This window comes from Onychomys torridus, chromosome 2 (genome assembly GCF_903995425.1).
Source record: "Onychomys torridus chromosome 2, mOncTor1.1, whole genome shotgun sequence".
NCBI lineage: Eukaryota > Metazoa > Chordata > Mammalia > Rodentia > Cricetidae > Onychomys > Onychomys torridus.
Window position 1 is genome coordinate 91519353 of NC_050444.1, and position 144179 is coordinate 91663531.

Genomic DNA, 144179 nt, shown 5'->3' on the forward strand with positions numbered 1-144179 from the left:
TTTTCCATAAGACATCTTTGGAGAAGATAAGAACTCTGAAATACTTTAATAATAACAATCTTACTGTTAAAGCAGAAAAACTCCTCACCCAGGTGAAACAAATCTCATCTGCAATGGTTGTTAAACTAAGTGTCTGTTGTACCTGGCAAACATTCTGGAAGGTGAATGTGAACAAGAGATCACTGAAAACCACCAACTCCCCAAGTCCCTATTGTTTATGCTACATACTCACCTGGAAAAATAATTATTAAACTTCAGGTTAGTCAAATATAAGCTAAACTATCCAGAAATGTGGGGGGAAATGGAGGTATATGAAGCTTCCAGGTCCATTTTTATTTTTTTTTCCTTTTTTAAAATTTATTCTATTTGTGTTTTAATTTTACACATCAGTCATGGGTTTCCCTGTCCTCCACCCTCCTGCCCCCCCCCCCACCTTTCCCAGCCCGTCCCATCCATTCCCATCTCCTCCAGGGCCAAGACTCCCTTGGGGATTCATTTAAACCTGGTGGATTCAGTACAGGCAGGTCCAGTCCCCTCCTTCCAGACTGAGCAAAGTGTCCTTGTGTAAGCTCAAGGTTCCAAACAGCCAGCTCATGCACTAAGGACAGGTCCTGGTCCCACTGCCTGGGTGCCTCCCAAACAGTTCACACTATTCAATTGTCTCACTTATCCAGAGGGCCTGATCCAGCGGGGTAGCTCCACAGCCTTTGGTTCATAATTCATGTGTTTCCATTAGTTTGGCTATTTGTCCCTGTGCTTTTCCAATCTTGGATTCAACAATTCACACTCTTACAGTCTCTCCTCTTTCTTGACAATTGGACTCCTGGAGCTCCACCTGGGGCCTGGCAGAGGATCTCTGCATCCACTTCTGTCAGTTATTGGATGAGAGTTCCAGCACGACCATTAGTGTGTTTGGCCATCTGATCACCAGACTAGGTCAGATCAGGCTTTCTCTCGACCATTGACAACAGTCTACAGAGGATGTATCATTGTGGATTTCTGGGGACCTCTCCAGAACTCTGCCTATTCCTGTTCTCATGTAGTCATCATAAATCAAGACCAGATGAACCATTTAAATAGTCCAATAACCACTAAAGAAATAGAATCAGTCATTAAAAGTCTCCCAACCAAAAAAAGCCCAGGACCAGATGGTTTCACTGCAGAATTCTACCAGATCTTCAAAGAAGACTTAATATCAATACTCTTTAAATTGTTCCACCCAACAGAAGCAGAATATTATCAAACTCCTTCTATGAGGCTACAATTACCCTGATTCCTAAACCAAACAAAGATGCAACAAAGAAAGAGAACTACAGACCAATCTCCCTCATGAACATTGATGCAAAAATACTCAATAAAATCCAGGTCCATTCTTAATACTAAAATCTATTGAAGTACAGGTTTTGTTTCTTTTGTTCAAATGAAGTGAATGTATAAATGAACAATAGAAGCAACGAATCAGTGAATGAAGAAAAATGTAATAAGAAAACAAGTTCTCTAGGACCAACAAAAGTAAAAAAGTTGCTGTTGACATTTTTGCTTATATATCTATGCTATGACCAATTAGGTAGAACTTTCCTCCTGTACCCAGGTACTTTTTGAAACTGTGAGGTACATGATTCTGTTAACATGACAGGCCTGTCCACAAGATGGTAAACTCTAGCTGGTAAAGCTGCTAAGGGACAAGGCAGTCATAGTGCTACCTCAAGCAATGGATGCTGGAATAACAAATTTCAAAAGAGTTCTCAGGACAAAGGAGACTAGTGGAGATGAATAGAAGGAGAACTCTGATGTCAAGACCAACAAGAACTCTTATGGGCTACAGATAAGACAAGTACACTGGATTAAACAGGCAAGAGTGAAGTCAGTTTTAGAGACCAACATGCTTTACTTGGCTGGGCTTTGTTTTGTCTTGGTCTTGATCATTTACTTAATACCCATTCCTAGAGAAAATATTTAATGTTTCAGAGAATATCTAAATATCACAAAATCTGAAAATGGCAAAAAATAAGTTCATAGAAAGGCTGTACTATACCAATAACCTGTCATAACTCCAGGATTCCTGAGTTCACTTCTTATCTAGATTATAAATTATTAATCGGGGCTTAATTGAATCCAAAGGACAAATACTCTTTGTGGGGAAGTGGAAGAGGACAGAGAGTCTTACTTTAGTGTACAAAGTACAAATAGGCCTAGTATGTAAAAGACATGAAATATATCTGTGGCATTAAAATTTGAAGGGAATAGAATGATTAGGAAAATATGTCTAAAAAGAATCCCTAGTGGAATAGTGTGTGGCAAGGTGGGGGGAGCTCCAGAAACACTGATGCAGATACCCCTGACAGGGGGTGGCTTCTGCTTTGTTGCCTCTTCTTCTTCCTATTCACTTTTTGCTGACATAGAAATATCTTCAAAATTCAGAGTTGATAAATATTAAATTGTCTGTTAACAGGCTGGTAATTTTAAAATTGGATCACCCCACTAAGAGTTTTGTGAGGTTCTAGTTGGAAAACATTCAATTAAGGGTCTATTGAGTATTGGTGAAATTATTAAGGCCACTCCACGTAGTTAAAAGGGAGGTTTATTTTGTGGGGTAACTTACAAATGAAGGGATTGGTTGTAGGGTGTGGCAAAGGTATGGCACAGTCTGGCAGTGTTCTCTAGAGAACTCTGCTCGGTCTACCTCTTGCGTCCAGCATCCCAGAACCAAGAGAGAGAGCCCTTCTCTCGATCCTGGGTCTTCCACTTCCACCTCTGTCCTGCCTTGTGGGTATGACCATTCCCGAAGCCTCAATGGGGGTTGGAACTTACAGGCCAAGGCTGGGATGGCTATCCACTACATCTCCCCCTTTTGTCTAAATAAGAAAGTTCTAACCTAATACAAGACTATATACAAAGAGATGGTTATCAAATATTATCCAGGAGTAATGAGGGATAATGACCTAGATAAGTTGGAATTACAATAAGTGCAAACAATATCAAGCAAAAAACACATAGTAAAATCCAGGGAAATCTAGAGCATGGGTAGGTGGCATATTACAAAGATCATTCCAAAAGTTGTCCTATCCTAAAGAACCTGAGTCTAATACTTAATATATTCTATCTAAGATATTATATATGTACATATACTAAGTTGTAACTAAAACTGCTAATCTTCAACCTCATCAAAGACCTGAGAAGGAATATAATAATACCTGAGAAATGGGAGAAGGATGCAAGCAACTTTTGGGAGTCTTGCAAGAGCAGACAGAGACAGCTTGCAGCCTGGACAGTCACCTAATGTTTCTCAGCATCCTTGGTGCATTCAAATTGGCTACAGGCCTAGAGTATCTGACAGACCATTTTCAGAAGCAGGAATTCTGAAAAACCATCTTACCCTGTCTTGGCAAAGTATAGTGGTCACTTTCCTTGTGTCCCGCTTGTCCAGAAAGGACAGCATTTGTACTGTCAGCAGTTGAGGCAAGGGCAGTTCTTTGCCCAGTAGACCATTTTGTGCCAAGAAGACAAACTTCCAAATGGAAATGTCTTAGAAGCCCCAACATTCTGTTGGGATCAAATTGGTGCTGCCAGGAGCATTTGTGTCTCACGTCAACAGAATTCTAAGTTATTTAAATGCCATATTCTCTAGGTCCATGAAGTGTTTGAAGATTGCCTGTCCATCTGACCTATGTATTTATAAATCTGGATAACCTAACTAACATAATTATAGAGATGACAAGCATAGGTGACAATAACTCTATAAGTCTTATCTACCTAAACAACCTAAGGACTAAGACTTCATATAAATAAGGCAAACAGTCTGTAAGCAAATGTACAATAAAAGGACAATGACTTTAAATTGTGACAATACACAAAATATCTTTAACAGAGGTAGGAATGTATAGTGCAATATGCAATATAATAATAATCTTAAATATATATCAGTATACAGAATATCTTAAACAGAAGTAGAACATACATACAGTATGACAGATATAAATTCACATTTGTATCAATATACAAATATTTCAAATAAGAGTAAAAATATGTGTACAATATAACAAACATAGTTCTGTATTTGTATCAATATACAAATTATCTTAAATAGGAATATAAAAAGTTTATATTTGTATCAACATGTAAGAATTCATAACAGTGCAAAGGCTGCTATATTACTAAATTTGTTTACTAATGTATATGATAGTCTACCATAATATCTTATACCTATCCATTCCATTTCTTCTTCTCCCCCCTTTTATTTTTTGAGACATATTTTCTTTCCTTAAGGAGAGTACTGAGTTTAACAGTTTCTTCCACCCCCAACCCTAGAACCATTATCCATAACCTTGAGAAACATGAAACCTTAGGGATAAGAGGCGTCGTTTTCTTAGAATTGCTTCCTGCTGTTTAGGGGGCGATGGTATCTCTGTTGGGTATTGTGAGAAAGCTCAGATAGTTAAATCTCAGTTACACTAACTGTAGGTTCTGCAGCAACTCTCAGAGTAATGGGTAAGATTGTCTGAAATTCTGGCAAGAAGTGTAGTATGATGATGATTACCATGGCATCATTCTGGATTGGGTAGAGTTGTTGTTGTTGGGGCCTCATCTTCCTTCTGGAGACATCAGAGATTGCTATAGGAAAAACTTATTTTTTATCAGAATGGAAGGTTTGGATAGAAAAGGGGAAATATAGTGATATTTTATTTGTATTGAAATATGATTTTATTTGTATGTCAATAAAGTTGCCTTGAGGTCAGAGCAAGCCAGAGCAGAAGCTGAGCAGTAGTGGGGCACGCCTTTAATCCCAGCACTTGGGAGGCAGAGCTAGGCGGATCTCTGTGTGTTCAAGGACACATCCAGCATGGCAGACACATGCCTTTAATCTCAATACCAACCATAGAAGACCTGGAGGTCTGTACAAACAGGCAGTGACGAGGAGGTCATGTGGCTGGGTTTACAACCAATGAGAAAACAGAACAGAAAGTCTTTAAATAGACAGGATGCACTGAAGTAGGTCTCTTGCGGAGAGGAAGAACAGCAGAAGCAGTGAAGGGTAAGGTTTTCTGCTCTTGCTCTGACCTCGTGGTTTTCAACTCTGCAATCAGTTCTGTGTTTCTTATTTAACAAGCCAGTTACATCTACAATTGAGGTATGAGCCTAACTGCAAGTATCCTCTGGACTAAAGCAAGGTAACTGTCCCTATTTGATTATGGACAATCCATCTCCCTATCCTCTCCATGTTTCTCTTAACAGATTTCATACCTTTTATTTAATCTTTCAAAGAGGCTACAAATGAAATGGAAAAAAATTTCCCATAGCAATGAATTCAGATAAAACTTTCTTGTTCTCTCTAATTTCTTCAGACCTAATCATCTTGGACAAAGATTCCAATAAAAGTCAAAACAAAAACCTGAAGAACACCATCATTCCTTTGGTAATTCAAATATTGACCTTCAGTTCTCTGAGAGAAAGCTCAATTACTATTTGAATCTAAAGATTGTTAATGTCTATGGCTATATAGCAGCATGTTATTAGATCGCTCTGTTCCTTTAACATAATAATAGCATTATGTTTTCACCTAGGTCAATGAACTATCTAGTCTTAGGAAGTTGTACTCTTCACTAATGTCAAGCCTGGGTTTCATCTTATGGAATGGGCCTTAAATCTATTCAGAACGTGGTTGCTTATACCTATAACATTATTGCAATTGTATACCTTGCAGGCTGATCACTGTTATAGGTCACAGGGTTTATAGCTGGGAGATATTGATAATTACCTTTATCCTCCAGTAAGGTGCAATACCTCTTAATACAATGTGTACTACTCAGTAGGGATGAAGCTTCTAGCTAGGCACTAGCTTGACTTCTCCATGTTCTATAACATATGTGTTGTTTCCACCAGTAGGCTTGCTCAGTCCTGATCAGAAATCATCTTTCAGTAGATGAGAACTAACACACAGACCCACAACTGGACAATATACAGAGAGAGAGAGAGAGAGAGAGAGAGAGAGAGAGAGAAATTTTAGAACACTCAGTCTTAAATAGGATTTCTTTATCAAACCTTTCTCCTCAGAGCTCAGTGAACTGGTTAGGAGAGGCCTCTAGTTCCTGGTCTTCATGCCTTAAGAGCACAAGTTCCCAAGTTCCTATTTCCTCATGCCTTATATAGCTTTCTGTATCCTGTCATATTACTTCCTGGGATTAAAGGCATGTGCCCTTCCCAAGCAAAGACATGAGATCTCAAGTGCTAGGATTAAAGGTGTGTGCCATCAGGCCTGGCTCTGTTCCCAGTGTGGCCTTGAATTCACAGAGATCCAGACAGATCTCTGTCTCCTGAATGCTAGGATTAAAGATATGTGTTACCACTGCCTAACCACTATGGTTAATATAGTGGCTGTTCTGTTCTCTGACCCCCAGATAAGTTTTTGGGGGTGCACAGTATATCAGACACAATTGTGGGAGTGAAAATCTGTTTAAAATATATTATATAACAATTTTTCAATAAAAATTAGTTAAGAATCAATCAATCCATAGATAGATAGAAGATAGATAGATAGATAGATAGTCAAGAAAGACTAATTTATCTATCCTTTCTTCATTGCCTATCTTGAAATCAATCCCTGCTTTGAGAGTGTAACAACCATGTCATTATAGATGTTACCTGTCCTTACTTGCTGTTCTCAAAGGACTATAGGACTATACCTATGTTCATTTTGGTTGTTTGAATGAGAAATGTATACAATGCTCATAAATTTGAATATTTGCTTTCCCATTGGTAGTCTGATTAGTGATGCTATGAAACTTTTAGAAAGTGGAACCTTGTGTGAGAAAGTACATTACTAGAGGCAGGCTTTCAGGGTTTATACTTCATGACCATGGTACCAACTTCTATCTTAAGAGTTTCCATGGTTGTGATTAAAACATCATGACTGAACTTGGAGGCAGGAACTGATACAGAGGTCATGGAGGAATGCTGCTAACTGGCTTCTCTTCATGGTTTACTTGCTCTGCATTATTATAGTAGCCAGGACCACCAGCCTAGGGATGTCACCACTGACAATGGACTAGGCCGTCCCGAACCAGTCTTCAGTCATGAAGGCAATGATCCACAAGCTTGCCCATAGGTCAGTCTGGAAGAGGTATTTTCTCAGTTTAAGTTCCTGCTTCACAAATGACTCTAGTTTATGTCATTAGCATAAAACTAGTCAGCATGAGGAGAGGTTATTTATCAGTCTATACCCTGTGGGTGGTGCTGGGCAGATGCTGGTGTTTAAATACCCATCAAGGTGCAACTCCCTTCTCTATCTTCAAAATGAAGTCAAATATTTCTTGTAAAATGCTATCCGCAGGGCAAGGCACAATTTGAAAAAACTACTGTTTTACACAATATATAATAATATAATAACTTATGACCAGGCAATATGACATCATTTTCTCAGGTCTACTTGTGAAAGATACTGAAGAAGTCTTTCCTGTTGTTACTGCTGGGGGAAATATGCTGGTTCTTATAAAATGATTATTGTTGCTGCAAAGTCCAGACTCTCCCTTATAGGGTAGGCACTCCATCTAAGCAATGGCTAATTCTGGGAGTTTTGGCTCTTTCTGAAATGCAAGGTGACTGACTGCAGGTATATGGCAATGGCAATGCAACTTTCCTGGCAGGCATTCTACAGAGACATTTGTTTTCTTCCCTGGCTATCAGATTACTGCATCAATGGACCTGTTTAATATAGAATTTATCTAGTCTCATTCTCTAAAATGGACAAGGCTGCAGTCAGGTGCCAGAAAAAGCAAAACAAAACAAAACAAACAAACAAAAAAAACTTGTCTCTAAAATAGGATTGACAGAATACTTACAATTTGTCAGACCACTTTGCAGAGCAAACTGGAGACAATTATGGGTCTCTTTGTCAAATGATGGACAAAGCCCCATCTTTACAGAACTGATTAGTTATATATACTACTTAAACTCTGCTTAAGCCCATATGTCATGACTCCAAGATGTATATGTGTGGAATAGGAGGAGGGGTCATTGGCCATTTTATTCATTCCTCAACTCAATATTACCACACTGAGAAAAAAAAAATCTCCTTTCTCAGATTGTCACTATTACTTGTATTTTAATTGTTTCATTGAAGACTGGTGTCTAGTACTAGCTTATTATGGCTGTGCCAGTCCAGACTTTAACTTTAGAAACTCTGACAAATGTATTTACTGTTCCTTTAGGATAAAGAATAAGTTAGGTAGACAGACATTCCTTGAAATTAACAGGACTGTGTGGAATCAAGTGAAAGTCTGAGCCAAAGCAAAATAGGGATAGAGTGAAGGCAGAGATGCCAGGCTTCATCCTGCTCTTACACATCTGTAACTGTCAGTGAGGAGACAACACTATCAAGCAAAAGCAGATTATAAAGTAAGACTTATAAATTAAGGAAAGTTGAAAACCCATGCTCATGGGTTGGTGAAATCAACATTTTAAAAAATGACCATTTTAACAAAAGCTAATTATAGATTCAGTGTAATCCCAATCAAAATCCCCATCATATTCTTCAAAAAAATATTAAAAACTACTCTAAAATTTACATTGAGTAATAAAAGGCAACAGATACTCAGAGCAAATTATGAGCAAAAAGATGTTGGAGGGATTACCATTCCAGATGTTAAGATATATTACAAGGACATAGAAATTAAAACAATATGATCCTGGCACAAAACCAGATATGTAAACCAATGGAACAAAGTTGAAGATCCAAACATGACTATACATAGTTTGAGGCACTTAATACTTGACAAAGATACCAAAAACACAAGACAAACAACAAAACAAAATAAAACAAAACAAACATCCTTGAGAAACAAGTGGTGCTTTGAAAACTGGATACCCATGTAGATGTAACCGTCTTGTTAAATAAGAAACACAGAACTGATTGCAGAGTTAAAAACCAAGAGGTCAGAGCAATAGCTGAGAGCCTTACCCTTCACTGCTTCTGCTGTCTTTCTTCTCCGCAAGAGAGCTAATTCTGTGTGTCCTGTCTTTTTTTATAGACTTTCTGTTCTGTTTTCTCATTGGTTGTAAACCCAGCCACATGACCTCCTTGTCACTGCCTGTCTGTACAGACTTCCAGGTCTTAAAGGCGTGTGACTGCCATGCTGGCTGTGTCCTTGAACACACAGAGATCTACCTAGCTCTGCCTCCCAAATGCTGGGATTAAAGGCGTGCACCACCACCACCCAACTTCTGCTCTGGCTTGCTCTGACCTCAAGGCAACTTTATTAACTTACAAATAAAATCACATTTCAATACAAATAAAATATCACTATATGCCAACATGAAAAAGAATGAAATTAGATCTTTATTTATCACTTTGTATTAAAAAAACTCCATGTGGATCAAAGACCTAAACATGAAATACTGAAACTGCTAAAAGAAATCATAGGCAGTACTCTACATGATACAGGTGTAAGAAAGGACATTTGGAATAAGACTCCTATTGACCAAGAACTAAGGCCAACAAGTGACAAGTCGAACTATATAAAACTAAATGCTTCTGCTAAGCTAAAGAAACTATCAACTGTGAGAAGACAAAATCAATAGAATGGAAATTCCTATTGCAGAAAAAAACATGCAATTCAAAATAAGGCTCAGAGGCCCCTGAGTTGGAGTACACCTGAATAGTCCTCTAGAAGGAACAGTTTACAAAGTACCAAAAAGGGCCATGCAAGATTTAAAAAAAGGTAAGCAATCAATAGTCCTACCCAGCTATGATGCCTGTGAACCACATTAACAACCAGCATCAAATGAAAACCCTAAGGATATAGCAGTAGCACACAATACTGTGGTGGTTTCAATAAGAATGGTCCTTATAGGTTCATACATTTGAATGGTTAGTTATTGTGGTGATATTTCATTTGTGCTGAAATGTGGTGATATTTTATTTGTATATTAAGAAACAAAGTTTGTCTGGAGATCAGAGGAAATAGCAAGCCATTAACACAAAACTCAGGCAGGGATAGCACACAACCTCAATCTGATCACTTGGCAGGCAGGGTTCTCTGTGTATTCAAGGTTATACTAGGAAACAGAGCCAAGTGTGGTGACACATGCCCTGAATCCCAGTACCAAACATCTCTATATAGATGTATAGACAGGCAGTAACAAGGAAGTAAGGTAGCTGGGTTAAGAGCCAATGAGAGGGCAGAAAAGCAAGGCAATAAAGTTGCAGATTAGACAGGAAGTAGCTTGCATTTTGGAAGCTACAGAGCTGGTGAGGTAAGGTGATTGGTAGCTCTCACTATTTTCCTGATCTCTAATGTTTTCACCCCTATATTTGGCTTCATGTTCTTTATTTAATAAGACCACATAGAAATTCATCTACAAGTTACCAGGGTGTTGTGGAATATTCTTTTACACTGTGAATATTTGTCACTGCGATTGGTTTAATAAAACTCTAAATTGCCAATAGATAGGCAGGATTTTCAGGGCAGAGAGAATGCTGGGAAGAAGGTGGAGTCAGCAACCAGGCACAGAAGAAGCATAAATGCAGCATGGACAGTAGAGAGTAACAGTAATAGAGCCATGAGACAGAAAGTAAATTAATAGAAATGCATTAATTTAAGTCATAAGTGCTAGTTAGAAACAAGCCCAGGCTATTGTCTGAGCTTTCAAAATAATAAGTCTCTGTGTGGTTATTTGGGAGCTACTAGGTGGGACAAAAAAAAATCTGCCTTCACCAGGGAGTGGTATTACTTGAAAGGATTAAAGGATTAGAAAGTGTAGTTGTGTTGGAGAAAGTATGTCACTGGGGGTGGGCTTTGAGGTTTCAAAATATCATGCCATGCCAGAGTCCCTTCCTGCTGCCTATGATCATGACACAGACCTCTCAGTTACTTTTCCAGCACCATGTCTGACTGCATGCCACCATGTTTCCCACCAAGATGATGATGGACTAAACCTCTGAACTGTATCAAACTACCACTTAAAATGCTTTCTTTTATAAGAACTTCTGTGGTCATGGTGTCTCTTCATAGTTATAGAACAGTAACTAAGACATATACTTTGGTGGTAACCAACAGGTCTCTAATTGGACCTAGTCCACAATAGGGAAAACATGCCTGGTACTGGAAACCTAGTTAACTACTTGGTGCTAGTGAAGTTATAGATATTGGAAAACCCACAAGTACTAATTTACTAAACCAGCATAATTCCTAACTATATGCTAAATATTTGTCCTTATATCTACTGATAAATGTACTCACACTTCATCAAGGAAACTTCTATTTGCAACAGATATAGACCACTACAGGAAAGCACAAACAATAAAATGCAGAGTTCAGGAGTCTAGTCCCAGTGGATATATCTATAAAACACTTCCATACCTAAGGCGCATAAAACACTACAGAAAATTTGGAGTAAAGATTTTAAAATCCAGAGGATAAGGGTATTTGCTGTGAGAATGCGTCTCCTAGTAATATCAAAAGCTACATCCATAAAATCTCATTGATGTGACTGCCTAAAAATAAGCTGAACAAGAACATCATCAATAGACATGCCAAGGTGGATAGGAGAAACTCCACAAAGCCTTAACCCTACACAAAAAACTATAAGAAACTAAAAAATGTTGAGAATAGGAGGAATACTCTTTCTCAGGAAAGAACACAGCAATTTATTATCCAATACAAAATAGTCAGTTAGTATCTAACATTATAAAAGTTGAATAGGTTATATTTAGAAATACATTCTCATGTGGTTTCTATTCTTGGTTGTTAACTTGACTACATATGTAAGAAACTAAATTCCAAGTGGCTAGGTACACCTGTGAGAGATAATTTTCCTAATTAAATCATTTGAAGTTGAAAGATTCACTTTTCTTTCTTTTTTTTCTTTTTTAAAATTTATTATATTTGTGTTTTAATTTTACACACCAGTCATGAGTTCCCCTGTCCTCTCCACTACCACACCCGACCCTACCTTCCCCCCATCCCATCCCCTCCAGGGCCAAGACTCCCCTGGGGATTCATTTAAACCTGGTGGATTCAGTACAGGCAGGTCCAGTCACCTCCTTCCAGGCTGAGCAAAGTGTCCCTGTGTGAGCCCAAGGTTCCAAACAGCCAGATCATGCACTAAGGACAGGTTCTGTTCCCACTACCTGGGTGCCTCCCAAACAGTTCACACTATTCAATTGTCTCACTTATCCAGAGGCCCTGATCCAGCTGGGGGCTCCACAGCCTTTGGTTCATAATTCATGTGCTTTCATTCCTTTGGCTATTTGTCATTGTGCTTTTCCAATCTTGATCTCAACAATTCACTCTCTTACAGTCCCTCCTCTTTCTTGACAACTGAACTCCTGGATCTCCACCTGGGGCCTGGCTGAGGATCTCTGCGTGCACTTCCATTAGTTATTGGATGAGAGTTCCAGCACGACCATTAGGGTATTTGGCCATCTGATCACCAGACTAGGTCAGATCATGTTTTCTCTTGACCATTGCCAGCAGTCTACAGAGGATGTATCATTGTGGATTTCTGGGGACCTCTCTAGAACTCTGTCTATTCCTGTTCTCATATGGTCATCATTTATCATGGTCTGATATTCCTTGTTCTCCCTTTCTGTTCTTGATCCAGCTGGGATCTCCTGCTCCCCTAAGCTTTCTTTCCCTCGAACCTTGCCCTTCATTACTCCCACTGTCGTCCAGGTTGTTCCTGCAGATCTCATCCATTTCTCTGTCATTGGGTGATCCCTGTGTCTTTCCTAGGGTCCCATTTTCTAGGAAGCCTCCCTGGAGTTGTGAGTAGCAGTCTAGTCATCTTTGTTTTACATCTAGTATCCTCCTATGAGGGAGTACATACCATGTTCATCCTTCTGAGTCTGGGTTGCCTCACTCAGGATGATTTTTTCTAGATCCATCCATTTGCCTGCAAACCTCATGACGTTATAGTTTTTCTCTGCTGAGTAGTACTCCATTGTGTATATGTACCATATTTTCTTTATCCATTCTTCAGTTGAAGGGCATCTAGATTGTTTCCAGGTTCTGGCTATTACAAACAATGCTGATATGAACATAGCTGAGCAAATAGCCACAAATGATATAAAATACCTTGGGGTTACTCTAACTAAGCATGTGAAGGACCTATATGACAAGAACTTTAAGTCTCTGAAAAAAGAAATTGAAGAAGATGTCAGAAAATGGAAAGATCTCCCATGCTCATGGATAGGCAGGATTAACATAGTAAAAATGGCGATCTTACCAAAAGCAATCTACAGATTCAACCCAATCCCCATCAAATTACCAACACAATTCTTCACAGATCTGTAAAGAATAATACTCAACTTCATATGGAAAAACAAAAATCCCCGGATAGCCAAAAGAATCCTGTACAATAAAACAACCTCTGGAGGCATCACAATCCCCGACCTCAAACTCTACTATACAGCTACAGTAATAAAAACAGCTTGGTACTGGCATAAAAACCAACATGTGGACCAATGGAATCTAATTGAAGCCCCTCACATTAACCCGCACACCTATGAACATATAATTTTTGACAAAGAAGCCAAAAATGTACAATGGAAAAAAGAAAGCATCTTCAAAATTGGTGCTGGCATAACTGGATATCAATGTGTAGAAGGCTGCAAATAGATCCATATCTGTCACCATGCACAAAACTGAAGTCCAAGCGGATCAAAGACCTCAACATAAAATCCAGTTTCTCTGAACCTAACAGAAGAGAAAGTAGGAAGTACTCTCGAATACATTGGCACCGGAGATCACTTTCTAAATATAACACCAGGAGTACAGACACTGAGAGAAACAATAAATCAATGGGGCTTGTTGAAACTGAGAAGCTTTTGTAGAGCAAAGGACATGGTGAACAAGACAAAGCAACAGCCTACAGAATGGGAAAAGGTCTTCACCAACCCCACATCTGACAGAGGGCTGATATCCAGAATATATAAAGAACTCAAGAAATTAGACATCAAAATGCCCAACAATCCAATTAAGAAATGGGCTATAGAACTAAACAGAGAATTCTCAACAGAGGAAGTTCAAATGGCTGAAAGACATATAAGGAATTGCTCAACATCCCTAATTATCCAGGAAATGCAAATCAAAACAACTCTGAGATACCACCTTACACCTGTCAGAATGGCTAAGATCAAAAACACAGAAGACAGCTAATGCTGGAGAGGATGTGGAGCAAGGGGAACTCTCCTCCACTGCTGGTGGGAATGCAAGCTTGTACAGCCACTTTGGAAATCAATATGGCACTTCCTTAGAACATTGGGAATCCATCTCCCCCAAGACCCAGCTGTAGCACTCTTGGGCATATACCCAAGGAATGGTCAATCATACCACAAGGGCATTTGCTCAGAAAGATTCACTTTTAATCTGAGTCTTTTGTGATGAGAAAACAAACACACCTTTAATCCATGTTTTGGGGTGGGAAGATCCACCTTTAATTTGGGCCACACCTTCCTGTGGTATCCTGTATAAGGGACATGGAAGAAAGGAGATCCACTCTTTGACTGCTTGCTCTCACAATTGTTGGCCAGTTCATTTGCTCACTGGCATTAAAGCCTCCCTCCTCAGCCATAAATTGAAGATCAGCCGTGATGTCCAGTTTCATGGAATGAACAAGTACTGAATTCTTAGACTTTCTATTGGTAGACAGACATGTTGCACAAGTTAGACAACAGGTTGTGAGGCACTATAATAAATCCCCTTTTTATATGTATATGCACATTCATGATATTCTGTCAGTTCTCTTCCTTTGGAGAATCTTGAATAATACAAGACATATGCATATACCAACAATTAATGAAAAAGAGAGGCCAAGAATTAGAAAAGTAGCCAGGAGCAGTATAAGAGATTGCTTGGAGGGAGACAGAAGGGAAAAGGTTGTTATAGTATAATCTCAAAAGTAAAAATAATTAAAAAAAAAACTTAAGTCAAACAACACAGTATTGTAACTGGAAAGCTAGAAATCATGTTGTCTGTCATTATGGACTCAGTAATCAGAGAGAGAAATTCAGTCCCTAAATTTCTTTATTCAAAGAACTAGCCATTTGAAAAGACAGAAGATTAACATTCTAAAGATCTGTCTTCCATCTCATCTTCATTTGGAGAATAATCTTGGGAACAGAAAGGCAGCCAATCACTCCAGAGTATGATTCTTTCCTAGGTTCATGTAGGCAGTCTGGTCTTAGATCCAAGGAGATGATGCTTCTCTCTTACACTTCTTTTGACTTTTCAGCTGACCCTTGATGATCTTGTCTGCTGGACCTTAGATCTGAGGACCTGAAAGAATGAAATGGACTACAGTCTAATACTGCATACAAACTCACTTCAGTTTCAGTGTACTTTTATACAAGAATGAAACAAAGAATACAATGATCCAAGGAATGTTGCTTGAGTTCAGAAAATATGATCAGAAAAAAATGTAAATTAATGCCAATAAGCACATATTAAATATTAACAAAGTAGCCCTTTCCTAGAACTTTCTCAGTACAGACTGATTTAGACACAATTGCCTGGCACATACTATAGATTACATCTGGGAAAGCATGAAAGCAAAGCAGAAGGCCATATCCAGATTTAGGGTACACTGACCAGATTGAGTTCTATAGCTATGTTCTGAAATCCAAATAAATAAATAAATAAATAAATAAATAAATAAATAAATAAATAAATAAATAAACATCTCCTATAAATTAAATGTAAATATCACTGGAAGCATGTAATCACATCCAAGAATGATCCAGGGAACAAAATATACCTGAGGTAAAAGGCCCTCTGCCTTTCCACTGGAGCTTCTCACAGTTCTCCCAGGCATTTTTCACCAGGCGTCATTCTTTTGACTTTGTTCCAGCTCACCTCTTGTACTTTTCCTCATTATTGTTTCTCTCTGTATAGGGGATGGTTCATATATACCAAGGCCATGGCATGAAGACCAGAAACTACAAACCAGAAGGTTTCTATGGTCCTGCCCAGGCCCCATGGTCCCGCATTCCTCCGGTCCCACCCGGCCCCTGCCATATAAAATAATCATTCAGAGGCTTAATATTAATTATCAATTGCATGGCGTAAGGCAGGCTTCTTGCTAGCTAGCTCTTATCACTTAACTCATTTTTATTAATCTATAACTTACCACATGGCTGTGGCTTGCTTTTCCTAGCAGCACTTGGCATCTCCGTCCTCTCCTTTCTCCTCCCACTGTCTCTCTTGGATTTTTCCACCTGGCTCCATCCTGACCTGCCATAGGACAATGCAGCTTTATTTATCAACCAATCAGAGCAACACATAGTCATAGGATACAGAATACAGTGCTATATATTCTTCCCATAGCACTGTATTCTTCTCCACTTGTGAAAAGTTACTCAGAACAGGACCATCATTAGCAACATCTAGACTCCTTTCTATAGTAAGAAGTGCAAATGTGGTGTTATAAATCAGAAAGTTGACCCTTATCTTTCCTTCTTGTTCCCAACCAATGTGGCTGATGGACTGTCATAGAAGTAACAAGTTATAGATTTTTAACTAAGTTCTCTAACTACAGAAAACTAATGAGATAAATTCATAAAAAAAAAAACTTGACACACAAATTTAAAAATGCAGAAAATTAAAAAAAAATGTTAGTTCTAGAATTTTGCACATGATTTTTCACTCTTTAGGTACAAGTTAAGTATTTTGTAACTCCTTTTTCATTTTCAGACATGAAAATATAGCTTAAATTCAAAATCTGAAAAGAACATTACTATTTCAAAGCTTGCAAATGATATGCTTCTTTGGGGACTTACTCCTTTGTGAATTTTTGACTACTTGATGTCATATAAACATAAACATTTACTTTCCACTTAGTAAATCCCATTATGCACCCAGACTTTGACTGTTTTACAGACTTGAGGTTTCAGTCCAAGTGTTCTCTTTTTTTCCATCCCTTCACGGCTTGATCTATCAGCCACTTGACAGTGGAGATATGATGCAAGTAGTGATTCCATTCATATCTTTCCATCTAATTTTCATGTCTTCGTTTCTCCCTAATTATTCCCTCCTCTTTGATTACTCCTATACCATATCCTATAGGGTATTTTTAATATCCCAAAATTGTGTCATTTGAACACCAAAGCCAATGTAGCTTTATTTATTAACTCTGGGAGAGGGAGCAAGAATAAAGAAGTCAGATGATGGTTGAAAAGGCCATAGAGAATCATTTTATGTTTATTTTAAATTACATAGATATGTACATGTGCATATATATTTTTTAATATAATTACATCATGTGGGGTAACAATGCTCCACCCAAAGCCATAGACTATGTAATAAAATCCCTTGTTCCAAGCATGAAAAATGTCCCTTCAGATCGCTGGTCAGGAAAGTCTAAAGGACTTCATATATTGCCTTTGGTTGCTTTCCAGAACTTCAAATAAGTAAACAAAACCAAAAAACAAGCTATACATGCCATCAGGGGCTGGAAGGTTGGCTCAGTACAATCATTAAGAGTACTTGTTCCTTTGCAGAGCATTGGTTTGGTTCCCAGCAGCCACATGACAGCTTACAACCATATGTGACTCCAGGAAATCGGTGTTTTTTTTTTTTTGTTTGTTTTTTGTTTTTCCCTTCTCCTTTTGGAGAAGAAATTCAACAGGAATTGATGTTGAAGCCTCTTTTCTGAAGACTAGCCCTCAGAGTATCCATAGCTGCTATGAAGCTGCCAAGGAAGAATGTAGCATGAATCTTAAAGGTACTTATTAATAAAATCAAACCTGAGCCAGTTATTGGGGTGAACGCTGAAAGATCAGAGCAGCAGAACAAGCCACAGCTTCCTCACCTCACCAATTCCTCAGCTGATACTGTTTTCCTCAGACTGGAAGCCTCTCAGCTGAACTGTGCTGCTCAAAAGCCTAAAAGCTTAACCAGCTAAAATCTTGTAGTTTCTGGTCTTCATGCCTTATATACCTTTCTGCTTTGTACCATCACTCCCTGGGATTAAAGGCTCACTTCTTGGGATTAAAGGTGTGTGTCACCACACCTGGCTGTTTCCAATGTGGCCTTGAACTCACAGAGATCCAGGGGGATTTCTACCTCTGCAATGCTAGGATTAAAGGGGTGAGTGCCACAATTTTCTAGCCTCTGTATCTAGTAGCTGTTCTGTTCTTTGACCCCAGATAAGTTTATTAGGGTGCACAATATTTTGGGGAACACAATACCACCACAGAAGAAAAGCAATGAAAATCCTACCCAGTGTAAACTCAACAATAACCAGCCCAGCAAGTATATTCAAGGATGGAATAGTGGCCCTAAAGGTGTGTACACAGACAAGCAACACTCCACAAACTCAACAGGAGTGTATGTGTCTAAAAATAATTAAAGCAAAAGTGTCCATGAAAGTTGCCATGAAGAGGAAAGCACATGAGGGGAGTCAAAGAGAAGAGATGTGGAGTAAAAATGTAAATACAGTGCAAATATGTGAAATTCTCCAGAAATGATTTTAGAAAGAATGGCTATAGCACATCCGGTAATGCTATTACAAAAGCCCCACTACTGGTCTTGTAATGTCCTCAATGACCTCCCTGTTGCCCTCTACTGAGGCACCAACTGCCACACATTCACCCATGTTTTTTCTCCCACTGCAGGAATGCCATGCCCAAAAGAGACAAGTGCTACATAAGCACTGTCTCCTGCAGACCCTTCAGAATCCTCACAGGAAGCTCAGGAAACTGCTCAGGGGCCAAAATAAGACACTTTATTGCATGTACAAGGCACAAATTTTGTACTCCTTAGATATTTGCATGGCTATGCAATTATACTTTGTGGTATCATTATCGATGGTTTGAAAAGATACAAACAGCAAAAAGGAAACACAGCTCAAACTATGAAAAATGTAAACCATAAACATCAAAACCATATAACGGTCATTCAGTTCTCAGCTGCTTACCTGCCATATACATACATAATTTCTTATACATATATATAACAAAAGCCTAAAAAACAATATTCTGAGGCTAATCACTATATTAATATGAAAGTAAATCTTTACCCTTAACCTCAACTTTATCTTTAGAGGAGGGAGGACAGTCTGTATTTATTCAAATTATACATAGTATTAAAAAATCAAATGTTGTATAATATCATATAAAGCAGCAAGTAGAAAAATGAGAATGAACAGGCCTCGAAGGTAACAGTGGAAAAATGCCTATTTTCCAACATTATTTTCCATAATGAAATTAAAATATTATCTAATATATTAAAGTGCACTTAAAAGGTATATATATATCATTGTGATTTTAAAAGTTGTCTAAGGAAAAAGGGATGCAATATAAGTTACTTGAAAGAAATGTGTGAATATTTCAAAGTAAGCTTAAACTGATAATATTATGTTGTCCTTACTTAAAATATACTTTAAATTTGGGAACACTTTTGAGAAATCAAAATATAGTTTACCAGCAAGTCAGCTGAAAAAATAGTTTTGAATTGCTTTTCCTTAAACAAGTTTGTTAAGCAGAGATGGAAACCTCTAATTTGAATATTTTATATTCAGATCACTGAAGATGTTGACTTGTTCAAGTTACCTACACAACATTCTGGTTAACACAGCTGTTCTGGCCCCACAACTAGAGGCAAAACCCCAGACAAAACTACTGTATTAACAATACACCTTTTTGTGTTTTTTAAAGAGTGTAGAACACAAAAAAATATGAAGGAAATAAAGAGAACATGGTAACACACATGCTGACAGAGTCGATTCAGTGAGTACCACACATGTATCTAGTAATATATAAGATTCACCCTTGTCTAGGATCCTCACTCTATAAGGTAAACACTAATGGCAAACTTTTAACTGTGTCACATGTTATAAAAATAATCACTACTCACACTTGCCATCTGTGCCAATTTTTCCCAAAGCATTCTTCTTAATCAGAAATGTAATGTATTAAATGGGGCTGCAAACTACTAAATATTAAATAGTCATTTTTTTGTAGTTACTGGAGATTGAATTTTCTTATTTGGGATGAGGTATGTGGCTTTCGTGGATAACTGTACCTAGTCAATTCCCACTTAGGAAAAAAAAAAATGAAGCTCATAAAAGTTAAAGTTTGATAACAAAAATCAAAGGCACAAAAGGTTGTTAAAAGGAAGTGTTATTTTAAAATATTTATTGCTCTGTGTATATATGTACATGTATCATTTGCTCATTATGGCACACATGTATAAAGGTCAGAGACCACTTTCAGGAGTTCAGTTTCCCCTCGTCCTGCAAGTTCAGGTACGAATTTGGGGTTGGCAAGCTTGGGCAACAAGTACTTTTACTTTCTGAGACAAGTTGCCAGTCCGGGAATTGTTTTAATTCAAAAAAAGAAAAAAGAAAGAAATGTTTGAACATACATAATATAATTTCCATAAGTAACCAGTATTATTTATGTTCTGGATAAGCTATTCAAAACCTAGACCTGGATGAACCAAGATATTTAAGTCTCTTGCTAAGAATAATCTAATCAGTTCAGGCTACTGGAAACCCCTTTTGCTGGTCCGTCCTGGCTCAGATAGTGAGGCCTTTGCCTCTTACAGACATTTTTGTCAGAAGGAGTGGAGGCACTGCAAGTTCCAGGAGAAAAGCAAGACTAATCATGTCCTGGGTGATGAGTAGTCACAAGTCACATTATCTAAAGGTCAGCCTCACCTTTTTAAAACCATTTCCCCTTTAAATACAGCAATATCCAAAGCCATGCATAATAACAATCACCTATTGTTCATGAAGAAGGAAATTAATTATTGGAGTTAGGGGCTGAGGAACTGGCATTATGCTGTAGATAATGCTCTAAATCACAGGACAATGTGAAAAAACATCAATATATTCATTTGGTAAAATATTGTTACTTTAGGTACCATTGTATTTTCTATGAAACATTTAAGATTCATAAAATTAATCCTTTCCAAATACAAAATTTCCAGATTTAAAATTATGCCAATACTACTGCCCACCTAATTTCAGAAGTTTGTGCCCATACTCCTAAGAAGACATATACACATTGGCCATCAGTGCCAACTACCCACAGCCTCTGGCAGCTCTTAAGTGGAATATATATTTGTGACATTGTTCTTTCAGTAGTATGTATTATATATAACTTTACTAAAATTTTCACATACAATTTTAACCACAGACTTTACAAGTAGTCTTGAAATTGTATTTTCTTATTATACATTTTTTCAAACATACCTTCATTTATTCATAAGAAGTATTTTTTTATTTACATTGGAGTCTAAAATATTTCTATTTTAATAATTTAAATAAATTCTATTCTATTCTTACTTCAGAAATTTAAAAACCAATACCTCAATATCAAAAGGTATGCTTAACAGTGTTCTTAGTAACTATGAACAACTGTGCTCTTCTTGCTTCTTAAAATGCTACAGAATCCAAGAGGCACTGGAGACTAACTCCTTGTTTTACAGAGATGAAGAGATCTAATGTGGCCTGGACATACCCAACCTTATCAGGCTAGGGAACAGCAAAGCCAATTTCCAAATGAAAATACTCATGCTATTTTATACCACCTATGGTTTAAAGATATAATACATAATATACTACCAGTCCCATTGTTCTTTGTATTAAAACACTGAATTCCATAAAACAAAGTATTATGAGTTTGTGCTGAAATTTTTAAGTAAACACTGTCACAGGTTAACTACAAAGTCAGTTTTCTTATGAAGCAATTTTATAAGTGGGTTCTCAAGAGTTTTGGTATGAGAATGTAATTTTATTTTGTCATATCATATTAAAAACATTAATATATTTTCTCTTCATGACCTATAGGGGCCAGACATCCCAAATAGCTCACTGAGATAGAACAAAGAAAGCCTGTGGTTCCTGAGAAGAGGCAAGCACAGCTCAATTTGCCAGGCTGTGATTCTTCATAGGCTGGTGTTGTGTGACACACCACTCCATTGAGAACCAGTGTCCCACAATCAGTATTCTGGAAACAAGGACTTTATGAACTGAAGACAGTCGGGGATTAGCCATTGCAACAGTTCTTCATCTGTAGTGACTTTCTGGATGTGGACCCAACTAGACTGGTAATGGATCTGCTGTCATCATCCTCTGTCCTTTTCTTCACTTCCCTGGGAGATGGGAGAAAAAGATTACAACTGAAGTAAGCTATTTGTTTACTTACCTGTGGAGATTCATTACAGGACAATAGGAAATTATCACAGTTTCCAAATACAAAGCCTTGATAATTTTACCATTAAAAAGTCTCATCTATACCTAAATTACAGGCTGTCAGCTATAAAACTCAGAGAGAGAGAGAGATTGATATCTAGATAAACAATTACAGGATCACAGGTTTGTACTTAATACACCTGAATAGTGTCTTCTGGGAACCAAGGTCCTTCTAGGAGATGCTGACACTGGAAGAACCCCTGTGATTGTTTGAATTAAGTGTCCCCCAAATTCTCAAGCATGTGAATACTTGGTCCCCAGATGGTAGTGCTGCACTGGGGGAAAAAAATGAAAGAGCAAAATCAGGCAACCAAACAAATATATATATTATATATGTATATATACATATTGAAGTGATGATGGAGGGAATCTGAGGCACAAACATTTGCACCTAAGTAGGAAATTATAATACTCAACTAGATTCAAGAGAAGGAGAAAGTGAAGTATAGATTCAAGAGACATACAAATACTAATTAATCAAAAATTCCCAGAAGCCACTGACAGTGTAATCGAATCAAGACTGACTTATGTGACTAGGCTTTAACTGAAGCTGTGAATTATGGCTCCAACTTTTACACTTTCATTTTATTAGCTATAATGCTAAATTCAATGCTGGTCTCTTATTCACTTAATATATTACTGAATCTAGTACAAGGCTCTACACACATCAAGTTTTCATAATAATTTACATATTATTAAGCCTGCAAACAAATATTAAGGGGAACATATGCACCTACAGCCTTCATCTGGCCTTCAATTTCTTGAATACACTAAAAATGCAGGTGTGTCCTATGTGAAGGACATATTGATAATAAAACTAGAGGCCAAACCAGGTCAATTAAGGTTGTAACAACAATAGCACTACAGTAAGTGACTCATAAGAAGTTTGTTTGATTTAATAGCCCAAAAGCCTACTAAACAGCTATGGCCTGACTTTCACAGCACTGAGATGATCATTTCATCCAAATGTCTTTGCTCACCAGCTGTTGGTTTTTAAATACTTGCAGGGTAATGGTGGCACACACCTTTAATCCCAGCACTTGGGAGGCAGAGGCAGCCAGATTTCTCTGAGTTTGTGGCCAGCCTGGTCTACAAAGTAAGTTCTAGGACAGACTGCAAAGCTGCAGAGAGAAACCCTGTCTTGGAAAAAAAATATTATTTTCTGTGTATGAGTATTTTGACAGTATATGCTGGTGCACACATGTGCCAAGTGCTGCTGGAAGCCAGATCCCCCGGAACTGGAGTCACAGACAGCTGTAAACCAGCACATGAATACTGATAACTGAACCCAGGTCCTATGAAAGAGCAGAAAGTGCTAACCAATGAACCATCACTCCAGCCTTGCACACCAGTTGTTTAAGTAAAGCTAGTGTCCATGCTACACTGTAAACAGCAGTTCACATAGGACCAGACAAACAGCAATTTCCTTTTCTTTCCTTTTACATAGAAAGAATTGAACCTATAGTTGGGATGTTACTAAGATACTCTACCCTTGAAACTTTACTATTGCCCCACAAGACAACTGAGCACTAAATTGTGACTATATTATTAAATAGAATAAAGGCTATTACACAGAAATATAGACTTCTAACTTTGGAAAGGACTTTGAGGCCATTTTATTCAGTCCTCTTTCTAATTGTACAGATTAGAGATGTCTGCAACAAAGCAGGGATGTGTGGATGACTCCAGGGCTAGACAGGCTTCCATTTGAGAGTAGACTTTGAGAGTCTGTAAGATAGCTCAGAAGTACAGCCCCTGCCATACAATCCTAAGAACTTAAGGTTGATTCCCTAAGAACCATGTAAAGGTGGAAGGAGAGAGCCAACTTCATATATATATATATATACCATGGCATGTGCATGTACACACTCACAAACACACACCATATACACACATATATAAGCATTCATGCATGAAACATATAATTAATACTACTAATAATAAATATAATAATAAATAAATAAAGCTTTTTGTATAGAGTGAACTTTGAGTCTCACTTTGTCACTCCCTTCCAACATGTAGGCAGCAGCTTGTTGTCACTTAAGGGGTATTAAGTATTTCTTCACTGAATGCTTGTGCCCAGAATATTGCAAAAAAATCTGCTTTTACCAGATAAGCATTCATAATCTAAAATAATAATTGAAGTGCTCCACAATTAAACATGTTTTGGTCATCATGACAACATGTCACATACATAGAAACTGAGACCTACCACAATGCCAGCTCTTACTAAGCTTCAGCCCAGCAATACTCTAAGGCCTGTGGGTTCTTTCCTTCACTATATGTAACTTGTTTAGACATAACAGCTGATGCTCCCAATGGTCCCAAAAGCACAGAATCATCATTTGACTTAGCAGATAAAAGTGTTGTAATGCTGCTTTCTGCCAACAGGAACATTATCTCAGGCCAAAACAAAGCAAAAACTCAAATGTTCAGAAGACTCTGTATTTAAATATTCAAATTTCTGCCTATTCTAGGTTACATATAAAGTCAATGCTGCTTGTTGCTTTGAGCGGGTGATCTCCTTGGCTCAAGTGGGAGTCCTTGGATCATTGTTAATGTCCAAACTGTTCAATGACACTAAGTCTGAGCCCAGGGCACCTGCTGTTCCTTGCCACAAACAGATGTTTCTTGAACCTATGGAAGACCTGCGGCCTGTTTCCTCATTTTTTCAAGACAGGGTAGTCATCTATTCCTAGACCACACTACAAGCATTCTGACTAGAGTCTGACGTACTAGGTGCTATAAATCTATGTCATCAATTAAAATGTAGCAAGGAAAACCACAGGTCAGTTTTCACACTAATTATTCTTACATGAATTCAAAAATCATCAGAAAAAGAACTGCATGCAGAAAACTATGCACTTGTTTGTCTATAATTAGAGAATACTGTCCTTATTTAAATTTTGTGGATTTTTTTCCCTCTTAGTAGATACATAACTCCTTCATTACAGAAAGGAGTCATGCTTCCATTAGTAACAGACTGCCTTAGTTAAGGCTTCTGTTGCTGTTATAGAAAACCATGACCGTGTTACTTGGGGAGGAAAGGGCTTATTTTAGCCTACAATTCCACACCACAGTCCATCATCCAAAGAAGCCAAGGGAGGAAACTGGAGGCAGAAACTGAAGCAGGAGCCACAGAGAAACACTGCTTACTGACTTGCACCCCATGGTTTTCTCAACCTGCTCTATTATCCACCACAGGACCACTTGCCCAGGAGTGGCACCACACACAGTGGGTTGTGTCCTCTCAAGTTAGTCACTAATAAAGACAACACTCCACATGCTTGCTTACCACATAGTCTATGGAAGCATTTTCTCGACTGTGCTTTTCTCTTAGCAAGCAAGTCTACCTTTTGTCAAGTGGACAAAAAATTAATAAGGAAAACTGACCCATTATCAACTCGAAACACAAACACACTACTGTTAAATCATAACCTTTCCTTTCTAGTTTGTCTCCAAGATCTCTCAATATTAGTATTACAATCTAAAACATTTCAAACTAGTCTGGTGATTGGATGGCCAAACACCCTAACTGTTGTGCTAGAAATCTCATCCAATGACTGGGGGAAGCGGAAGCAAGGACCCACCGCTGCTGTGGATATCGCTCTGTGTAAATAAAGTTCTGATTGGCCAGTGGCCAGGCAGGAAGTATAGGCGGGACAAGAGAGAAGAGAATTCTGGGAAGTAGAAGGCTGGAAGAGACACCACCAGCCGCCGCCATGGAAAGCAACATGTAAAGACACTGGTAAGCCACGAGCCACGTGGCAAAGTATAGACTAACAGAAATGGGTTAATTTAAGATAGAAGAAGTAGATAACAAGAAGCCTGCCACGGCCATACAGTTTGTAAGCAATATAAGTTTCTGTGTGTTTTCTTGGTTGGGTCTAAGCAACTGTGGGACTGGCAGGTAAGACAGATTTGTCCTGACTGGGCCAGGCAGGAAAACTCTAACTACAAATGGCGCCCAACGTGGGGCAAGAGTTTCCACCTAAAACCTGAGAAAAAAGATTCTAAAACAGAGCTGAAAACAGCTTCCTAATTGTTTCTCTCAAGTTAGCGGCAGCCTGCCGGTTTGAGCTACTATGGCGGGTTCCTGGCGTGTGCGTCTGACCTGCAGTGTGGTGGGAATGAGGAGTCTACAAGCAGCACTTTACTCTGCTGCATGGTGGATTTAGCCTTTGCTAGTTAAAAAAAAAGTTTCTGGGCTATGTACTGCTTTGATAGAACTGCTTCTAGACCCAGAGCTGGCGGTAAACTGTACCACTACCATGTTGGGAAGCTGAGATGGGTGGAGCCAGCAGCCACAGCAGCGTTTCAGTCTTACAAAGATGGATATTACACAGAGAATCTGGTTTGTCTTGTCTTTGGGATTTTTAACTACAGAAAAATATTTGATCATAAAAACTGTTGAGTTAAACAAATATGTAAATTTTAAAGGTACCTTGACTTCAAAATTTGGATATAAGGATATGTTGCTTTGGAAAAGAGTCTCTGCTTTTGTTTCCACAGAAAGCCAGAGGTTGTGGATTTGTTCCAGATTAAGATATATCAGGTTTGATCAGCCAAGACCACCTGAAAGGTCTCCGGTGACACCATGGCCCAGATGATCCGACATCCAGAATGGTTTCAAGGCAACTGGCTCAGAGGTTCACCCTAATGGACTACTCCATAATCCTAAAATTTTCGTTGTGTCCCCATAAGATACAATGCCCCCCTCCAGCAGGAAGTAGTAAGAGAAACTACGCCCACATTCCCAAAATTATCAAGCTGGCTTTGGAGGTGGAATTGGCTCACTCCTTCTCTAAACCCAGACATATTGCTAAAAAAAAAAAGGTTAAGAGATTCTTGTGTCCCAAATCAGAAGAGCCCTCTGGTGTGGGACAGAGAAAAAACAATATTTTTCTTTAAAGCAGGTTGATTATAAATGAGATCTCTTTCTAAAGAAGAAAGGGGAATATGATATTGATATAATAGGATGAAAGGGTAGATTAGGGAACTTACTTCTAAAGAGCAACAACTTGTTTAAAATGTTTTACATTGGTTTAGATTTTAGTCTATTGATACAAACTTAGTTAATTTTGTTATATTGTGTGTATATTTCTACTCTTGTTTAAGGTATTATGTTTATATAGCTCATTTAAAATTGTAATGGATAATTAAAAATAGATTGATAATTAGTCATCTATGATAATCATACTCGTAGCCATGTTAGTTAAGTCTTCTAGGTATACATAGACATATTTCAGATAGGTAGGTAATCTTCAAATACTTCAAAGACCTTCAGAATATGGCATTTAAAATACTTTTAAAATTTAGACTTTCTGGACAGTGAGACATGTCTGCTCCTGGCAGCACCGATTTACTTCAGAGAGGAGGATGGGCATTAAAGACACTTCATATCTTATCTTCACCTTGGCAAAAATAGCCATTTGGGCAAGAAACTGTTCTTGCCTGGACTGCTTGATCGACTGGACATGCAGGACCCATAGAAAGGTGACCAGTAAACTTTGCTTGACAAAATGGTCCTTCAGGTTCCTGCTTCACAGAGGAAACTGCCAGACATTCTACAGGACACTGAGAGAAGTGACCAAGAGACTCTAACCCTGTGGGCTGAAGACAAATGCCCCAACTTTACAAAGGAACACTAGGTGACTGTCCAGGCTGCCAGCTGTCTGTGTCTACCCTGCAAGACTCCCGAAAGTTGCTTGCATCCTTCTCCCGGTTCTCAGGTAATATTATATCCTTCTGAGGTCTTTGATATGGTTGAAGACTAGATAGTTATAATTTCCACAGTTATGATAAAAGACAAGTTAGATATAAAACCTTAGACTCACAAATATAAGATAGATAGGATATCTTCTTAAATATTGTAACTGTAATTCTTGTTTGATGATTGTTTTGTTATATGTAATTTTACTATGTAAAAGTTAAAACCATCCTTAAAAAAAAAAAGAAAAGGGGAAGTGCTGTGGATATCGCTCTGTGTAAATAAAGTTCTGATTGGCCAGTGGCCAGGCAGGAAGTATAGGTGGGACAAGAGAGAAGAGAATTCTGGGAAGTAGAAGGCTGGAAGAGACACCACCAGCTGCCGCCATGGAAAGCAACATGTAAAGACACTGGTAAGCCACGAGCCACGTGGCAAAGTATAGACTAACAGAAATGGGTTAATTTAAGATAGAAGAAGTAGATAACAAGAAGCCTGCCACGGCCATACAGTTTGTAAGCAATATAAGTTTCTGTGTGTTTTCTTGGTTGGGTCTGAGCAACTGTGAGACTGGCAGGTAAGAGAGATTTGTCCTGACTGGGCCAGGCAGGAAAACTCTAACTACACATGGCCAGGCCCCAGGTGGAGCTCCAGGAGTCCAATTGGTGAGAAAGAGGAGGGATTGTATGAGCGAGAACTGTTAAGACAAAGATTGGAAAAAGCACAGGGACAAATAGCCAAACTAGTGGAAACACATGAACTATGAACCAAAAGCTGAGGAGCCACCAACTGAATCGGGCCTTCTGGATAAGTGAGACAATTGAATAGCTTGAACTGTTTGGGAGGTACCCAGGAACCTGTCCTTAGTGCATGGGCTGGCTGTTTGGAACCTGGGGCTAATGCAGGGACACTTTGCTCAGCCTGGAAGGAGGGGATTGGACCTGCCTGTACTGAATCCACCAGGTTGAGCTGAATCCCTAGGGGAGTCTTGGCCCTGGAGGAGATGGCAATGGGGAGTGGCTGAGGGGGAAGGCGGGGGTGGGGGCAGGAGGGGAGTACAGGGAAACACACAGCTGATATGTAAAATTAAATTAAATTATTAATTAATTAATTAAAATATTTCAACTTTTAAAATACCAAAGTCTTTAAATTCAAACACAAATTTCCAAATTCAAAGTTTCTATGATATACTCAAGTCTCTTTAAAATTCCAAACCTCTTAACTGTAGAATCCTGTAAACAAAAAATTATTTACATACTTTTCTACTCCAACATGGAAGAACCAGGGCAGTCACAATTAGATCAAAGCAAAGCCACAGGAAAAGTTTAGTGTTTGATATATGAGACCTACTCATCTGGGCTTCACATGCCCAGTCTAAGCTCTATCACACACACAGTGTGGCTCATAGGCTGAGGCCAACTACAAGCTTAAGGTGCTTTGGTCTTTGATGGTGACCCACCCCACAGTACTAGCATCTCCAAAATGCTGAGTCTTTGTGCAACTGAGCTCCATTTTCACCAACAGATTCTCCTGAGCTTACTTTAGGGACCCTGCCCTGCCACATGGTACCAAGCTTCAATTTCTCTCCAATCCCTTCAATCCTGGGGATTCAACTGCAGGTGAGGCTGTACCTCACCAATGTACTCACATGGCCTCTCACAATACCAAGCCTCAGCTGTTCTCCGTGACCCTTTCATCCCTTAAAAACCCAGTACCACCTGGGAGACATCACCAAGTTTAGCTGTCAGTGTGAAATACAGCCTCAACCCACCTATGCACCAGGGCTTTTGTGTGCTGACCTAAGAAAATACACAAGATTTTACCTTAGTAGTACTTGTCTCTTAGTAGTCATCACTAATTTATCAGCTACAGCTGACCAGTGTTGATAGTCCCAGAAAAGCAAAGATTCCATTTTAGTGTTTCTGGTATCTTCTCAAACACAGCTGATTCAGCTCCAGCTGACAAGAATTATATATTCTCCATTCAAAATATCACATGAAGAGTCCCAATAAAGTCTTTGAAGTACTCCAAAACTTCCCTCTGACACTTCAAAATCCAAGCCCCTATCATCTGTATTTTTTTTTGTATCTCTCAATTTTCTCTTCAAAACTTTCACAGAATAACTCATTAAGTTTTGAACATCAAAAGATTTTTCTAGTAAAGTTCAGTTCCATAATCCTTTCACAGTCCACCCAAAACAATATGGTTAGGTCTGTACTGGCAACAGTCCACTCTTTGGTACAAATTTCTATCTTAGTTAGGGTTATTATTACTATAATAAAACAGCATGACCAAAAGGAACCTGGGGAGGAAATACTTTTTTGAGCTTGCAGTTCCATGCCACACACCATCATGGGAGACAGGACAGTGACTCAGAAGCAGAAACTGAAGCAGATGCCATGGAGAAATGTTGCTTAATGGTTTTCCCTTCATGGCTTGCTCAGCTTGTTTTCTTATATAACCCAGGACCACATGGCCAGGGGGACAAATGGCCAGGGGTGGTAGTATGCAGAGTTGTACCAAATCAATCATTAATAAAGAAAATATCCCAGAGGTTTGCCCACAGATCAAGCTGGTGGTAGCAATGTCTCAGTTGAGGTTCCCTTTTTGAAATGGCAATAGTTATGTCAAATTGACAAAAATCTAACCAAGAAATACACCAAGCAGAAAATATAAATCAGGGAAAGAGTACTGGCATATGTAACAATACTTGAAGAACTGATATACATACTTTATGTAAGTCTTTTTTTCATTTTTCTTTATTAAAAATTTTTCTACTCACTCTACATACCACTCACAGATCCCACCTCCTCCCTCCTCCAACCCCCCAGCCCTCTCTCCCAAACCACCCCACAGCCCCCAAATCAAGATCTCCTATGGGGAGTCAGCAGAGCCCTGCACACTGAGCCTAAGCAGGTCTAAGCCCCTTCCCACTGCACCAAGGTTGCACAAGATATCACACCACATGCACCAGATTCCCAAAAGCCTGCTCATGCACCAGGAACAGATCTTGATCCCCCTGCCTGGGTGCCCCCCCCAAACAGTTTGAGCCAAACAGCCGTCTTCTGTATCCAGGGGGCCTAGTCCAGTCCCATGCAGGCTCCACAGCCACTAGTCTACAGTTTATGGGTTTCTACTAGTGGCCGGTCATCTCTGCATGTCTTCTCATCATGATCTCGACATTGTCCCCCCAATACCTGCAGAATCCCTCCTCTCTCTCATCAATTGGATTCCCAGAGTTCAGCCTTCTAATGATGAATTTTATTCTAATCCACATGTGAAATGCTATGTATTCTCCATACCACTGCCTTCTTTTAATAATTACAAAATGGGCAATTCAAACAGTGACTCCAATTGGTATGATAGGCAATTTGCTTTTTTTTTTTTCCTCTGTGTACCCTATTTGATCAGCAAAATTTCCTAATAGATAGGCTAATAACAGCCTGTTGTGTTTAAATTTTGGTTTCAGAAGATGATTCTGTAAGTCAAGTATCACCTTTCATGGTGATATTTTGCAAAATGTTCAAAAATACTGCAGCTACATCTCTTTTGTTTGGTAATAAAAATATTTAGCCAATGTCGACAATGAACAAGCAGAATTATTAGATTTTATAATAGGTACATATACTGTTTTCCTTACCATGAAAGACAGAACTATGTTCTACAGGAGATATTTCAACTAAATGCTGTTAGGAAGGAATTTGACATATCCATTAGGTAAGTGAAATTTTGATTTTTCTAACACAAGGCAAACTTTACCGAGCAAGATGGAGAACAGCTTCAACCACATTGGAGCCATCTTTGGCACTTGTTTCACAGAATAACGCCCCATAGGTCTGTAGGAAAGAAGTATACACAGCTCAGTGAAGGCTTTGGTTAGATTCCCTGGTACTTGAGTTATTAAAAAATTTTTCCTATCCATGTATAGTAGCATATGGTGATATTTTCATTTGTGCTCTAACAAATAAAGCTTGCCTGAAGATTAGAAGGAGAAGCTAGCCACTAGTTAACCACCAAGGTTTGGAAGTCTGTACAGACAGACAGGAAGTGATAGAGCTGGGCAGAGAGAGGAAGTGATAAGGCAGGATGGAGATAGGAGCTCACTCTCTTTTGGCAGAGAGTTTTGTAGGGGTAAGAACTAGTGGCTTGCTGCTCTGCCTCAATGATCTTTCAGCTTTTACCCCAATATCTGGCGCCATGTTTTTTATTAATAAAAATCATTAATTAGCAATTTGTGTTACAGTAGCACACTTTGGAGGCAAAGGCAGGTGGATCTCAGATTTTGAGGTCAGCCTGGAATATAGAGTGAGTTCTAGGCAACCAGTGCTACAAAGAGAAACCCTGCCTAGAAAAACAACACACACACACACACACACACACACACACACACACACATATATACATATACATATACATATATACATATACATATATATATACATACACACACACACACACACACACACATATATATATATATATATATATATATATATATATATATATGAGAGAGAGAGAGAGAGAGAGAGAGAGAGAGAGAGAGAGGAGTGTGCCTAGAATACCAGCACTAGGCAGGTGGAAGCAGACTTTCAAATCCAGCCTGTTACATGTGACTGTACCCTAAACAAACAAAACTAACCAGTATAAACACAGTAATACTAGGAATAGTTCCTAATCTGATGATTTTTATTTTACATTTAAAAAATGCAAAATTTCATTTAAAATAATCAAGCAAGCACATATTCTCTTCAGAAATTTGAGACACATGAAAATGACAGTGTAAAGTAGTCATGTAGGATTACATATATATCAAAAGAACGTTTGCAGTATCAGGACAGTTGGAAGTCCTAGGTTAACCGTGGTTACATAGCAAGACCCTGTCTTGGTGAGGGGGAAAAGGGTGTGTTTGTTTGGTCCAGTGGCTAAGGCTTCTTCCATTATACTCTCAGCTTCTTCCTTCAGAGTACAGAGCTCCTGTGTTGCTCAAATGGATATTCCAGTCCACAGACAACTCCCATTATTTGACTTTGCATAGTTAGTTGCTACTCTGCTTCTAACTTAAATGACTCTTATCTTTTTTGAGGTAATATTAAAATGCTTTGCCACAGCCAAGCATACACTGCTTAATCTCGAGCTGAGGTAATTTTCCAGCTTTACCTTACTTCATACCTTTACCCCATAAATCTCTAGGTACCTGGCCCTTTCCTGTATTTCTCCAGTGGCCTAAATTCCAACTGAACTCAGGATATTCACACTTGCTCTTCCTAATAGCTAGGTTGCCTACCTCATTTCAATTCCTATTTTTTGTATTGGATTCTTTGGTAATTATTAAGTTGTTTCTAATTCTGAAAAGTATCTATTAGGTCTCCCTGTCATAAAACCCCATAGTTTTTTGGGGGTGTTTGCTTGTTTTCACTTGCCACAATTCTAACAGTTATGTATGTATGCCACTATAAAGCAATATGGTGACAGATTCTTTCAATAAAGAACAATTATGGATGCACATCACAAATACACATGTGTAGTAGAAACAGTATTCTTGATGGTTATATATGACAGGAAGAAGTTAAGTAAATCTTGAGGATATCAAGAGTAAGTCAAAAGATGCACAAGGAAGCAACTTGAGAGCCCAGATTGGCTCTAACAGAGATGCAAGGCCAAGATCCTAGGTCTAAAGAGGCCAAGGGGGAAAGTCCTGGCATATGAATGAAAGAAGTAAGTGTCATGTTGGAGATCAGAAAGAGTAAATATGTAGAAGAAAAGATTGTGCTCCTGAGAGTAAAGTATGCAAGCAAAGGATTGTCTCCAACAAAGTGAAGTACATTACTGTGGATAATTGATTGATAAATAAAACACTGATTGTCCAGTAGCTAGGCAGGGAGTATAGGCAGGACTAGCAGAGAGGTGAAGGGAGAGAACAGGAAGGCAGGGAGGAGGAGACACCATCCTGCTGTCCAGGAAGCATCATGTAAAGGCAGCAGGTAAAGCCATGGAACATGTGGCGACATATAGATTAACAGAAATGGGTTGAGTATAAGAGTAAGAGCTAGACAATGGTAGGCCTAAGCTAATGGCCAAGCAGTTTAAATAATATGAGCATCTGTATGTTTATTTTATAAGTGGGCTATGGGACTGCCAGGGCTTGGTGGGACCTGGAGACAAAAACTCTAGCTACAGTACATTGTCCCCAGTCAGAGAACAACAGGGGTAACCAAGTGAATGGTACAAAGAGGAAGGAATGACCCTGTCTTCTGAAGAATAAAACTACAAAGAAGTGAGGATTGTTCCCCACAGTGTCAGCCAAACAGGATAAAGGCTCTTCCTAACATAGTCAGACACAGGAGTGATGAATTAATCTACTACAGTGAACTATGTAGGCATGAAGACTGTCACCAACACAAAGGACTACACAGAGTGAGAACTATCCCAGAAATAGTCATATACACTCCCATAAATAGTCATCTACACAGGATGAGGACAGTGTCCAACACCAACAACTATAGGCTCAGACTCTTTTTAACGTAGTGTAATATTCAGTGGTGAGGAATACAACATAGTGAACTACAAAGAGTAAGGTATGAAGTAGACCGGTATGAACTGTCCCTAAAATAGCCAACCATGCTATGTGAGGACTGTGTGTAACTACTCAAGGTGAAAACTATCTCCAATAAAGTATAGGATGGGGGTAGGAGATTGGGTCCAACACTATGTGTTGAACACAGTCTTCCACTACTGTATATTAATACACAGGTTAAGGACTGTATCTAACACAGTCAATTATACAAAGTAAGGACTGGTTCAACACAAGGTGAGCATAGTTCACAATATAGTCAATTATACAGGAAAAGGAGTGCCTCCAACACACTGAAATAAAGAGGGGTAAAAATTATCTTCAACACAGACACCACACACGTTGAAGAAGATCTTCGACACATTCAGCTAACAGAGATGTGAACTGTGTCTACCATGGTGAACTACACAACACAAGTGAAAGCTGTTTCTAACAATTGTAATATACAGGGTGAGAAATGTCTCCAGTATAGTGAACTACATAGTGATAAGATCTGTGTCCAAAACAGTTAACAACATAGGATAAAAATCATTTCCAACACAATGAACTACATAGGGGAAAGTACTTTCTCAAACACAAGGAACTAGAGAAGAGAAGATGACTCTCTCAACTCACACTCTCAGTGAAGTAGACAGATATGAACTGTCCTTAAAATAGCCAACTACAAAACGTGAGGACTGTGTGTAACACAGTGAAGTACTAAAGGTAATAATTATCTCTAACAAAGTATGAGACATAGATGTGAAGACTGTGTCCAGCACGGTAATGTACACAGGAGTAAGGGTTGTGTCCAAAACAATAAACTACATAAGCATGAGGACTGTTTCCAACACAATGTACAATATAGAGTGAGGTACAACACAGGGTGAGGACAGTCTCAGTGCAATAAACTACACAGGGTAAGGACTACTTTCAATTCTAAGAACAATTATCTACCATGATATTGTCTCATTTTAGATGCCCCCCACTCTTACCATGGCCAGTTTTTCTCCAAGATATGCTGAGATACACATTTGTTTCTCTGTACTAGCAGTATCACGAAGATCAGCCTTGTTTCCTACTAACATGATAGGAACAGGGCTGTGGGCTCCATCCTATGAGGAAGGAAAAAAAGTGGACATACATCAAACAATGAACCAAATATAGTGCTGTGACAGTGGTACCAGCAGCTGCCATTATCCATTTGTCTAAAGGTGCCAAATTTAGTATTCATAATCATTTATAGTTGTAGAACAGAATACACAGCTATTTTCATTATCTATGTCTTAATGCTAATTGCAATAATTAAATTGCTTACATTAAAGATAATATTTTTTAAAACTCAACATGCCTTGAAGCACAATCACCCTTCTACCTCATTTGCAAATGAGAAGTGAAGTAAGAACATGTAAAGCTGAAGGTTATGTCCCAAAGTGACTGTATTGCTCTTAGGCAATGTTCTACTTTTGAATAATAAAAAGGGTAAAGGGTATGAAACTAGTCATATTCACAGTGCACAGCATACTACAATCACTATACAGCCCAGTGGCATGACCACAGAATTCTGTTCAGTTGGAATGTCCACAGGATGTTGGGTAACACCTTCTCCTTAAAACAGTGTTCATTCTACAGCAACTGCTTTATCCCAGGTGCAAAGTATAGATCATTCATCATTTATCCTTGTAGAAGAGTTGGGTGCAACATTCACACTCATTACTCTAGTTTACAACAAAGCAAAATAGTCATAAGTCATAGATTCCAAAAGCACCCAGTCAGTGTGTACAGACTTCTACAAGATCTCAGAACCCCTAGTGGGTCCAGTAGAGGTAAGGGTCTCATAGAGCATATTTCATCTTGTAAGGTTGTGATATAAATAAAAGATGTGATATGCATGACAAGACAGAAACATACATTTCTGGTTCCTAGCTAGGATAAGCAGCCATCCTAACAAACACTTGGAAGTTAAACTCTGAAGTACTTATATGGCATATTCATTCAGTTTAGAAAGTTTCTCATATAGGGTCAAGACATAAGGACAATAATGAGACTATATTTGACATTCATATTTTACTTAAGGCATAAATGTGTATTTAATGAGAAGCAGAGCAAGAAGCACATGGCCCTCCTCCATAATTGTTGTTCCACACATTCAGATGTTCATAAACTATATTCTTTGGTGATCTCTTCAGGATTCATGGTGAAGACAAACAAATAATTATTCACACTAGCCAAGGAGCTGAGTGTCTGTTGGGGCCCAGTGTTGAAGTCAAGCTGTGACCTATTGAAGGGTCCCTTGAAGAGGGGAGTGAGGAATGAAGAGATGCATATATATGTATATATATAGAAGTATATGGATAGAAAGATAGAGGCACAGGATAGCTTCAAGAGGGCCCTGGGTTTATTCATAATGGACTTTTATACATCAGCAAGCGGAGGAGCAAAAGACCTCTGCCTCTCAAGGTCAAGATATAAAGTACCAACAAGTGTAAAACCCTTCAAAACACCTGGTAACCACACCTTTGGCCAAATATTCCTATTATGCAGCCTTGCTGGGTAAAGGAAGCTCAGACTTTCTGATCTTGAGTAAGGCCTTACTAGAGAGCCTCTCTGGGCCTCCACAGTGACTAAATAACTTCCTAAAGTTATAAAAATAGAATTAGCATCCTTTCAAGTACAGATGTAAACACTACTTTCTCGGTAAGGGCCCCTTGGTCCTGCTGCCTCATCACAGGCCTGGGCTCCACCTTCTTTGGTTTTTCTGCAATACCTGCCACTTCCTGCACACCATTAATTTGCTGTACAATTCCTTTAGCTTGATGTCTTATCATTGTCTGCCACTAGTAATAGTGACACTCTCTTTAAGCCAATTAATAGGGACTGTGTAATTTCAGTGCCTCATTTTAGGAAGAGCCATGGGAAGTCTCTTTCTGACCATTCTTTTTCTATAGTGAAATTCAAATGCAATGTGATTCATCTTTAACACAATTTTCTTCCTTTTCTGGTGCCATGAGAAAGTGATATGGGTGGCTGAAAAGCTCGCTTGTAATATGCATCTCCAGTGTCTCACTTAATGTAAGGACATTTCCTCATTGGCTGACCTTGCCTTTTGAATGACCATTTTCTGAGCATTTTCTTCAGCATACACAATGCCTGAAAATGAAGATTAAGCCTCAAATATTAATGATAAGATGTTTGTCACAGGACTCAGTGCTCTAGACCACTGAGTTCTATTCCATAGTAGAAGGCTCTCTTGCAGAAACAAGCTCCTTAGGATTCCTTTAGTTTCAAGGCAACTGCTATTCATTTGTAACTCACAATTGTACATTATCAAAGTAATGGCCAATGTTGAGTCAAGAGGTTATGACTCTATTCCATCCTTACATACTAATATTGTGAACACAAACAAGTATCATATACTTTCTATGCCTTTCTATGTTCTCACAATATGTAAAAAATTGCTTGTTTATTTCCTATTTTTTCAGATGTTAGAAAAAAAATTTAATATATGGATAATTTTACCAAGTAAAATATTACAGAATGTGAATAATTTTAATTGCATTTATAGTGACTTTAAGTAATGGTACTTTGGTAAAACAAGACATATTTATGTTTCACTATCAAAAAATTATTCCAATCACACAACATCTTTTCCATAAATTCTGTAGTCAGGAAGCAAACATTATTTCACAGGCATACTTGAGATCAGATAACACTAGTCTTCAGCCTGTAACTTAATATGATTAAAATACAGATGATATTATTTAACTTGAGAAGTACATTTACTAGTAGTTTATATTTTCTAGAGAGCACCCTGGTGTTTTTATGCTTGTTAGTAACAACTGGCAGTAAACATAGTACTTTTACAAATTCTGACTGTGAAACTGAATAATATGAAAAGTCCTTAAGTGGAGAAATAGTCATCTTGACATAGAAGGCACCCATCCCACATGTTAAAAATGCCAATTCATATTTCCAAGACATCTTATGATGTGTAAATATTCCCACATGATAACTAGCATAATCTTAACATTGGATCTTAGCCCTGTTAACATCCTAGGAGTGTCTTAGCTGTTTCTAAAATTCCTGCCACACTGTACATCCAATCCAATTACTTCTATGTTTGTAAAAGTTACTTTTCTGGCTGCTTGTGCTTCCACTTCATTACACAGGATTCCTGTTTTATCTAGCAAAGAATCCAAAAGTTGTTTCCAGAAGCTATTTGCAGAAGTTTCTTCAACTTGAGAAACCATCTTGGAAAGAGACAAGGTTTCTAATTGACACTGGAAATTGTCTGTCTGCCTGAGAGCACAGACGGAGGCTCTTAATCACACCCACACCAGCAAAAAACAAACGAAAAACAATGGCATTTCTTAAGACAGTCCACGAATCCCTTGCATCATTTTCTGTTTCTTCATGATAATCCTTACCTCAACCATATCCACCCATTCTCGTACATTAAGAAAGCTTTTTTCACAAGTAACATCATACAGCAGTAGGACACCATCTGCTTTTCTGAAGTAAGACTTGGCAATACTTCTGAATCTGGAAAAGACAAAGCAAAAGCTCAGCATCAGCCTGTTATCTGATCCTTGCCTTTCCCTTCATCTCTCAGATGGCCTTTAGTTTTTACTTTCTATAATCAATTCTAACAAAGACTACCAATAAGCTTCTCTAAGAGAGGTATAGTGATCATTGAAAAGCTCATCCTTTTCTCCACCTGGAAATTCCAAGAATGTCTCCTAACCCCAAACTTTAGCCCCAACAATTGTGAAAGCATAATGAAAAAAAAAACAAAAAACAAAAAACAAAAAACAAGTTCAACACCAGAAGCCAGCAAATACAGATAGGAAACCAAATACTTGTCTCAAAAACCAGTCAGGGAGTGACTGAAAAAAAAAATCTGATATTGACTTATGTCCTTTGCATGCACCTGTGTACCTTCCCAAATACAAATGTGCAAAGACACAGATATGCAAAATGGTAGAATGTCCAGTTTGCTGGAGAATTGTGTTCTGAAAGGTCAGGAGGAGGTTTTTGTGTTTGTTTTGTGTTTTAAATGAAAGGAGATAATATATTAAGGGGTGGGAACAGAGGAACCTGGATATATGCTGGGTTTTGCCTGTGGCCTAATCTCTAAGAGGTCAAAAAGGGGGGGAACAGTGAGATAAGATTTGCAGTAACCAAGGGCAGATTGTGTCTCCATAGTCATCACTGAATCTTAGTGCAATGAATAGTACAGACCCAGTCCCTAAAACATACTCATTGCACAACTGAGAAAATTTTGACCCACAGCAAGTTAGATAAAATTAAAATGTATACTTAATACTTTTGGTCATTGGCAAGAAATCTAAACTTCCATGACCAGAAGTTTATCTGCCCCTTATCTTGTGTAACCATTGCCCTTCAGTCAAGGATATTTGGGAGGGTCTCTTTGACCATCATGTAGTGCTTCAAAACTAAGTACCCCTCACAGTGACACTGTGTTCAGAAATATTGCCTCCTCTCCACAGGAAAGCATGCAATCACAACCAAACATCAGCTCAAAAGAAGATCAAAGACCCTCTTCTCTTACAAATAATACAAACATATGGGAGGAGATGTTAGAAAGATGAGCTTTATTGGTATTACATATACATGACAATTACAAGTACAGAATCTTCAAGCACAGTAATATATTATGAATATAAACAGTATAGTAAACCCTATGAGGCTTTTATTTGTATTCTTTAATTCAAAACACTATGAAAAGCACTTGCCTCTCTTGCCCAGCTGTATCCCAGAGCTGAAGAACTGTTCGTTCACCATCTACAATCAGAGTTTTCATATGGAAATCAACTCCTGAAATAGAAATAGCACAGGTAATTATGTATGTTTTGGCTAAAATCAAAGCCAAAGTAGAAAGAAATGCACTTGGCCTTCAAAGAACAAACTTCAGATAAGTCAATTTACATATATAGATAAAGCTGTACTATCTGCATTCTGGCTAACTTAAGGTATACCTGACTCTATCAAATAGAGCAATCTTAGTTCTTTTTTCCTAGATGGCTGAACTAAGTCCTATATGTGTACATGCAAAACTATAAGAATGTATGTATATGCACATGCATATATATTATGTGCATGCTGTTTATACAACAAATACATGTATGCATATAACTGTATATATATGTATATGGATGCTCACATGTGACTAGTGCACTCACATACACATTTATATTTATGTGTGTGTGAATATGTGTATGTTTATCACACATACAAACACACAAACATACATACATAGGTATGTCATGTTCTCCAGGAACCAGAACAATACTTCAGTTCTTTTATAAATTAAATTGAAGTAGACTTTCACTTTTGTTTTCTTAAAGTGTTTATCAGAGAACTATAAATTTATAGATACGTCCAATGTGGTGAAGGCAATCAATTTGGTTTATCATTTGTGATTGTCTAAATAACTCCTTAGATGAAGAAAAGTAAATGATAATTAGTATATTTCAGATACCTTCTACTGCTTATTATGTAAATTTGAAAAACATGGCACTAAAATTTTCTTTTTGTTGTTGTTATTTCTTTATGTAGTTTTGTTATCTACAAAAGTGGTAAGAAGAATTAAGAAATGCTCCCTCAGTTTCTAAAATTGTTTATTTCATCTTGATTTAACTTTGATAGGTTGTATATATGAAATTGTTCATCCATTTCTTTTAGGTTTTCCAGTTTGGTGGAATAAAAGGGTTTTTTTTTAATTTTATGATATTTACATCTTATTAATTCATTTGTGTGTATATTATAATTGTATGCCATGTGTGTAAATGCCTATAGAAGTCAGGAAGGATTGTAGCATACCCAGGAGCTGGAGTTAACAGGGAAGTATGAGCTGCCTGATATGGGTGCTAGAACAGAACTTGGGCCCTCTGCAAGAGCAGTACATGCTTCTCAATAACTAGCCCTGGGATACAGATTTTTAAATTTATTATTCTCTAAGTTATCTGGGTGTCTATTGTAATCACTTCATTTCCTCTCTTTTTATAAATTTGGATCATCTCTCTTTTCATCTTTGGTTAATTTGACTACAGATTTGTCAATCTTGTTGATTTTCTCTAAAAAACCAACTCTTCATTCACTGAATTTGTATTTGGGGTACTGTTGTTCCTATTTCACTGATTTCAGCCCTCAATTGAATTATTTCTTCTCCTCTTCTATTTTGGATACTCTCTGCTGTTGTTTTCTGTAGCTTTCAGGTATGTTGTTAAGTTACTATTATATGATCTCTCCTAGTATATGATGTAGGCACTTAGTGCTATGAACTTGCCTCCTACAACTGCCTTTACAGTGTCCCAGAGATTTAGGTATGTTGTGTTTTTATTTTCATTCTATTCTAAAAGGTGTTTCTTTCTTGATTGATCCCTTCCTCCAATTTTCATTCAGTACTGACTTGTCAAGTTTCCAGCAGTTTGTATACTTCCTGTTTTGCTATTGCTATTGCTGTCAGCATCCTTAAGCCATGACAGCCAGAAAAGATGCAAGATGTTTTTTCAATGTTATGCTATCTGTTGAGAATTGCTTTGTGTCTCATCACCACTCTGATAGAGTATATTTTTCAGGGATCATTTATTCATTTTTGGCCTCTTGGGTGTAGTTAATCTTTTCAGACTAAAATACTCCAATATCTATTATTAATCTAAAGGCAAAATTTCTCAAGAAAATACTTGTAAACTGAATTTAAGAACATATCAAAGATGTTAACTATCATCATAATCAAGTTGGCTTCATCCCAAAGATTCAAAATGGTTCAAAATATGTAAATCAAAGAACATAATCCTCTACATGATCCTCTCATTTGATGCAGTAAAAGACTTTGAAATAATACATCTACCTATGATAAAAGTCTTGGAGAGATTAGGAATACAAGGTACATTTCTCAATATAATAAAAGAAATTATTTACTTTAATTCTACATCCTCAATAGTGAAAAACACAAAGCATTTCCACTAAAATCAGAAACAAGACAAGGATGTCTACTCACTTTATACAAATTTAGTATAGGACTTGAAATATTACCTGGAGCAATAGACAACTTAAGGACATCAAGGGGAGTCAAGTAAGAAAAGAAATCAAAGTATCTTTTTTTGCAGCTGTTATGATAGTGTATGTAAGTTACCCTAAAAATTCCACCAGGAAACTAATACGGCTAAGAAGCAAGACACAAAAATTAACACACACACACAAAAATAAAGGACCCTATATCTTACATTCAAATGAAAAACAACCTGAGAAAGAAACCAAGGAAACAATACCTTTTACAACAGCCTCAAAAAAAAAAAAAAAAAAAAAAGAAATCTTGAGATAACTCTAAGTAAGCAAATACTTGTACAATAAAATCTTTAAGGCACTGAAGAAAGAAATTGAAGAAGATATTAGAAAATGCAAATACCTCTGACATTCTTGTATGGGTAGGAGTATTGTGACAAAGGCCATTCTACCAAAAGCAATTAAATGCAATGCCTATCAATAGTCCAACACAATTCTTCACAGAAACTGAAACTGCAAATACAATCTTCAAATACAATCTTCAACTTCATACACAAACACAAAAACACAAGATCCCTAAAATAATTATGAATAATAAAAGAACTGCTGGAAATAACACTATCTTCAATCTCAAACTGTGTTAGAGCTCCAGTATTAAAAAACCATCATGTCTACACAGAGAAAAACAACAACAACAACAACAAAGAAAAACAGGATGTTATTGGCATAAAAATAAATACATTGATGAATGGAACTGAACTGAATATCAAGACATAAGTCCACACACCTATGGAAATTTGATGTTTGATAAAGAAACCAAAAATACACACTGGGGGAAAGAAGGCATCTTCAACAAATGGTGCTGGTCAATCTGGATAGCTACATGTAGAAGAATGCAATTAGATCCATACTATTACTCTGTACAAAATGCACTCCAAATGGATTAAGAAGCTTAGCACAAGACCAGATACCCCCACAACGACAGAAGAGTAGATAGGGAATAAGCATGACTTCAGTGGCATAGGAAAGGACTTTCAGAACATGGTTTCAACAACATTGTCCTTTAGACCAACAATTAACAATAAGACCTCATGAAAAGCTTCCGTACTGTAAGAACACTGCAATTTTGGCGCACATAATGAGAAAAAAATCCTTACCAATTATATATCTGATAGGAGATTAAGTTCTAGAGTATATAAAGAATTGAAAATAACTGAATATCAAGAAAACAACTCAATTAAAATATGGGATACAGAATGAAGCAGAAAGTTCTCAAAAGATGAAATGCAAATGGCTGAGAAATATTTAAGGACATGTTCAATATCCTAGGCCATCAGGAAACAGTAAATGAGAACTACTTTGAGATTTCTCTTACCCAGTCAGAATGGTTAAGACCAAAAAAAAAACAAAACAAATGTCAGTTGATACTGGTAAGAACACAGGGAAAGGGGAATACTTAGTCATTGCTGTTCCAAGTGCAAATTGTACAGCAATTATTATGGAAATCAATGTAGTGCTCAGGAAGCTGGAAGCAGATCTTCCTCAAGACAGAGCTATACCATTATTGGGCATGTAACCAAAGAACTCAATATTCTACTACAGAGATACTTGCTCATTCATGGTCTTTGCTGTTCTATTCATAACAAGCAGAATTTGGAAACAGGCCAGATGTCTTTCAACTGAGGGATAGGTAATTAAAATGACACATATTTACATAATGGAATATTAGTTAGCTACTATGAAAATTGAACTTATTAAATTCATAGGCAAATGGTTGGATCTAGAAATATATAATCCTGAGTGCGATAACCCAGGCCCCTCAAAACAAATATCCATGTTTTCCCTTCTATGTGATTGTTTGCTTTTACACTTTCAATATGCTAAAGTAACATAACAATAAAATAACTCCTGAAGACATGCTGCTATACCTACAGATAAATGTCTTGCTCAACCTACATCAGAGAAACTTCTTGTTACAGTAAGTGGAAATTAACACAAAGACCCACAAATGGAAAAGACACAGAGAGTGGGAGATTTTGGAGCACTTGGCCCTAAAAGAGATTCAGGCTCATTAATCTATGAGGAAGAGGAAGCAAAAAAGCTTTTAGGAGCCAGATTGGATGGATGACTCCAAGGAAATAGTGTCTTCCAGAGACAAAGGGACTGATGAACATACGAACTGACAGAGACTACATTATAGGCATAGGACCTAATAGTTTCAAGCCAGTTGGGGGTCAGAGTAGTGAGAGAACTGGACAATGGTCCCTACCCTTAACAATGAAGGTATCTGTAATTGGTATCTATTGGTGAGGGGAAAATCAGTTTTCTACAATAGAGGTTACTACGTATATGACCCACACTCCAGGGCAGGCCTCTCAACACAATAGAACTCCATGGCTTTTTTTTTTTTTAACGTGGATTTTGCTTTTGAAAGATAGAGAGAAGTGGGGAGAGAAAGGATGACATTGGGTGGGTAGGGCAATAGGAGTATCTGGAAGGAGTTGAGGGAGGGGAAAATATGATTTAAAAAATTTAACCAAAAAAAAAAAGTTTTGGTGGATGAGCTGGAGGGATAGCTCAGCTGTTAAAGGCTAGGCTCACAACCAAAAATATAAAAAAGTTTTGGTGGTTTGAAAGAAAATGTCCCCCAAAGGGAGTGGCACTATTAGGAGGTTTGGCCTTGGTGGAAGAAGTATGTCACTGTTGGGGCAAGCTTTAAGGTTTCTTTTGCTGAAGCTTCCATCAGTGTTACAGTCAGTTGACTTCCTGTTGCCTGCAAGCCAAGATGAAGCCAGCATGATATCTGTGCACCACCGTGCTCTACACCATGATGATAATGGACTGAACCTCTAGTCTCCTCAATTAAATGTTTTCCTTATAAGAGTTGCTATGGTTATGGTGTCTCTCTTCATAGCAATAAAAACCTTTACTAATACAATAGAATTAAAAAGACTGAGAAAGGCCAAAAGAAAGAAAAGAAAAAGAAATATTATTGCTACATAAAATCATTTTCTTGAGGACATATGGAAAAGAGCACAAATACAAATTTGAATTTAACTTAATCTCAAATTTTCAATGGTTATTGAGAAGTTCTTAACATAAAATTAAGGACCAGAAGGCTCTATCCCTAGCCACCAATGGAAATATGCACTTCCTTCCACATATCATTTTTAAAATTCATTTTGGTCTACTTATTTCCAATAGGTAGAAAGTTGGGATGAAAGTTCCGGCCATTCGTCAGCTTTCTTCACTGTGTACCTTAGCACTTCACAGTGCCAGGTGCTCAACAAAAGGCTTGAAAAGTAGATGTGGGATTAAAGAATCTACTATGTCTTCACAGGGTTTGTTTGAACCCACTATTTACAAGATTTCCACTGTCAGTCAATTTCTTTACTAGATTTTGGTGAAAATAAAGGATTATTCTACCATGAGGGCACACATACAAACACACATAGTGTCTATATACCTGAATGAGTATGTAGGTTTTTAAAATCTGTTAATCTGTGTATATAATCCTGAAAGAAAAGAAAACAAGCTATAGACGGTAATTCTTCTGCTATCAGTGGAGGTAAGAGCCATACCTAGGGTTGCACTTGTGTTCCCTTGAAATTCATTCTTGCAGAGTCTCGTGAGGAAGCTGGACTTCCCCACTGCAGCATCTCCAGCAAGCACAATCTTGTAAGCCTTCTGAGATGGGGGCTTGGAGTTATTATCCACCATGTCTGTCTAGAATGAAATAGCCACACAGGTGATGATGGGAGCCATTTTTCATCTTAAGTAGCATGCCATGAAGAAAAGAGTCTCAGGTGATACCTACTTGAGGTGAAAGAGCTAAGATGGGTTTTCTGGGGGAACTACCAGTGCTCCCTTCACCAACAGACCCCCGTGTCTTCCAGTGTAAGACAGAGGCCACACTTTCAGAATCAAATGCTTCTTCATCCCTTATATCAGAAACCTATCCAAAAAAATCAACAATTAAAAATCAAGTCCTTCACATACATATCACACACCAAAGAAAAATATAACTATGATACTGAGTCTACTATCAGTGTGATTATTAAACAAACCTCCTCTTCAAAGCACATCTTTAAGAATTTCACCCGGCCTGAGACCCCAGCCACTTCTTGAGAATCAGAAACCAGCCCCCAGCTTCATTCCTGCCCTAGAACTCCCACCTGGACAAGAGGTGAGTGCTTGGGGTCACACCCAGAGAGGCCCACACCTAGGTCACAGCCCAGGGCACCAGCCACTCCGGGGAAGACCTGCCCAACTGGGTCCCAGGTTCTGGGCATAGGGCAGGACCCCCCATCCCAACTGGGAAGGTTCCCCCTCTCCAAGACCCTCTGGTGAACCTTATAACCTCCACTCCCACACACCCATCTGCCCGAGACTCCAACCACTTCCTGAGAATTAGAAACTAGTCCCCAGCTTCCATCCTCCCCCAGAACTCCCATGTGGACCAGAAGTGAGTGCCTGGGGTTGTAGTCAGAGAGGCAACCACCTCTGGGTCCCACCCCTGGGCACCAGCCATCCTGGGAGGACCTGCCCAACTTGACACCAGATTCTGGCCATTCAGGGGGCTCTGCAGGAAGGCTCCCATTTTCCAAGACTGCAGGCATACCCTGCAGTCTCCACACCCTGCCCCCACACCCATTTGCCCGAGACCCCAGGCACTTCCTGAGATTCAGAGACCAGACCCCACATCCCATCCTGCCCTGGAACTCACATCTGGACCACAGAGCCCCAGCTACCATCCACCCTGGAATTCCCATCTGGACCAGAGCTTCCATCCTGTCCCAGAGCTTCCATCTGGATAAGAGGAGCTCCCATCTGGACAAGATAAGAAGACCCCAGGAACTTCCTGAGACTCAGACTCCAGACCCCCAGCTCCTATCCGGCCAGCACTCTCATCTGGACCAGAGCTCCCATCCCTACCCAGAGCTTCCATCTGGACCAGAGAGAGGCTCCCTAAATCTGTCAGCTCTGTCTGAACCAAATGCACTGATAAGACCAAGAACAAACCCACTAGTAGTTGGGCAGACGTCAAGACAGAAGTACATACAACAAAATAAAGAGCAATACAGCATCACCAGAACCTAACCCTTCTCCAACAGCTAGACCTGAACATCATGGAATGGAAGAAGAAGAAAACAACCTTATAAGCAACATCATGAAGAGGTGAGAGCCTTATATAGAAGAAATCAAAAATAAAGTTGAGGAACAGACAAACAAAAAAATGGGAAGAATGCTATAAAAAACTAAGGAAAGGACAATTAAAGCAGAAGAAAACAATAAGTCACTGAAAGAAAATCATGAAAAAGCAAGGGAAACAGTTGAAGACCTGAAGAGGGAAATAGAAAAAATGAAGAAGACACTAGCAGAAGGAATGTTGGAAATAGAAAATCTGAGTAAACAAACAGGAACTTCAGAGGCAAGTATAACCAACAAAATGCAAGAGATGGAAGAGAGGATCTCTGGTGTTGAAGATACAGTAGAAGAAATAGATTCATCAGTCAAAGAAAACACTAAAACAAACAAAGTCATGACCCAAAATGTCCATGAAATTTGGGACACCATGAACACCAAACCTACAAATAATATGGATAGAGGAAGGAGAAGAATACCAACTCAAAGGCACAGAAAATATATTTAACAGGATCATAGAAGAAAACTTTCCCAACTTAAAAAACGAAATGTCTATGAAGATAAAAGAAGCCTATAGAACACCAAACAGAATAGACCCCCCAAAAAAGTCCCCTTGCCACATAATAATTAAACAACTAAACATACAGAATAAAGAAAGAATATTAAGGGCAGCAAAGGAAAAAGGCCAAGTATAAAGGCAAACCCATCAGAATAACATCTGATTTCTCGATGGAGACTTTGAAAGCCAGAAGGACATGGACAGATATAATGCAGACACTAAGAGACCATGGATGCCAGCCTAGACTAATATACCCAGCAAAACTTTCAATCATCATAGATAGAGTGAACAAGACCTTCCAAGACAAAACCAGATTTAACAGTACATATCCACAAACCCAGCCCTACAGAAAGCACTAGAAGGAAAATTCCAACATAAGGAAGGCAGTTACAACCATGAAAACAGAGGCAATAGAGAACACCACAGCAGTAAACCCCAAAGAAGGGAAGTACACACACACTACCACCAAAAAATAAAAATAAAAACAGGAACAAACAAACACTGGTCATTAATATCCCCTAATATCAATGGACGTAATTCACCAGAAAACCTACAATCTCATGGAAATTGAATAATGCTCAACTGAATCACCAATGGGTTAAGGAAGAAATACAGAAAGAAATTAAAGACTTCCTAGACATCAATGAAAATGACTACACCACATACCCAAACTTATGGGACACTATGAAAGCAATGCTAACAGGGAAATTCATAGCACTAAATGCCCACATAGAGAAGCTGGAGAAATCTCACACTAGTGACTTGACAGCACAAATGAAAGCCCTTGAACAGGAAGAAGTAAAGTCTCCCAGGAGGAACAGATGCCAGGAAATTATCATATGGAGAGCTGAAATCAATAAAATAGAAACAAAGAGAACAATACAAAGGATTAATGAAACAAAGAGTTGATTCTTTGAGAAGATCAGCAAGATAGACAAACCCTTATCCAAACTAGCCAAAAGACAGAGAGAGAGCATCCAAACAAAATCAGAAATGAAAAGGGGGACATAACAAGAGACAATGAGGAAATTCAGAGAATCATCATGCCATACTTCAAAAACCTCTACTCCACAAAACTGAAAAATCTAAAAGAAACTGATAATTTTCTGGATAGGTACCACATATCTAATTGAAATCAAGACCAGATAAACCATTTACACAGTCCAATATCCCCTAAGGAAATAGAATCAGTCATTAAAAGTCTCCCAAGCGAAAAAAGCCCTGGACCAGATGGTTTCAGTGCAGAATTCTACCAGATCTTCAAAGAAGACTTAATACAAATACTCTTTAAATTGTTCCACACAATAGAAGCAGAAGGAATATTATCAAACTCCTTCTATGAGGTTACAATTACCTTGGTTCCTAAACCAAACAAAGATGCAACAAAGAAAGAACTACAGACTGATCTCCCTCATGAACATTGTTGCAAAAATACTCAATAAAATACTGGCAAACAGACTCCAAGAACACAGCAAAACAATTATCAACCATGATCAAGTAGGCTTCACCCAGGGATGCAAGGGTGGTTTAACATATGAAAGTCTGTCAATGTAATACACCATATAAACAAACTCAAAGGAAAAAACGGTATGATCATCTGCCTAGACGCATAAAAGGCATTTGACAAAATCTAACACCCCTTCATGATAAAGGTCTTGGAGTGATCAGGAATACAGGGAATATACCTAAACATAATAAAGGCAATATACAGCAAGCCAACAGCCAACATCAAATTAAATGGAGAGAAACACAAAGCAATACCACTAAAATCAGGAACAAGGCAAGGCTGTCCCCTCTCCCCCTACTTATTCAATATAGTACTTGAAGTTCTAGCCAGAGCCATAAGACAACATAAAGAGATTAAGGGGATACAAATTGGAAAGGAAGGAGTTAAGCTTTCCCTATTTGCAGATGACATGATAGTATACATGAGTGACCCCAAAAATTCAACCAATGAACTGATACAGCTAATAAAAACCTTCAGCAACATTGCAGGATACAAGATCAACTCAAAAAAATCAGTAGCTTTCCTCTATACAATAGACAAACATGCTGAGAAGGAAACGAGAGATACATCACCCTTTACAATAGCCACAAATGATATAAAATACCTTGGGGTTACTCTAACTAAGCTTGAGACGGACCTATATGACAAGAACTTTAAGTCCCTGAAAAAAGAAATTGAAGATGTTAGAAAATGGAAAGATCTACCATGCTCATGGATAGGCAGGATTAACATAGTAAAAATGGCGATCTTATCAAAAGCAATCTACAGATTCAATGCAATCCCCCATCAAATTACCAACACAATTCTCCACAGATCTGGAAAAAATAATACTCAATTTCATATGGAAAAACAAAAACCCAGGATGGCCAAAAGAATCCTGTACAATAAAACAACATCTGGAGGCATCACAATCCCCGACCTCAAGCTCTACTATAGAGCTACAATAATAAAAACAGCTTGGTACTGGCATAAAAACTGACATGTGGAACAATGGAATCAAATTGAAGACCCTGAAATTAACCTGCACACCTATGAATATATAATTTTTGACAAAGAAGCCAAAAATGTACAATGGAAAAAAGAAAGCATCTTCAACAAATGGTGCTGGCATAACTGGATGTCAATGTGTAGAAGGCTGCAAATAGATCCATATCTGTCACTGTGCACAAAACTGAAGTCCAAGTGGATCAAAGATCTCAACATAAATTCAGCTACTCTGAATCTGATAGCAGAGAAAGTAGGAAGTAGTCTTGAACTCATTGGCACCAGAGATCACTTCCTAAATTTAACACCAGAAGCACAGATACTGAGAGAAACAATCAATCAATGGGACTTGTTGAAACTGAGAAGCTTTTGTAGAGCAAAGGACATGGTGAACAAGACAAAGCAACAGCCTACAGAATGGGAAAAGGCCTTCACCAACCCCACATCTGACAGAGGGCTGATATCCAGAATATATAAAGAACTCAAGAAATTAGACATCAAAATGCGCAACAGTCCAATTAAGAAATGGGCTATGGAACTAAACAAAGAATTCTCAACAGAGGAAGTTCAAATGGCTGAAAGACATTTAAGGAATTGCTCAACATCCCTAATTATCCAGGAAATGCAAATCAAAACGACTATGAGATACCACCTTACACCTGTCAGAATGGCTAAGATCAAAAGCACAGAAAACAGCCTATGCTGGAGAGCATGTGGAGCATGGGGAACTCTCCTCCACTACTGGTGGGAATACAAGCTTGTACAGCCACTTTGGAAATCAATATGGCACTTCCTTAGAAATTTGTGATCCATCTCCCCCAAGACCCAGCTGTAGCACTCTTGGGCATATACCCAAGGAATGGTCAATCATACCACAAGGGCATTTGCTCAGCTATGTTAATATCAGCATTGCTTGTAATAGCCAGAACCTGGAAACAACCTAGATGCCCTTCAACTAAAGAATGGATAAAAAAAAATATGGTACATATACACAATGGAGTACTACTCAGCAGAGAAAAACTATAATATCATGAGGTTTACAGGCAAATGGATGGATCTAGAAAAAGTCATCCTGAGTGAGGTAACCCAGACTCAAAAGGACAAACATGGTATGTACTCACTCATAGGAGGATACTAGATGTAAAACAAAGATGACTAGACTGCTACACAACTCCAGGGAGGCTACCTAGAAAATGGGACCCTAGGAAAGACACAGGGATCACCCAATGACAGAGAAATGGATGAGATCTACATTAACAACCTGGATGACGGTGGGAGTAATGAAGGGCAAGATTTGAGGGAAAGAAAGCTTAGGGGAGCGGGAGATCCCAGCTCGATCAAGAACAGAAAGGGAGAATGAGGAATAACAGACCATGATAAATGATGACCACATGAGAATGGGAATAGGCAGAGTGCTGGAGAGGTCCCCTGAAATCCACAATGATACATCCTCTGTAGACTGCTGGCAATGGTCGAGAGAAAGCCTGATCTGACCTAGTCTGGTGATCAGATGGCCAAACACCCTAACAGTCGTGCTAGAACTCTCATCCAATAACTGTTGGAAGTGGATGTAGAGATCCTCAGCCAGGCCCCAGGTGGAGCTCTAGGTATCCAATTGCCAAGAAAGGGAAGGGACTATAAGAGTGTGAATTGTTGAGCCCAAGATAGGAAAAAGCACAGGGACAAACAGCCAAAGGAATGGAAGCACATGAATTATGAACCAAAGGCTGTGGAGCCCCCAGCTGGATCAGGCCCTCTGGATAAGTGTGACAATTGAATAGCTTGAACTGTTTGGGAGTCATCCAGGCTGTGGGACCTGGACCTGTCCTTAGTGCATTAGCTGGCTGTTTGGAACCTTGGGCTTACACAGGGACACTTTGCTCAGCCTGGAAGGAGGGGACTGGACCTGCCTATACTGAATCCACCAGTTTTAAATGAATCCCCAAGGGACTCTTTGCCCTGGAGGAGATGGGAATGGAGGGGAGGGGCTGGGGTTAGGTGGGTGCGGGGGCAGGAGGGGGAGGACAGGGAAACCCATGGGTGATGTGAAAAATTAAAACACAAATATAATAATAATAAAAAAGGCATGAGGATGGGAGGGGGGCATAAGGGAAGTTAGATGTTTGAAATTAGAGGTAGATATAATCAAATTTCATTGTTTATATGTTTAAAATTCTCAAAAATGAAAACAATCTTAAAAAGTCTAAAAAAAAAAAAAAGAATTCCACCCTAGGTTGATAGGGGGAAAAAATCCATTCTAATGACTAAGCTTCCTATTTATGACCTTAATAGCACAGGTTATGTGGTGTTAAGAGAGATTCCCATAAAACATGATGGAAGATTTTAGTCAAAGGAAGGCTTCAGAGTGTCATGGTTTATAACTTACATCTGTGTCTGATGCATCTCCACCACGGCCCTCCTGTGTTCCATGTAAACTCTGAAATCCTCTCTGATGCTTGTAGTCCATCTCAGAGTCACACTCATTGGGGTCTCTCAAAGTAGACAAGCCACTGTCAAAACAACTCTCAGGCAAGCTGTCAACTTCATAATTCATCTTCTGCAGAGGATCACAGAGAGCCAAAGAGTCACAATCCTCATCTGCATATGAAGAATGGAATGACCTTGTGATAAAAGAGGAGACAACTTTACCAAGGAGTTCATATTGTACGAGAGCACAAAGGGACAGGCTGACAACATGGTCACTTGCCAGGAGATACATGATGTTCCTTACCTTAGCATAGGAGAGAAAGTGTAAAGTGCAATCAGTTCATTCTGTGCAATAATCTATGATGACAAAAGCCCTCAAGTGAGAAACCTTCTACATATAATTCTTTTAAGTTGGCTGGTCTATTTCCTGATACAAAGAATGAGTACCCTAGATACAAATACAATCTTACACTAATAAAAATATCCCTAGAATACAAGATTGTTTTTACTATTGTACAGTTTTACCATATTTGGAATAGTTCATCTGTTTCTATAGATTGTAACTCTTTTCTATTTGTTAGTCCATTTGTTTGTTTTCAAGACAGGGTGTTGGGAAATTTTTAGCTTGGGAGAGAGGAGGCGCAATTAGGCAAAGACTACCCTTATTCAAAGTCCTAATGACAAAACTAAGTTCAATTGTACCAAAGTTTGTCCTGGAAAACCAATGAGTTTATGGTGTGTACATACAGAGCATGGGTGAGGGTTTACTGACCAGACTGTGAATGAGCCCCAAGCAGCTGCACTGGAAAATCTCACCCAGTGTGGAGGATGGCTTCCCTGCAGTTGCACAAATAGAGCTCCCTCTTTTAGTCTTCCCAATATATCATATTTATTATGATCTAACATGTACTCTAGCCTTTCCCCAAGACTTAAAGGCCATATGCAATTAGGGCAAAACACGTATAACTGGTTACAGGATAATGACTGACTACAAAGGTGAAGGTCCAATGACCCTCTCTATCCCCTCCTTCTATGAGAAAGTCAACAGTCAATAGCCCAAGCCTCAAGATTTTTTGCAAGCAATCAGAGTTTTATATTACCACATAAAAGAAAAGCACCCTGTTAACTTCATATATCATTAACCACCAGGAAGGAAAATCTTTATAGGCCACAGCGGTTTCTAGTTGTGTTCCAAATGAGCAGATGAAGCTGTCTCTGCCTCTCTGAGGTGCTGATGATGTAACGAAGACACTGTCTCTTAACACATACTGTAGAGAAACTTTTATTCCGGTACCAGATCCTCATTTGTGGCATTGTTCTTTCAAGAATAAATCATGAGAGTTCTGAAGAAATTTTGTTTTTTATGCTTTCCTCTACATCTTGCTGAGAACTGCTCTTAACTACTAGTCCAAAAAGTAGCATCAAATCTGCACATTTTAAAAAGGTGTATTTTAGTAATAGCATGTTTTAACAACTTATAAATAAATAGGCCACATTTTATAAAATTAATAGATCAACAAACAAAATCGGGGTCATGTTTTTACACAGGCAGTCTGTATTGAGGGACTTTCCCAATGGAAGCAAGAGCATCAGTTACCACCAGGTGTGGTAGAGCACTATTGATCATGAGCAACTTGAAATCTCAGCAGCTGCTACATAATTGTCCCAATATTGGGCCTGATGACAATCCCCACAGGAGGAGAGAATGGACAGCATCATCAGGAGGGGGATCAGAACATCATTCGTGCTTGAATGGGACTCTCCAGTGACACTGTTGTTTGGGATCCCTCCTGTTCCTGTAAGTAAGCCCTATAAACTCACTGGTTTATCAAACTGGACTAGTATGAAACTGTATCTTTAGCATTTCCTTGCTATCCACATAGCCCCAAGAAAATGTCATGCAATATCAGGATACTAAGAATATACTTATTTATACTGAAAGTAATCCCCCCATATACAAAAGGGGACAAACCTGAGTTAGAAAGCTTCAAATACACAGAAAACTTTAATGTGTCCTTTTTCCTTTTTTTGAACACTTTGACATAACACACACTTAACTTTTAGCTACCAATGTTGGACATAAACATCCATGTGCACACACACACACACACACACACACACACACACACACACAATCACTGTTTATTATTTGATCTCTTAAGAGTTAAGTTAAATTATAATTTTTGCAACTTCAATTCTAATTTTTGGTATAACTTGGTGGATGTTTTAATATTTAGTAACTTATAAACCTAGTCACATTTTCTACTTTTTTACTTTTTTTAATATTAAACACTGACAGATCATGACAAAAGGCTCAAAACAATCACCATCCACAATGCAACAAACTAGGACATGATTAGAGGTGAGAATGGTGGATGTGCACACAATAAATCAAAGCATATTGAGAAAATAACTGCTCTTTATGAAATATTTTTACTTAATGTTTCTTCTTTTTTGAACTTATGAGCATTAATGTTAGATCATATTAAATATAATTACTTAAACATATTTCCTTATTTTAATTCAGCTCGAAGATAATTTGTCTTTCAACCTCAATGTACAACTCAGATAATAATAAAAGCAGGTGCTACATACCTATCATAGGCCAATGGTTGAGAAGAATGGTGATTAAATTTAGGACTGCTTCTAGAAATTGTATTTCCTGGTGATATATTATTTATACGCTGTAATACACAAATACTTGTTTAGTATGTAGACATTTTCTTTACCGCAGATATATGTGTTTATGCAAACCCATGCAATTTAACTCCCAATACAAATAAAAAGTCTATGACCCCCACATGAGCAAATATAAACATGAAAAAATCATTTGGAAAGTTTCAGCAAAGATAACAGACATACTTTCTCTTCCTGATCAGACTTAGCTCTTACATGGCTCTAGTACGCATTCCACAAGAGGCTGCTAGCTCCTCAGATTTGCCAGGACCCCACAACATCAGATTTGTCTCTTCAGGATGCATAATCTTGTTGAGTAACTATTCTGCATCCTAATATGGTCCTAGACTCTCCTGTAGGACCATATTAGGCTGAGTCACAAAAGTGGCATAAGAGTCTTCATTGTAAATACAATCTGGGGAAACTTCTTACCAGAGGATTTAAAATCCAAAACCCAAGGCCTTCATTCTTGCAAGAATCTGCTATAGGAAAATTAACTAGCTGCCTCTTCTTGACTAGAAACATTTTTTTTTTAATTTTTATGATCATAGGATTTTACACTTCCTTCTAACTAGCTCTAATATTATTAAACACTCCAAGGCTAAAATCACATGTTCAGCAACTTTCTCTAGTCTCTTAGAATATAAAATTTAAGAGTTTGGTTAACATCATTGAATTTATTTCTACAAATGGGCAAAACATATTTTTAATTTAGGAAAATTTTCCTTTTATTTTACATTAAAAGTGTTTAACCATAAGATAAATGTGAAGTTACTCTAAAATATCACATGGTTTTTCTATACCAAAACACTTGATCATGAGAAAGAACAGACTATCTTGTAAGATGACATCACATACCAAGGATCTGTTGAGCTTGCTGTAAGTGTTTTCCAGTGCACTCCTGAGGCCATCATTACTGTCATGCAGCTTTCGGTTAGCTGTTCTAAATAGGAAAGAAGTTGACAAACAGATACAGGAAGCACTGGAGGATCAATGCTCCCACTCTCTTTTCAGGCAGTGACATTCACAATGTACAGATATGTCGCACATTTTGTAAACTTATATTTCCCTTTGAACCCCAGAAACAGATACAAAGTGCAGTGACTGAATTGATTAGCTCTCTTTCCTGAAGGCCTGGGAGAATTTTAAGAATAAATATGCTGGGCTATGGCACTTGCTCTTAACTTAGATAATTCCTGTGCCAATAGGCTTAATGTAAGTCTCTGTTCTCCCAGTTTACACAACTTATCCCCAAGCACTGATTCATCATGCTATAGCATGCTGACTATTCCTGCACCTCATTCTCTTACACCCTGATGGTATTTCAGTATCAAGCATACACTTAGTTACAGATCTCAGACTGATTGGGTGTAAAAACAAACTTAAGTAATTACTTCATGGGATATCATGGAAGTCATTTAACATCTGCTTCTCTTGGCTAAAAAATAAGGATCACAGAGTCCCTGTCTCATAGACTATCTAGTTTTCCTGTTTATAGCCACTTCATCCTTCATATCACAGCCCTGTTATCCCTCCCACCATGAGCACTTGATTGACCTTCAACAGCTCTCCATGGGGGAAATGCAATTTTCCTCTGTCACACTTCTCTCACTTGGTGATATCTGTCATATTTATTTCTATGAGAAACCAGTTTTTGTGTTCCTCTTCTCTACTATCCTCAGTTCCAGGGGTTCCTCACCCACGAAAGCTGTTAACTGAGAAATCTACTGTATGAGTTAACAAGCGAATGAATTAATAAGATTATATAAAAAGTGACTTCTGCACTTTCCACCTTAGAGAGTTAATGAACATTAAAAACTGGAAACATTTGCTCAGGCCATTTAGAAGACTGAAAACCAAAGAATATAACTAACGTGTAAGTGAAATAAATGAGGGAATATCAAGATTTCTTGAGAAATATCCTCAGAAGATGGAATTACTACAACTCTGTTGTGAAGTTGATAGATTAGGATAGAATATATTAGGAAATCTTTTTTTAAAAAAACAAAGAAAATAAAACCAAAAAAAATGTATATCTGTATAAAGTGAGAAAGAATGACTAAATACTATCCAAATGTCCCATTCATGTGAGGATGTGAGGAGCTCTCCAGATATGCAGTAGAGAACAAAGAAGGAGAAGACTGAATTCCTTACAGGGGCATAATATAGATAGATGTTTGACATATACTTTTCAGACAAGGGGGGGACCTTGAGAACTAGACTGTGTTGGAGTAATTCAGTTAGAGGTAGATGAGTCAGAAAGTGAAGGGGACATGCTAAATGTACTGCAGTGAGAACAGTGACCTGAACTCTGGACATGGCAGATTGTTAATAAAACATGTGCCACATGTAACACAAACATTAGCTAAAATGCAATGAGCATTTCATATGAGAACTTACTGGAGGATTTCAATTTGCCTCTCAAGACTACTGCGATCTTCAGTGTACTCTCGGATTATTTCCAGATCCCTGCAAAATTATATGTAAGGTTTCAGTGAGGAGAGATGAGACAGCAGCTATGAGCAAATCTCAGCACTAGCTTGCAATCCTTACAAGTTATCATGCCTTATCTGTAAAAACCTGTCCTTTGCTGCTGAGGTAAAACCCAGCAATCTAAGTTCCTCAGTCAAAAATTTGGGGCCCTTTCAGAATGTCTGTAAACTAGCTTACCAGCTTTTAGTGTGTTTTTAAAGGTGTTTCCTATTCAAACCATTTTTTTGTCCAAAAGTCTGATCATTTATTCCCAAGCCAGTCTTTCTATTACATTGTTTCTCTGACTTTCCTCTTATCTACAACATCTGTAAGACTTTTTTTTCCATCTGTGATGTGGAGATAATAAAGGTTCCTACAAGATAGAATAGTCTGTGGATGAAGGTCTAAACACTAACAATGTGCTAAGGATGCTCCTGGTTAATGGCAATGTTAGTTGTGTCAGTAGATATTACTGCCACTGGGTCCTCTTGTCTTTGGTCCAACATAAGCTGACCTTTGCTCCAGTATTCACCTCCTGTATTGCCTTAACACAGGCTGAAACAAGACAGTAACCCAGTCCTGATGTTGCTAATGATATTACTGCTGGCCCTCAGTGCATACTGCTTGACTTTTTGTCTTGGCTTTCCCAACTGAACTTGAAATTTTTAAAGGGCAGCAGTATACATTTCTTTTATATATATATGCTGAACTCACAATCCAGAAAGAACATATCCAGTAAAAGTTGTACAGTTTAATACTACAAAGCCTCAATTCTGATTGAAGTTTGAAAATAAATAAAACCATTTCCCCCAAATGCCCAAATTTACTCTCTGTATATGCATACATCTGTATCTCTCACATAAAATGCCTGACTCTCATTATGAGAGGTTCTAAGTTATTAATACCAACACCTCAAACCAAATGCACTGAATAATTAATAACTCTCATTCTTATGTTTTACACCAGCATTCCTATTTGAAAAGCACTTTTAACAGAAGATTGTATTTACACAGTATTTTCTTCCCATGACCCCCTAAACCAAACATTTTTTTTTAAGTCCTGCACTATCCTAAGAGGCAAATAATCAAATAGTTACTCTTTTAAAAAGATTAAGCATGCATACACACACACACACACACACACACACACACACATATTCTCTCCCCCTCCCCCTCCCCCCCCCCCTCCCCCTCTCCCTCTCTCTCCCTCTCTTTCCCCCTTTCTCCCTCACACACACACACACACACAAATTTGTCATTAAATGTACCATCATTAGAAATGTGTGTGTATATATATAAATTTTCCCAAAGTTAGTGAATGACTCTTTATTATTAATAATTCCCTACCGTTCAGAATTCAGACTCTGGTCGGCAAAATCACTTTTCAAAGCATCTAGTTCACTCTGAAGGAAGGCTACATTTGTCTGGGCTTCCAAAAGATCTTTCTTGAGTTTTTGATTTTCCTAAAGAAAATGAACCACAAGGGACATTAGACTCAGGGTTTCTTGCTTCTAGAAATATGAAGCAGTATATAGTATAACCTCATACAGATAAAGCTCCTGCCCTTCTTCAGTTTTTCACATCTTCCTGTTCAAAGAACTAATTATATATTCAAATATTATATATTATAAAAGTTTAAAATCGTTTTTCATTTTGTACCTGACATTTGTCCCAAATTATAATAAACAAGGTCTGGCAATAATGCACTCATATTATTAGAAAATTAATCAAGTTGGAATATATAAACACCTTCCCAAAATTAGTTACACTGGTTGCTTTTAATAATAAATACTATCATCTAATTTGTTTAAAAATGTAAATAATAGGTATAGTTATTAAATTTTACATTTTTCTTTAAAAGAGAAATCACTGGACACTTGTGGTTCAAATAGTCGACTGTGCACAGAGATGGTCTATTTCTCCTTCCCAGAAAACCTCATGAATATGAAAGTACATTGGAAATGAACCATTTACAGTTAAAGGAATGGAAGAGGGGATTATGAATTGCCAAATGACTTAACACATTTCTAGAAATTAGAGACTAGATGATGGGTGCCACCCCAAAGAAGAGTTGGGAAAGACAATGGGTAATGTGGGGATATAATAACTTTAGACCAGCAGCTGCAGAGCCTCCATGGGACTGGACTAGGCCCTCTGCATAAAAGTGTAGCTTGATCTGCTTAAGGGTCCCTTCTGGAAGTGGCATCAGGATCCATCCCTGGTACATGAACTGGCTTTTTGGAACCCACTACCTATGATGGGACACCTTGCACAGCCTTGATACAGGGGGAGGGGCTTGTAATTGCCTCAATTGAATGAACCAGGCTCTGTGGACTCCCAATGGGAGACCTTTCCTTATTGGGGGAGGGAATGGGGGGTGGGTTGGGGTAAAGGTGAGGGGTGGAAGAGGGAGGAGAAGGGGATCTGTGATTGGTATGTAAAATGAATTTTTAAAGTTCTTTAATTAAAAGAAAGAGTGTATCCCCCACCACAAAGCTTTTCCCTCAGTTTCCAGATATAGAAGTGGCACAGAACCTTTTAAGAAGAAAAGCAAAGTAGGTATTCCTTAGGTCAGTTGGGGTGCTGTCCATGGAAGTGATTTTTGAAGGTCAGTTGCTGCTCCCTGTTTACCCTTCTGGCTCCATACTCCAGCTGTCTACTAGAAGGTCCACAGTGAAGCTAAGCTGACACTGTCCCATGCTCTTGAATCTCTACAACTGAGAAATAAATAAAACCTCTTCCTCATAAAGTAAGCCTGCCTCCAGTATTTAACCATGCTAACAAAATGCACCAAGGCAGCATTCTGAAAACAAGTGCTTAGGAGGTCCTGCAGAAGAGAACAAAAGAGGCCAAACTGCCACGTCAAGGAAGAGTGAGAAGTAGAGCTAGGGGGCTAGAAAGGTGACTCAGGAGTAAAGCACACTTGCTCTTCCCCAGGATCTGCATTCTATTACCAGAACCCAATCACCAGTAACTCCCATTCCAGGGGATCCAATGCCCTCTCTTGGCCTTTGTGAACACCAGGAACACATATGGTGCAGAAACATGCATCCAGGAAAAATACCCATAAGCAGAAAGTAAAAATAAATAAATACTTTAAAAGGAGAGGGCAAGGAAAATAAAACGAAATGAACTGTGCATGGTAGCACTTGTCTTTAATTCCAACACTGAGGAAGTGGAAACAGGTGGATCTCTGTGAGTTTGAGGCCAATCTGATCTACATAGTGTTTCTACTCAGTCATTTAGAGAAACTTTCAAGGAAATGTGTGTGGGGGTGTGTGCGTGGGTGTGTGTGTCTGTCTGTCTTTCTGCAATAACATAGCAAAGGTATAGTGTCCAGCACTGGTCTGTCATAGTTTACTAACAAATGTCACATACAAAAATAAAGAATGATGTTAAGAATTTAAATTTTTTAAACTTTAACAGGTACAATATTTGAATCAATAATTGGTTCTTTGAACAAGAAGATTTGAAGAACAGAGAAAGTTAAGAGTGTGAGAGTTATGTACTGCTTCATTTTTCCCAGAAACAAACACTGAGTGTAATTCATTTAAATAAATATTATGTTATAATGAAGTAAAAAAATTCAGGAACACAGCCTAGGAGTAAGCCCACCCACAATGGACTCTGTCTTCCCATATCAATCACCAATTAAGAAACTGTCTGACAGGCTTGCCTATAGGCATGTGTGTGTGTGTGTGTGTGTGTGTGTGTGTGTGTGTGTGTGTGTGTATACATATATATACATACATATGTATATGAAGATTAAAACAATCCAATAAAAAGTGTCATTTCATGACCTACAAAATCAATATTTTCAAGGGAAAATGAAGAATTTTATAGTAATGGTGGAATAACAAAGATGGTTGAGTATTTTTGTACCACCTAGCTCTATAAGAACTTGACATAAGTTGCAGTTATTCGATTGGCTATAAGCAAGCATGGCGGACATTTTCTTAATTGGTGATTGATGTGGGAGAGCACAGCCTATTGTGGGTAGGCTTACTCCTGGGCTGTGGTCCTGGGCTCTATTAAAAAAGAAAGAAAGAAAGAAAGGAAGAAGGAAGGAAGGATGGAAGGAAGGAAGGAAGGAAGGAAGGAAGGAAGGAAGGAAGGAAGGAAGGAAAAGAAAGCAGGCTGAGGAACACAGAGAAGCAAACCCATAAGCAGCACTCCCCCCTGCCCTTTGCATCAGATTCTGCCTCCAGGTTCCTACCCTGCTTGAGTTCTTGCCCTCACTGCTTTTGATAAACTGTTATATGGAACAGTATCTGAAATAAACCCTTCCCAAGCCATTTTTTGTCATGGTATTTCATCATAGTAATAATAACCCTAACTAAGAATCTGTTTAAAACAAGAAACCAAGAACAGAGTCAGAGCAGGCAACTCTTCATGAAAGTCATAATCCAAATTGTGGTAATATATTGTGTTCCCCAATATATTGTACATCCTAATAAACTTATCTGGGGTCAGAGGACAGAACAGCCACTAGATAGACATAGAGGCCAGAAAATGGTGGCACACACACCTTTAATCCTAGCATTCTGGAGGTAGAGATACATCCCGATCTCTGTGAGTTCAAAGCCACACTGGAAACAGCCAGGCATGGTGACACATGCCTTTAATCCCAGGAAATGATGGCAGGAAGCAGAAAGGTATATAAGGCATGAGGACCAGAAACTAGGGCCTGGTAAAGCTTTTAGGCTTTTAGTAGCAGTTCAGCTGAGATCCATTCAGATGAGGATACAGAGGCTTCCAGTTTGAGGAACAAGATAAACTGAGCAATTGGTGAGCTGAGGTTAGCTGTGGCTGGTTCTTTTCTCTGATCTTCCAGCATTCACCCCAATAGCTGGCTCTGGGTATGTTTTTATTAATAAGATCTTTTAAGATTCATGCTACACCAAATAAAGGCAACTATGATGCAGCAACATCAGGAACGGCTGAAACTGTAAGGCTAGGAAAATTCTCTCCTAAGTGGGATAATGATAACTGACTACATAGAAAGCTATGTAATCCCAGCTCAAGAGTTAGAGCAGGCAAAAACTTTTAATATTTGAGAGCTATATAAAATAAAACCAAAGCAGAGGTAAATGTTATTTATTTTTGCAGCAGAGAAAACAAACAGCAACAGGAATATACCGAAAAGACCTAAAGAAAAGCTGAAGGCAGGGAAAATCACACATACAAAAGCAGGGATGCTTCTAAAGGCATGGTTAACCAAAGTTAAGATAGCATTCAACGCCATGCGTGTATTACTTTAAGTAAATAAACTTAAAAAAAAAAATAAAACTACTCATAAGTGGTATTTAATTGAGAGAAACCCCCTCTTATAATATAGTTACTCAAATACATTTCAAAGATTTTCTGTAATTATACTCTCAGTTTCTCTTTAAACTTTTATTCCAGAATCACAGAAACAACAAATAGCACGCACATGTGCATGTTGTCTGTGTTGGTTCATTTTCTGTCAACTTGCTACCAGTTAGAGTCATTTGGTGATAGATAATCTCAACTGAGAAAACCCCTCCATCAGACTGGAGTAGAGGCAAATCTGCTGGGCATTTTCTTGATTAATGATAGATGTGGATGGGCCCACTACGCATGATGACATCCCCTGGCAGGTGGTCCTAGGGATGTAAGAAAGCAAGCCATGGGCATAAACCAGTAAGCAGTGTTCTGCCTCAGTCTTTGCTTCTCTTCCTACCCTGGCTTCCTCTAGTGATGGACTGTTACTTGAGAGCTGTCAGATGGAATACACTTAGCTCCCCAAGTTGCTTTTGGTCATGGTGCTTTATCATACTTAGAGAAAAATAACAAGGACATTATCTAAAAAGAAATAAATTTCTTCCAGTGAAAGTGATTCTTACCATTGTTAAATCATAAATTTGTTTCTTTAATGCTGTCACATCTTGCTTTTGACTTATGTGTCTTGACTGTTCTTCAAGCTGAAAGAGCAAACAAAAGTTAGGTGTTTGGAAACTCATTTAGAAGCATTTTGGTGAAGATTAAAGATATTCTTGAATATTAATGTAGGAACTCTAGAAGTTTTTAATTTTTAACATCTTATGACTTAACAAATCACTAAATGACAAAATATTGAAGAATTTTTAATAATACAAACAATTGGAGAGGGCCTTTTATGATTAAATGTATTATCTTTAAAGCACTACAAAAATCATTTTGGAAACCACTCCATAATAAAACAACCCAATCCTTGCTTTCCTTATTTGCTGAAAGAATATGGACATTCTCTTTCATCCTGTATGCTTAACACTTTGGTTTACTTTGTAATAGTCTTATCTCCTGTAGAATGTATGATTTTTTTATTGCTGTTTGAGATAGTCTCCTATCATATACGCTGGCCTCAATTTTGCTTACTTGCTGAGGCTGGCTTTGAACTCCTGAAATTCCTACCTCTCAATTGCTGGACATATAGATGAGTACTAGAAACAAAGGGGTTCATTACCACAATCAGCTATAAATTTTAAAAAAACTAAGAGTGTTAATGTCAGACTCCCCTGTTTTCTTCATAGTGAACTTTAAAAATGCTTACAATAATAAATGAAATCACTGATATCTAAGCACGTAAGCATGATGTGAAGCTAGACATGCACAGAGACAGAATGAATTATAAATGTGCATACATGAGGTCTGCTTGCTGGCTGTTATTACATTCGTACCAGAATTCAGGAATATTTAAAACAAAAATAACTTTCCCATGAGTCATCTGTGGTGGTATACAACTGTGAACCCAGAACTTGGAAGGAAGAGGCAAGAAGATCATAAGTTTAGAGCCAGCCTATGATACACAATGAATTAAAGGTCAAAAACCTGAGAAATAGATCAAGACTATGTCTCAAAAAAAAATGTCAAAAAGGGGGGGGGGGGGGCAAAGTACCACATTTCCTTAGCACTGCAAACAAAAACAAAAAGACTTGATTATAAAGAAGTAACTTCCCAGAGGGAACAGAGGGCTTCTCCACTAGCCAAAAGGTTTACCAGATTTCATCATACATGCTCATGTGCTTTATCTATGAGCATTACCCATCTTGCCAGAAGCTGTCATGTGACAAGACTTCCATGTGACCAACTATGACTGACAGATGCATGTTAACTGGGTTTATTGTCTGGTGAAGACTGTCTCATTTTCCAGGCATTGCCTTCTGCTAGATTGCTTTCTTTTCATATACCCTTTGTGTTGACTCTCCTATAGGGCAGGAGGCAGATCTGGATCCAGCCTTCTACATGTGTTTATCTAGTTACTTAGCACCACTTCCTAAGAAAGGCTGTTGATTCTCCAATATTAGCACCTGAATGAGAATCAGATGGTTGTAGCTTTGTGGATCTATTTCTAGGTACTTTAGTTCATTGATCTGTGTATCCTTCAACATGCCACTTCTGTGCTGTTTTCTATTACTATGACTATAGTAGAATTTGAACTTAAAATTGATTATCATAATATATCTAATAAAAAGATAGATGACTTCACAGAAGAAAATTATGAAGGAAAAAAGCTAAGACTTTCAGAATAATTGTCAAAAATAATGGCAGTCACAATACTCTTTAAAGTATTTTCTTTATAATTTTTGAGAGCACTTAACATTATCTCCCATAAATATTTTTACTGTTTTATACAGCAAACATACCAGGTGGGCAAGAAGTTTAAAAGGCAAGAAACACAGATTCTACCAGCTATATAATTTGTAGCAGGCCATTCACCTATCTGGAACTTAGTCCTCATTTACTACGATCCTCAAAAGCAAATTCATATTTAACATTTTCAAATTCTGTGAAGGATCTTACTAAATTATAGTCAATAAAATACCAATTACTACAGTTAGTAAGCATTATTCATTATTAAAACTATGTTTTAAATGAGAAGTTAAGGGTTGAAAATATTAAGAAAATACTTCCATGTGTTATACAAAGAAATTAGTATAATTTCAATGAGGACTCGGGTCAGGCCTCATCATCCTCACTTATGATCTCTCACTGTTAGGACTTCATCATATGTTATATCAGGTAACAATTTCTGCATCCATCCTTGTAATGTAAAGAGCTGGGAACTCATAGAAATAAATGAAGATAATGACTAAAAGACTCCATGGATAAGCTGATTCATAATTCTGGAATCCATTCATAGTATGATGGTCTAGTTATTATTTAAAACAACTACATATAAGATAATCATGGTTTAATTGCTTTATAGAGAACTCCTAGATGGTTTCTCAGTCACTGCAGAGACTAAGATGATCATGGGTTACAATGGCAAGTTAATTGTAACTTTACTTAACTGCTAGTGATGCTTATGTTAAGGGAAGCTCACCTGGGGTGCCACATGTTACTGGGGAAATATGGCTCCTCTCTTGAGGATCTTAGTCTCAATAACAAACAAATTAAATAAGAGACTCAAAAGAAAACAAAACAACAATTTTAGTATAATTTAAAGGAAAAAATCTTAGAAAGATAAGCCTTAATTTTTGCAGCTTCTGGGTAGGGGGGAGGGGAGGGAAGATGTTTAAAAGGAAGGCATGTCCTTTGAGGTAAGACTGGTATATTTAGCAATGGAGGTCAGCCACAATGCAGACAAGTGCCTTATGGCAAAAATATGGTGGGGAGGAGTTGAGAGAAAGAGTAAGAAGGCCTTAGACTGCATTGGGAAAAGCATGCCTAAAACAGACATCGAAGAAAACTAATTCTTAGTTCTGTTTACTTAAGCTATTCCCACTACTTGTGAGATGTGAGCTTAATTCTGAGATAGATCCATCTTATAGTGGCAGGTGAAAGTTTACTTCTGCATATAGAAATGTGAATTTGATAGCATGATGTCAATAACACTACAAGCATCTGCACCACGGAAGCTGGTAAGGGCTACAAAACTCCCCTGTCTCACTACCAAACTTCAGAGTCACTCATTAATATGTGCAAGTATATCTAAGAGTACAAAGAACCTGTTCATTGGAACCAAGAGGGAGAATACCAATAATCAAACATACTTTTGCTCATGTTTCCACAAACTTTTTCTTCCTTCTCAATGATCAGGTGATTGTTAGAGCTGGAACTTTCTACTTAAAAAACAATTTTTATTTCACTTAATATTTACAAAATATCTGCTATGCACATTGTAGTAAGCTAAGAACACAGGGATACCTGACATAGACAATGTTTCAATAAGGAACACACTTTCCTCTGGATGCAGGTGATTCCCTCAAAGCACTTAGTGAATGAAAAGTAAAGAAGTGGGTTTGATGAACTGTTCAAGGATAAGACATTTTATTATTCCCATATTATAAGTCAGATGGTCCAAGATCTAGAAGAACTATGTGGAGGGGGCTTTAAAATCAGTCTCTCAAGGAGTTAAACTGACTCAGTAATGTCATTCTTTCTTCTCTTCAACATAATTATAAATGTTTTTCATTTTCCATGTCTTAGACACAGTGAGATACTAAAGGTATTTCCAGAATGTCTATATCCCATGTACATACCTTTTTTAACTTTTTAATGGTCACCTGTAGGTCTCCCACTTCTGTTTCATACTGACGTCTGAGGTCACTGAGGGCTTCCTCTGCTTTGCGTTTTTCCTGGAGGGAAAATGAAAGACATCATTTAGGTAATTTCTATCTCTTAAATGGCCTTCAAATTCTCATAGACATGAAGAATTTCATATCAAGCTAAGCTGACAAAAAACGTTCCTAAACAGGAAGGGTGAGACTAGATGGCAGAAGGATACCAGGATGTTTTAGGTGTGCAGGAGTGCTGGACTTGAGACAACAAAAATGGAAGAACTACAGAACGTCAAGATTTTCACACCATCCTGATGTGCAGTCTCTCAGAATGAAGCACCATGATAATACCACAGCATACCAGTGAATCATTTAACCATTGCTCTCAAAAGATACAGCACAGCTATGGGATCCAGTGAACACATACGTCCTATGATGGCTCAGGACTCAGGAAGGCACAGCCAGTGACCTATTGTCCTGTCCTTTTCATTTTTACCTAAATTCAAATCACATCATCATAAATGTCTATGCAGCAACTGTGATAGGCTGGGAGAGTTCCTTAACAGGGGTATAATCTGAGAAATGTTATTAGGTGGTTTTGTCCTTGAGTCAACATGCTGAAATGCACTAACACCAAGAAAGGTGGCTAAAACATCCCCAGGCATTAATGATGGGAGTGGAGACACCATTTCATAGCACATGTATGTTGCACACTCCTATGTGTCCCATTGAGTTTCCCTGTAGTTGAGTGACAAAAAGGCACACCAGAGGGCACAGGGACTGCTATGCAGACATTTCTACTGAGGTAGGAGGAATGGGCTTGGGTAGAAGACTGGAAACTTTCCAAGTTGCTGGCTACATGCTGGAAAACAGAGTCTGTGAAAAAGTTAAGTAACATATAAGGGATCTATAAAAGACAATAGTGACCTCATCACTGTCTTTTGGAACAAGACTTTTATATTACAGATCCATTCGCTGTCTTTTGCTGTACCAAAAGCCACCGAGTCCCCTTGCAATTTGTCCCATATGACAAAGAGACAGACAAGCACCTACAGGAACAACAGAAAAGCAAATCAAGTCACTCATTTCCCCACCCAGAGTGGACTTGCAAGACAAAGCTGATTAGCTGTGCTGTGACCTTGCAGCCCCTCCCCCTTGAAGCTGAAAGACAAGTTTATCGTCAGGCTAGATCACAGCTTGCTGGGAATAAAAGAACAAATCCAAAGGCACTAGTGACAACAAAGCAATTTTTAATAGTATACAATTCTGCAGAAAGAGAGACTAGCATAAAGGAACAGTAAAAATAGCTAGTGTGCTGATTTAGCTCAATACAGTGATTTTTTTTTTAAGTCCCCAGATGATGGGAAATTCCTGTCCTCTTCTTACATAGGCTGACTTGCCCCCTTATCAAATTCACCATCTTAATTGGTTTAATGCACAAAGCTTTTCTGATGAATAATTTGGAGCTTGAGACTGCCCTTTTCTGATCTTAGACTCAGTCACTTAGCAGATTATGTGTAACTTCCCCAACTCTTTTTTTTTGTTTGTTTGTTTGTTTTTTGTTTTTGTTTTTGTTTTTCAAGACAGGGTTTCTCTGTGTAGCTTTGTGCCTTTCCTGGAACTCACTTGGTAGACAAGGCTGGCCTCAAACATACAGAGATCCACCTGCCTCTGCCTCCCAAGTGCTGGGATTAAAGGCGTGCACCACCACTGCCCGGCAGAAATAAGTAAAAAATTTTAAACCTTTTTGCACTGGAATTGGCTTCACTAAGCAAAGGTGAATTGAATACCAAAGTTAAGGGTAAAGAACTACTGAACCAACATGCATGTCCTAAGGAAGTCAGGTGGCGGCTTGAGTATAGGTTCACCTGAATACAGTAACACCAAAAGTCAGCTCAGGAGACAATAAGGGTCCCTTTGTTGCTTCAGACATATAGGATATTGGTATAGACTCAAAAAAACAAAGAGTCAGAAGAAGACACATTCAGAAACTGAAAAACAATATTATAATAATACCTAAGAAAAATGTTCACTATCCTTAGAAATTAGGAAAATGCAATTCAGAACAACTCTGAGATTCATTAGACCCAAGTTATAATGGCTAAGATAAGCACAACTACCAATAAGCAATAAATCCTGGAGCGAATGTAAAGAAAACAGAGCCCTCATTCATTGTCATTGGGATTGCAAACTGGTATAGCCTATATGGAAATCAGTATGGAAAATTAACAAAAAGCTAAAATAATTCTACCACATAGCCCATTCCATTCTTCAGCATATGACAAAGGACTTGACCCCACAGATACTTGCTCAGCTATGTGCATTGATGCTTTATTCACAATAGATAGGAAAAAGAAACAACCGAAATGTCCTTCGACTGAGGAAGGGATAAGGAGTGAAAATGTGGTTCATATACATGATGGAATAGTACTCAACTGTAATAAAAAGTGAAATCATGAAATCTGCAGGTAAGTGGATAGAAGTAGAAAAGATTATATTGAGTGAGGTAACCCAGACACACAAAAAGAAAAGCGCATGTTCTCTCTCATCTGTCATTCCAAGATCCAAATTTTCAGATGTGAGTATTTAGCCTGAAATAATCACAGAAATTAGGAAAGTAAAAATGTACCAAGAGGGCAGGAGTTGGTACTAGAGAGGAGAATAGCAATCTACAAGTGACATAACTGGAAAAATGGGAAAAAATGGCGGAGGCTATAATTGAAGAAGAGGAAGAAAGCCAATACAGTAGGAAAGAGGGAGGCAAAATAACACTACAACTCTTGGGGGAAAACATAAGAATCATTAGCCTTTATTTATCAAAAAGGACATATAACACATATGGATGCATATGTATACATATAAAACATAAATCTTCAATATCTCACTAGGGCTTACAATGCTCCCCACAAGAGCCATGAATTAACAAAATCCTCAATACCAGGACTGAAAAACCCTCTCTCAAGTTAGGGGAGTCCAAGAGACTCCAAAAACAACATAGGCTATTGTGTTGTCCTTGATTGCCTCCCGGAGTTTTATGTAAGTCCTTATTACTGAAGATGTCATGCTCTTTGTATAGGCCTATAACCCAAAATCTTTTCCCTGGGGAATAATGTTTTTTTGGTGGGTTACTACTTTAGTTTTTCTTCTTTTTTTATTGTTAAAAAATGTTCTATTCACTTTACCCACCAACCACAGATTCCCCCCTTTTCCCTATCCTCACCCCCAGCCTTCCCCCATAACCCATACCCCATCCCCACATTTTCTAAGTCAAGGTCTCCCATGGAGAGTCAGAAGAACCTGGCACACTCAGCTGAGGCAGGTCCAAGCCCCTCCCCCCTGCACCAAGGCTGTGCAAGGTGTCACACCCTAGGCACTGGGCTCCATAAAGCCTGCCCATGCACCAGGGAAAGATCCCAATCCCCTGCCTGGGGGCCCCCCCAAACAGTTCAAGCTAAATGACTGTCTCCCATATTCAGAGGGCCTAGTCTAGTCAAATGGGGGATCCACAGCTATTAGTCCACAGTTCGTTCATGGGTTTCCACTAGTGAGGCTGGTCATCTGCATATTTTCCTATCATGATCTTGACATCTCCTGCCCACAGAATCCCTCCTCTCTCTCATCAATTGGATTCCTGGAGCTCAGTCTTTTGCCCAGCTGTGGATCTCTGCATCTTCTTCCATCAGTGACTGGATGAAGGCTCTGCGATGACAGTTGGGTATTCATGCAACATAAATCCAGTTACACTGAACTTGATAGAAGTGAATAACTTTCATAATACCAGATATTGCTATACTAGCTGCCAAGGAAGAGATGTAACCAAAGTCCTACTCAACTGTGAGCTTATATACCACAAAATGACCAGCATGGCATGATATCTCTAAGGGTACAGTTGTGGCACAAATATGTTGGTGGTAACCAACAGCCATCTAATTGTACTTACAGGCCACTCAACAGCAGGAAAATCACATTTTGTACTGGATACTTATCCAACTACCCAGGGCTAGTGAGGTCATAGACCTTAGAAGAGGACCTTTTACCACTTTACTAAGCCAGTATTATTCTTAACTGCATTCTAAATACACATCCTAATAGCCAAAAATAAGTGTAGCTACTGCCTCCCCTCACACCCCAACCCTACTCCCCCACATCAAAGAAGCATCTCTTTGCAGCTAAAGACCAGTGTGGAAAACCACAACTGGTCAAAATACAGAGAACAATCGATTGTGAAGTGCCCAGTCACAACAGATACACATAAAGCACAACTCATGAATGTATAGCTGAGGGATCTGCTGTGGGATGTCTCATGTGGGATGTCTTTCTGTACAGTGTGAATATATGTTGCTCTGATCGATTGATAAATAAAGCTGTTTGACCAATGATGAGGCAGAATAATGTTAGGCAATACATTCAAACTGGAGAGAAAGGATAAGAAAGGAGAGATGCTGCGAGCCACCAGGAGAAGCAAGATGTGAAAGTAACAGTAAGCCATGAAGCCACGTGGCAATATATAAATTAATAGAAAGGAGCTGAGTTAAGTTTTAAGAGCTAGCTAGTGAGAAGCCTGACTCATAGGCCATACAGTTTGTAAATAATATAAGCCTCTGTGTGTTTACTTGGGACCAAGCAGACATGGGTGGTAGAGATTCATTCCAACCAGTGTCCGAGTAGTAAAAACCAGAAGAATGGAAAATCTGCTGAGAGAGTGTATCTCCTAGAAAGACAGAGAAGTTACAACCATGATATCACAACACCATCACAACCTGAACAAAACTGGAACAAGGACAACACCAATAAGCATGCTAAGATGGAAGGGAGAAAAACCAACTACTAAGGAATGATGAAGGAGAGAATTAGTCTTCCTTGGGGACGAGACCTTTAACTGTTATCTAATACCAAGCAGTCAGCCCAGAAATCTGTATACATACAAGCTTGTATACACATGAGCAACACTAAGCAGACTCAGCATGTTGTATTTATATACTAATGCACATACATGTAACAGTAACAATTAAAGAAGAATTTGAGGGGAAATGAGGGTTAGGGACATGGTAGGAGTTTGACAGAAAAAAAGAAAGGGGTATATGATGTAATTATATTTTAAACTTTTTTAAATAATAAAATTATTGATGTTTAATGCATAAAATCTCAGAAAACACTGAAGTACATTAAGGAGAAATTAATCAATGATAGACATTAGTAATGCTGTTCACTATCTTTTCATATTTTCTCAATAAAAATGTCATTGACCAAAAAAAAAAGGGGGGGCAAAATCTAAAAAGCAAAATCGCCCACTTGCAGTAACCAGACCCCAATTGCTAGGCACCTAACTCAACATTTTGTGATGTGTGTGTATATATATATATATATATATAAAATGCCTAACTCCTAATGGTCCCTGAGCCTTCCCATAAACTATCAAACCCAGGAATGATAAATGGTATGATAAAATACTGTCTAACTGGACAGTGAACTGAGCTGCTTACCTCCTACATACCCAAACATGAACCCATAAAAATGCTTAATTCTGCTCTGATAAATATAGCAGATTATTCCCAGCACCACAAAACTAAATAATTATCTCTCAATAAGCTGTAATTGTGCATCCACAGACACATATAATAAAAATTTAGCAAACAGAATTCATCATTACAGATGGAATATAATATATCATAGAAAGTAAAATAAGAAAACGTTTCCAGAAGAGAAGTGAAATTGTCTTTATTCATGCTAGGTGGCAGTGGCGCATGCCTTTAATCCCAGCACTCACAAGCCAGGCAGATCTCTGTGAGTTTGAGGCTAGCCTGGGTTACACAGTGAGATCTAGGACAGGCAACAAAACTACACAGAGAAACCCTGTCTCAAAAAAACAAAACAAAAAAATTGTCTTTATTCATAGATTTTTGCTATTATCAGCCCCCAAAAACTGCTAGAACACATCAGAAGTTAATGAATATACATTTTATATATTTTTTTTCAATACCATCAAAATAGAATAATTAGAAGCAAATTATATGTAGTATCTGCACACTGAAGACTACTAGCACTTCTGAGGAAGGAGAACTAGAGATTCATTTATGGATTAGAGTACTCAGTACTGTTACAATGCCAGTGTCCTACCTTAACATACAAATGACTGGGTAGTCAAACCTCCAGCAGAATGTGTTTTAGATTTGCTTTTAAATATCAATATAAGTTGATTCTATGGAAATTAAATAAATTAAACAGGCAAAGCAACTCTGTAAAGGAATGAAAACAAGGCCTGAAACCACCGGACTTCAAGACTCGCTATGAAACAACAGCTGTGGACACAGTGCACACTAACCCGGGGCAGAGCAGAGCCAGGACAAAAGAGGAAGCTTACACAAACACAACCAGCTGGCTTTGGCAAAGCACAGGTGTGTTCAGCACAAAACAGACCAACCACAGCTGCTTTCAACTGTGCTAGAATAAGTAGATTTAAACACATACAAATGAACACTGATCAGACTGTGGAAGGTGCTATGAACACTACCAGAATCAAAAAGTAAGTATCAGTCTCACTCAGATGTGAACTCTGTGAGATATAAAAACAATTGGCCCAGCAAGAATTTGGGTAGCACAAACTGGGCAAACATGGGATTAAAAGAAAATGGGAATAACATGCAGTAAAGCTGGTTAGAGAAAGGCCAATAGATCTGGGAGGAGCTGAGTAGTGAATATAATCAAAATACCTTGTATGAAATTCTCAAAGAATTAATAAAAATTTTTAAAGAGATAGGACAATAAAGATACTCAAAGGAATCCATGTGTGTGGTAAAGACAAGTAAGATAAATTATCTGAAAGGAAACAAAGAAGGCACAGTAAAAGACAGTAACAGCCGTGGCTGTGCCTATCAAAGTACTTCTCAGTACTTTACATACGTCACCATGACTAATCCTCCTTGAGACTCACAGGAGACATTACTTCACTAGTGCCACCTGGCCTTGGTAAGGGCCAAGTCAGGATATAGACTTATGTCTGCTTGATGCCAGCATTGGGGACTACACTTTTATTGCCTCGAAACACAAAAATAGAATTTTACATCCTAATATTACCTACTCAAAGAAAATATGTATATTTTCTGCTTTCAGCAAATATCAACTTCCCAAACCTATTTTATACTGAAAAACACTCCTCCCATGAAAAAAAATCACTAAAGATACCATGTGACTTTCCACTTAAGAATCCCAGTAACAATAAGATTCTATCACAAAATACCACAGTTAAGAGACAGGATTTTAAATTAACTGCAATCGAGATTTAAAGTCTGGTAGTGAGAACAACATACAGGTAATGTTCAGCATCTTCTCACCAAATCTGACTCCAGTCCTCCATTCCATGCCCTGCATTTCAAAGAGACCTCTGCCCTCACATGTAAGCTGACTCCTCTCCCACTCACATGAGCATTGTTAGTACCTGAGAGGCATGTCCTCAGCGTACTTGATTACAATCTCTATATCTCTTTAACTTGAGACCACAAAACACTTTTGGTTATAAAAATCCTTTCTCTGCTCAAAATCTAGAAGGTTGCTATTTTGATATAGGGTACTAAGCAGTAAACCCTACTGTCCCCAAGCTTTGTCACCAAGAGAAGTACCCAGAGCTCCACAATAAAAGGTGCTCCCTAAAGATCTGCCAAATCAATAAATGGCCAACCCACAAACTCACATCTTTCCGGGTCTCATTTTCTACTGCATGAATCCTCTGATCCATTTCCTCTTCCAGCTCACTCAGTTGAATGGCTGCCTTGTCTTGAGCTCTGAAATTCGAAAAGTTCATTGTATACTTAGATTGAAAAATATAAAAAGAAACTCAAAACTCAACTTCAGGCTTCACATTTTATAGATGAGGTTAGTATTCTACATGATGTTTCCCAGTCCTTCTATGTGATGAACTAAGGTTGCCAATATGACTATTTAGGTGTAAAATGACATTAAACAACTGAAATAGATTAAATATTAGGCTGAGACAAACAATAACTAAAAACAGCAAATTTCTGGGAGACTTTCAGCAAATGTGGACATTTTATTGCCATAACTGGGTAACAAAATTAGACAAATGAAAGATCTTTATGGCAATAGACTATTAGATATAATTTTAAAATTCTATTATCTAAACTTCAAAATCATATAGGCTAAAGTTAAAGACAGAAGGATCAATTTCAGTAACTGTTTCTAATCAGTCTTTTACAGTTCCAGAGATAAAATTATCTGCTAGGAAAAATCTTGTACTCTACCCAAGATGTCGTGTATTGGAACTCATGACCCCAAAGGGTGCATCTTTATCACTCTTTTGAAGACTCAGGACTGAGACTTGGAAAGAATAGGAAATCTGATGGTAAGGTCTTTACCTATCTTGGTTTCAGAGTCTGCCTACTTCTGTTTTGGTCACGTTTCCTTTGGTGAAGTTTCCTGTTTGGGTCAAATAGCTGGGGAGAAGACACAGTCTGAATTTTTCAGGATGGAATTGTCAATTCCAAGGAGTTGACAACAGAGGATGGCAATGACCAACCAACAGATTGCTATTACTGCAATTACTACTTAACACAACTTACCCTCTGTGGAATATTCTAGAATGTTCTGGATTCCAAAAGTTCAGGAAGACCACTTGTATCATAACATCAGTGCTATTCAGTCCCTTTACAACCCTGGTCACAGAACACGTAAAAGGACCCTATGTGTCCTCAGAAAGGAAGTGGATTGATACCTCTTCACTGCAATGGCCAGGTTTTCCATTTCTGTGCTCTGGAGTTTGATCTCACGGAGAAAGTTTCTTATCACATGTTCATATGGCTGGATTAATCTTGGCTCCACAAGATTGATGTTCTGGTACAGGGTACTAACTTGTTCTTTTCTGCCAAAAATATTAAAATTAAGTGGTATCAGTTTAAAAGTAAAACAGAAAATGTGCAGGGATGAGATAAATAACTAAAAAAGAAACAAGGATTTTAATATCCATAGACTGATCTGGAATAAAGATAACAGAAAAGGCAGAGAGCCTATTGTATTCTCCATGTCAGAAGATGGCAAGTGGGAAATCCAGGGCAAATGCAAGGAAAGGAAATTAGGATGAGGAATTATTCATTTTACTTACTAAAAATTGGATAGTAATGAACTTTAAAGAAAAGTGAATTGGTTACCAAATTCTTCTCCAATCCCTAACAAGATGTGTGTTAATCTTTGAACTTAGAATGGATTATTATTATTTTGTGGTCAGTCGAAATTACTTCAGGCAAATTCACATTTGTGGATACATTCACACTTTTTTCTTCCTAGTTCTTCAACACTAAAAATTTGGAGCTTTCTCATACCAATCAATTTTCTATTTTTCAGACACCAATTAGATGTTCAAATTTTCTACTTAATAACTATGGAAAGTTGGCACAAGCTCCCTGGCTAAGGGCTCTAATCTACAATTTTGCCCCTCTTCAGGCAACAGTCACCTGTCCAAGTGATGCCTATTTCAAACTAATCAGCTACAAATCAGCAGTTCCCATTAGTATGTTAAAATGGCTCATGGAACTCAGGAAAATATTTACTTTCTTTTAACAACTTATTACAAAGAATAGCAAAATGGGAAGGGTATAGAGGGGCCACAGAATTTTTATGCTTTGCCTATGCCACTCATGCTGCCAAAGTGTGAACACTTCGATGTATTCACAGACCCAGAAGTTCCCTAAGCACACTCTTAAAACCAACTTTCAGCCCTTTTTTATTCCCCAGAGTCAGGGATGAGGCTCCAAGTTCCAGTCCTCTGATAATGCTTCATATCTATCTATCTTTCTATCTATTTTTCTATCATCTATCTATTTATTTAACAGTCCATTGTGAAGCAATCTATGGCCTAGAGCTATCATCTGTTTCATTACCTAGAAGAAAAGAGGTGATTGGACAGCTAATTGCATTCCAGCCTCAGAGATCATGAGCTAATGCCCTAAGTAGAAGTAAGTGTGGTTTTCATGTAAATCACCCTTTTATGTCTTTAGAGAAATATATGTTGTGCTGGCTAGTTTTATGTCAAGTTGACACAAGCTACAGTCACTGGAGAGGACGGCCCTCAATTGAGAAAATGGCTCAGTACAATCTGGCTGTAGGAAAGCCTGTAAAGCATTTCCTTAGTGGTTTATGTGGGAGGGTCCAGCCCACTGTGGGTGGGACCACCCCTGGGCAGGTGGTCCTGGATTGTATAAGAAAGCAGGATGAGCAAGTCATGGAGAGAAAGACAGTAAGTAGCACCTCTCCACTACCTCTGCATCAGCTCCTGCCTCCACATTCCAGCCCTGCTTAAGTTCCTGACCTCACTGCTTTTGATGATGAACTGTTACGTGGAACTGTAAGTGAAATAAACCCTTTCTTCCCCAATTTGACTTTAGTCACAGCAATAGTAACCCTAACTAAGACACATACTCTGGGTGGATTTAATAATCATTTGACTTTCTACCAGTACCAACACTTTTCTCAACAGATAGGCTGTGTGCTGGTATCCTTTGACATGGTACATCAGGAACACTGCAATCTATCCTTACTTCCTATTCCACTACAGAGCAAGGAGTGTTGTAATTTTACAGGAACTGTAAAATGACAGTAATAGGATTTTTTTTTTTAAGAAAATAACATATATACCAGCTAAAAGATATACCAGGGTTTGGAAAAATAGGTAATTCCTTAGGTCTGAAATAACTAATTTCAATTTTCATCAAGATTAAAAATGCTAGGGATAGATAGTACTCAAAAAAAAGGTAGATCCTTTCATATACACTGTATTATTAAATAATCAGCAGCAGCACGTGGTTATTTCTTATACTTGATGATCTTCCACTGTGATTTGATAGTCACTCTCTCAACAGTGTGAAAGATCCACTGTCTCCTCACCCTAATATAGAGAGATTACTCTTGATGTGCATGTCTTACACTAGAAACACTACTGGGCAGGACAAGAAACCAGGAAGTTCATAATCCTTTCACAGCCATCCACAGTACCCATGCATAGACAATGGTGTGATGATCACAGATCATTCAAATACCCTGAACACAGAACTCACACCATCTTATCCATTCATTTTGGCTAGAGTCTTTCAAGGGTAGTCTGTATTCATGTTTGTTTTAGATGTATTTATTTATTATTTTATGTATATGTTTATTTCATGCATGTCTGTGCACCCCATGAATGCCTGGTGCTCACAGAGGTCAGAAGAACAACTTTGGAAGCTAATGCAGGAGGATCATGAGTTCAATCAAGGCCATTCTAGCTAAATTGTAAATTATTATTATTTTAGTTAAAAGGAAACAAAAGAAGGACAAGGCTGAAGGTTGATTGGTGGGTGGGAGAGACAGGAAAGGTAGGTCAGGTTACAGGCTCTCTCCCTAGACAGGAATGAGAACAAGGTGTTCAGTGACCTTACAGTTCTCACAGAGTTCATTCTCTCCCTTGGGCAGCTGCACACCATCTGCTCCTAGACCCAAGACAAGCTTGCATTATTACTTTACTTTATCAGCATCTTGTGACTTTTACGTCTAGGCTGGGTTACATGGTATGGAATTTATCCATCTCCCCATCTGCCCTTGAAATCCTATGAAAGCAAGAAATCCCCTTTTGTTCTTTGGACCTGAAGGTCTACCTTTTCCTTCAAGATCCCACTGTGCTGTAATTCTCCTTGTTCTTTAGAACTGAGGAGAAATGAAGGCTCTGTCCCTTCAGGATCCCATCAACACTATCCTTGACAGCTGTCTCTTATAATGAAACTCTTATCTGGACCTGAATGCATGTCCTCCCACTACAGGCTGTGATGCTGCTGAAATTCTTCTAATAAAGCTTATCTGAGTGGTAATTAACCTCTGCCTCCTTTCTACAAAGCCACCATTATCTACAACAGGCAGGAATGCAGCAAATAAGAAGGCAAGCAGGAAGAACTAGAATAAATGTTCTTCAAAGCAGAAAAAAAAAAAAAAGGACTCTGCTATACATATTGTGATAATAGCAGAAAACCTGGCTCTCCACTTGTGCCAGAAGGGAACCCAAACTGCATGGTTTCTGACATTGATGTCAAAGGATGCAACCCATCAATCAAGAGAAGCTTTGGCTATGGTGCAGAAGAAGTGGGTCTCTTTATGCCTACTCACCAGACCCCAATTTACTGCCACATAACTTGAGTACAACATCTACTGGAATGTTCACAACACCCACAAAAAGTATTTCTATTAACTCATTTTACAAATCAGGCAGAGATAGGGGCCTGTTATGAGATAAATTGTGGTCCCAATGCCCCAAATTCATGTATTGACACCTTACCACCAGGAATTCAAACTCTAGTTATAATTAGACTTAAGAGTCTTTAAGGAAGGAATTAAGTTAAAATGAATCATTATGATGAGTTCTAACCCAATCTTACTAGAGATCTTACAGAAAGAAGAGATTTAGATATAGACATATACAAAGAGAAGACTGCATGAAGACTTAAGGGAAGATGGCAGCTCTAAGCCCAAAGTAAAGGCCCAGGACAAACCGACCCTACTGATCCCCTAGTGTCAAATTTAGAATCTATAATTATGAGAATGTCCTGTTGTTTAAACTATGTGTGGTGCTTGATGCCTCAAATGCCTGAGCACCCCATAGGACCCAAAGACACAGAGATTAAATGACAGAATTGAAATTCTGTTTTGTGCTAGAGACCTCATAATTAACCACTAACATCCTACTGCTTCTCAATTCTGCTAAATACCTGAACTTTGGCGGAAGAAATGGGATTCAAAAGTAATCGACAGAACGTTGAAACACTATATGATATGAATTACAAATTAACTATGCTGCTAAATTAGGCATATATATATCCCTATCCCTGTTGCTTTAAATTTCTTAGGACCTTTTCTTCTAAATAAATTGCTCAATCCATTCAGAGGCTAATCTTGATTCTTAAAAACTATTCAAGCATTATTAGTGAACTCATAATAGTAAGTCACTTTATATGATGATTTAAGATACTCAAATCTGTCATTCATCACTCCTCCCATTAGAGCTCAGGACAAACACTGGTTGTAAAAATAATCCACATTATTAGAGAATAGTAAATCAACAACAACAATCTCTTCTTCTATGAGATCATCCTAAGTAACTTCATTACAGAACAGGACAATTCATGTCTTTACTTGTATCATTTACACTAGTGGGGTACAAAAATCTAAAAATATACTATGTGGTAGTAATCTGTCAGAAAAATCATTCTCGGGAGTCCTTATTTATCAGCTAACTGCATAACAGTGAAACATTCCATTGCAGAAGTCTCAACAGGTCCTTCACTTTCTGTAAATGTCTAAAGTGGGAACAAATTATAGTGACATGATTCCCATTGGGTTATTTTCTGATTCATGCCTTAAACAAAGTTCTAGGAATAATTTGCAGTGAGATATATATAGAGAGAGATTAATTATGAAAAACATCCACCACTGGTAGAAAACGTGTATGCTACACAATCAACTATTATATAAGAATGCCCTGGATCCTCATTGACCCTACTTCTTATGTCAGGGACTTGTTGAAGGTATACAAAGTCATGGGTTCAATCCTCAGTACCATATAAACTAGATGTGGTAACACATACCAATAATCCTAGCACTCAGGAGGTGAAAATAGGATCAGAAAGTCAAAGCATACTGGACTATATAATTAGTTAGGAGCCAGACTGTATTTTATATGATATAGTCTCAAAAAATAAAGAAAAAAAAGTTTCTAACCCAGTCCATTTGGCTCCAGAGTGTTGCTCTCCAAGCAGGAACTAGGTCTTTACATCACAGAAAGAAAAAAGTACCTCATCCCTCTAGAGAAGAGTAAGAGTTCAATGCTTCAGGGAAAGAGTGTGGAGGCAAGAGAGATGTCCATCCTTCAGTATCAAATAAGGAATGGAGGAGTTAGCAGGAACCAGAACACACATGGCCAGAATGCACCCCAAAGACAGAGATGGAGGATATAGTTCTAAGAGTACCAGAAGCCACTGAAAGAAGCAGTGGAAGAGACAGCATGGTGAGAATAGTCTGTTAACTACTACCATTGTCTTAGTTGGGGTTTCTACTGCTGCGACCAGTGACCAAAAAGCAAGTCAGGGAGGAAAGGATTCATTTGGCTTACACTTCAACATTGCTGTTCATCACTGAAGGATGTCAAGACAGGAACTCAAACAGGGCAAGATCCTGGAGGCAGAAGCGGACCAGAGGTTGTAGAGAGGTGCTGCCTACTAGCTTGCTTCCTCTGGCTTGCTCAACCCACCTTCTTATAATACCCAAGACTAGCAGTCCAGGGATGGTACCACCCACCATCAGCTGGACCCTCCCTCATTGATCACTAAATGAGAAAATGCCTTACAGCTGTTATCTCATGGAGGCATTTCTTCAATTGAAGCTCCTTCCTCTTTGATGACTTTAGTTTGTTTCAAGTTGAACCACAAAACCATTCGGTATACTTACCTTCACATAGTTCTGTTTGAAGCAGAAATTAATATAAACACAAAGATCATTAATTACATGGCCCACCAAGATGAGCCATTCCAGGAAGTTGGGCTTCCCTGGCTTTGTTTTATATTAAACCAAAGTATTAAACCAAGGTCTCATCCAGGGCCCCTTCCCCAGATACATCTATGGCAGTTAAAGTTCCAGATGTGTTATGACACATTTTAAATACCTAAGTACTTATCTGGGCCTCATTCTTCCAAAAGTTTTAATATGCAAAGTTACTGGAAGATGAGAAAATTAACTAGAGTCGTTCAAGTAGGAAGAATTCAGATTGTAAACGACTTCCTATTCAAAACCACTGACTTTAGTATTGGAGAGTTTGCCAATGAAATCAGTACAACAGAAAGAACAGAATGCAATATGCTTCAGGTTTAGAGGAGGCACTGGTGGTGTCTTCTGACGTCATGATGAATAGTATGTAGCATGTGCAATAGAGCTCAGCAAGACTTGAATGCATCTTCCACCACCATAGCTTTTGGAGCAAGAGCCAACACCTAACCTCTCTTACTTCAGCTCCCTCAACCATACAGTGGAACAGTAGGTTTAACAGGAGAACTGACACTTATGTGTGCTCTACAGTCAAGCCTTTACTGAAGTTCACATTGTAAATATTCTGTTTCTTGCTCCTGGTTAATAAAATAACTAGATTTAAACAAAAGAAGGAGACAGACAGCTCCTTCAGGGCTCAAGTAATGTCCAGAAAAGCTGGGACATAATAGGCATCAAGCACAGAGGGCAGAAAGAGGCTGTCCTGACCCTGAGCAACTGAGTATTCAGTGTTCTGCCTTCAGAGATTCAGTCAGTACTCACACTATTTCAATTTACAAGTTATGTTTTAATTAATTAGTAATGCATTTATATTCTTCAATAAACCCTAAACCCTAACACCAAAAAGACTAACTAAAACAAACAAAAAGTTTAATTTCTTTACTGGCTGGTTTTGTGTGTCAACTTGACATGAGTTAGAATCATCAGAGGAATTAGTCTCAGTTGAGGAAATGCCTCCTTGAGATTCAGCTGTAATGCATTTTCTCATTTAGTGATCAATGGGGGAGAATCCAGCCCATGGTGGGTGGTGCCATCCCTGGGCTGCTGGTCCTGAATTCTATAATAAAGTGAGCTCAGCAAATCCTGGGAAGCAAGCCAGTAAGCAGCACCCCTGCATGGCATCTACATCAGCTTTTGCCTCTGGAATCCTGACCTGTTTGAGTTCTTGTCCTGACTTCCTTCAGTGATAAACAGCAATGCTAAAGTGTAAGCCCAAGTAACTCCTCCCTTCCCAACTTGCTTTTTTGGTCATGGTGTTTTGTCACAGGAATAGAAACTCTAACCAAGACAATCTTTTAATAAAAATAAATAAATAAGTAAATAAGCATCATCAAACTTCCCTTTTTCCAAAAAATTGGTAAACTCCTAACTGCTCATCAGCTGTACTGTCACAACAGAGAAGAGGATGGAGTGAATAATTAAATCATGGTGGTAATGCTGGTATCAAAAAGGGTCATTGAGGACAGCTAGAAAAACAATAGTCGATAATAACAGACAGATGAATATCACTCATCAAATGGAACATATTATGTCCAAGCAGGGTGAATAGAAAGGAAAGCAGATGGGTGCTATCTAGAAACTACTCTTTCCATGTTTTTGCTATGTCTGAAGACTCCCAGAAAAAAAAAAAAAAACTGTGCATTTAAAACAAGACCTCAGTCAACACTTATTCTCCACAACAGTGTCCTGTGGTGGTATCTTCAATGGCATGAGAAGTAGAGATGTAAATCTGAAGAAGCAATATTATCTAAGTCTTAGAGGTTCACTGATAAACTCCCTACAAAGTGTGACTATTCCACAAGATCAAAGGACTGCCACTCTCAATTCCACACATTTCTGGTTTCAGATGTTCTTGTATAGATGCAAAGAATGAGGTGAAAACTATTAATGTGCTCTCCAGAAAGAGAAGAAACTTCACAGAAGTCAATGAGCTGGTTTTCTGGAGGCATAAGATGTTTCAAAAACTCATGTTTGCTAATTCCAAAATGGATTTATCTTTTTCCATCCACTGAATGGAATTAAAGCAAAGTGTTCAGAAGTTCATTATGCCAAAGAGAAACATCCAACCTCATGAAAAATGCTGCTATGGTGATGGATGGCTCATAGTTGAAGGAGAGAACTGACTCCCACAGCTGTCCTCTAGCCTACACACACACACACACACACACACACACACACACACACACACACACACACATCATCATCATCATCATCATCATCATAATAAATAAAATATTTTTAGTAAATTAAGAAATCAATGGGGAAACATATAGTCTTTATCTGTATCCTTATTTTTCAAAAGACAGGACTACATTCATTTTCATAACTTGATAGTATTCCACTACATATGTATATCATATTTTTACATTAGCTAGAGATTGATGGACACCTAGGTTAATTAAAAACCCCTGATATTATGGATAGTATAATAAAAAACACAGGTTGAAGAGGGTACAAAAAGTGACTGCCAGAAGAAGGTTGAAAAACTGGTACTCATATAGATATAAGTGGAAATTTCCAACATTCTATAGCAAAACAGGAGGTTATAACTCAGGACAAACTGTTAGGGAATTTATGAGTAACCAGAAAAGAGGAACGTGAAGGCTCCCGACACAAAGTAATGAAAAGAAGATGGAAATGTTCTCTATAATTTGATCAGCACACAGAGCATGCGTGTGTTAAAATTTTCACACCTATGAGTGTTGATCAATTCTTCTAATATTTAAGGAGACTGAATTGTTAACTGCCTGATTTGATCATTATATACTATACATATGTTTTATGTGTACTAAGTTAGCAGGTTTTACCCTATAAGTGCATCCAATTAACAAAATTACTAATGAAAACAAGATCTCTGTGAAGTAGAAATGTACCTGGAGGTGATGCTGTACACGTTGTAACCAGGCAGTTCTACCCAATGAGAACACAGACTCACAGAGTTTTTACTCTTCACACATGATAATAGGATCAAAGTGTGACCTTTTTTTAGTCACTGGACTGACCTTTGTTTGGGAGCTATTTACATCTTTGAAGAATAACCCAGTAAACCACCTCAGATAGCATCTATTTCTGTAGAGTCTCCTAAGCTTTATTATGTTTTTTCAAAAGTAGTTGAAAAGCATTAATCAATTTTAAAAGTTTGAGCAAATTGGAACCAAAAGGAGAGTAAAGAACTAAACATACTGATGAGGGGAGCTTGTTGATGAGATTTAATTCTAAAGTTTAGTCATTAAAATTGAACATATCTCAACTGATGTTTGCTGGGCCTCCTTATTTGTTCAATGATTTGATTTATATTCAGTTATATTCCATAACAGAATAGAATGAACCTGAAGAATCAACAATTTTGGAGAATCTAAGTATGATTAAACCTAAGAATAATAAGTGAAGACACTTTCTTTATCCAGTCTTGTCTTATAGAAATTAAATTAAATAAGTGTTTATCAAAAAAGGACTTTGAAGAACAGCAAAGACAGCCACAGTACCAGCCAGGGGTCCATGAACATACATGTCACCACAGGTTTTCAGACCAAAAGAAAAAAACTGCTAAAAGCATGCTCATTACTTCTTCAATTACACTTGAACAGGAGTGCTCTTTAGTCAAAAACAGTCTCATCTACAGAGAGCAGTCAACTGCTAATGTCTTCAAATTTTAATTTAATAATCTTAGTAACAGTAATAATCATAATTATGTAGCTATCAACACTGCAAGCAGAACTATGAAAACAGCACAGCAGAACAGGATCACACTGAAGAAGACCCTCCTCCAGAGAGAATGAGACTCAAACATGGGGAAGGACATCCAGAGTTTACATAGCTGAGATGACTCTGTCCTGAGCAACTGGGATTACACACACCTGCACTACCCTGGATATCTTTATATATGTCAGAAATAACATTCTTTTAAGAAACACTTTCAATAGAACCATTTTATAAAACTACCTACAATAAGAAAAATTTGTCAGATTAGAAAACAGAATTCCAATAAAATCATATTATTTAAAGTATATTAGCTATCCTCATTTTCAGTATCTTGCCACAGTGACAGCAAGCAAACATAATTTCTACACCACATAATCAGGTTTTGAATAAACCATATTCTGCCCATATAGTGGAGAGATGGACCTCAACCAAACAGCCAAAGCCTTTAACACACACTGCTGATCTCCAGTTAAGATAGAATCACATTGTTGACCTTCACCCCTCCCAGAGTCTCCTTCCGGGTCTCCAGCCTTCCACCCAGACTCAAGCAGTTTGGACCTGCTTCTGTAACAAGTGAATTCTTGAAAATCATCTAGACTCCTCACTAGTCCAGAACAGGAAATGTAGACGAGTGTATATTTATTTACTCATGCATAGGTTCTACTTCTCCCTAAAGACTCTAATATTAAAGAAGCATGAGTCACTGAATGCTATCTGGGGCTTAACTACACAGAAACAAATTCACCAGCTTCTCGGGCCATGGTTATATTAACCACCAGAACTGGAATTGAACCTCAGTTTTCAAGGGTTCCTATTTTAAGTTTAGCCACTATACCAATCTAGATAACAGGTTTGCAACCTTTAACTTAAAGTCACCTCACTGAAACCTTGCAGGAGAGAGGTGATGCATTGTCCTTTTACATCAACACAAAACCCTCACATTTTCACTCAGAATAAATCAAATGTTGTCTATAACCCTAATCTCAAACATCATATGTGTCTGTATCCAATGTTAGGATTACTGTACTGTAATGCATGCCTGCATGCATGGTCCTTTGACATCAGTTAACTCTTTGGTGAAGTGTGCAACACACATACACACACACACACATACACACACAGGGGGATGTGGAAGGAGAAGGAGAGTGAGAGAAAGATTGTGGCTGATAAGGTTTTATGCCTGGAGTGGCATCCACAGAAAACAGGCCCCATATAGCTGTAAGTAGTAGTGTATGGATGAAAGCCACACTGGATGACACCTCTTGAGCCATAGTTTTCTACTTGCCACAATCCCATACCTCCTTCCTTCACTCTTTCTTCACCTTATAAAAAAAGAAAATAGACAGCAAAATCTTATATTTCATTTTTATTCAAACATCTATAGGTTTTTAGAATTTTGAATTTTAAACAACTAACATGACTTTTTATCGTGTAGTCTTTCTTTTAGATTGTCACTGTTTATTTGAATATTCTGGTTACAGAAGTGTACAGTCACAGCCTGAGGCAAAGGTAGGATAGAAAAACAGGAGAAAACATTGAGATATGGGAACAAAAAGGAGCTCCTCATCTTGGAGTCTGGTTGAAGTCTCTCATTACCTGAGAATCAGAAAGTCCAATGCAGATTACCCTATTTACTACCTGCCCTGAATCAGCATTTCATGGAGCCAGATCATGAACTCCAGAATCACCCACAAAATCTGATAAGCCCCACAGAAACTTCTGAAGATATTTACAGAAATCTTCTAAGCCCACAGTAGGTGTAATCCTGGGCTAAGATTTCATGCCTCTGCCTAACCATGCTGAGATGACTTCTGACACCTCATTCCCATATCAACGAACAGTGGCCAGAAGAATGAACAAGAAGCACAATTTTGTTGGGCCACAAACTAACAATATGGACTAACAACAAACAAGAATCCAAACAAGCACTCAACAAATGTGAGACTAGACATCTAGACCAGAAAACACTATCAATAACCAAATTCTAGGTGCCTAAGACCCATCACAAAATGTCAAACATGAATAAACAAGACAACATGTCTCCTCCAGAAATTAGCAACCTCATTGAAATATTCTCTGTAAAAAAGCAACTCCTAGATAATTATTACTTCTAGAACAACAAGACAGTGACTATAAATATGTACAAAGACACAGACTCAAACTGGAGCCTAAGTAGAAGCATCACCCCGACTGATTGAGCATTCATGATACAATGTACTGCTTGTTACCAGAGGAGAAAGGTAATTATCAGTATCACCCAGCTACAAGCCCTGTGACCTACAATGGTGACCTGGTGAGCTTGCCTGCTAGATATACTGATGCAATAGTGGCACAACCATTTTTTTTTTATTAGACTTAAGGCCCACTCCTTAAGATGTAGCCCCTAACTGACACTGCCAAAATGGCCAAGAATCTGAGACTTTGATAGGTAACTGGGGCCCAATGGAAAAACCAACTACAATTACTGCATTAAAGGAATATAGCAAAAAGATGACTCTTAATGACACACTGCTAGACTCATAAGTCAGTGCCTTGCTCAACGCACACCAGAGACACTTCTTACATAGATGAGGATTAACACAGAGAGCCACAACAAGCCAACATACAGAGTGAGCAACTTTGAAACATTCAGTCCTAAATGGGATGGTTTCATCAAATTCCTCTCTTCAAGGTCTAATAGCTATGAAGAAGAGGAGGCAAAAAGATAGTAAGAGCCAAGCAAAAGTCTTCTGGACACAAAAGGACTGACATACAAACTCAGGGACTGTGACAACATGCACAAGACCTGCTAGACAGGGTCCCAATGCTAAGAGTGGTATGTGGGCACAGGGTCCAACCCCTAACCAAGAAGCTATCTACAATCCACGCCCATTGCAAAAGGAAAATTAGTTTTCTCCAATGGAATCTCACAGAATATATTAGTCACACTTCAAAGAAAGGCCTCATGTCCATGAGTAGTTGGCCAAGACAAAATGAACTCAGTGGTATTTTTGTGGACTTTTTGTTTTATTTTGCTTTGTTTTCACATTGTTTTTTATTTCATGGATCTTTTGTTTGCTTATTTTGATATTCATTTTAATGGAGTATTTTTATGTTTCTTGATTTTTTTTTCTTGGCATTTTGTTTCTTTTCTGTTTTTTTAGAGAAAGGGAGAAAATTGAGTAGGTAGGAAGGTGGGAAAGATCTGGGAGGAATTAGGGAAGAACAAATGATCAAAATATATTGCATGAAAAAATTTCAATAAAAAAATTAAGAAAGAAATGGTAAAAACAATATGCAATACTATGAAAGAGGATATGAACAAATGCCTAAAGAAGGCCTGTGAAAACAAACAGTTGAAGGAAATAATACAAGCAATTCAAGAGCAAGGCACTCCAAACTGTCTGAAGGTAACCATAGTTCATTATAGCAGTAAAATGGACATGTCTCCATAGAGATGTATGATGCTAATGAGATGATACTCCAGGGGTCACTCAAATTTTGGAGGTTATGGCCATTGCTACTGGTTGCTCACCATAACTGGGTGATTCTGTTGCTGAAGACAACACACATTTGGTCACAGAATACAAAGAAATCATGCTAGAACTGATCTGGAAGCTTTCTCAGTACTTTACAGACTTCATAGTGTAGTAAGTCACTATGCTGGCATCTGGGGGAGAAAAGTCAGCAATAGTCTTCCCTAGATTTATTCCCTGTATTCTAGAATACCAACTTGCTTGCAAGAGATGTTTACTGGTGAAACAATGGCACAACTATTTGGAGGAAATCACCAACTGATTTCTGATCAGACCTGAAGCCCATCCTAATGAAAGAATCAATGCCCTAGACCTATTCGAACAGCACCCCCAGCTGGAGACCAAGTGTTCAAACTGCTGTGTACATGATCAAAAGCCCACAGCTGGGGAGGTGATAGGCACTAGGGGTGAACCTACTTCTGTTGTTCTGTGTAGTGGTTTGAATGATAAATTCCCTATTGGATCAGCTATTTGAATAATTGGTCCCCAGTTGGTAGCACTGTTTGAGTAGGTTTTAGAGGTGTTGTCTTGCTGGAGAAAGTAGGTCCCTGAGGACCAACTTTATGGTTTCAAATCTACCCACCATTACCAGTTGTCCTTTCTCTGGTTGGTTCAAGACAAGAGGTCTCAGCTTTTACCCTGGCTACCATGTCTGCTGCTTGCTTTGCAGCCCTGATAGACTCTGGAACCAAATAATCCCTTCTGTTAGGAGCTAGGCTGATCCAAGTCTTTCTCAGAGGCCTTGATGAAAGAACAAAGAGAACACTAGTTCCATGTTCTTGCCCAGGGGCAGACTTAGCAATGTCTAGAATGGGGCTTGGGCCAGGGCCTTAAAGGAGTTATGGTTTCGGTCCCTGGGAACCTGAATTTTTCCCCTGATGAGAATGAAGTTATCAGTTCCAAAGCCATTGTGTTCCTGATTTGGTGATGCACTTGAGATACTGAGTTCCTTTTGTACAGCATTGCTTGATTAGCTTCCTGTGAGTCTGTCCCATTTTTTTTTCCCCTGAAAACTGTATAGAAGTTGATATATTTCTTTTGTTTGTTTTTTGTTTGTTTTGTTGTTGTTGTTGTTGTTTTTCAAGACAGGGTTTCTCTGTGTAGCTTTGCCCCTTTCCTGGAACTCACTCTGTAGCCCAAGCTGGCCTCAAACTCACAGAAATCTGCCTGCCTCTACTTCCCAAGTGCTGGGATTAAAGGCGTGCGCCACCACAGCCTGGCTAGAAGTTGCTATATTTCTTAATAAACTTGCTTAGTATAAGCCATCAACTTATGCAAGATTTCCTGGTCACAACTTTCTCATCTTTATTTTCTCATCCCCAGATCTCTCCCTTAGGAACTTGTCCCTGAAGAACAACCTGCTGGTCCAGTTCACACTTTCTTCTATAAGTCGCCTTAGTCATGGTGTCCTTTATCACTATAATAGAAAAGTAACCAATACAGTTATCTTCCTTCCTATCTTTCTAAGTACTGCCCTCCTCCTTCCCCAGATAAAGTCTTGACTCATTCCTATTCCTTTTCTATTGCTGTACTAGAGCACCATGTCCAATACATTTTATAGATGGAAGAGTTTATTTCTGCATGTGGTCTCAGAGGGTTAGAGTTCATGGTGTCAGAGCAGAGGAGGTAGGCAAGGCAGCTGGAACAACCTGCTGAAAATTCACATCTTGAACACCAAGCAGGAAGCCTCAAGAATAAACTCAAAATGGCAAGGGTCTCCAAACTCTCAAAGCTTGCCTCCAATGACATACCTTCTTCAACAAGGTCACATTTCCTAAACCTCCCAACCAGCACCACCAACTGAGGACCAAGTATTCAGAAACCAATATAATGGGACATCTTAATCAAACCAGCAAAGTTACAAATACATTTTGCTAAATGGATGTACTGTCAAACTGCCTCTCAAGTATTTATCTTTATATCATACTGTCCTCAGCCTTGATTAAAGAAGCTTCTCTATGCAGTGACTAGTTGTTAATGTAGATTTACGCTTGGTCAAGGTGCTGAGAAAAGCAAGTGTTGAGTACTCAGCATAAAATGAGACACCATTTCCCCTTCCAAAGTTCAGTACATATCACTTAAAAGAAGACAAAAGGATATAAGAGTTTAACTATAGGAAAATGGGAAACAGGGTAGTGTTTTATGGGCATGACGTGGTTATGGCACTCTAATTCACAGCAGCATAGTTCCTACATAATATTGGCCAGTAAACATATATTCATAGGTGCAAAGGGACTCGTAGGGGTTCATAGGGCTTCACTCTGACTAGGGGACCAATGACAGTTGAGGGTTATGGGGGAGGGGGAGGGGAGCAAGAGGAGACAAGACATCATTGTCTTCAGTGATATAGCCATATAGTTATTCATGCTCCTGTGGAGAGCTGTCCTGGTAGGTGTTTTGTTTGTTTGTTTGTTTTTGTTTTTTGTTTTGTTTTGCTTTGGTCCTGGTTTTATTTTTGTTTGTTTTTATTTGTTTGTTTGTTAGGTTGGTTGGTTGGTTTGTGGGTTTGTTGGTTGGTTGGCTTTATTTTTGTCAACTTGACACAATTCAGAGATAACTGAGAAAAGGGAATCACAGAAGAAAATGTTTCCATAGACTAGCCTATAGGCAAGACTATGACTATGGGCCATTTTCTTATCTGGCAATTGATGTGAGAGATCCAGTCCTCTGTGGAGGGTGTCACCCCTAGGGTTTGAAGTGTATATGAAAGCAGGCTGAGCAAGCCAGTAGAGTGAGCCAGTAAACAGCACTCTTCCGTGGCTCCTGGTCCAGTTACTGCCTCCAGACTCCTGCCTTGAGCTCCTTCCCTGACTTGCCTCAGTGATGGACTATAGCCTAAGAAGTGTAAGATGAAATGACCCTTTCCTTTCCAAGTTACTTTTGGGTTTTTATCACAGAAAACAGAAAAGGCCATAGCTTCACATCCATTCCCAGATGAGTATCCCTAGTTACACCAAGTGGATCACAAAGCAAAAATAAATACCTGAAAGTGGTATGGAGATGTGGTAGGGGGTGAGAGAATGAGTGGGGGAGGATAAGACAGGTCAGAGGAAATAATGTGACTAGAGTGTATTATGTAAATGTATGGATTTGTCAAATAATCGGCCAATTTAAAGAAAAAGGATATGTAACACAGCTTGAACAAGAAAGCTTAACCTGTACTAATGACTCCCAAAACCCGAAAAAATAGAAGATAAAAGCCTTAATTCCTTACATAACGGTTACTGAGCTTCTAAACTTTTTGCTCTTGACTTCCTTCCTTCCCTGGAAGTATGTCTTTTTCTAACAAACTGTTTCTATTTCTGCTACTACCTACCTATCTCTGGTCAATTCCTTTCTCTGGGAAACAAGAACTGAGAATCTTCCTGAAGTGTCTACTTCATTCAGTATGGACCAATATCACAAGAACTTTAAAAAGCAGTGGTGGGCTCTGTCCACCACTGGGGTCACTTCTCTTTACATATGCAAGAGCCAAGAACTCAATCAACAAAACTGCTTTTCACCAATATAAGGACCCAGGCTCCAGGAATTCTCTAGGCTGCACTCTAAGTCTGCTCTATACCTGGCCATCACATCCCAGCTGTTTCTCTCCCTACCTCTGGAACCTCCCTTGACCTAGCACCACTCCCCTTACTAAACTCTCTTTCATAAGTGCTTGCTTTGCTTGGCTTTCTGTTCTCATTTACTGCTATGAGACCATATTCTATCTGTATATCTGCCAGATGCAAGGTTAGAGGTCACAAACTTCCAGAATGTAAGGGAAACAGTTCCTCAATTTCCTAAGAGAAAACAAACTCACGCATGTATTAACCCACATCACAAAGGCCATTTACATTCCTTAACAGTACAATTTAATTTCTTTTCTAATCTCAAAATTATTGTGGATTGTGGAGTTTAAACCAAAAAACCACTTAATATTTTGCTTAAATGTAAAACATTTGCTGAAATGTAAAAGTAGTCAGCACTACCATGCTTTACCTCTACAAGAAGAACATCTTGTATCTAGTGTATTTTCATTTTAAGACAGGTATGGGCCTGTACAGCATCAAATAAGATACAGTATTAGTTTGGGGACAAGCTAGAAAGCCACATCTTCCTGGAGGATTCATTATTCCTGCAGAAGAAAACAGTATTTTTCATCAAATCAACCCCAATACATCACATAGTAAAATGAACAAGTACCATTTTTTTAAAGATGAGAACATTCAAGACTTTGGGTCTGGAGAGATGGCTCAACATATAAGCACTGGCTGCTCTTCCAGAGGAACTGAGTTTGGTTCCCAGCACCCATATCAGGCAGCTCACAACTACCTCTAACACACCTGAAGTCTCTGAGGGGACTGCACATACCCACAGACAGATACAAATAATTAAAAATAAATAAAAACTATTTTTTAAACCCTAAAGACAACAAAGAAAATTCTCATTTACAGCAGTCAACAATTTGTGGTTTCCTGCAAATAGCCCAGTGGTCGTTCATTACATACTGTTTAAAGAAATATTTAAGATATTGAATAAAATATTTAAAGAAATCTCTCTATGAACCTGTTATCCTTCCTTTTCTTTTTCTCCAGAAGTGTGGAACAATGCCTACGATAGTATTTGGCATCTATGGGGCATTCAAAAACGTTTATAGCATGAATTTGCCCGTATTAATGCAGGAGAATTTCAATAACAAAAAGTTGTGGGGTTTTTGTTTTGTTGTGTTTTTAATCAATAATAGATGGAAGAAAGCCAAACAGTGAACTACTGTATGAGGAAGTAGAGTGCCAGCACTCCAACTTACCAAAACAGTTTATTGCTGCCATGGCAACAATCAGGTGGCTCAATTCAGTTTGGTTCTTTTTCCCTTGAACAACACAGAAAGGCAAACATTGTACTTGTTAACCTTCCATAAGAAGGGCTTAGGACAGAAGTCTGTCAGGTGACACTGATACCTTTAGTGACCTTTGACAGCCTTTGGAAAGGCTGATGATAATCATCCACTAGTTAGGGTAAGTCCTGGTTTGTCAACTGATTGTAGAAAAGTCAATATAATCATTGAGAGGTTAAGTGTCATATGTCTGCTGCTGAAATCTAATTTAAAAAAGGGGGGAGCGTGATCATACCTACACACAGATAGTATTTCTCCCTACTTCGTTCTTAAACCATTAAATTAAAAAAAAATAATAACCAAATGTGCTGGAAAGATGGCTTAAAGAAAAGCCGTAGTCTGCAGCAACAGGGTTTAATTTTTTTTCCTCCTTCCCAGGGTGAGACGCTGTGGAGTTTGTTTTTCCCCCACGTGGATGCAAGGGACTAGCCCTCACACCCAGTTTCTCAAATAATGTCACAGTGAATAATCACTCAACCTCCCTGCACAAAATTCCCTTATCAACCAGAGAAACTGGGATGACAAAGCATGTGTTGTGGAGCAATCTAAAGGAGCCCAACACCTCCTTTCTCTGAGACCTAAGTCTTAGATACAGAAACTGCCACTTAAAATGCAGCCTTTCGGGTCTTAATAACAGCAGCCAGAGCTCAGTAAGATTGCAGCTAAATTATAAACCCAAAGCAGAAAAACTTGCAGAGAAAAGCAGAAATGCCGAGAGAGAAGAGTGAAAGTCTGATCCTAAAATCTCCCTGTACTCATCCTCTCGTTGAGAATTAAGTTACTAACTTGACAGTAAGTTATTCTTTTCCTGTCTGCAAAGTCAGAGAATATTTGGTGTGACTGTGTCATTTTTACTTACTGAATAAAAACGATTTTCAGCATAGAAGGCCTGGAATCAATTTTCTGACTTTAATTAACAGGGTAAGGCCCTTGAGGCTCCTGAATTTAAATTTCTAGGATCCTTTCTTGTTCAGTCAGAAACAGACAAACCTACTTCCCAAGTTATCCTTAAAATAAAACGAGTGATGTAGTGCCCCATCAATGAGAATGTGTATCATCCAGTGGTACTGCAACTTCATTTTCGGCCTTAGCAAACAACAAATGCACAACTTTTATATAGTATTCCAAGCTGGCAAACTGCCTAGGCTAGCTTCTGAGTGCAGCTGGGAAGCAGCAGTAGGGTGACCCGTCAGGCCTCGTGAGCCACCAAGAGTGTGCCAGCCTTGGCCGCTTCAGAGGGAGGCTACAGGTGTCAGTCACCAGGGTCCTCTCAGAAAGTGCTCAAACCTCACCCAGGGAACTTCCTCCCTACCAGTAACTCCAGATCTCTTTTCCTTCTCGGAAAAGTCACCACCAGTTATTGAACAGAAAAAACAACTCACAGATTGGGTATCCCCATTGCATAGAGCCCGCCTCCAGCGCTCGCAGGACCACGCACCTGGGAATGAGTCGGGCCTCGTCTCCTAGGCGCTCGTGGAAGTCCCGCCACGCCGGACCCGGGTTCTCTGGTTCTGCCGCATCCCAGACGCCCTGGAACTCTGCACTGTCCCGGCTGAACGCTCCACGGAAGCCGCGCGCGAACTCTGGGAAGGTGATGGCACCATCGCGGTCAGTGTCGAGCCCCAGGAACACCGCCTCCGCTTCGGCCTCAGCCACGTGCAGCTCGGCGCACAGCGCGCCGAACTCGGCACGCTCCAGGCGCCCGGAGCCCTTGGTGTCGTAGGCGGCGAAGACAGAGCGCAGCCGCGCCAGCTCCTCGGGGTCTGCGTCCGCCTCCATGGCGCCGCTGGCCACCGCCGGGCTCCCGGCTCCAGGGCTCGGCCAGAGGAGCAGGTCGGGCCGGTTCTGCCACCTGCCCACCTGCCGCGGGCGGGTATGTCCGGGTGAGGCGGGGCGCAGGCAGAGAGAGGCGCTTGCCTCCAGCTGCAGCCTCCAGATTGCTGCCCCGAGCTACCGAGTGCTACTTGGCACCTCCCAGCCGGTCGGCTCCACCTATGGTGGAGCCAAGACACAGCTTGGCTTCCAGGCTTTCGTCTGCAGCAGCTGGACGGTCTTTCTGTTCGGCTTTGGAAGACTTAGCAGGAACTAGAGGCACTCTGCCCAGATCGTAAAGAATTGTTACTCAATTTCTCCTTTCAGCACCCTGAAGATCCTGCTTGCCTATTGGAGTGCTAATTCACTGATAAAAGAGAAAAAAGTGGGTAGGGATAAGTTCCAAACTGGCCAAAGTTATTGGCACTGTATTTATTCTCTCTTAATTCCAGATACATGGTAACTTGGCCTATATACAACTTTACTTTTCAAAAATCAAAGAAAGTACCAGAAGACCTTTCTCTAATTTTACAGAAGTTGGCATTGTCACACTGATTTCCCATATGCCTAAATTGAAACAATTTTTGTCACTCCAAGACTCCTTGGCTTAGAGAAAACTAATACCAAAATCACTTAGAGATATTAGAGATAGCATTCTTTTTTTCTTTCTTTCTTTCTTACGAGAGTCTCTCTGTAAACAGTCTTAGATGTCCTGAAACTTGATTTGTAGACCAGGTGGCCTCGGACTCATAGAGATCTACCTGCCTGCCTCTGCCTCCCAAGTGCTGGGATTAAAGGCATGGGCCACCACGACTGGTTTCTTTTTACGTTTTTTTTTTTTTTTAAATTTGTTATATAATATATTTTTGATCATGTTTTCCCCTACCCCAACTTCTCCTCTCTTCTCCCCTCCTCACCCCCCCTTTCCCACCCAACGTTATGCTCTTTCTCTCTTTCTCTCTGTGTTTCTCAAGAAACAAAACAACCAAACAAAACATTCAAACAAAGGAACAAAAAACAGTAAGACAAAAACAAAAAACAAAAACAAAAAGCTAAAACTAAAACACAATAAAAATCCGGGGCGGGGCAAGGGGCATGGAGTTTGTTTTGTGCTGACCAAGTACTCCTGGGCATGTGGCCTGCATTGATATACCAGTGACATTCCATTGGAGCAAACTGAGTTTCCATCTGCCACCAGCTGGCAATTGCATATGGTTTCTTGATTAGGGGTGGGACTTTGCACCCACTTCCCCTTTACAGTGTTGAGATTTTGTCAGGCATGAACATGGCTGCTTCAATCTTGTTAGTTCATTTGCACATCAGTCCTATTGTGTCTGGAACACACTGTTGCCTTAGAGTCATCTACTACCCCTTACAGACTTTGTGCCACCACCTCCATATAGATTCCTGGAAACCTTGAAGAAGAGATTTGATAAAGGCATTCCATTTAGGGCTGAATGCTCCACAGAGTCACCCTCTGTGCATTGTTCAGTTGTGGGTCCCTGCACTGCGTTATTGCTATTGACTGCAGGAAGAAGCTGCTCTGATGACTGAGCAAGGCACTGATCTGAGTATAGCAATATATCATTAGGAGTCATTTTATTTTTATGTCCTTTAGCAGAATAAGAGTAGTGGGCATTTTCCTACGCCCATGCTCTATGTGGTTGTAGGTTCTAGGCAACTTTAGCAGTGTCAGGTATGGGTTCTATCTCATAGAGCAGTCCTTAAATCCAATCAAAAGGTGGCTGTTTACTCCCCTGTTTGAGCCAGGACTATACCAACTATTATAGTCACAGGGTTAGAGTCACATTCTTTAAACAAAGAGCAGAACCATTTTGGTTTTGTCCTTTTTTTTCTTTAAACAAAACATATGAATATTACATATTCCTTTGGTTTTAGACATCTGTACTGACAATGTTAATTGTTTCCTCGACACTGACTCCTTTATGCATAGTGTCTTTAAAACTGTTCCATTTCATTCTTGCCCAGATAAGCAGTTACTCAAGCCTCTAATCCCAACAGCAGGGATTCTGAAGAAGGAGGATTTCCATGAGTTCAAGGCCAGTTTTGGCTGCAGAGCAAGACCTAGTCACATCATCATCATCATCATCATCATCATCATCATAATAATAATAACAACAACAACAAAGAAAAACTCCCATTTCCAGGAAACCCTCAGTCTGTCATAAGGCTCACTGAAAGGTTTCTCAAGCTCCTGGACTCTGAAAATACATTTAGATTACTTTCATAGTAGTCATGATATTAATTTCCTCTACCATTGGGGTTGTATTTTATGGCCATCTCTTTTCACTGTGATGTTGTATATTAGTTCTCTGTTACCATGACAAAGTGACTTACAAAGCTAGTTAAGGAAAGAAGGGTTTATTGGCCAACAGTTTCTGAGTATACATTCCATCATGACAGAGTAGATGTAGTACCAGGAGCAGGATGGTTCTGATCATGTTGCATCCACTGTTAGGAAGCAGACAAAGGTAAATGCTTCTACTTAGCTCACTTTCTTTTTTCTATTCAGTACTGAACTCAACCTCAATCCTACATCTTTCATGCCTATAGAATCCATAAAATGTGAATGACAATGTTAAGCGCTATTACCAGCTCTGGTTGGAGCTTGGCTCCCTAAGGCCATAGCTGTGTGAGCTTCTGTGTACCAACACTGAGCAACAACACTTCCTTAGGTAGTTGCTTATGAACAGGGAACTCCTTCAAGTCATAGTTTCAGTTTAGGCTCTCTCCTTTACAATGTGGACCTTTCTTGGGAACCTTTACTATTGCTCCGTTGCAGAGCACAGGCTTTCTCTTCAGTGATAGTGAACTCTTCAGTACTACAGACACTTTGTCACCTGGACTCTCTTTCAAACCAGCTCATACAACTTTCCACTCCAAAATTCACACTTTTCTTATCTTTTTGCTCCATTTTTGCTCTCCTGCTAGAGATTTAACTGAAAATGTTGAGCAATAACCACGACATTATCAAACAATTAGTCCCTGGCCTGTAAATTTTTATCCAATCAAGTGCTCAAGGCAAAGGTAAAAGGCAGCCAGATGTTTTGCCAGAATATTACATAAATGGCTCCTAGCTCAGTTCCTGATGGAATCTGTCTCCTGTGAACCCTCCTGAGGAGGGCTTCCACTGTTTATGGTTCTCTTGGTATTCCAGTCTTCTGACCTTTCACCAGAATATCCATTAAGCTATACTCATAGTATTCAAGGTCTTTTCTAGTCCATACTTCCAAATTCTCTCACATTCAACTCACAAGTCATTTCCAAAGCCCTGTGAACTTGGTCACAGCAACAGTACCAATTTTCTCTATTAGTTACTTTATATGTTCCCAGATGTATAACATTTCCTGGGGAAATGCAACACACTCATTTACTCACCCCCAGACAGGGAGCCCATAGCAGACCAAAATGTAAATACCACCAAAGTTCAACTTGGTGAACAACTGAGTTTTATTGGGATTATTTATAGGAATATAAATGTGGTGGTTTGAAAGAAAATGGCCTTTAAAAGGAGTGGCACTATTAGGAAGTATGACCTTGTTGAAGGGAATGTGTCACTGTGGGGTGGGCTCTGAGATCTATGCTCAAGCTATGCTCATTGTGCCACATAAGTGCTTCTGCTGCCTGTGGATCAAGATGTAGAACTCTCATCTCCTTTGCCAGCATCATGTCTGCCTGAATGTCACCCTCCATGATGATAATAGACTAAACCTCTAAACTGTAAGCTAGGCCCAATTAAATATTTTCCTTTATAAGATTTGCCGTGGTCATGATGTCTCTTCACAGTAATAGAAACCTAAACTAAGACCATGGATGAGGGCTTGCTTACAAGAGCATAAATGGCTCAAAGACAGTTGGATCAACAAAGCTCACTCTAGCAATAATGACAGCTCACTATATTGGAAACCTGGATCAGATTGCAAAACTTACAGGCCATCATTAGGTCAGAGAGTGTCCCTACTAGGTGGCTCAGCTATCTACCCCTCTTCCTGGAGACTTGGCTGGTGTCTGCTGCTTCTTTACAGCTTCACTTGCGTGAGAATGACTCTCAGTTATCTCTATTGTTTACTCTTGGAAGGGCAGCTGTAATGAATATCTGTTCCATGATCCTGAAGTACAGCCCTAGAGACATAGCAGGTAACTGTTCTACCAGCCTGTGACCTTGAAGTACATGCCCCTGGGGCATGGCCTCTTGGCTATCCTTAAGACCTGAGATGCACATATACAGATGCTCTCTTCTCTCCCTTGTGGGTTTGGGTGCTGAGACAGACTAGGTGGAAGAATATAGCATGGGACTATAACTTGGCTTTCCAGGACCTGAGGATAAATCTCCCATGCTGCAGTGAGTTTTCATCCCTAATAAATTCCATCACCCTTTGTAGCACAAATCTTAAATGGTCTTATTAATAAGAACAAACCCAAAGCCAGGTATTGGGGTGAACACTGGAAGATCACAGAAGCAGAACAAGCCATAGCCACCTCACCTTGCCAATTCCTCAGCTGAACCTGTTTCCTCAGACTGGAAACCTCTGTGTCCTCATCCAAATGGATCTCAGCTGAACTGCTGCTAAAAGCTTAAAAGCTTAACCAGGCCTAGTTCCTCTTTCTCATGCCTTAATTATCTTTCTGCTTCTTGCTGTCACTTACTGTGATTAAAGGCTCTTGTTACCATGCCTGACTGTTTTCAGTGTGCCTTTGAACTCACAGAGATCCAGATGGATCTCTGCCTCTGGAATGCTAGAATTAAAGGTGTGTGTGCCACCATTTTCTGGCCTCTATGTCTCTCTAGTGTCTGTTCTGTTCTCTGACCCCAGATAAGTTTATTAGGGTGCACAATATATTGGGGAACACAATATCACCACAACCATTTAAACAGATTCCATGGATTTATTTCATTAGGAGGTCCCTAACAAACCTGATAACTTTCTGTTTTAAGGCACTTCCCTGCAGGATGCAGTGTTTTTGTCTCAGAGGAAACTGCTACACAGCATTGCCAAAGAGAATGCCTTACAAAATCTATTAAGGAAGGATGGATTTATCATGGTTTACAGGTTGAAGGGACACAGACAATCATGGTAGAGAAGGCACAGCAGTAAGGGCATGTGGCAGCTGTTCATGACTGCATTTGCAGTCAGGAATCAAAAACAGATGCATGCTTATGCTCTGCATGTTTCGCTTTTTCATTCAGTTCAGAAGTGGGATTTCAGCCCATGGAATGGTACCATCCATATTTAAAATGGATCTTCCCACCTCAATTAATCTGTTTCTAGATAACCCCTCAAAGATATGGCCAGAGGCTTGTCTCTTCAGGAAACTAGATCCTGTCAAGTTGTCAATGTGAGCCATCATACACAGTATTTAAGGTTGTTGCTCAGGATGGATTAATTTATTATTTATCACTGGAGTTTTTTAAAGCATGGAGATTGTGGAGGGGTCGGCCTGGTACATTCCTTCTGGACAAAGGCCATTTAACATAAAGTTCAATGCTGGACTTCTGAGAGAGTCTTCTTCCTTAATTGGTGCACTGAGTGTGGCCACACTCAAAGGGATTGATCCTCCATGAATGGTAGACTGGCTATGTGCACACTAGCAGAACTGCCTGAGATGTATTAATAATTATACAGTCATGCACAAATGTAGCTAGTCAATGATGATAGCCATTCTATCAGAAGTTTGGTCTCAGCAGCCTCCTTCCTAACTGAATGTAGTGACATGTGATCAGAAACCTAATATGTCAATAAGCTTTATAATTATTGCAATGGGCTTTTTCATAAGCACTGATATCATGAACTTTCCTGTTCTTCTAAACATTGATTTTTTTTCCATGTAATGTAAAAACTGACTATCTTGGTAATGCTTTTTAAGTTTTACACCTATGACAATTAAACTGACTCTGTAAAATCAACAATGGATGTGTTTTCAAGACAATGAGTTGTTTGTGTACTGCTTAGGTTGCAGTGTTTTCTTAAAGATTGTTCAAAGAACTTCATTTATGATTAGCACCCAGTGTTTCATGTCTTCTTTGACCTATTCTCCCTCTTCCACAGCCTTTGCATGAAAAAGTCATCAAGAAACACATATATTACAAATGTCACGTGCAAACATCTTATTTCCACTAATATTGACCTACTCCTCTGACCAGCTAGATGAGGTTTTTTTGTTTTGTTTTTTTACCATTTCCTAGTAACATAGCCAATACACAGTCATTTTTAAACAGTAGCAATTTATTTGTGCATAAATTCTTTGTCATCCTTGTGGGCAGGGTTTAGCAAGGTGGTTTTAGTGTTTGTTGTCTCTGGTCATTTACCAAGCTTCTGTAAGGTGGAGAGAGGTACCGGGTGGTGTCTGGCCCATGCCTTTGGAAGGCAGGCACTGGCTGATTCACACAGTGGCAGTATTCCAAGACAGTAAGTCCCTATGCACAAGTGGTTTTTTTGTTTTTTTTTTAATTTCAGCATGTGTCATAGTTGCTGCTGTTCTGTAAACCAGAACAAGTCATGTAAGAAATGCCTATGTCAATGTGAAATGGAACCGCACAAAGTCATGGATATTGAGATATGTGTTACTCAGCAACCCATTACTCCACAACAGCTTATATCAGGGACACTGTGACAATGACTCACATATATTCTCCATCTTATCCAGCTTGGCTTGTAGGTCATTACACTACCACAACTGAACAGTCATTTTTAAGCACTTGTTATTGTTATTCACGAGCTAAGTGTTCCCAATCATGTGGCAATGTTATTCTTCCTGGCACATTTGGTACTACCTGGAAGCAGTTTTGACATTTGTCTTAATTTGAGAAGAGGAAAATGATACCAGAATCTAGTAGATAGGCTATAAATACTCTGAATATTCTGTAATGCTCAGATTAACTTAAGCCCAGCATAAAGTCATCTGGTGAAAATACCAATACTACAAAGGTTTAAAAGACACCTTACCTGAAAACTTATTCCATGTGTTCTAATTAGAGAGAACCAAGGGAACACTTGAGATGGGCATTCCAAGTCCTCACCAATCTGGTCCTACTGTATGAATCCAAATCGTTATCCATTTGGCCATATTTACCATGTAACTAAATTATTAGCCCTTTATTAGGAGGATAAATACAAGCATAAATCTGGCTTCTCTCTCACACCACATTATACTGTTTATCAGTGTCTGTGGAATAGGATCGATCCAGTTCCCACAGCTTCATTGCAATCTGTCTCTTACAAGTTGTCATATCATGTAACAGGCTTCAGCAACTCTTGGAACTTTACTAGCAGGGCTCTGTGAGGAAAGCCAAGTAAGATACAGAAGTTTTTCTATTACTGTATTACAAACAAAAACAGCAAGCCAAGAATTGGAGATAACACAGGACCCCTTGACAGCCAAAGTCACCTCCGTGGTTTCTAGGGACAGCCTGTTCCCTGGTTGTTGGAGGAATTAACAAATCAGAAATAAACTTAAAGTAAGCTTCTTAAAGATTCCCTTGGGGGAAAAAAGAGTTTTGTGGTGGGATATGCTGCAAACACAAAAGATTTTGGAAAATGGATTGGGGATTTAGCTCAGTGGTAGAGCACTTGGTTAGCAAGCATAAGGCCCTGGGTTCAGTCCTCAGCTCCGGAAAGGAAAAAAAAAAAAAGAACTCCTTTAATTCAGCAGGTTTTATTAATATATTTGTGCATAATTAATTGTACATGCTTAACAAGGAGGAAATTGGAAGGGAAGAATTTATGAAGGAATGGAGGGAGGACAAGGAAGGGGGAAAGTGATGTAATTCATTTTAATTAAATGTATGAAAAAATTTAAATAAAAGAAAAAACAGAAAAAAAAAAGATTTGGGAAAATAGTTATACTGAATCCTTTCTGGAATGAGATAAATCTATTAACATTTCCTAATTGTATTTGATTACTAAAACCTTTAGTTTGGGGTTTGAGTTGGTCTTTAATTAAATAAATTCCTATGGAATAAATGTTCTTAAAATTGTATTTTGTGAAAATTTATGTTAGTAAAAGTAGGGAGTCATAATAAGTGATCATTGTGGTACATTAGCCCACTTTCCCATAACAGAAGTGAACACCACCCTGGAAACCTGCTTTTTAGCTGCTAAGTGGGAAAAGCTTTTAATGAAAATGCATTGTAATCTGCAGTGTAGGGTTTCCATTAGTCACAAGAGCCTTTCTCACACAAGGACTTAATTCTGCACTAGCTCTGCCCTAGAAAGATCCAATATGCCAATTAAGATGAAACTAAATATCCCACAAATGCTCCACCACGAAGAGACTATTCTGTAAGTCCAGGAATGCTCAGAAATAATTGCATCAGTGTATGGGTTTTACTTCTCAAGAATATATGCTCATTATTTAACATTTCCAGGAACTGAAAGGAAAAATGTTGAAATGTCCAAAGACGAATGCATACTTAAATATATATGTCTAAATGCATGAAAAAATAATTAATACTACTATACCCCTACTGAGATTTATCAAATATGAAAATCGCATGACATTTGCTTCTGGTCTAGTTTTCAAGTAAAACATTATAGACCTCCCCATTTGATAGTATTCTGTTTCTGTAATTAGTATATTAACATTGTTTGTGAGTGTGTTAGCAATTACAAAACTTTACTTTAGTAAACCTCTTAGTAGTATAACAACATAGATATTGGGGTAGTAAAATGGCTCAGCAGGTAAAAGCTCTTGCTGTCCAAACCTGATAATCCATATTTGTTTCCCAGATCCCACAGTGGAAGAAAAAACTGAACTAGGTCCTGAAAGTTGTCCCTTGACCCCACATGTGTGCTGTGGCCTATAGGATTGTCTACCTCCATCAACACAAATACGCAATAATAGTAAGTTAAGTAGAAATTTTTAGTGCTGGATAGTTTTACAACGTTCTAAACAGTATTAAATAGCATTTCACATCTCAACCACAACAAATATGACACTCATCACTAGAACTAAATGAATGGAAGGAGGAGTGGTAGATTCAAACATCTGCTGCCATTTTGTGATGATAAAAGCAGAGTTAATGTGTGATTTTTTTCAATGTTAGCAAAAGTGCATCTTAGGCATATTGTCCTTCTCAGTTGAGTAAGAAATTTGTATTTTACATTATGAATCATAAAGAGAAAAAAGAGATAATCCAAATACAGTGGAAAGTACATGGACCTCATTGCACTTCTATGATTTCACTAGATTCTGGAAAATTCATTTTCCTTATTGCCTTAGGAGAAGGGATCTATACTATGCTAGGACAAAGACATACAACTCAGACCAGTGAATGACAGTGGTAACAGGACTAAGGAAGGTGGTCACAACTGTGACTGCTCCTACAACTTCTGTACATCAGCAAATCGAATGGGTTTTGAAGAGGATCTGGTTGCAGTAGGAGAATGAAGAGTGCACACTGAGAACAATGTGGTTTTAAATATTCCTGGCCCTGGGTACTTATATTTACTTTTGAGGTAAAATTTTGCTGGTTCATGTGAAGTACATCTTCTTGGTATTGTTGATTGTCCTAAATAGTGTAGATTGATTGGGGGATTGATATCTTATTATTAAATTTGCCAATCAGTGAAAAGGATTCTCCATTTTGTTCATTAAATATTTTTTTTAATTTTCCTTTAACAGTTCTCTGTAGGTTATGATGCAGACCTTCTGTGTGTTTTGATAAATGTATCTCTAATTATATCAGGTATTTTAATGCCACTATAAAGAGACATTAAACATTTAATATAAATTTTATTTTCTGCTGCTAGTGTATAAAAATTCAATTACTTATTTTATAATGACACACTTATATGCTTACAAAAATTCAGTAGGAGAGCCTGCCAGCACCCAACTTGACTAAGAGGGGAGTCTTTATCCTAATATCTGAACACCCCAGCCCCTAGGCTTTGGGCCCAGGGGCACAACCCTGCGCCCCTATACCCCCACCCATTGCAGTTCCAGTTTCAGGCCAGTTGGCAGGCAGATATTCTGCACACAAGACAGACCACCACCATTCCCCATCAGACATGGTAACCCATGCCCCACCTCCCCCAAATCCCACCTATCCTCTGAGACTGCAACTGTTCCCTTAGACAGAGTCTGCCAGCACCCAACTGGACTAAGAGGCCAGTTGGCAGGCAGACATCATGCAGACAGGTCAGACTACCACCATCCACCACACAGTAAGACTGCAGCTACTCCCTGAGACAGAATCCACTAGTGCCAGATGAATTAAGAGCTGCTCCTTAAGACAAAAGTCCATCAGCATCGACTAGATCAAGAGCTTCCGCTGGATCAAGAGTATCAATCAGACCAAGAGAGGCTCCCTCAGACACAGACACTGCTTGCACCAAGTGGAGAAAGAGATGGGTAGACATCAGTGCAAAAATACAGTCAACAACATAAAAAACAATATCGCTCCATCAGAACCTACATCAGCAAGACCTGAACATCCCAACACAGAATAAACAGAAGATATCTACCATAAAAATTACTTTAAGAAGATATTAGAGATCTTAAAAGAGGAAATGAAAATTTCCCTTAAAGAAATCAAGGAAAAGTCAAACAAAAAATAGGAAAAAATCAGTAAATCCCTTGAAATCCAAGAGAAAGCAATTGAACAAGTGAGGAAAACAGTTCAAGATATCAAAACTGCAATTGAGAAAATAAAGAAGACACAAACTGAGGTAATACTGGAAGTGGAAAATCTGAGTAAACAAACAGGAACTACAGATACAAGTATAACCAACAGAATGCAAGAGATGGAAGAGCAGATCTCTGGCAGTGAAGATACAGTAAAAGAAATAGATTCATCAGCCAAAGAAAACACTAAAACCAACAAATTCATGTCCCAAAATGTCCAGGAAGTTTGAGACACCATGAAAAGACCAAACCTAAGAATAATAGGGATAGAAGAAGGAGAAGAATACTAACTCAAAGGCATAGAAAATATATTCAACAAATCAAAGAAGAAAACTTTCCCAACCTAAAAAGGAAATGCCAACAAAAATACAAGAAGGTTACAGAACACCAAATAGACTGGATCCAAAAAAAAGTCCCCTCACCACATAATAATCAAACCACTAAACATAAAGAATAAAGAAAAATATTAAGAACTGCAAAGGAAAAAGGCCAAGTAATATATAATGGCAGACCCATAAGAATAACACCTGACTACTCAATGGAGACTCTAAAAGCCAAAAGGTCCTGGACAGATGTTATGCAGATACTAAGAGATCATAGGGAGCCTGGAGAGATGACTCAGAGGTTAAGAGCACTGGCTGTTCTTCCAGAGGACCTGAGTTCAATTCCCAGCAACCACATCGTGGCTCACAACCATCTGTAATGAGATCTGGTGCCCTCCTCTGGCATAAAGGCATACATGCAGACAGAACACTGTATATGTAATAAATAAATAATTTTTTTAAAAAGAGAGAGATCATAGATGCCAACCCAGACTATTATACCCAGCAAAACTCTCAATCAGCATAGACAGAATAAACAAAATATTCTATGATAAAACCAGATGTAAACAATATCTCTCCACAAATACAGCCCTACAGAAAGCACTTGAAGGAAAAATCCAACCTAAGGAAGTTAGATACACCCACGAAAACACAGGCAATAGCTAGTCCCATACTAACAAATACCAAAGAAGGGAAACATACAACACTACGACCAAAAAAAAATAGCAGGAATTAACAATAACTGGTCATTAATATCCATCAATATCAATGGTCTCAATTCACATATAAAAAGACACAGGCTAACAGAATGGATACAAAAACAAGACCCATCCATTTGCTGCATACAAGAAACACACCTCAACTTCAAAGTCAGTACTACCTCAGAATAAAAGACTGGGGAAAGACATTCCAATCAAATGGATTTAAGAAAGAAGCTGGTATAGCTATCCTAATATCCAGCAAAATAGACTTCAAACTAAAATCAATTGAAAGACATCATGAAGGACACTACATATTTATCACAGGGAAAATCCAACAAGATGAAGTCTCATTTCTGAATATTTATGCCTCAAATACAAGGGCACCAATATTTGTAAAAGAAACATTACTAAAGCTTAAATAGCACATCAAACCCCATACACTAGTAGTGGGAGGCTTCAACACCCCACTCTCACCAATGAACAGGTCTGCCAGACAGAAACTTAACAGAGAAATAAGAGAACTAACAGACATTATAAATCAAAGAGACTTAATAGATTTCTACAGAATATTCCACTCTAACACAAAAGAATATACCTTCTTTTCAGCACCCCATGGAACCTTCTCCAAAATTGACTACATGCTTGGTCACAAAGCAAATCTCAAGAGATACAAAAAAAAAAAAAAAAAAAAAAAAAAAAAAAAAAATGAAATAACCTCCTGTGTCTTATCAGACCACCATGGCTTAAAGTTAAACTTCAACAACAACAAAAATTACATTAAGCCTAGAGTCTCATGGAAACTGAATAATGCCCAATTGAATCACCAATGGGTCAAGGAAGAAATAAAGAAAGAAATTTAAGATTTCCTAGAATTCAATGAAAACGAATGGACAACATACCCAAGCTTATGGGACACTATGAAAGCAGTGCTAAGAGGGAAATTCATAGCACTAAATGTCCACATAAAGAAACTGGAGAAATCTCACACTAGAGACTTAACAGCACAACTGAAAGCTCTAGAACAAGAAGAAGCAAACATACCCAGGAGAAACAGATGTCAGGAAATAATCAAATTAAGGGCTGAAATCAATAAAATAGAAACAAAGAGAACAATACATAGAATCAATAAAACAAAGAGTTAGTTCTTTGAGAAAATCAACAAGATAGATAAGCCCTTTATCTAAATAAACCAAAAAGCAGGAGAGAGCATCCAAATTAACAAAATCAGAAATGAAAAGGGGGACATAATAACAGACAATGAGGAAATCCAGAGAATCGTCAGGTCATACTTCAAAAACCTGGACTCCACAAAATTGGAAAATCTGAAAGAAATGGTCGATTTTCTGGATAGGTACCCCATACCAAAGTTAAATGAAGACCAGATAAACTACTTAAACAGAAGTATACCAGATTTTCAAAGAAGAGCTAATACCGATACTCTTCAAATTGTTCCACACCATAGAAACAGAAGGAACATTTACAAATTCTTTTTATGAGGCTACAGTTACCCTGATACCCAAACCACACAAAGATGCAACAGAGAAAGAGAATTACAGACCAATCTCCCTCTTGAACATTGATGCAAAAATACTCAATAAAATACTGGCTAACTGAATGCAGGAACACATCAAAAAAATATCCACCATGACCAAGTAGGCTTAATCCCAGGAATGCAAGGATGGTTCAACATATGAAAATCTGTCAATGTAATATACCATATAAACAAACTGAAAGAAAAAGAAAACACATGACCATCACATTGGATACTGAAAAAGCCTTTGACAAAATCCAACACTCCTTCATGATAAAGGTTCTAGAGAGATCAGGAATACAAGGAACATACCTAAACATAATAAAGGCAATTTACAGCAAGCTAACAGCAAACATCAAATTAAATGGAGAGAAACTCAAAACAATTCCACTAAAATCAAGAACAAGACAAGACTTTCTACTCTCCCCATACAGAATGGGAAAAGATCTTCACCAACCCCACATCTGACAGAGGGTTGATCTCCAAAATATATAAAGAACTCAAAATGCTAGACATCAAAATACTGAACAATCCAATTTTAAAAAATGGGCTACAGAGCTTAACAGAGAATTCTCAACAGAAGAATCTCAAACGGTTGAAAGGCATTTAAGGAATTGCTCAACATCCTTAGTCAACAGGGAAATGCAAATCAAAACAACTCTGAGATATCATCTTACACCTGTCAGAATGGCTAAGACTAAAAACACTGAAGACAGGCTAGGTGGTGGTGGCGCCCGCCTTTAATCCCAGCACTCAGGAGGCAGAGGCAGGCAGATCTCTGTGAGTTTGAGGCCAGTCTGGGCTACCAAGTGAGTTCCAGAAAATGCACAAAGCTACACAGGCAAACCCTGTCTCAAAAAAAAAAAAAAATTGAAGACAGCTTACGTTGGAAAGGAAGTGGAGCAAGGGGAACACTCCTCCACTGTTGGTGGGAATACAACCTTGTAAAGCCACTCTGGAAATCAGTATGGTGGTTTCTCAGAAAACTAGGAATAAGTCTTCCTCAAGACCAAGTTAGACCACTCTTGGGCATATACCCAAGGAATGCTCAATCTTACCACAAGGACACATGCTCAACTATGTTCATATCAGCATTATTCATAATAGCAAGAACCTGGAAACAACCTAGATGCCCCTCAACTGAAGAATGGATAAAGAAATTATGACACATACACAATGGAATACTACTCAGCAGTAAAAAATAATGATATCATGAAATTTGCATGCAAATGGATGGATCTAGAAAATGTCATCTTGAGTGAGGTAATCCAGACTCAGAAGGACAAACATAGTATGTACTCACTCATAAGTGGATACTAAATGGGAGGGAAGGGATGGCCAGACTGCAACCCACAACTCCAGAGAGGCTAGCTAACAGGGAAAGACCCTAGGAGGGACACATGGATGACCCTGTGAAGGAAAAGTGAATGAGATCTACATGAGTGGACTTGGTGCAGGGGGGTGGCAGAGGGTGAGGAGTAGGGGATGAGAACATAGAGAAATGGGAGAGTCAAGCTGGAACAGGGACAGAGTGGGAGGGCAAGAAGGAAGATACCATAATAGATGAGGACATTATGGGAATAGGAAGAGGCAGGGTATTGGGGAGGCTCTCAGGAATCCACAAGGTTGACCCCACCTTGGTCTGCAGGTAGTGGTCCAGAGGGTGCCTGGACTGGTCTACTCTGGTGAACAGTCTAGCAAATAACCTAGCTGTCATCATAGAGCCTTTGTCCAGTGACAGATGGAGGCAGATACAGAGATCCATAGCCAGGCACCAGGCTGAACTTCAGAAATCCAGTTGATGAGAGAAAGGAGAGATAGGGCAGGTGAGGGAAATTGAGATCATGATGGGAGGACGTGTAGTGATGACTGTCCACACTGGTGGAAACCCATGAACTGTGGACTGGTGGCTGCAGAGCCCCCATGGGACTGGACTAGGCCCTCTGGCTACTTAAGACAGTTGTTTGACTCAAACTGTTTGGGGGGCACCCAGGCAAGGGGATTGGGATCCATCCCTGGTCTATGGGGAGGCTTCTGGAATCAGGTGCCTGTTTTGAGACACCTTGCACAGCCTTGGTGCAGTGGAAAGGAGCTTGGATCTGCCTAGGCTCAGTGTGCTGGGCTCTGCTGACTCCCCATGGGAAACCTCGATTTGGGGGATGTGGGGATGTGGGGTGGCTTAGGAAAGAAGGCTGGGGGTGGAAGAAGGGAGGAGGGGGATCTGTGGATAGCATGTGGAGTGAGTAGAAAATTTCTTAAGAAAGAAGAATGAAAAAAATTCAGTAGAATTAGAATTTTTTCCTTTGTATAGTCATGTCATTTAAAGATAAGATAGATACCTTTCTGTTTCCAGTCTAGGTGCCTTTATTTTATTTATCATCCTTGCTCCTGTGCACTGACGGTTTGCATGAGAATGGCCCCCATAGGGCCTTATATATTTGTGTGCTTGCTCCTAAATCAGCCCAGCCTCCACAGTTACTCTGTCACAGCCACAGTCAACAGTTGCTTCTGCCTCCCACTTCCTCAAGACATATTCTCCAGTTTGGATTACAAAGAGAGCTACAATATACTTTATGGCCTTGTTATCCAACCCCACCCTCTGCTCTCTCCCTCCTCAAAAGCCACTTTCCTAACTTTACCCTTTCCTTTCATGAAATTCCATTCAACTTGAATCATACAACAACAACAACAAAACCTGTATATTCTGTAATGGTAAAACTCTAGTGTATTTATGGTTTATTTTGATGCTAAAGAATCTACAATTCAAATCAGTTTTAAGGCTCAAACTTAACAAGGATAAAACTGCACTTACTTATTATAAACTGCTAAAGATCATTAAGGCACACAAGTTAGTCAGCCATATAATAAATTATCTGGTTCTTTAATGTGTTCAGAAGTACGCTTATAATCATAATGAATTACCAAAATAAGCTTTACTTAGCTTTCTGTATGTGTTTTCAAGGTTAAACCTAAAATCAGGTATACTTAATAAATACTACAGCCTCAAACCCTTCAGAAACCTGCTTAATATGGCATTTAAAATATTAAATTAAAACGTCCCATAATAAACAGAGATACCTTTCTAACAATAAAGCTTCAAGTTCTCCAAAACAGACAGATGGGACACTGCACCGAGGACTCCAACTGGACTGTGGTAATGCTAACCACTGGACAGCACTGCCCCTTTGCTTACCTGCTGCCAGGAACCTACACAAACTGTGGACACTCTTGGGTTGACTGTAGTGCTCTTCATCATCAAAGAAAGGGCGTTTTTCCCAGGTTCTTCCTCTATAGGAAAAATTCCTTGAAAATGGCTCTGTCAGGTGAAGGCCCCCTGCTCTGTCTGACAACTGGAGATTAAACACTGCTCTTATCTGGCAACTAAAGACTGACAGGTTCTGCACTCAGTGAACCACGTAAGCCGCAAATAAGTGTCAAGTAAGTCTTTGTTCTTTTAATTGTTATTAAAAAAAACATTTAAATTATACTTCCTACTCAAATTTATCCTTCACAGATCTCTGATGATGTTGATGGCTAACTGTAGCTTTAATAATAACAAACACTCAGCAGCCTGGTCAGTCCATTTCAGATGTAACATTTACCTTGATGACAGGCTTCACACTAAGAAACATCTGAGTTTCTAAAGGTTATGAGAAACAGATAAGTAAGTTCTATAGGTCAAGGAAAAAATAAATGAAGCAAATTATGCAGTTCTAAGAAAGTAATTTAAAGTATATAAAGATCTGAAAATATGAGAGATTAAGTAATAAGAGTTAGAGAAAATGATTTATGGGTCTAAGAAAGGAATTTAAGATATGTAAATCTAAAAACTAATTGAAGACAACTCTAAAAAATCCCTCTTGTTCCTTTGATGCCTTATACAAACCTTGACCCTACCCCTCCAAAATCCACCCTTAACTTGCTCCTTTAAAGAATTTTCCTTTTCCCACTCCTGTCTCCTATTTCCCTTATGCCCTCTTTCTTTACTAGGAAACATGTCCTCCCAAAAACTGACAGACATTTTGGCTTTTACCCCAGCAATAGCTCCAAGAACACTCCTTCATCTCTAAGAAATAAGATACTCAGAGACTCTCGTGAAAAGATTGGGGAGAAAGTCTATAGGAACCAGAGGGAATGGAGAACATGGCCTACAGAATCAACCAAACAGGGCACATATTGGCTCACAGAGACTGAAGCAGCAAGCCCAGAGACTGAAGGGGTCTGCCCTACGTCCTCTGAATATGTGTGGTGGCTGTTAGCTTGGTATCTTCTGTGGGACTTCTAACTGTGGGAACAGGTGTGTCTGACTCATTAGCCTGTTCTTAGAACTCTTTTGCTCCTGTTGAGTTGATTTTTCTAGCCTTGGTGTGAGGGCTTTTGCCTTGTCTTATTGTATTTTGTTTTGTCCTGTTTGGTTGTTGTCTCTTGGAGCCCTGCTGTTTTCTGAAGGGAGATGGAAGACTGTGGATTCAGAGGAGAGGGGAGGTAGAGGGAATAGGAAGAGTGGAGGGAGAGAAAACGTTCATCAGGATGTATTTTATGAGAGAAGAATCTATTTTCAATTAAAAAAAAAACTTGTTGCAGGGCAGTGGTGGCACATGCCTTTAGTCCCAGCACTCTGGAAGCAGAGCCAGGGGAATCTCTGTGAGTTCCAGACCAGCTTGGTCTACAGAATGAGATCTAGGGCAGGCACCAAAACTATACAGAGAACCCCATCTAAAAAAAAAAAAAAAAACAAAACTTACCTTCACACCATACATTTCAGAAAAGGACCTAGAGGACCTTCAGCTGAAACTTCTTAGCTGAGGGCTAGCTTTTTTTTTTTTTTTTTTTTTTTTTTGAAACAGGGTTTCTTTGTGTAGCTTTGATCCTTTTCCTGGAACTCATTCTGTAGCCTAGGCTGGCTTTGAACTTATAGAGATCTACCTGGCTCTGCCTCCCAAGTACTGGGATTAAAGGTGTGTGCCACCACCACCTAGTTTTTATAGTAACAGATGAAGGTGTGCAAGCTTCCAAATAAGGGAGGCCACAAACAATCTTGCACAGCTATGATGCCTTTGAGCCACATCAATGACAAACACAGCACAATAACCTTATAGTTCCAGTAGTAGCACATATACATTGATGGTAGCCAGCTGCTCTATGATTGGACTGAAGACCTGCTCCACAAGAGGGATACCATGCCTAGTAGTGAAAAGGTAGCCATAATTAATGCTGGTGAAATTCTGGTTATAATTAGGGACTCGTAAATAGAAAGCATTATATGTTAGACATTTGTGCTAACTGGTAGCTCTACTGATGTTTTTATCACCAAAATATGGAATAATCATGATAAATACAATTATTCTTATTTAAGATTCCCAGAAAAAGTTATTATCACTTCCTCTAATTAAAAGTTAGAGCAAAAAATATCCAGCAAAATTTGGTTTAAGCTTACTAAGGAGAATTTTAATTTTCATAATTGGTTCGAGGAAGGCATTTTCCTAGAAAGCATGAGACAAATGAATCACTGGAATTCAGTGAGATACCAAAATTACAATGTTTATGGAAAGCACTGAAAAAATCGTAGTAACTCTATGTTTTCTGTATTGTTGGTGTCAGAGGGCTACTAGGTCTGATCCTTGGTCCCATTAGGGTAATCCAATTAAAAGTTGAGGGACTCCATTTAAAAAGATAGGCATTCCTGGAAACAACCTAGATGCCCTTCAACTGAAGAATGGATAAAGAAAATATGGTACATATACACAATGGAGTACTACTCAGCAGAGAAAAACAATGACATCATGAGGTTTGCAGGCAAATGGATGGATCTAGAAAAAAATCATCCTGAGTGAGGTAACCCAGACTCATAAGGATGAACATGGTATGTATTCACTCATAGTAGGATACTAGATGTAAAAAAAAAGATGACTAGACTGCTCTACAACTCCAGGGAAACTACCTAGAAAATGGGATCCTAGGAAAGACACATGGATCACCCAATGACAGAGAAATGGATGAGATCTACATGAACAACCTGGATGACAGTGGGAGTAATGAACGGAAAGGTTTGAGGGAAAGAAAGCTTAGGGGAGCAGAAGATCCCAGCTGGATCAAGAACAGAAAGGGAGAATGATAGACAATTACATGTTTACATGGTTGGGCTTGCCCGGCGGACCGCCTAACTATTTCCGGTGTGGAATAGCCATCTCTGGGTAAGACATCTCATGGGACCAGGACTCTGGCCTTACGTGGTTGTGTAAAGCGCACACGCAGCCATGTAATCTACTCGCATGCATGGAGTACCCACAGGAGTCCCTGTACGCATGTGCGGCCCAACCTTTAAAAAGCCGGCGCCATCTTACGCGAGGCTCTCAGTCTCAGTCTCTCTCCTCCTCCTCCTCCCCCCTTCTCTCCTCCCCGCCTTCTCTCCTCCCCCACGTGTGTGTTTCACCCAGGCCTGTCACCTCTATCCACTTTAATAAAACTCTTCTGTGGTCTTGTTGTGTTTGGGACGTGTTTCTAGCGCCAAATAACTAACAGAGAATAAGGAATAACAGACCATGATAAATGATGACCACATGCGAACAGGAATAGGCAGAGTGCTGGAGAGGTCCCCAGAAATCCACATTGATACATCCTCTGTAGACTGCTGGCAATGGTTGAGAGAAAGCCTGATCTGACCTAGTATGGTGATCAGATGGCCAAAACACCCTAACTGTCATGCTGGAACTCTCATCCAATAACTGATGGAAGTGGATGCAGAGATCCTCAGCCAGGCCCCAGGTGGAGCTCCAGGAGTCCAATTGTCGAGAAAGAGGAGGGACTGTAAGAGTGTGAATTGTTGAGCCCAAGATAAGAAAAAGCACAGGGACAAATAGCCAAATGAATGGAAGCACATGAATTATGAACCAAAGGCTGTGGAGCCCCCAGCTGGAGCAGGCCCTCTGGATAAGTGTGACAGTTGAATAGCTTGAACTGTTTGGGAGGCATCCAAGCTGTGGGACCAGGATCTATCCTTAGTGCATGAGCTGGCTGTTTGGAAACTTGGGCTTACACAGGGACACTATGCTCAGCCTGAAAGGAGGTGACAGGACCTGCCTGTACTGAATCCACCAGGTTTAAATGAATCCCCAGGGGAATCTTGGCCATGGAGGAGATGGGAATGGAGGGGAGGGAATGGGGGGAAGGTAGGGATGGGAACGGGAGTGTGGAGGACAGGGGAACCCATGGCTGATGTGTACAATTAAAACACAAATATAATAAATAACAAAAAAGGAAGATAGACATTCAAATTGGGTTTTTAGGAGGGAGAAGTTTTGATAGTAAATCTAGAAATCTCTCTGGTTTTTCTCCTCATTCCAATTGGTGTTAAGCCATGTGAGTTAAATAATTATTTCTCCACATTTTGATCAGTTGAAGATTTCTACAATGGTTTTGGCTGTTGAAAAGATAATATTCCTTGATGAGAGCTAAAGACTGTGTTTATCTGTGGGTACAAATACTTACAATGAATTTGGAACTAGACTGATTTAGTAATATAGAAGTTGTAAGCTCTCCTTTAAGACCCATGACTCGAAGTGCCTGGGTTATAGTCAGAGAGACAACTGCGCCTGGGTCCCACCACTGGACACAAACCACTCCGGGAGGACCTGACCAACTTGGCCCCACTTTCCTGCCAATTGGCAGGCCCTGCAAAAAGGCTACCATTTTCCAAGACTGCAGGCAGACACTGCAGTCTTCACACCCTGCCCCCACACCCATCTTCTGGAGACCCCAGCCACTTCCTGAGAATCAGAAACCAGCCCCAAGCTTCCATCCTGCCCTGGAACTCCCATCTGGACCAGAGACCAGAGGAACTCCCATCTGGACAAGAGGAGCTCCCATCTGGACAAAATAAGGAGACCCCAAGGACTTCCCAAGACTCAAAGTCCAGCACCCCAGCTCCTATCCAGCCAGCACTCTCATCTGGACCAGTGCTCCCATCTGGTCCAGAGCTTCCATCTGGACCAGAGAGAGGCTCCCTAAATCTATCAACTCTCTCTGGACCAAGTACACTGATAAGACGAAGAACGAACACAAGAGGAGATGGGCAGATGTCAAGGCAGAAGTACATACAACAAAATAAGGAGCAATACAGCATCACCAGAACCTAGCACTTCTCCAGCAGCTAGACCTGAACATCATAGAATGGAAGAAGAAGAAAACAACCTTATAAGTAACATCATGAAGAGGCTAGAGCCTTATATAGAAGAAATCAAAAATAAAGTAGAGGAACAGACAAACAAAAAATGGGAAGAACGCTATAAAAAAAACTAGAGGAAAGGACAATTAAAGGAGAAGAAAACAATAAATTCTTGAATGAAAATCATGAAAAAGCAAGGGAGACAATCCAAGACATGAGGAGGAAAATAGAAAAAATAAAGAAGTCACTAGCAGAAGGAAGGTTGGAAAGAGAAAATCTCAGTAAACAAGTAGGAACTTCAGAGGCTAGTATAACTAACAGAATGCAAGAGATGGGAGAGAGGATCTCTGGTGTTGAAGATACGGTAGAAGAGATAGATTCATCAGTCAAAGAAAACACTAAAACCAACAAAGTCATGACCCAAAATGTCCAAGAAATTTGGGACACCATGAAAAGACCAAACCTACGAATAATAGGGATAGAGGAAGGAGAAGAATACCAACTCAAAGGCACAGAAAATATATTTAACAAGATCATAGAAGAAAACTTTCCCAACTTAAAGAAGGAAATGCCTATGAAGATACAAGAAGTCTATAGAACACCAAACAGACTAGAACCCCAAAAAAAGTCCCCTTGCCTCATAATAATTAAACAACTAAACGTACAAAGTAAAGAAAGAATATTAAGGGCAGCAAAGGAAAAAGGCCAAGTGACTTATAAAGGCAAACCCATCAGAATAACACCCGATTTCTCGATGGAGACTTGAAAGCCAGAAGTACCTGGACAGATATAATGCAGACACTAAGAGACCATGGATGCCAGCCTAGACTAATATACCCAGCAAAACTTTCAGTCATCATAGATGGAGTGAACAAGACCTTCCAAGACAAAACCAGATTTAAAAAATACTTATCCACAAACCCAGCCCTACAGAAAGCACTAGAAGGAAAATTCCAACCTAAGGAAGGCAGATACACCCATGAAAACACACGCAATAGATAACACCACAGCAGTAAACCCCAAAGAAGAGAAGTACACACACACTACCACCAAAAAATAAAAATAACAACAGGAACGAACAATCACTGTTCATTAATATCCCTTAATATCAATGGACTTAATTCACCTATAAAAAGACACAGACTAAGAGAATGGATATGAAAACAGGACCCATCGTTCTGCTGCATACAAGAAACACACCTCAAATTCAAAGACAGACACCTCCTAAGAATAAAAGGCTGGGAAAAGACTTGCCAATAAAATGGTCTTAAGAAGCAAGCTAGTGTAGCCATCCTAATATCCAGCAAAATAGACTTCAAACTAAAATCAATCAAAAGAGATGATGAAGGACATTACATACTCATCGCAGGAAAGATCCACCAAGATGAATTCTCAATTCTGAACATTTATGCCCCAAACACAAAGACACCCACATATGTAAAAGAAACATTACTAAGCTTAAAGCACATATAAAACCCCACACATTAATAGTGGGAGACTTCAACACCCCACTTTCACCTCTGGACAGATTGACCAAACTGAAAGTTAAGAGAGACATAATGGACTTAACTGATGTTATGGCACAAATGGACTTAACCAATATCTACAGAACATTCCACCCAAACAAAAAAGAATATAACTTCTTCTCACCACCCCATGGAATCTTCTCTAAAATCGACCATATACTTGGCCACAAAGAAAATCTCAACATATACAAAACAATTGTAATAACCGCGTTTGTTCAATCAGACCACCATGGTTTAAAGTTAGATTTCAACAACAGAAAAAACTACAGAAATCCTACAATCTCATGGAAACTGAATAATGCTCAACTGAATCACCAATGGGTTAAGGAAGAAATAAAGAAAGAAATTAAAGACTTCCTAGAGATCAATGAAAATGACTACACCACATACCCAAACTTATAGGATACCATGAAAGCAGTGCTAAGAGGGAAATTCATAGCACTGAATGCCCACATAAAGAAGCTGGAGAAATCTCACACTAGTGACTTGACAGCACACCTGAAAGCCCTTGAACAGGAAGAAGCAAAGTCTCCCAGGAGGAACAGACGCCAGGAAATTATCAAATTGAGAGCTGAAATCAATAAAATAGAAATAAAGAGAATACAAAGGATTAATGAAACAAAGAGTTGGTTCTTTGAGAAGATCAACAAGATAGACAAGCCCTTATCCAAACAAACCAAAAGACAGAGAGAGAGCATCCAAATTAACAAATTCAGAAATGAAAAGGGGGACATAACAACAGACAATGAGGATATCCAGAGAATCATCAGGTCATACTTCAAAAATCTCTGCTCCACAAAACTGGAAAATTCAAAAGAAATGGATAATTTTCTGGACAGGTACCACATACCTAAGTTAAATCAAGATCAGATAAACCACTTAAACAGCCCAATAACACCTAAGGAAATAGAATCAGTCATTAAAAGTGTCCCAACCAAAAATGCCCTGGACTTGATGGTTTAACTGCAGAATTCTACCAGATCTTCAAAGAAGACTTAATACCAATACTCTTTAAATTGTTCCACACAATAGAAGCAGAAGGTATATTACCAAACTCCTTCTGTGAGTATACAATTACCCTGACAAAGATCCAACAAAGAAAGAGAACTACAGACCGATCACCCTCATGAACATTGATGCAAAAATACTCAATAAAATTCTAGCAAACAGACTCCAAGAACACATCAAGACAATTATCCACCATGATCAAGTAGGCGTCATCCCAGGGATGCAAGGGTGGTTCAACACATGAAACTGTCAATGTAATACACCATATAAACAAACTCAAAGGAAAAAAACCACATGATCATCTCACTAGATGCAGAAAAGGCATTTGACAAAATCCACTACCCCTTCATGATAAAGGTCTTGGATTGATCAGGAATACAGGGAACATACCTAAACATAATAAAGGCAATATACAGCAAGCCAACAGCCAACATCAAGTTAAATGGAGAGAAACTCAAAGCAATACCACTAAAATCAGGAACAAGGCAAGGCTGTCCCCTCTCTCCCTACTTATTCAATATAGGACTTGAAGTTCTAGCCGGAGCTATGAGACAACATAAAGAGATTAAGGGGATACAAATTGGAAAGGAAGAAGTCAAGCTCTCCCTATTTGCAGATCACATGTTAGTATACATGAGTGACCCCAAAAATTCAACCAAGGAACTGATACAGCTAATAAAAACCTTCAGCAACATTTCAGGATACAAGATCAACTCAAAAAAATCAGTAGCCCTCCTATATACAGTAGACAAACAGGCTGAGAAGGAAATCAGGGATACATCACCCTTTACAATAGCCACAAATGATATAAAATACATTGGGGTTATGCTAACTAAGCATGTGAAGGACCTATATGACAAGAACTTTAAGTCCCTGAAAAAAGAAGTTGAAGAAGATGTCAGAAAGTGGAAAGATCTCCCATGCTCATGGATAGGCAGGATTAACATAGTAAAAATGGTGATCTTACCAAAAGCAATCTACAGATTCAATGCAATTCCCATCAAATTACCAACACAATTCTTCACAGATCTGGAAAGAATAGTACTCAACTTCATATGGAAAACAAAAAACCAAGGATAGTCAAAAGAATCCTGTACAATAAAACAACCTCTGGAGGCATCACAATCCCCAACCTCCAGCTCTACTATAGAGCTACTGTAATAAAAACAGCTTGGTACTGGCATAAAAACCAACATGTGGACCAATGGAATCGAATTGAAGACCCTGACATTAACCAGCACACCTATGAACATATAATTTTTGACAAAGAAGCCAAAAATGTACAATGGACAAAAGAAAGCATCTTCAACAAATGGTGCTGGCATAACTGGATGTCAATGTGTAGAAGGCTGCAAATAGATCCATATCTGTCACCATGAACAAAACTTAAATCCAAGTGGATCAAAGACCTCAACATAAATCCAGCTATTCTGAACTTGATAGTAGAGAAAGTAGGAAGTACTTTTGAATGCATTGGCACCGGAGATCACTTTCTAAATATAACACCAGTAACACTGACACTGAGAGAAACAATCAATCAATGGGACCTGTTGAAACTGAGAAGCTTTTACAGAGCAAAGGACATGGTCAACAAGACAAAGTGACAGCCTAGAGAATGGGAAAAGGTCTTCACCAACCCCACATCTGACAGAGGGCTGATATCCAGACATCCTACAGAATGGGAAAAGGTCTTCACCAACCCCACATCTGACAGAGGGCTGATATCCAGAATATATAAAGAACTCAAGAAATTAGACATCAAAATGCCCAACAGTCCAAGTAAGAAATGGGCTATAGAACTAAACAGATAATTCTCCACAGAGGAAGTTCAAATGGCTGAAAGACATTTAAGGAATTGCTCAATATCCCTAATTATCTGGGAAATGCAAATCAAAACGACTCTGAGATACCACCTTACACCTGTCAGAATGGCACAGAAGACGCTTATTGCATGAATCTTAAAGGTACTTGTTAATGAAATCAAACCAAAGGCCAGTTATTGGAGTGAATGCTGGAAGATCAGAGACACAGAACAAGCCACAGCTATCTCACCTTGCTAGTTCCTCAGGTGATTCTGTTTCCTCAGGCTGGAAGCTTCTGAGTCCTCATCCCAATGGCTCTCAGCTGAACTCTGCTGCTCCAAAGCCTGAACGCTTAACCAGCCAAATACTTAACTAACTAAATGTTTAACTCCTTAGTTCCTGGCCCTCACGCCTTATATACCTTTTCTCTTTCTGCCCCCACTCCCTGGGGTTAAAGGTTGGGTTTCTGGGATTAAAGGCATGGGTCACCATGCTTAGCTGTTTCTAAAGTAACCTTGAACTCACAGATCCACCTGGCTCTGCCTCCCAAGTGCTGGGATTAAAGGCGTGTGCTACCACTGCCCAACTTCTGTTATGGCTTGCTCTGACCCATTTTCTAGCCACCATTTTTGGCTTTGTTCTAGTGGCTGTCTGTTCTCTGACCCCAGCTATGTTTATTTCACGGAACACACAATATTTCAGGGAACACAATACCCACCACATTTCCCATGTTTTTGTCTAAAATTAAAAAAAGGTTGTAGCTAATACAAGAAAAACTATCCAATAAGTATATACAATATATACAGTCAAGAATTACATTAACAATTTCTAGTCCATTAACATTTGACAAATTCAGATAAAAACTCCATTATATATATTCACAATGTCCAGTCCAGTAACATTTGATAAACTCAGACAAAAAAAAATTTCATTACTTATGATATTTAAAACAAGTAGTTTCTTTTTAAAAGTAGATCCAATAATTGACCTTTTTATCTGATCATATCCATATTCTCTTTTTTTTCTTTCCATAATAGATTCAGTAATCTACATTTTGTCATTTTTATATATTTCCCTTTTTCTTTTTAGTGTAGGTTCAGTGATCTACCCATTTGTCCTATTATTTCTTTATCGTTTTTCTCAGGGTAGATTCAGTGAATTACCTCATATCTATAGTCTCCTTTTTCCTTTTTCCTTTTCTCTTTTAAACAAAACCTCTGAATCTAGTCTTCATGTTCAGCTTTTTTCCTGACCATTAACAATTAACAACTTGTAACCAATCATCATAAACAATGACAATATCCAAAACTCATTAAACAACCAAAAACTTCCCATCCCACCTTTTGGGGATGTGGGCATCGTTTTCTTAAAATTACTTCCATCTTTAGGGGATCCTGAAAAGAAAATTTTGGGGTTAATTGTCAAGTCCTGTATCATTTGTCCCACCGCTGCATAGTGAGAAAGTGCAGGGCTTGTTTCAAGTCCTTGTTCAGGTAGTCTGTCAGGCTGGATCATCTCAGCTAGCCATCTCGAAATTGTCCTAAACAGTTTGTAATCCAAAGTTGATCTTTCCATGGCACTAATGGCTTTACCATAGTCCATGTGGCATCATCATTGTGGAGTCCCATCATCCTTTTGAAGATTTCAAATTCACTGTTGGCATGATCATGGTTCCCTTTAGATTTTTTTTTTTTTTTTTTTTTTTTTTTTTGCTTCCTCTGTGGTTTGGAGCAATCACAATCTCATGTCTGTCTGTCTTTCAGAACCATGAACGTTCTTCCCTAGAAGAGAAAATCTTCAAATCAATTTCTCCCCAGCATTTCTCTTGCCAACCTTTTCCAAACTGACCTTTGCCGATGCTTTCTTGTAACATGCTGGTCCTGGCAATTCTTCTCTGAACAAGCAGCAGTAAATTCTTTGTTCCAGGTAGCAGCATCACCAAAGTCACCAACACGATGAGAAGCAGCCAGCAACTCGAAGCAGCAGCCACTGCCTCCATGGTCCCACCGACATTGTTTTTGTCTCTGCCCTGGCCATAGCTTCTCCTAGGCCGGCCTCAACTCGGGATCCTCCTGCCTCTGCCTTCTTCAGTAAATCCTACCAGCATGTGCCACCACAGCTGGCTGAATGTAGCTCGGGCCTGAGCTAGGGCTCACAAGGCCACAGGCAAGAGGCTTTTTCATGAATTCGTACCACGAACATTGGGCACCAGATGTAACAGGAATCTTAAAAGGTCTTATTAATGAAATCAAATCCGAGGCCAGTTATTGGGGTGATTGCTGGAAGATCAGAGAAGCAGAACAAGCCACAGCTATCTCACCTTGCTAGTTCCTCAGGTGATCCTGTTTCCTCAGGCTGGAAGCTTCTGAGTCCTCGTCCCAATGGCTCTCAGCTGAACTCTGCTACTCCAAAGCCTCAACGCTTAACCAAACAAATGCTTAACTAACTAAATGTTTAACTCCTTAGTTCCTGGCCCTCACGCCTTAGACGCTTATGCTGGAGAGGATGTGGAGCAAGGGGAATTCTCCTCCACTGCTGGTGGGAATGCAAGCTTGTACAGCCACTTTGGAAATCAATATGGCGCTTCCTTAGAAAATTGGGAATCCATCTCCCGCAAGACCCAGCTATAGCACTCTTGGGCATATACCCAAGGAATGCTCTATCATACCACAAGGGCATTTGCTCAGCTATGTTCATATCAGCTTTGTTTGTAATAGCCAGAACCTGGAAACAACCTAGATGCCCTTCAACTGAAGAATGGATCAAGAAAATATGGTACATATACACAATGGAGTACTACTCAGCAGAGAAAAACAATGACATCATGAGGTTTGCAGGCAAATGGATGGATCTAGAAAAAATCATCCTAAGTGAGGTAACCCAGACTCAGAAGGATAAACACGGTATGTACTCACTCATAGGAGGATACTAGATGTAAAACAAAGATTACCAGACTGCTACACAACTCCAGGGAGGCTACCTAGAAAACGGGACCCTAGGAAAGACCCAAGGATCACCCAATGACAGAGAAATGGATGAGATCTACATGAACAACCTGGACGACAGTGGGAGTAATGAAGGGCAAGATTTGAGGGAAAGAAAGGTTAGGGGAGCAGGAGATCCCAGCTGGATCAAGAACAGAAAGGGAGAATGAGGAATAACAGACCATGATAAATGAAGACCACATGAGAACAGGAATAGGCAGAGTGCTGGAGAGGTCCCCAGAAATCCACAATGATATATTCTCTGTAGTCTGCTGGCAATGGTTGAGAGAAAGCCTGATCTGACCTAGTCTGGTGATCAGATGACTAAACACCCTAACTGTCGTGCTGGAACTCTCATCCAATAACTGATGGAAGTGGATGCAGAGATCCTCAGCCAGGCCCCAGGTGGAGCTCCAGGTGTCCAACTGTCGAGAAAGAGGAGGGTCTGCAAGAGCGTGAATTGTTGAATCCAAGATTGCAAAAAGCACAGGGACAAATAATGAAATGAATGGAAGCACATGAATTATGAACCAAAGGCTGTGGAGCCCCCAGCTGGATCAGGCCCTCTGGATAAGTGAGACCATTGAATAGCTTGATCTGCTTGAGAGGCACCCAGTCTGTGAGACCAGGGCCTGTCCTTAGTGCATGAGCTGGCTGTTTGAAATCTTGGTCTTACACAGGGACATTTTGCTCAGTCTGAAGGAGGTGACAGGACCTGCCTGTACTGAATCCACCAGGTTTAAATGAATCCCCAGGGGTGCCTTGATCCTGGAGGACATGAGAATGGAGAGTAGGGGCTGGGGGAAGGTGGGGGTGGGGCGGGAGTGGGGAGGACAGGGGAACCCATGGCTGATGTATAAAATTTAAAACACATAATAATAAAGAAAAAGAAGACCCATGACTCCACTAGCCCTGGGTAGTTCATGAGGTCTCCAGTACTTCACATGATTCCCTCTTCTTAAACATGTCTTAAGTCCTATTAGAAAGTTGTTGGTTGTTGCCAAGGTACAACCTTAGAGTTATCATACCCAACTTAACTGAGGAGGGCTGTTGGTTTTCTCCCTCTTATGGAAGGTATGTAACAACCCTGGACTTGTGGTGCTGGGTGCTATAGGAATGCAGACTAAGGAAGCCATATGGAGCAAGCTAGTAAACAGCATTGCTTCATGGCTTCTTTTTGTTGTTGTTGTTGTTAAGAATTTTTTAATTAATTTTACATACCAATCACAGATCCCCTTCTCTTCCCTCCTTCCCCCCCCCAACCAATGTTTCCCACACACACATACCCATTCCCTCCTCCGAAAAGGTAAGGCCTTCCATGGGGAGTCAGCAGAGCCTGGTACATTCAGTTGAGGTAGGTCCAAGCCCCTACCCTTGCATCAAGGCTGTGCAAGGTGTCTCCCCATAGGTAATGGGCTCCAAAAAGCCAGCTCACGCACCAGGAATGGATCCTGATCCTACTGCCAGGGGCTCCCTTAAGCAGATCAAGCTACACTGTCTTGTTTATGCTGAGGGCCTAGTCCAGTTCCATGGAGGCTCCACAGCTGTTGGGCTAAAGTTCATGAGTTCCCACTAGCTTGGTTTGGTTGTATTTCTAGGTTTCCCTCATCATAATTTTGATGCCCCTTACTCATAGAATCCCTCTTCCCTCTCATCAACTGGACTTCTGGAGCTCAGCCTGGAGCTTGGCTGTGGATCTCTGCATCTGCTTCTGTCAGTTACTGGATGAAGGCTCTATGATGACAGAGTATTCACCAAAATGATTACCGGGGTAAGCCAGCTAAGATACCCTCCTTACTATTGCTAGTAGTCTAAGCTGGTGTCATCTTTCTGGATTCCTGGTAACTTCACTAGCACCAGCTTTCTCCCTATCACCATAATGTCTCCCACTATCAAGGTATCTCCTTCATTGCTCTCCCACTCTGTCCCTGTTCCACCTCGACCATCCCATTCCCTTATGTTCTTTATCCCCCATTTCCTACCCTCTATTGCCCCACCCCACCCCCAGTTTACTCCGGGAGATCTCATCTATTTCCACTTCCCAGGGCAATCCATGCATTCCCCCTTAGGGTTCTCCTTGTTAACTAGCTTCTCTGGAGCTATGGGTTTCAGTCTGGTTATTCTTTACTTTACATCTAGTATCCACTTATGAGTGAATATGTAACCATATTTGTCTTTCTGAGTCTGGGTTGCCTCACTTAGGATGATTTTTTTCTAGTTCTATTCATTTGCCTGAAAATTTCTTGATGTCATTGTTTTTTACTGCTGAGTAGTACTCCATTGTGTATATGTGCCACATTTTCTTTATTTATTCTTCAGTTGAGCGGCATCTAGGTTGTTTTCAGGTTCTGGGTATTACAAATAATGCTGCTATGAACATAGTTGTCAAGTGTCCTTGTGGTATGATTGAGCATTCCTTGGGTATATTCCAAAGAGTGGTATCACTGGGTCTTGAGGTAAATTGATTCCCAGTTTTCTGAGAAACTGCTATACTGATTTCTGTGGTGGTATTGTGTTCCCTGAAATATTGTGCACCCTAATAAACTTACCTGGGGTCAGAGACAGAACAGCCACAATATTAAACTTAGAGGATAGGCAGTGGTAGCACATGCCTTTAATCCTAGCATTCCAGAGGCAGAAATCGATCTGTTCAAGGATACAACCAAGCATGATAACTCATACCTTTAATCCCAGGGAGTGATAGCAGAAAGCAAAAAGGTATATAAGGCATGAGGACCAGGAACTATGTTAGTTAAGCTTTTGGCTGGTTAAGCTTTTAGGCTTCTAGCAGCACAGTTCAGCTAAGAAGCATCCAGTCTGAGGAAACAGGATCAGCTGAGGAATGGGCAAGGTGAGGAAGCTGTGGCTTTTCTGCTTCTGTGATCTTCCAGCATTCACCCCAATAACTGGTCTCAGGATTGATGATATTAATAAGTACCTTTAAGATTCATGCTACAGATTTCCAAAATGGCTATACAAGTTTGCACTCCCACCAGCAGTAGAGGAGTGTTGCCCTTGCTCCACATCCTCTCCAACAAAAGCTGTCTTCAGTGTTTTTGATCTCAACCATTCTGACAGGTGTAAAATGGTATCTCAGAGTCATTTTTGACTTGCATTTCCCTGATGACTACAAATGTTGAGGAATTCTTTGAATGTCTTTCAGCCATTTGAGATTCTTCTGTTGAGAATTCTCTATTTAAGCTCTGTAGCCCAGATAACTCTAACTAAGCAAGTGAAAGACCTGTATGACAAGAACTTTAAGTATCTGAAGAAAGAAACAGACGATATCAGAAAATGAAAAGCTCTCCCATGCTCACGGATAGGTAGAATTAACATAGTAAAAATGGCAATCTTACCAAAAGCAATCTATAGATTTAATGCTATTCCAATCAAAATTCCAACACAATTCTTCACAGACCTTGAAAGAAAAATATTCAACATCATATGGATAAACAAAAAACCCAGGATAGCTAAAATAACCCTGTACAATAAAGCAACTTCTAGACCTCAAGCTCTGCTATAGAGCTATAGTAATAAAAACACCTTCATGGCTTCTTCGTTAGCTCTTGCTTCCAGATTCCTGTCCTTTTCTACATTCTGCTTCCTTGCATGATGAACAGTGATGTGGAAGCATATACCAAATAATGCCTTTTCTCTCCAACTTACACACACTTGACACATATTACAGATCTGTTTGGTGGTATTCCTGACAGATATTATTTTTCATTTATTGTCCTGAAAGAAAGCCCCTTGGGAAAGACTTTGTGAAGATACTCAAAGTTTTGATCACTTTCTTGATTAAGAAATAAAACTTCAGACAAAATAAAGACAATTAATTTATACTAATTGTACAATTCTTCATTTCTGCTTTTCTTATTATTATGCACAAGAAAAGATAGCATTCTCTAAAAAGTTTATTAGTGATGAATTTTAAATTTCTGAAAATTAAAGACAATATCTCATGACTGTAATTTGTTAACCAAAATGATCATTTACCACTATAAAGTCTTCAGAGTGCTTTGTAACATTTCTGGGCATTTCTTCCCAGATGTAACACTGTAAATTCTCCATGAAATAAGATTTAATGTTTTTCTGCTTCATGGTAAAATAGGTTTATGGCTTCTTCAATAGACTAAATCTCTTTAGTTCCAAGAAATCAACTTCCAAAGTCAGCCTTGTGGTGTTCTCTGCACTATATTCCTGCCCACTTTGAATGGCAGGATTATGAACAATTTTTTATGAACCCACAAATCCCTATTGACACTGAACTCAACAATCATCTTGTAAGAATTTCATTATTTGGATAACTATATTTTAAAAGAAGATCATGTGATTCAAGTTCCTGTTGGCATTGGTTTTCAGCAATTAACATTATTAAATTCTCATGATGCATAAGCTTATGCAAAGAGGACATCTAGTGTAGAAAAATATTGACTATCACAACAGCTATATTTTACATCAATCAAAATAATTGAAGGTAGACACAGTTCCCCGTGGTTAATAATCAGTAGGGAATATGGGACAACATCTCTTCATAGCTCTTATCACTCCTTGCCTCTTGATTTGAAGTCAAGCACTTATTTTACTCTTCCAACAGACTACCAATAACATATCTCAAATCATACTCTGGTCCAAATATTGAAAGTCTGCCATACATATAGGCTGAGAATAGGAGACTGTCATTTCTGCTCCATACTATCACTACAATATTTTGAAATCCCTATTTGTGTGGTTTAACACCTTGCTTTAGATTAAAAGTGATGGAATATTCTCACTTTGTATTTTGAGTGTCAGAGACTAGAACCTTGGGTTTGTTCAAAGAAGGGAAGGGTTTGTTCAATGATCCACATTCAGGAAAACAATAAAGCATGCTCAAAACCCAGTGGGAAAGCATCACAGAATTATTTGTCTTCTCTTTACCAATTATTAGCAAAGATATTGGTTCTCATTTGATTTTTGTGTCTTATATAATACCTATTTAGTCTGAAAAAATCCTTTGTCAGGAATTTCTTTAAACATGGTTATTTGTTGCTAGTGCTTAAAAGACAAGAAAATAAAGCAAACCTTTACTGGAGAAACATACATTCACTTTGTCTTCTAGGTGTTCCTAACAGAACATCAAACATTAGTTGACTTAAAAAAAAAAATCTCCGATACACACACACACACACACACTCTCTCTCTCTCTCTCTCTCTCTCTCTCTCTCTCTCTCTCTCTATCTCTCACTCACTCACTCACTTTGAGTGGGACAGATCTAATAATTGGTACAGCTTTTGTGTAACAATATACTATGAGATAAAACAACCTACCATGGAAGTAAGCTCATTAAGGTACAGGGTGTTAGCTTGGTGGTAGTGGCACATGCCTTTAATCCCAGCACTTGGGAGGCAGAAGCAGGTGGATCTCTATGTTCAATGACTGTCTGGTCTACAAAGTGAGCTCCAGAACAGCCAGGGCTACACAGAAAAACTCTCTCTCAAAACAAAATTTTTTAAAAGGATACAGTGTGTGAAAGGTGAGATGTAACAACAGGATGATCTAAGGGGAAGTGAAGTATTCCATCCTGCATTGAAGCTCATTAATCCCAGAAAGTAAACAAAATTCTTTTAGAAACTACCTAAAACTGACCAGATTTACTAGTCCCATCCCTTCTGAGGAATATATAAGTAGTAAGGACTGGTGAGAGACCCTCTCAGACAAGCTGAGCAGCTTGGAAAAAGCAGATATCAAAACTGTAGTAACTTGAGAATGGTCCCCCTATCCTCATATATTTGAATGCTTGGTTCACTGTTGCATGATATTTTGATTGTGTTCTGACAAATAAAGCTTAGTTGGAGTGAAAGGGCAGAGCTAGCCACAAGCTGACCATAGAGGTTTGTAGGACTGTAGACAGAGAGGAGACAGGAAGTGGTAAGATGGGACTGAGAGAGGATCTCGGCCATTTTGGGTGGAGGAATGGAAGAGACAGAAAGCAACTGATAGATGCTCCTTGTTCTCTGATCTTTCAGGCTCTTACCTCAATAATTGACTCCTGATGTTTTATTGATGAGATTAATTAGATGAATGCTTCAGTCTACAGTGTGTGGAACTGATGGGGAAGGATAAGAAGATGTGTCTTTGTTGGAGGAGGTACGTTACTGAAGATGGGTTTTGAGACTTCAAAAGCCCAGGCCATTCCTAGTTATTTCTTTCCCAGTCTCATAGTTTTGTCTCAACATTTAAGCTCTCAGCTACTGCTTCAGCATCATGTCTGTCTGCCTGCTGCCATGATCCCCACCATGATGGTCATGGACTTACCACTCTAAAATAATAAGCAAGCCCCAATAAACTAGTTCTTTTATAAGTTTCTTTGGCTATGGTGTCTCTTTACAGAAATAGAACAGTAACTAAGAAATCAACCAAACTACCTTGGAAGAAGCAGAAACCAGCTGAGCTACCTGGGCAGGACACTCTCAAACCCATTGATTTTGCTGAAATCTTTTGTGAACCTATGTTTTGGGTTGGCTTTGGTAATGCAGTTGTCTTTGAGTCATTTCTGCTCCTGTTAGTTACCCCAATAAATCTCATTGGTTTAACAAGTTAGACATAGGTGGTTTCTGTACTTTTGTCTCTTCTCAGTTTCCTTTTTGGTATGAGTAGATTTTTTTCATATCTTCCCTGGAGTACTGTAACAGCACCATACAGTCTGTGATTTGACAAAAGTTCATTCTGTGTCCCAACCAATCTTTGTATTAAGGATTTTTTTCAAGGATGCTGGAGTAATAAGCCCAAGGATTATTTTAAAAGGTAGTTTCAAAGTTGTTTTGGGTGATTAAAGAGTTTTATGACTTAATAGGGTTTAAACCTAGAAGGTTAAGAATTAATATTAGAGATGCTTATGAAAACATACCCATGCTAGTAAATTTATGTAAAAATCCCTTTGTGTGTGTATGACTTCTATGTAATCTAATACTTATGATGATTTTCCATTTATTACTGTATCAGGCTAACTCTATGTCCATTTCAGAATACAGAATTGAATGAATGATTTATTCTTGAAAGCTGGTTCTTAATGGTCATGTATAAATGTTTGGCATAAGTTAGTAAGTTACACTGACAAAAAATTAAGTGCAACAATGGGCTACATAATAAACCATTATTTTTTTTTCTGCAACCTTTATCCAAAATCCCATTAAAATCATAGCAAGCCAGACAGTGGTGGTGCACACCTTTAATGCCAGCACTCGGGAGGCAGAGGCAGGTGGATCTCTGTGAGTTCGAGGCCAGCCTGGTCTACAAAACAAGTTCCAGGAAAGGTGCAAAGCTACACAGAGAAACCCTGTCTCAAAAAACAAACAAACAAAAAAATCATAGCAAACCCTGGTGGATTTAAAGATAATCTTGATTTTTTTTTTGCACAGTTTTTGGTCCATGAAGAATGTAGTTTTAAAAATTTTACAGCATAAAACAACCTATAAATCACAAATTATGAATTAAAAACCACTTTATTTTCAAGTGAATAATTTTTTTAATATAGAAACATTGTGTCCATTTTAAGCTCTATTTCTTTAAATTATCTATCCTCTAGAAATCTTTATCTGCCATGGTTTTCATCATTGGCTATAGCTTTCCCGAGGCAGAAGCTGATATCAAGAGCAGCATTAAGATTCACTACAGTCATCACTCCTGAGACAGTGCCACTGACATTGGGCATTGTCAACATGCCAAATCCAGCAGCAACCCATTTTCACAGCCTGTCCTCTAAAAACTCCCTGTGTCTATGAACTAGAGAGTGGAAGTGTTGGATGATTGGAGCAGTGCAGGCAGAGATGTCTTGGTTCCCTGTTCTTATTTAGCATTCAGTTGTTTTAAAACATAAATGGTTTTCAGAATATAGTCTACTACCATTTAAAGGAAAATAATGGGGAAAGGAACTATAATCTGAATATACTGTATGAAAATTATTTTCAATACAAATACACACACACACACACACATATGTATGTATATATGTGAGAAAAAGGCAACATAGTCAGAAGTCTCACATATACATATATTAGGATTTTTTTTCTACCTTAATTCTAATTCCTCCAGCATTTTTCCAGGGATGTCCTTGGCCAGCTGCTTGGGTCTCTGTGTCCTGTAACATTGTACTTTCTCCTTTTATCTTATTGACCTCATCTATGCTTTTCATAGAACTTTTCAAGGAGGCTTAAGATTTCACTTACTCTGTTCGGTATTGCTATAGTCCTCCCTTCTTTGAATTTTTTCTTTTGTTTTGGAAGCAGTGAAAATCGAACCCCAAACTCCACATGCTAGGCTAGTGCTCTGTCACAGGGCTTCAGTCTGGCTCCCTTTGTTGCTTATACAATGGATTTTTATGGTCTTCTTTTCACTAATCTGGGAAATTGATACCTTTAATATCCTTGCACTTCAATTAACTGCACTTAAAATATATTTTTCTTAATTTTTGGTATTCTTGCAGTTTTTGAAAATAGAAGTCCCTCTTGTTTTTTTCCAGTAACATTGCATTCAGAATTATATTTTGTTTGCATCTTTGAATGGTAAATATTTGACTTCCCAGTACTGCATTTACATAAAATTTGTGCATCTTTAACCTTGAATAAGGAAAACTGGCATATGCTAACTATTTGGACCAATGTACTCTTGTTGGACTCTCTCACTGTCTACCAAGACATTGAGTTCAACCTAAAACTTAGTAGTACAAAGAAATTGTGAGTTCCTAGATTTAGGTTATAATATTTGAAAGACATTTTTCCAATTCAAACTTCTTTATCAAATGAAACCAACAAAAGCAAACAAACACTACTTTTCTGACTGTGAGCTACAGTATTTAGAAGTGCATGCTTTGAATCAGGAAACACCTCTCCCAATGTGAGATGCGAAGTGTATAACAGGGATGAGCCTTAGCCTAGTGAGATAGTATTTTGCTAATGTATTATTTGGAAAAATATCAAAACAATATAACTATAGAAATAGAGCATGTGAGTATTTAAACTCTGAAGTATATTGTTTCCTGTTCCTATTCTCCACATAAAGTAACTTGGTATCACCAGGTACATGACACTATTGCAGTGTAGAGCCCTTGATCTCACACGCAAGATGAGAGAATAGGTATTGGTGGACTCTGAAGAGTTTTCGGGGTATAAGATCACTCCAGGAGTAATGTTTAATGTCATGGTAACTTCTTGTGGCGGTATAGCACTTAGACCCCTAGAAATGAGCCTGTTGACACAAAAACACAACTCTTACTAACCAAGGGATAAAGGAGAGTTTATTCTGGCATCAAATATGAATGACCATGTCCCAGAAACACAAATTCAGGTCAACCCAAATTCCATGTTTCAACATGGTAACAGTTTGATGTTTTTATAGTTATAGAACAAAAAATCATAAATTAATGTATTTTAAAATTACATTGGTGGAAACATTAGGTAGATTGGTTAAAGCAAAGAAGGGAAACTTCTGCCATAGGCCTCAGAGGCTGTACTTAGATGATATTCTTAGCTTTTTGGATGGTGGAAGCTGGTTCTGTTAAATTAATACATATCAAAGGGTTTCACCTTTCAGTCACATGAATGTTAGGTTAGACACACAGGTGGGCAAGGAATGGTTATTAAGAGGGATGAAGACAAGCCAAGATAAACTGAAAATAGGTTCTAGATCTGCAATATTCCAACCTCTCCATTGTCATTAGTTTTCTAATCAATTAATCAGTGGGATGTATTGTATGAGAAAAGAATCTATTTTTAATAAAAAGGGAAAAATAAGAAGTGATTGCAAATTTGTGAACATGTTTAATAAATAGTAACATTATTTGAACATTATAAGTAAAAGAAGAAAAAAAGTTCAGCAGAAAGTGGAGCTTTTTGGAGGAGAGAGGGACTTCCATTCACAAGCTTAGTCACCGCTAATTATTTTTTCCGTATGACACAGTACATCATGGTCAGAAAAATTCCTCCGAATGTCTAAAATAGGAGGATTAAAGCAATCACCCTTCAAGACTGCTAAGCACAATTCAATTCCTGGGACACAATGGTAGAAGAAGAGCCTAAAAGTTGTCTTCTGGACTCCATATGCTATACACATGCACACTGCACTTACATAACAAACATCACACACACACACACACACACACACACACACACACACGAGAAAGAGAGGGGGGATTAAAGTAAAAAGAATCAAAATCATTGATATAGTTGACATTTAGTCTTAGTTTCTATTGTTGATTTGATTTCTACACCACTTCAGGGCTTTAAAATGGGAGAGTGGAAATGACTCAATAGTTTTCATATAAAATTCAGAAAATTCCACTTTCTACCCTGATTTGAGTAAAAAGAAATACCCAGGAAGAGTGTGTGCTAGAACTCTGATCTCAATTTTGAATGTATAACATTTGTATAGCACTTCTTGTAGGTGAACAGATATCCCAGTGAGCTTTCTAAGATACATGTACTGAATTCTAACAAGGTCCCCAGTGATGGTGACACTGCTGTTAGGAGTAATGTGTGTGAAGGGTGTGTGCTGGCTTGATAAACTGAAGCTCAGTTTGCTCTTTTGATTGCTATTCAGGAAGTGTTTAAAGTGGTAATACGTTACACCACTGACGTTGCTAGGCTCACTAAGAACCTTGTGTTCTGTGAGCTCTTCCCTCAAAGCAGAAACGGTGACCCAGTGACTCCTCTGGCAATAATTGTGCGTCACTTCATACTCATATACTGATGGCCTTTTTTATCCAGGAGGATATTGTTAGAGCAAGGAGGTGGCAACCATAGATAAAGATTATGTCACAGTTAAAACAAATGTTAGGGTCAAAACAGGGAGGTCAGGAACATTGGGGAAAATAAATAAGGCTTCCAGCTGGGTACAAGATAACTAACCTGACCCCTGACCAGATAATGGTAAAGAGAAAGAACTAGGAGAAAAAGAAAAAAACCAAAGCTGCTCTCAACAGGTTCTAGTAGATACATTATACATTATACCAATGTATAATGTATCATTGCCCTTTTCTGTGGTAAACTTCTCAACTGTTCAAACAGTTACATTTTTATTCATGTGCTTGTATCTAATTGTAACAGACTATACTTCAAATAAGGACACTTACCATGAAACTCCATTTCTATTCCAGGAAGTAGATCATTCTGGACAGCCCTAGAAGATAAATGGTAGGCACTAGAGACAAGTCATGCCGCTGCTCCTCAGTTCTATCCATTCTCCACTCTGGAGGCTGTACTTTGCTTTTGATTACTGTCTGATAAAAATGAACCTTGGCAACCTGCTTATTCTACCTGTGTCCTGCTGTGAATTCTTCTCCTCAGGAAGACAAGAAGTGAAACTGCTGATAAGCTTGGGATCTGGTGGAAGGAAAGAAGAAGTGTCTTCTCATCCATTTCAGTAAGACTTTCATCTCAGGACACAAGCTGTGCATGGACAGTAAATGAGAAATGATTCTAAAGAGGCCATGAATTTGAAAAAGAGCATGAAGGAATAAATGGAAGTTTTTGAGAGAGGAAAGAGAAAGGGAGAAATGATTCAATTATATTATTATCTTAAAGCTAAAAAAAATATTTAAAAAAAATATGCTGGGCAGTGGTGGCGCTCGCCTTTAATCCCAGCACTCTGGAGGCAGAGCCAGGCGGATCTCTGTGAGTTCAAGGCCAGCCTGGGCTACCAAGTGAGTTCCAGGAAAGGCGCAAAGCTACACAGAGAAACCTTGTCTCGGAAAAAAAAAAAAAAAAAAAGAAAAGAAAAAAAAAAGTCAAGTATGTGCTTGGAACAGTAGGAAAATACAATGAATGACCCTGTTTATGAAAGATTGCCACTATTCTAACATGGCTGAATTAGTAATGCAAGAGATTTCATTGTAGTTTTCATTGCTAATTTGAGCATTTCACACTATCAAAATCAAATCAGAGTACATTTTTTAGAATAAGTCTGCTTTTTATCAATTATTCCTATTTCTACTAATTATTTTCTAACCTTTTCCCATTACCTCAATTATGTTGTCCCCCAAACTTGTCTTCATTACTGAGAATTTCAGTTTGTAAGTTATGGTGAACTTAAGGGTTACAAAGCATTTAGCTGGAAATACCTAAAAAGTAAACTGAAGCCTCACATCAAAGAAATATTGGCTAGATTTGTGAGGTAGAGGCACTTGATATAAAGTCTGGTAACCTGAGTCTAATTCTCAGAACCTATGACGGAAAGAGAAGATTGACTCCCATAGGATGTCTTCTGACCTCCACTGCACATCATGTGTGGGGGAGGAGGGGGATATGCGCACACACACACACACACACACACACACACACACAGAGACGTAAAAATTTTAAGCAGACATAAAGAAAGATAAATTGCTGGCATTATTTACACAATAGATACAAGTAGAAGAGGAAATGTCTAGGAAGTGTTATGAAGTTGGCATTTGTGAGTTGCTCCTGTAACCTTCCCTCACTTCCTTCCTACCCTCCTCTTTGCCACCTGGCTAAGAATTCACTACTTCCCACCCATTCATTTACATTAATTTCATGTGTGAAAATCTGTGTGATTGTTCCTTGTTATCCAACCTCCGAAGTGTCTGGCATCACACTGTGCCTGAACAATCTTTTCATGACATCCTGACAAAAACAACTTCCAGTCCCTGCCCAAACTAATCCATGTTCTAAGGACAATAAGCACACTTTCCAATAACTAATTCCATCACTTTGATTTGCTGACGTCCAGTAGGAACCTATTTGATCCCTTGCTTCTCCTGGTTCTCAATATTTTTCTCAACTTTCTCCACTTTGCAGATTTCTGTTTATCAAATGATAACCCACTACTACAGGATCTTTCCTGTATCTTAATGTAAGGTTAGCCACCAATATTTTTTTCAGGATTAATTTTCGATACATATATTTGACAGCTTTTGAACTTCTTCTCCAACTTAATAATTTGGGATATTTTTATTTCATATTTATTATTATATTTTCCTATTCTGCATTCAGGAACATGTTCACTTATATGTAACATTTTGATGCAAAAATACAATACCAACAGTTACTCAAAATCTACATAAGCTTACTCTCTATAGAATAGAAATGGCTATATTATTAAGTCTTAATATTATACAAATTAGCATCTCCCATTTCTAAGATAAATTTTAACTTATAGCTATTACATTAAGAAGTAAAACCTATAGCCTATATAGATTCTTCCTTAAATATGCTTTAAGTTTCTTACCTTGTCTAATTTTTAAAAATCCAAATGCTTTATTTAACCTTAACAGGTCATCCCATGGATCAAATGGTAGATATCCACAACCCAGCCACAAGGTCAACACAACCTCCAAGATTCTCCTTCTGACTCCAATAGAGTACATCACCTTCTCACACTGGGCCTTTGATGTTCAGATGATAGAGCAGGTGGTGTCATCCATAAATTCCACAGGCACTTGTTTGCATTGTACCTGAGAACTGGTCCTTCCCAGCACTTTAGTTGCCCTAGCCTGCTTCATGGGCTGCCCATGACTCATGCCATGATAGCAATGATCTAGTGGAGAAGCATCTTGTCTAGAACTAAAGGAACAGAAAAAATTTGAAAACCACTCTCTTAGTGCTTATTGATAGGTAAAACCTTACCAATTATTGAGTTAGGCTCTATGTTTTCAGGATGGAAGGTCTTCCCTACTCACCTGCCATGTACCTCAGACACTAGAGACTGTATGACCCTTTGCAAACATGATGCCAGATAAGGGCTCCAGAGCTAGTCTACCCATTAGCAACTCAAGTAGTCAACCACATGAACCCAAGCTACCTGGGACTATGTAGCAACCTGTGACTGTGACCCTCAGGAAATGACCCCCAGAACCAGTACACTCACCCCCTGGCCTGCCAGTCATCCCAATTAACACACCATCTAAGGCATTGGAGCATCCTATGATAACCATCTAAGAAAGCAACCACCAGGGCCACTGCATATGCCTACCAGCCTACCAGCCACCCCATCCATAATGACACTGTACAGACTACCCTGCCCAGAATTGTGTTACATTTTAGAGACCTGACACCAGATAGGAACTCCCAACCTAGCCTCCACCTCACCCACCTTAGCCTGAAGGCTGTGTGGCTTCCTTTGTCCAATAGCCACAGAACATTGCCAACTCCTCTACCACAGAAGGACTATCTGTAGAATGGAATGAGCCATTCACAGACCTCAGAACAATCAGTAGTGAGAATCATCTATCCCTAGAAAAGTTTTACTTCTAGATTCAGAAGTTGCACCTATCCATAACTAAGCAGGGACCTTACCCAATGTGTACATCAATACAGAATAGCCTATGACTGAACCTGACACATCATTCTGATGTTCTGTAATCTGACAAGTTTGACTAACAATAAACAATGATCTAAACATGCATTCAACAAAGGTGAGGTTAGATACCCATACTAGGTCCCATTGCAAAGAGCAAACACAAATAACCAAGACAACATATCTTCCCAGAAATTAATAAACAAAATGTAATATTCCCTGAGAAAAGCAACTTATCTAGTAAACAAGATGGTGATTTCAAAATGGTAATTGTAAACATGTTCAAGAAACCCAAAGAAGATTTGAATGAATCACAAAATAAAAATGCAAACACAGTTGAACAAAATAATGAAAACAATTCAAGATGTAAGAATTCAATGGAAAGATAGAATTGCTAAAGCAAAATACTGCGCCCCCCGCCCCCCAAATAAAACCTTCAGAAAGTGGAATACAAAACTCAGATGGAAGTTTCACCAATAGACTGTATAAAGTTGAAGTCTATAAAAACAAAAACAAACAGTGGAGGGAAATAAAGAAAATCGTTCAAGACAAGAAAGTGGAAAAAGGCATGGCAGTGGTGGCACACACCTTTAATCCCAGCACTTGCGAAGCAGAGGCAGGTGGATCTCTGTGAGTTCGAGGCCAGCCTGGGCTACAGAGTGAGTTCCAGGAAAGGTACAAAGCTGCACAGAGAAATTCTGTCTTGAAAAACAAAGCAAAACAAAACAAAACAAAAAAGCAATAAAGAAAATCCAAGCTGTATTAAACTGAAAATGAAGAATATAAGAACTTGAACAATAACTTCAGAGACAAGCTTCGTCAACCAAATACAAGACATGGAAAAGAGAATTTCAGGCATTGAAAACAAGGTCAAGAAGTGGATATCCTGAGGAAAAAATTTTAACTGCCATCCCCCAAAAAAGAACCAGGCAACAAAAATCCAAATAATTTGGGACACTATGAAAAGAATACATTTAAGAAAAATAGGAATAAAGGAAGAAGGAAAAAACAGGCAAAGGGCACAGAAAATATTTTCAACAAAAGCAGAAATGAAAAATATTTTAAATAAATAAAGAAGTGTGTAATAAGACACAAAAAGCATACAGGACACCCAAAAGACTGGACCAGAAAAGAAATTCCTCACAGCATATAATACTACAAGGGGAAAAGACCAAGAAACATGTAAAGGCAGACCTTAGAGAATAACACCTGACTTCAATGGAGACTGTTAAAGACAGAGGAATCTTAACAGATGTTCTATAAACTCTAAGAGACCACAGATGCCATCCAAGGCTATTATATCCAGCACAACTTTGAATCACAAAAGATGGAAAAATGTAGAATATTATTTTAAGGTGTATTACTTTTGTTTATGTTGCATTTGTTTAACTCTGTGAATCTGTGTTACTTTGCCTATCTAAAACATCTGACTAGTCTAATAAAGAACTGAATGGCCAATAGCAAGGCAGGAGAGAGAGATAGGCAGGGCTGGCAGGCAGAGAAAATATATAGAAGAGAAATCTTGGAAGAAAAGAAGAAAGAAATGGAGGAGTGAAAGAATAAGTAGCCAGAGAAGGAGAGGACTCTAGAAGACAGCCACCCAGCTACACAGCAAGCCATAGAGTAAGAGTAAGATTTACAGAAGTAAGGGAATGGGAAAAGCCCCAAAGCAAAAGATAGATAAGGCTAATTTAAAGTTAAGGAAATGCCAACCTAAGACCAAGCATTCATAAGTAATAATATGCCTCCATGTGTATTTATTTGGGGGCTGGATGGTAGGCCCCTCAAAAGAGCAAAAACAAACAACAATAGAAAAAGAAAGACATTTTGCCCTAAGCCATATTTAAACAGTATGTATTTACAAATTCATCTCTACAAAAGGCACTAGAAGAAAGACTTCAACATGAAGAGGTTAACCACACCCAAGAAAAGATAAGGAATAAATAATCTCAAATCAGTAAATCCAAAGAGGGAGAAAAAAACAAGCTTCACAAAAATAGGAATTAGCAAACACTATTCATTGATAATTTTCAAGATCAGTGGTTTCAATTCCCCAGTAAATTTCCCAAGACACAGATTAAGAGATTGAGTACAAAACCAAAATCCATCCTTCCTTGCATCCAATAAACACACCTTACCTCAAGGATAAACATTGCCTAAGGGGAAAGTGTTGGAAAAAAAAAAACTCCAAGAAAATGGACCACCAAAAATGCCAGTGTAGCCATATTAACATCTGACAAAACAGACCTCAAAGCAAAACTAATCAGAAGATATAGGGAAAGACATTTTATACTCATTGACTTTAAAAACCACCAAGAGGACACTGCAATTCTTAACATCTATGCACCAAACACAAGGGCATCCAAGTTTATAAAAGAAACAGTATTACAGATAAACTCACATACTGACTACCACACAATAATAGTGGATGACTTCAATACCACATGCTCACCAATAGACATGTCATGCAAACAATAACTAAACAGAAAAATGCTGGAGCTAAATGACATCATAAACCAAATTTATCTAACAGATATTTACAGAAAATTTTACTCAAACACAAATGAATGTACCTTACTTTCAGCTTCTCAAGTAACTAATCATCAAAATGGACCACACATATTTGGACACAATGCAAAGTGTTAACAGACACAAGAAAATTGAAGTAACACTCTTCATTCTCTTTGACCACCACAGATTAGAGCTGGATGTCTCCAACAACAGAAAGCTAAAAAACTTATGGAGACTGAGCAAATCAATATTGATGGAAAAATAGGTGAAGAAAGAAATTAAGAAAAAAAAATGAAAACTTCTTAGAATTTAATGTAAATGAAAACACAAGGAGTCCAAACATATGAGTCACAATGAAGGTGGTTTTAAGAAACGTGTTCATTGCACTAAGTGACTATATTAAAAAAAATAATTGAAGCAGTCTCATATCAGTGACTTAATGGTACACCCTAAAGCTCTAGAACAAGAAGTAACACCCAATAGGAGTAGACCGCAAAAAATAATCAAACGCAGGGCAAAATCAATAAAATAGAAACAAGCAAATAGAAAAGCAATACAAAGAATTAATGAAACAACAGTTAGTTCTTTGAAAAAATCAACAAGACTGACAAACATTTGGTCAAGTTAAATAAAAGGTGGAAGGAAAAGAACAAAATCAGAAGTGAAAAGGCAGACATGTCAGTATACACCAAGAAAATACAAAGAATTGTAAGGACATTATTTTTGCATGTATATTTCAAGAAATTAAAAAATCTGACAGAAAAAAATTGTATTTTTTCTTCATATACCACTTACCAAAGTTAAAAAGATCAGTTAAGCAATTTAGATAGACCTGTAAGCAACAGTGAAATTGAAGCAGCCAGAAGTCTCCCATCAAAAAAGCCCTGGGCCAGCTTGTTTTAGTGCAGAATTCTACCAGACTTGCAAAGGAGAGTTACACCAATACTCCTCACAAAATATAAAGAGATGGAACATTGCCTAATTCTTTTTATGAGACCTGATACCTGAGCCCCATAGAGACTCAACAAAAAAGAGAATTACAGACCAATTTACTCTATGAACATAAAGGCAAAAATTATCAATAAAATATTTGCAAACCCAATACAAGAACACATCATCAAAAGGATTACCCACCATGATCAAGTAGGCTTCATCCTAGACACATAGGAATGGTTCAACTGTCAATGTAATCCATCATATAAACAAACTCAAAGGAAAAATAAACCCACATGACCATCTCATTAGACGTAGAAAGGGGCTTTGAAAAAATTCTAACACCCTTTATGATAAAAGTCCTGGAGAGATTAGGGATACTGGGGACATACCCAAATATAGTAAAAGCGTCAAATAGTAAGCTGATAGCCAACATCAAATTAAATGGAAAGAAACTCAAAGCAATTCCACTAAAATCAGAAATAAGACAAGGTTGTTCATTCTCTCCATATCTATTCAATATACTACTTGAAGTTCTAGCTAGTGCATTAGACAACTGAAGGAGGAGATCAAGGGGATACAAATTGAAAAGGAAGAAATATCTTTGTTTGCAGATGATATGAGAGTATACAAAGTGACTCTAAAAATTCCACAGGAAATCTCCTACAGCTGAAATGAACGTGAGAAATGGACTGAGAAAAAAATCAGAGAAACAGTAAGCTTTGCAATAATCTGAAAAAAAAAAGATAAAATATTTGGGGATAACTCTTAACCAAGCTAGTATAATACTTATATAATTTTAATAACTTTGGGATATTAAAAAAAGAAATTTAGGAAAATATCAGAAGATGGAAAGATTGTCCATGCTCATTGGTAGGTAGAACTAATTTAGTGAAAATGCCCATACTACCAAAAGCAATCTACAGATTCAATGCAATCCACTTCAAAATTCCATCACAACCCTTCACATACCTCAGAAGCATAATTTTAAGCTTCATATGGAAGCACACACACACAAAAACAAGACTGCTAAAACAATCTTGAGTAATAAAAGTACAGCTGGAGGTATCATTGTCTCCAATTTATTGTTGTACCACAGAGCCATGGTAATAAAAACAGTGTCTATAAAAATAGACATGTTGATCAATGGAACTGAAATGGAGACCCAGATGTAAGTCTACACACATATATGAACACCTGAATTCTGAGAAAGAAGCACAAAATAGTCCAATAATGTGAGTTATGACAGAAACAGCCAGGTACCTAGACAATTACCTAAGGTTGATGTTGGATCATCATCTTTGGCCCACAGACTGAGCACATTTCCCAGACTCCTCTGTGAAGCAGGATTTTCTAAAGAATTTTCCTACCTTGTCTTGGCAAGGATTGGCAGTCCTTTGTTTTGTGTCCTGCTTGTACATTTTGGACAGCATACTATCAGCAATCGATGTGAGGGCACTTTCTTGCCAAGTGGCTAACTTCTACAACAATGAAAGTAAACTTCATACGGAATTTTTTCAAAGCCCATCATCTCTGAAGTAGAT

The 144179-nt window shown here is 38.8% G+C and overlaps 1 protein-coding gene across 1 annotated transcript; it reads right to left on the reverse strand.

Annotated features, from left to right (window-relative positions):
- Nucleotides 1–21985: 21985 nt before the first annotated feature.
- On the reverse strand, nucleotides 21986–96182 carry Rasef (RAS and EF-hand domain containing). The gene is made up of 17 exons (XM_036177332.1): nucleotides 95842–96182; nucleotides 76474–76620; nucleotides 75436–75526; nucleotides 67731–67826; nucleotides 64113–64190; nucleotides 59593–59708; nucleotides 58175–58243; nucleotides 56633–56717; nucleotides 55694–55782; nucleotides 53058–53292; nucleotides 46294–46431; nucleotides 46058–46202; nucleotides 40205–40286; nucleotides 38876–38990; nucleotides 35444–35563; nucleotides 31658–31734; nucleotides 21986–22091 (listed from the first exon to the last, which is right to left on the reverse strand). Exons 1-17 carry the CDS (start codon nucleotides 96180–96182, stop codon nucleotides 21986–21988), a joined length of 2130 nt encoding a protein of 709 aa, XP_036033225.1.
- Nucleotides 96183–144179: the final 47997 nt, after the last annotated feature.

Excerpts from the sequence above, each read along its gene's own strand:
- Rasef (XM_036177332.1), bottom strand. The coding sequence starts at position 96,182 with ATGGAGGCGGACGCAGACCCCGAGGAGCTGGCGCGGCTGCGCTCTGTC. Across the intron at positions 75,527-76,473 it reads CTGGCCATTGCAGTGAAGAG|AGCTCAAGACAAGGCAGCCA; the intron begins GTATCAATCCAC and ends TTCGAATTTCAG. Across the intron at positions 35,564-38,875 it reads AATGGGTGGATATGGTTGAG|GATGGAGCCCACAGCCCTGT; the intron begins GTAAGGATTATC and ends CCTTCCTCATAG.